Below are 122,615 nucleotides of genomic sequence, written 5' to 3'. Positions count from 1 at the left end.
CTACATGATTTGAGACTTTTTGTAGGTCATCTCTACATGATTTGAGACCTTTTGTAGGTCATCTCTACATGATTTGAGACTTTTTGTAGGTCATCTCTACATGATTTGAGACTTTTTGTTGGTCATCTCTACATGATTTGAGACCTTTTGTTGGTCATCTCTACATGATTTGAGACCTTTTGTAGGTCATCTCTACATGATTTGAGACTTTTTGTTGGTCATCTCTACATGATTTGAGACTTTTTGTTGGTCATCTCTACATGATTTGAGACCTTTTGTAGGTCATCTCTACATGATTTGAGACCTTTTGTAGGTCATCCCATGATTTGAGACCTTCTGTAGGTCATCTCTACATGATTTGAGACCTTCTGTAGGTCATCTCTACATGATTTGAGACCTTTTGTAGGTCATCACATGAGTTTAGACCTTTTATTGGCCATCCCAACATGATTTTTTAAGACCTTTTGTAGTCAATCCAACATTATTTTTTTTGACCTTGTGTTGCACATTCCAACAAAAACCAACTCTACAACACCAAAGACAGTTTTTTAGCCAATAAAAACAAAAGAATGTCTCTATTGTTTACATTTTATTGTATATTGCAAAGCAACTACATATAAATCATTTTTATAATGAATATTTGAAGAAAACAAAATAGTCTCTAAAGTGATTTTTTTAGCCGATGTTATCATTGTTTATGATTTTACAAGATGCAAATTTGTCATTCCACATGATGAGTTAACATTCTTCAACTTAAAATGTTAACATTATACAAAATAACTACTAGACATAAGATATGGAATAAAAAAAAAACACAAGAAATTAATGTCAAGGTCTTTACTATGACCTCTGACCTTCATTCAGTCATCTTAATACATTCATACTTGACATGATTTCATTCTTTGGAAAAAAAAATATCTGCTGACCATGAAAATTTAAATCTTTGTGCCACCTGTCTAATATTCTCTCATATCATGATGTGACACAAAAACCAACAACATTCAATTAGTAGTGAAAAGAAAAAAAAATATACACAACATGAACATTTCATGAAATTCAAATACGATTTTACAATAAATGTGGTAACTACCTATGTTATCTTATAATTAACATACAATATAATATGCACGTAATATTGAATAATAAACTATTGTGGTCATTTTCGAAGAAAAAAAAATGTACAATGTAAACAAACTGTTTACATTTAGTTGAGGGAAAAAAATAAAAGACAAGTGGACAAGAAAAAAATGTAGCAAAAAATCCCTGAAGTTTATATCTAATATACCTCAATAGGTTATCTCCCATATAGTGAATAACAGTAGCCATTTCTTACATAGAGTTTAAATAGAGCACAGTATTCAGAGTGACACTTTCAAGAGAACATTGAAATATATTATAACATTGGTTTTTTTTTTTTGGTTAAAGGTAAGACATAACCTCTTTTGTGAATAGTTAAAAGTTAAGAAATAACAATGACAAGTCAACTGAGCCATGAGGAGAGAATTAAAGTTACAACACAACAGCAATGGTTAACTTCTCTTGAGGGAGTTAAATCCCCCTTGAGTGAGTTAACTTCCATTGGGGTGAGTTAACTCCCCCTCGAGTGAGTTAACTTCCCTTGAGTTAACTTTTAGTGTTAGTGTCGTAGGCCTGAGATATTGAAAAAATTGGTTCAAAAAATTCTTTTTATTTTAATTTCATACACACTACAAAAAAGAAAATTACACGTGATTTGCATCAATATATATTGTGAATACATAAACCCTGTTGATTGGTTTTATACACAAGGCCTAGCTATAGAACAAAAGCTATAGAGCAAAAAACAGTGTGGTTTATTATGTTCAATAGAACAATTAACAATCAGATAAAGTCAACTGGTTTTAGAGCCAGTGCTCAAGAAGATAAAAGAAGAAAAAAAATCCCCTGAAAGAATTTGTAGCAAACGAGCAACACAAAGATTGAACATGGAGTTGAAAAGTTATTTACACACAAAAAATGTCCAAGATACAGAATTGTACTTCCAAGCACTATTAAACATTGAGCAGGTTGGTTATACTGCAGTGGTTCTGAGAGTGAGGTTTTAAAAAAAATTGTAAAGATTTTAATGAAAAAATAAATCACTTGTATGAAATATCCCACATTGGAATAGTAAATGCGGTGAAAAAGTTGCCAGTTTAGGAGTTGTGGAAAAAGTTTGACTAAGCAGATTATTTTGACTAAAATACAAAAGTTTTATCTGGCCAAATCACAAGATTCTTTTTATACTGCTGCAATTAATCTTTAATTACCCTATTTCTCCAAAGCTAAAACAGGAACCTAACATGACTAACTCCATCTAGATGAGTCCAACTTACACCAGCCATAAGTTAACCTTTAACCCCTTACTAGTAGTTCTAACCAAGCCAAACAATATTTACCAGAATTAAATCAAAACTATTCTCAGCACAGAATACAATCTGCCATAAACAATTTACCGCTAAAGCTGGGAATTAGTGTGAACTTCTCTTGCGAGAATCTATTTGAACTGTCTCAATGACTCGTTGTTAGTCACATAAATATCTGAACAAATAAAAGCTTAAAAATATACCACATCTTCTGATAGTGGTGAGCGCAAATTGATTTTTTCCGTTGTGTCAAGCATCATGTCAATATTGAAAGCATGTAAAAAGCAAAAGACAATTCTTTATAAATATATTGCTAACTTGCTGTTATATTTGAACTTGTCAAGAAGGCAGCCTGTAGATAATACTGTGTTGGAGTGAAGCAAGAGATGACGGCAACACAAGGGTTAACACTTGTCTGTCTACAGTCTCGCTACTTTTCAAACAATAGGAATACTTCAAATAACTAAAGATTTGCTACGGAACTTAAAGTTAGATATAACTGGGATAAGAATACTTAAGAGTTGGTTAAGTTTGAACATATCAATTAATTGAAATTAAGCTCTAATGTATTGTTACTAAACCCCATCTAGTTAAGCATGAATGAAGTTTTGCCCATCCAGCCTACGGTGATATAAAAACAAGGATCATGTGAGACAGGATAGGAGACAGTGCCAAAACTAAGATCTAAAAAAACTGAGCTGTCATGGGAGACTTCCAACAGCTAAATAAAAAGTTCAACTTGTTGCATCAGATCAGAATAAAGCACACATAAAACTTAACAAAATAATACAATAATTTTTTTTTATTTGCTAGAGAAAAAAATTGAAAAAATAAATCTTAAAATCAGATCTTTGGATAAAATGTAAGTAAACAAATAAAAAATGTGATGGAGGATTTCAATAGCTGCTGTTGACAGAAGGAGCACAGTAAAAACAGCTGGATAGATCAAATAAAAGGTCAGTTAGTTGAGATCCTGATACAGTGATATCATTTACACATCCATGTGGAACACAAAACACCTGACAAAACTGAGGGTTACCCACGTCCAGATTTTTACAAAACCTAAACACAATTCCAGATTTTTACAAAACCTAAACACAATTCCAGATTTATACAAAACCTAAATACAAATATCAATACTACATTTAAATTCATATTCTTCAAAGAAATGCATTTGTTTTAACATAGTAATTCTGACAAAATCAAAGCATTAATTATTTATTTAGGTTTGTTTCAAACAGAAAGAAATATTTTAATTTGTAACCTGTTCCACAATTTATGCTAGATTTGAGCTAATCATTCAATCCAAAATTTATTTAAATAAAATATTTATACAATAAAAAGAATTATGCTTTCTTTCCTATAATAAAAATATTTCATGAAAATAGGGAACTTAAAATTCAGACAAAACTACATTAAAATTATAACTAATTAGTCATAGAGATGTATAAAGAGAAAAAAGCAAAACTTCCCAACTATTGTAAGCCAAGATGAATACATAAGACAAACTTCACTAAAGATTTAGCAGGGGAAAAACAAACCATAGCACTATTATACATTTCCAAGCATGGATGAAATAACATTTAGTATATCACAACTCTGGTGTCATATATGGTGTAGAAGAAACACAACAAGAAAACAAAAATTGAAAACAAATCTTGTGACATGAACACAGAGAAGCTCTTAACACATGAGAAGTGACGTGGTATCACGGAAAATCACAGGTGTTTTTTTTTGTTGTCACCAAACACATCACACCACAGCCCTTAACAACCAGGTGCTTTGCGTTGGTTTTCATTTGTTCTTGTTATTTAGACTAACCAGATCACCACTAGAATAACATGATGCAAGTTGTACCGATACACTTTACAAAGAAAGAAAAAAGGAAGGACAGAGAGGAAGAAAGAATGGCATGTACATAGAAAGAAAGACAGAATTTATTTGTTATCTGCTGTGCATATACACAAGCATCGAGAGAAAATATTTGTAATTTTGAGGTAATTAAGAAAATTTACATGTAATCAGGCGCCATCCAAATTTTCTACTAACGTAGTCATCAGATGGACATAAATTAGCATTTAATTAATTAAAGAATTAGTCATGGCTAGTTTATAGTTTTGCAGAAAATATAAAAAAATTTTTTTTGCAGAAAAATGAGATTTATTACATGTAAAAAAAAAATAGTATGCAATATTCACTGGATTGTTTTTATAATAAAATACAATAGCAACCAGTTGAAAAATTGACCACATATAAAATGTACCTTTAAAATGGCACTGAAACATGTCATGGGTTCAAAGAAAGATATCAGTAACATAAACCAATCTGTTGTCCACTTGCTAATACATCATCAACATTTATTTATACCTTCCAGTAATAGATAAACAAAGAATACTCAGCCACAAAATATAAGTTCTGTATATTATTACAGTGGGTTAATCCTGAACATTGCTCTATACAGCCAAACATTCATAAACACAGTTCAAATAACTTCAATCATGACATCATCTAGGTTTAATGCCTCACATACTTTCATCAAGTAAACACGCTCATGAAAATCTAAGAGTTACAACTTCAAATGCTGTACATGCAAAATACAGACCCGAGTCAATAACACCCCACTTGGTTAAAATGTGTCTGTTCATTAGTACTGATCCAAAATTCCCCTTTATTGTTATTTACATTGTTGTAAGATAGTAAGTCTGCAGTAAAAAAATAATTTGTAAATACATTTTATTGTTACATATAATTTGACTATTTTACTTAGTAATTTTATTCAAGGAAATATTTTGGCTTTTTGGAGACAGAAGTAACAATTTTGTTTGTTCAAACAATAATTTTAAGAATTCATAGCATGCAAGAATTTTGTTTCATTAAACTGGTGGTTGACCAAGTTTTACATCCACCCAAGATTAAATCCAATAGAAATCTAAACCCAGTAGATATAAAACAATATTTCCACTCTTTTGACATATTAGGATAATGATCTAATTGTTAAGACTAACAAAGGTGTTGAAAATGAAAATGAATCAAAGTTAATAGCTGTAACAAATTTTTTTAAAAAGATATGTTTAGTTTAACAAATTGAAATTCAATATAAAAAAGATCAACTACCTAGATAGCAAAGTACATGGATTTAAAGAAAAAAAAACATTTACAAATTTACAGCATTGTAAACAAGGTATTAAATTTGTTATAAAAAATGTGAATACAAAACATCTGAACTTTAAGTCAAACAGAGAACTGTTGAGCATGTGATTTTTAGAATAATGAGCTGCCGGCTAATTGAGATCCAACATTTCACCTTCCAGCTCATTATTTTAAAAATAAGGAGTTATTTCTCCATCAAACATTTAAAGTACAATAATATATTTGTCAATGGGATAATGTACAGCTGTTTTAATTTGCAGGTTAAAAAAGATACTTAGCATTTTTTTAGCTTGGCAATGTTGAACAAAGATACAGTCAATATTTAAAAGAAAAAAATATTCAGATCTTGCTGTCACTTTGTTCGTTACCACACAAATGAACTCACATTTTATAGATGAACATAAGGAAAAAAGTCAAATGATAAACTAGTAAAAATCCAAACTCTAAAAATAATTGTTGCTATACATGGTAGTCCCAGCGCAGGTAGGCTGGGGTTCTCCAGTGTTGTGGTCATCAAGCGAGAATATGGCAACTAGTTGAACACATTGGATCAGAATGCTGATAACTGGATAAGTAAAGCCCTTTTTAACTGGACCACATCAATAACACTTAGGAGCAAAACAATATCTCTCATCAATGCATGTTAACACACATTCATAGTCCCACAGTACTTTGTTTTGCATTGAATTCTCAAGATAAAAAAAATAATACAATAAGTTCTATTTAAATTCAAATCATTATCAATTGGTGTATTGATTACTTTTTGACACTAATGAATTAGAACATAAAGAAAACAAAATGAATTTTGCAAATTCATTTAAAGATTTCACATTTATTATGGATTTCATAGCAACAACAAAAAAATGTATTCAGAGGATTTCTCACAAAGACAATGAACAGGAAATCAATGCCTTAAGTTTATCTAAGCTAGCCATTTATTTTCATTATATGAATGTGGCCAGATTTCAGATGGAAAATATATTAATAAAACAAATGCTGAGATTATACGTAAAATGTTAGATTTACTTCTTAGAATAAATATCACATTCTATGTTATCTGATGTCATGGCATCAGATAGAATCAGATCATATATGACAATACATGTTATAAATGTATCATAAATCTTTCTTCTTTTTGTTCTCATTGGTTTGGAACATTTTCTCTTATTCAGCTTTGAGCCTCTTCATGTCAACCATTTCACTAAAGCCTGGACTGTGGGGGAGGGGCTTGTCCCTGTACACGGAGGGGGAAGAGCTGGTGGGGGCTATCTTGTACTGGTGTGCAGGGGAGGGTACCAGAGGTTTTGATGCATGGGCTGGGCTTGGGGTGTCAATACGGTTGTTGTTGTGGCTGACATTGTTGTTGTTGTTACTGGGGGAGGTTGTCATGGGCTTGGATGAGAAGGAAGGAGAAATGGGCTTGCCTGAGGTGTAGGGTGCCGAGGAGCTTGGGGAGCCTGCAGCTTCTCTCCTTGCGGCTTCTTTGGCTTTGTATTTCATCAGCCTAGTCTTGTGGCTGTCTTGCTGGCAGTGACCTTTAAACTCCAAGATGGTGGAGAACTTCTCATTGCAGGCCCTGCATTCATATTGTATCTGTTCCAACTTCATTATAGGTTCATATCCTTTGGGCAGTGCTGCTGCATTGCCCAAACAGACTGACCGCTGGTGGACAACACAAGACTCCCTGGCGGGGTACACCATCTGGCATTTCTTGCAGATGTAACCCACGTCCAGTGTGGCCTCGGCCGCCACAGTCAGGTCAGCAGACGTGACGACACTGTGAAGGTCAGCTAAAGCCTGGCAGTCCTGTGTGTACCTGGCCAGCACCGCCCCCGACTCAGCCAACTTCTCACTGACAGATTTGATGGCCGCAGCTGGGATCTGTAGAAGTGGTAGAGGGGTACCATAGGCCAGGGGGTCATAGGCCATCATGTGCTCGCCACCTAAGGAGATAAACACTTCATGTTTGCTTTCAATCATTCAAATAAGATTTAGTTTAAATATAACAGCTCATGTTAGCAAATAGAGCTTACAAGGCTACAGACTGTATTGTTGTGTCATTAGATTAAATGCAAGAAAGTGACAATATGTTTTTGTTAATATTTTAATTGTCTGTTAGTTTTATGTTTTAATATTTTCTCCTGTGTGGTTTGGTGTACTATAATTAATGAATACAACAGCCATGGTGCATTTAAGACTAGTGAGCTGTATAAAATGTACAGTGAAGTCAGGTGAGCTGGATGAAGTGTACAGTGAAGTCAGGCATATGAAATGTACTGACCTGGCAAGAGACCTGGTTGGACAATAGACAGCCCCATCCCAGGGAAGTAACCAGGAAGTCCAGCGTACATGTAGGTCAAATAGGAGGCGGGGTCAATGCCTGGCATGTACCCACCCAGGGCAGACATCATCTGGGCATTCATGGCCATCTCCATGGCAGCCTGCACCTGCTGTTGCTGCTCTTCTTTGGACATGGAAGCTGGGCAAGGAAGAAATAGGAACATAAGTCAACTTAACTTACACGATGACCCTTTTAATAGGCGTACATGTTGCTAGTATTTTACTTTACCAAAATCATGCTAGGTACACCTTGTTGCTGAGTGAGCTCAGTGACATAATAAAGTGATATATTCCAACTAGGAGGATCAAGTGCATGTGATGGTCCCTCCCCTACCCTCCCACATGAGTACAAAGTAAAAATAATAGTTCTCACCATCTCCTTTCTTTTCCTTCCTGGCAGATTCAGGTTTCTCCACAGATTTCATACTGCTCTCTCCTGCAGGAAACAAATAGGGGAAAATTTAAACTTTTCTTAATACTTTGTTTTTGTTTCTATTATAGCCTAAAGTCTTAATAGCTAAAGGTTGAATATATAAAAGCTAATGGGACAGGTTAGTGTATAGAGTTATGTAGGTGAGTGTGGAGCAACTCAAGATGACTGAGTAGCCAAGCCTGTTACAACATCCAGGGACCAAACCAACCTGGGCCAAGAGGGAAGCCCATGGCAGATGGGTTGATGCCCATGGCAGAAGGGTTGATGCCCATGGCAGATGGGTTGATGCCCATGGCATGGAGTTGAGCAAGGTGGCTGGAAGAGACAGAGTCGTCCCACATCTTTTGGGCGCGGTCAGCCTCACCTGGAGTCCGAGACAGACCGGCCAGACTGCTGCCAGACATGTCAAGGTCACGGTCACTCTCTGAGTGCAGGAAGTTTTTCACCCTGTCAATGTGCGTCTTGGTGAATATATGATCCTGGACCTACAAAATTTGAAACCAATTTCAAACATTTATAATTTGAAGTTAAATAAGAATTCTGCTTTGTATTTCAGTAAATAAAAAGTTTAAGCTTAAAGCATTAAAACTAGAACCAACAATGTAGAGGCTGAAACCCAACTCACAGTGACTTTATGCGTGTACTTGTAGTTGCAAAGTTTACAGTCCTCTGGTGACTTGGGGAAGTCCATGTCTCCACACAGGGGCTTGCCAGAGTTCAGCTTGGCCTTCTTCTCTTTGGCCCTGGCGTTCTGGAACCACACCTGGACCACACGCTTGGCCAGGCCAATCTCATGGCCCAGCAGCTCACACTCTGCCATCGTTGGGGTCTTGTAGTCTTGGAACAGGTGTTTCATGACCTTCACCTAGAGAGAAACATGACAGGTTTACAGACTTGAGCACAATCCCTGACATAGTTGTCTTTACAACGGGAATGTGCTGTCATCATTAGCATGACTTACATAACCTGTTTTGAGTCATAAATAACCACATATGTGGTGATGTATAGACAAAATATATTTCTTATTTAATTTAACACATTTAAAAACATATTGAAGAAATAGAGACAACTAAAAGTGCATGAAGGAATGCAGTTCATGCATAGTAGGCAAGAAAAATTTCAACCAAGCAAGAACTAAAAACTAAAAAACAAGGAATGAAACTAGAAACATTTATGAACAAAAAAATAAAACAAAGTAAAAGAACCTAAAGCAGCTTTTAATGCTAAGATAAACAAAGAAAAAGAAGTAGCTACTAAAGCTAAGAAATGAACCGTGGATGAATTAGAAGAAAAAAAACTCCTTTAAAACTAAGAGAAGAAACAAGCCAAGTAAAAGAAACATCCTCTACAACAGCAAGAGTGTGAAAGAGTTGTCACCGTGACTCACCAACTGATGTGAGCTTAGTTTCTAGTGCAACTGAAGGACAGAGAGAAGAGAAGAGGATGGATAAAATATACAACCTTTCCTACCTGAGTAGCTGACATCTGTGTCCTGTAACGCTTGCCTGAGGAGCCGGGTGTGTTACCACTGTGGTTCAGGCTGCCGTTGCTGGTGAGGGATGGGGAGGGTGGGCTGCCTCCCATTTCATTCATGTAGTCATTGTCCGCCATTTCAGACTGGGTCTCTGAGAAGGAATCATCCAGGCTGTTCAGGCGCCTCAGGTACTCCATCTCCATGGCTCTCTCATTGAAATCCTGACTGCTTGCGATGCTGAGTCTGGATGTGGACTCAGAGTGGCTGGTGGCTGAGGCGGATGGCCTGACAGGTTTGCTGAGGTCTAGAGGTGCGTCTTCACTGGGAGGGAGCACAGGTAGCTGGGGTGTACTCTTTGGTTTGTGGGCGTCCAGCGGCCGAGCTGTAGAGGGGAAGCTGGCTGAGGGAGGGTGGTTGCTGGACTTGGGGGTGTGAGGGGGATTGCTTGGTGTGGGGGTTTGGTGTGTGGGGATGTGGCCACTGTGGTCCTGGCGCCCAGCAGACATGTTGCTGGCTAGCTCACTCATGTACTTCTTGAAGAAGGGGTCCTCAAATGATGGGTGCCCCAGCAAGTCTGGCGTGGGGGACGAGAACGGCAGGTTGAGGGCCCCTGCTGATGACATGAATGCCATGTAGTTTGGCATGGTGGCGGCAGATCCAGGTGGGAGGAGCTTGCTTATATCTGAGCCGTGATTGGAGGAGCCAGACATAGATCCCAGACTGTGGCTGGATGGCGGTTCAATCATGGCATCAGGTATCAGGTCTATGTTGATGTCTCCTTTAGCCATCTCTTCAGGGTGTTTGGTGGCTAAATGTGACTCAAGGGCCGACTTGGCTCGGAACAGTGCTCGGCAGAATGGGCATCTTTTGTTTATAAGCTGTTGGTGAGCTCTATAGTGACCTTTACGCTCTCGTGCACGAGTATTTTGGAACCAAACCTGCACAACCCTCTTCTTCAAGTTTACAGTGCTAGCAATGTGCTCCAACTGCTTTCTACTTGGGTTGCAGTCAACCTGAAGAATCAAAACAGTTTTAAATGGTCCCACAGGAACAATGGTAAAATATACTTTTAAACTTATTATAAACACTAAATGAAATTATCAGAGTTTAAAGCTAGAAGTTTCAGATAAGTGAGTTTTAAGACAAATAAATAGTTTTAGAACTATATAACACTAGCAGATACTGAAGGAACTAACCTGATATTGCTGATAGAGATAGTCGAGTTGCTCTGGTAAAATTGTAGTGCGGAGTCTCTTGTCTCTTGGCTGCTCCCCACTCTCATCTTCTGAGTCCGTCTTCCTCTTGGAGGATGGTGAGGGTGACGTGGATGAAGATGTGGGGGTGGTTGCCATGGAGGAAGATGGCTGGGAGGCTGAGATTGGGACAGAGACTGCGGATGGTAGAAGTGAGTTTGGCGTGCTCATGCCTGCCATGGACGTCAGGGCCTTGTCGTCCTGGTGTGCCAAGTTCTGGAGCATGCCGAAAGCTGAGCTGGATGAGAAAGGTGTGAACATGGCTGGTGCAATGCTGTGTGCTTTCTGGTGGTCCTGCCATGCATCAAACCTGGAGAAGGTCACTGTGCACTTGTCACATTTGAAAGTGGGCAGCACAGGAGTGGTTGATGAGGCCAGGGACTGGGATGATGATGTTGAGGACTGAGAGGTGCTGGGTAGCTTGACTGTGGCGGTGCTGGAGGCAGTCATTGGCTCCTGGGGCTGCGACCTGGGGAAGTAGTCCCTCTCTCTGATGGCTGATGATGGTGTGCTCTGGCGATCTGAGAAATTGGAATCATCGTTGGAGTAGCTGAAGTTGCTGTCATCTTCTATCATAGCATGCATTGGTTTGTTGTTGTTGGACTCCCCAACACAAGAGTTCTTCTGGTGTTTGATAAGTTCGTAATAACGTTGGAAGACTGAGTTGCATTTTTTGCATTGATAATTTAAACCCGGGGTGCGCTGGAAAGGACTTGTGACTTCTTTAGGGTTTTCTGCAGGTGGCTGATTTTCATAGATTTTTCTGGCTTTTTGTCGAGCATTCTGAAACCAAACAACGATAACGCGAGCGCTCAGGCCAAGAATTTTAGACAGGTGCTCAAGTTCATCGTCTTTAGGATATGCATTTCTTTCAAAGTAATCTTGCAGTGTTTTAATCTGGTAGTCTGTGAACCTGGTCCTGTTGGCTCGTTTTCCCATGCTCTGGAATGTTGCTGCTTCCAGTCTGGCTATGTTAGCAGCATAAGACTCCAAGGAAAATGCCAGTGAGTTGGCAGCATTGATAGAGTTTGCTGTGAGGATAGGGGTGGGTGTGGCCGGGGCAGAAGCTGTGGGTGTAGATGGAATGGAAGACATATTGGATGGTGATGAGGTATTGGAATGGCTTTCTTGCTCCTTTCTGCTCTCATCACAAAGTTCATTCTTTGGAGCCAGATCAATTTTTAGTGGTGGATTATCAAGTACTTCCTCCTCATGCTCATCTTCTTTCTCAGCCCCCGTCTCCACCTTGACCACAGTGGTTTCTTTCTTGACATCCTGAACAGCTGAGGCAGCAGGTTCTTCTTCCTCCTCTGGTTCAAGCTTGACCTCGGGTATCTTGCCTGTCCTGTCATACTCGTCCAGGTCAATGGAGGTAGATGGCGGGTTGTTGAAGTTGTATGGGGAGTCCTTGTTTCTCTGTCTCTCCTTGAACAAAGTGTTCCTGAACCAGTGCTTGATCACCTTCTGGGGGAGGCCGGTCTGGTCAGACATCTTGTTGATCTGCTCCTCACTGGGGGAGTTGTTGATGTCAAAGTACTGCCTCAACACTTTCAGCTGGTCGTCACTGATTCTGGTCCTGACGCGCTTCTGGTTCTGGGCCTGCTGCGCAGCTGCGGCAGCTGCCTGGAGTTGCTGTTGTGTGGTGACGTTGGAGGCCGAGTCCACCATAGACTGCGTCGACATCTGAGGTAGGTAGGTCTGAGAGAGGTCAAGGGTCGGCATCATCAAGGATGGAATTAGAGAATTCTGCAACCCCAAGCCAACCAGATTCAAAGGCAGGTGCATAGGTAGCATGTTTAGGCTCATGAGAGGTAAAAGTTGGGACATGTCAAAGTTGGCTGGCAGTTGGGGCTGGGAGGGAGGAGGGGGTGGGGGCATCTCTATCATCTTCTCTGAGATATTAGTGGGGGTGGGTGAGCTGGAGGGTAGGGACCCATAAGAATCATGCTCTGATACTTTGGGTAAGTTCTTCTCCCAGTCCTCTTTAAATTTCTTGCCAAAGTTCTCAATGAAATCAGGGGAAACAAAATGGTTGTGGATTTCTTCCTCGTGATTCTTCAGAACCCAAACATTAGAAAAGTCTTTGTGACAGGTGCCACACCTGCACTTCCCCAGCTCAGGTAGGTCCAGGTTTTCCTTGTTCTCATCTCTCTTCTCCTCTGTTTCTGACTCGAAACATTTCTCCAGATTTCCCACACTTTCCTCAACTTCAACTTTCTCATCAACTTCCATTTTTTCAGTTTCTTCATCTTTTTCTTTGGTCACTTCTTTTTCATCAGATGTTGGAGTTTCATCTTTCTCTGGTGCCTTGGTGTTTCCTGCACAGTGCTCTTCATTGTAATGCATGACACATTCAAAGCCAAAGTTCTCCAGCAAACTACGGTGTAGCTGGGGTTTAAATCTACCCATAAACCCACGAGGCCTGGCTATAATGGGTGCGTGAGGAAAATTTGGCGGCAGCTCCTCATCTTTCTTGGGATTCTTTGGATCAAATGAAAATTTATCAGCAAAATTCAACTTAGATTTACCATCAGCATTGGCTGGTTCGATTTTACCATCCTGCTTGATAATCATGTTGACAATTTTCTCTGGCTCATGGGATTGACTTGCTCTCATGAGCTTTTCTTTGGTAGAGTTAGATAGTTTAGAGTTCTCCCCCCTGGAGTTCTCACCATGGTTGAGCTTGAACTGAGATGCCAAGGATGGATAGTAGGCTTCCAGCTGGGCATTGGACATGGCAACTAGAGCATTCTGTGCAGCTGTATTGAGCATGTGGCTGGTTGTTGGACTTAGTCCCTGGAGAATTGACAGCTGGGCCATGGTGTTCAGCCCTTGCATGCCTTGGAGGTTGTTGAAATAGCTGGCGTTGGATGCCGCCTGCGCTGTTGCCTGTTGATGAATCAGGTCTGCAATGATTTGAGCCTGTTGTTTACCCGCTGAGCGAGGGTCAGGGTGTTCTATCAGAGCTTGATGAACGTCTACCTGCCCTGAGTGGATCAGCTCTCCCAACTTGCTGGCTTTGGTCTTGTGGCCGACGGAGCGCAGGTGAATTTCAATACTTGGTTGGTTGTTGTAGCTGACCTTGCATATATTGCATTTGTACGGCTTGCTGTTGCTGCTCTCCATACCGGTCTCATAGCCTCCGTTTGATTGGGCCATCCCAGATGGGGAGTTCACATTGGGGGATGGTGACAAGGGAGGAGGGGTGGAAAGGGACCCTGATGTGTTGAACAGATTCTCCCCGTTAAGTTGGTTGTGCTGCTTCATCCGATGCAGGTGGGACACGGAGTTGTAGTGGACCATCAGGATATTCTTCTGGGTAAAAGACTCTTTACACAGCTCGCACCTGTAGGGCCTTGAAGGGTCGTCAAACTTCTCAGACATCTCCAACTGCCTGTGTTGGGATGTCTTGTTGTGAGAGAGCAGGTAGCGCTGGTTGGTAAAAGCCACCCGGCACTTGGTGCACTTAAACTTGCGGTTCACATCTCTGTAATGCTCCTCAGCCATGGACTGGCTGTTCATGTAGTCTTCAAAAAAATGCTTTTCTCTGTAATGATCCGTCATTCCATCCCCTTCATCCATCTCATCATCATTTCTTTCTATATTTTCTTTCATGTCTAGACCATTGGTCAACTTGCCCTGACCTGATTCTTCCTCATTACAAAAATAGCTTGGCTTGCTTTGACTGTTACCATTAACCATTAACATTTTAGACGTGAATTGTTCAAAAGCTGGACTGCTGAACAGCAGTGCAGCATTTGCTTCTATACCTTCCATCTGAATGGTCATATCAGCTAGGCTCATGTCCCCATGGGTGACTTCTAAATGCTGTCTCATTTTAGCAATGGAGCTTAGTTTCCGAGAGCATATCCTGCAGTGAGTAACAGACTGCAGCAGATGGATTAGTGTGTGCCTCTGCATGACCTCTAAAGACTTGAAACAGTAGCTGCATTGGCCACACTTGAACTTGTAGGCCTCGAGTTCCTGAGCAGATAAGGTACCAGCCAGAGATTTCTTGGCGTGGATCTCCCTGAAGTGAACCTGTAGCGCCACGGCTGTCTTGAAATACTGATTGCACCCTTTCTTCCAGCACAAATAACCTGGGCCCTTGGGAGTCTGCTTCAGCTCCAAGTGGCCCAGTTCGTTCTGGTGGCAGTAGAGTTTGTCAATGTTGCTAAAAGTCTGATTGCATGTTTGGCAACGGAACAAATCTTCAAATTCTTTATCCAGTTTCTCTTGAGCAGCAAGGTCTAAACCTAGTCGATGAGAAAAAAAGTGAGTTCAGAACAAAAGGAACATTAACTAAAGTTTGACAAAAAATACATGCTTAAAAAAAAACTATCAGTTCTTGAAACATTACAATAGTCAGATTGATTAATAATACCAAAATCCAATGTACCAATAGTTAATTAATCTTGTTACCAAGACGATGTTAATGTAATTTTTTACTCAATTAGATGTTAGGTAAAGGCATGATACAAAAATATGCCATAATTATTACCCAATTTATTAGCACACATGTAAACATACACAACTACACATTATCATGTGCTAAATATTTCACCAGGTGTGTCAGAAAGAGGCTGACATAATTAAGCCATAATTTATATTTTACAATAATTGCAACACAGCCTAAGGAAATGAGCTATCGAGCAGTTAAGTTAATGCTGTGGATATTAAATTGGCTAGGTAACATATGGGGACTAATTAGCCACAACCGCAGCATCTAAACAGAAGCTGTGCTGGTGTAAAACAATTCAGTGAATCAGAGCAGAAACTACACACATGATTATAGGTGTGTACAGCTTTCCATTGTTTTATTTAAAAACAGTACTGCTCCATTAGTCAAGCAATCATTATCATCAAAGATTTCAACTCGAAACCTAACCACAATGCTTAGGTAATACTATTGAATACACCAATGGTAATGATGATATTGATGGTGGAAAACTAATAAAATAAGAATAAAACTGCGCAGTTTCTTAAAATTAATCAATAAGATTAATTGTGCAGTTTATTAGCAAAACAAAGATTTCAAATAGGATAATTCAATAAGATTAATTTTGCTGTTTGTTAACAAAATGTTTATTTCAGCTAGGCAAACAGTCAGTAATAACAGTAAGAAAATATGTTACTTGACAAAACAAATAGGTATTTCTTCCTCTTCGTTGGTTATGAGATAGGTATGCAGGGCATAAACATTTACAAGTACCTTATTAATTAAAAAATAATATAAATTAGTCTACACTAAAATGGGGTAGAGCTAGAATTCTGCAATTATTTTTGTGTTGATTTGGAAGGAGATGGGGGTGAGGGGTGGTCCATTCTACTATGATCTAACTTTCCTTGTTATGTTTTTAACTTTTTAAGGGTGCATGATTTTTTGAATTTTCTTAACTAACACGGTTTTGACTTTGATAAAGTAATTGAGTAACATAAAATAAAATGTCAAAGGGGATGATGAATAACTGAAACAATGCCAACAAAAAAAAATAGTAGGTATAGATCTAGAATCTAGATAGTATGACAATGAAGACTATGAACATGATCATGGAATCATATGACTTATTCTAGAAAATTCAAGGAGTCTGGTAAAAGTCTTCTTCTTACTGATTAGCCTACTTACTAAAAATTTGAAGTAAAAAATAGATCTAGACTAGATCTAGAATCTCAATTTTTAAAAAATAATACAGTTACTAGAGATCTAGAGTCTAGATCTAAATCTACTAAGTTAAGTTACAATTATACTTTATTATACAGTAGAAGAATCTAGTGTATTAAATTAATAATTTATTTATTAAAGAACCAGATTTGGTAAGGAAATAGAAATCTAGATTCTAGAATCTAGACCAGATTGAAATTCTAGCTTTAAATTAATTGCTGGATTTCAAGATCTAACTCTAAATTAAATTTTCTAGACTAGCCTAGTGTGTACTGCTAGATTCTAGTTAGATTCTTCTAAATCTAGATCTCTCTAGATCTATAGATCTAGATCTAGATTAATTAGGCAGGATCAACAACCTTTCAGCAACTACTTCCCAACTAACTTTAACCAAAGTTGCCAGATATATGACGTGTGCAAGGACAAAGTTGTAAGCAATAGGCTTGCCTAAAAGGTCTTTTTAAAAGAAAATTATTTTTCCTGTTGAGTCTGCCTAGATCTAGAGAAAATATCCCTTTAACAAAATCTATGGAAAATTAAAATTCACTAACAGCTAAAAATAAAGTAGGCCTACATGCCTGTAGTGGGTGAATTGAACATTTCTTGATACTAGAACAACGCACTGCAATTATAAAATTAATCAAACACTGCATCCTCAGTTCTCAAACTAAGCCTAGCCTACACATTACAAGAAAATTATAATTTGCAAACACGTTTTTAAAAGCGATTGTCGGGAGGGGCCGTGTAATTTTAAAATATTGATTCAAGAAAAGACAAAAAAAAAAGATAGCTTAAAGAAATCTGGTATTTTGCTTTAGATAATCAATATTTCCGAATAAGAAAATAATATTAATAGTTGAAACATTAAACGGCAAAGGACAATCAGAAAGAAACAGATTAAAAAAAAAAAAGATTACAGAAATGGATTCTTGCCTGTTCTTAAGGGCAGCGTATAAGCTAAAGCGTAGTGTATAATGAAAAATCCATCGATTCAATGACAACACACAGAGAATTGAAGAGTTTGTCTAGGTAATGATAAATAATGATAAAACAAGCGGGGAGTGAACTTAGCAGGGAGGGGGAAATTGGTTAGATGAAGGGGGGGGGGGGGGGGGTAATTACATTAGTTAAGACATGGTCATGTTATAAAAATAAAAGTACCATCATGTGACCACAGAATGGGGAAGCCGTGGGGCAATAATTTCATTTACAATTATCATGGCGTTGAGGAGAAGACTATCGACCACGTGACGTTAATAAAACGAAATAGGAGCGGGGTGGGCTCAACTATCGCTCACTACTTCCCGCGTTTTCAGCTTGACCTGGCGATGAACCGGTAATTAATTTAAAAACATAACGAGTTCAAGCTAAGACAACTCGTAAATCAAGTTCTAACTTTCAGTAATTCTGTAACAAATTTTTACCTAAACGAAATAGTTATTTTTAGCATTTTGGCCACTCAGGCCACGATAAAAAGTATTAATCGCATTTTTCTTCTGCCATTTTTTAATGTAAACCAACACGCCCCTGGCTAACCTCGGGATATATTAACATTTCTTGCCTGGGATCTCGTACACTCTCTCCCTAGTCAACGTATAAAACACATTCAAAATCTATTTCACTGCCATTCATTTATCTTACTCGCGCAGTCGCTTAAGAGCTTAAGGCTTCTGAAACGGGAAAACCCAGATGGCAAATTAAACAAATGTGCTTTTATTTAGATAACTAATTTCATTAAAAAAAGATGGCTTCTATGGTCCTAATCACGCTGAGGAATGCAAACACACACATAAGTGATCCGCGCGAGAAGTAATCGAATAATCTCGAATCTAAATTAGTTTTAGATGTGAATAAATACAAAAATAGAAGCGAATTAAAAGCGTAAATAATACGTAAGGTGGACATGTCTATTTGAAACGGACATTATTTAAACGATAGGTTCTTCGCTTTGCCGGCCTGGAGAGCAGACACGTATAGATCTAACATTGTGTAATCCAAGGAAAAGAATTCTTGCCCAAACAGTGGACGGAGCGGTTTGTTCTTAATAATAAAGCAACAGCGCCAAATAAAATATTTCTAGAAGTCGGAGCCCAGGCCGTATAGCACCAGGAAACCGTAAAATAAAGCCCCGGCTAATAAAGGAGAAATAAACGGGTATTTATTCGCTGTGTATTGTTAAAATTTTTGGCTGAGCTATCAAAATATTACATTGTTTAGTTTTTGGTCTTGTGAGTGAAAATACACATATAGGGCTTAGTTGAAGGGGAAAGAGGATGATATATAAAATGTCGATGTATACTAAAATATGTCTAAAATGTTAAATATGACCCGAACTGAAAAAGACGTCTGTATAAAAATAAATGCCAAATAGACGAACAGAAAGATCTAAATTTGTCGATTTACCATTTTTACCGTGTTTTAATTATGTTTACGTATGTTGCAAAAAATAAGGTTTCATATTAAAAATCTGTCTGAAGGGCTAATATAAAGTACAACCTAGGCAAACAATTAGATTATATAAGTCAATTTTATTTTTCCTTTGTTTGTAAAATTTCATTCAACACGACAGCGGGTTTGAAAAGACCAGAACATGTACCAATTAACACAATTGACTTTTAAAAATTTGGCCACTGGAAGCCAACCAGGCAAGTGCAGATGTGTTTAAAAAAAAACAATGGCCAGGATGATAAACACATTACCACAGCTCGCTAGTTACTTAAAGCGTTGGACAAATGCCATTCCGCCCACGGCTTATCTGTTAATTAATCCAGCAATTATTTAACAGTTATTCACATTGCGTTTTACCATTAAAATAAAATTAACAACAAGCTAGCAGCAACACATTGTAACATAATCGCCACAACAGATTTACTGTAATTACGCTGTTTTTTTATGCTTGATGTAAATATAAAATTATGTTAAATAGGCCCATGTGTAGTAGGTTAATATATGAATATTTTTGTTTGTTTTGAAAAATGTTACATTACGATGCTAGACCAAATCTTGAGAAGCAGGCAAACTCTACTCGTCCCACAAAATGCTAGTAAAAAAATAATTAAAAAAATAATAAACTGTTTAAATAAAATGTTACTTATAAATTTTAATGCATCAGAAAATTTAGCAACCCGGAGAAAATGTAATAGAAGGTGGTGTTTGCTATTTCCTTTTGTTTAATTTAGAGCACACTTCTAACTCCCTCTAAACTAAAATTAAAAAAAAAATGCAACGTTATACATCTTAAATTAATTTAAAATGTAGTCAAAATAGTATACGGTTGTCAACTCGATACAGAGTCAGTCATCGTGGTATACTGTAATTTGAACCAACTCAAAATCAATACATTCATTAAAGAAGTTTAAAACAATTTAGTTTTCTTGAATTTCTTAGCAGATTAATTAATTTCAAAAGAATTCTGCAATTAGCAACTGAACACCAACGTCTAACGTGTAATTATTGTTTTAATAATTAAAGCAGTTAATCGTTAGCACAATTAAGATTAACCTCACAAAATGTAAAACAACTTTGTAAAGGTTGAAAAAAAAACATGGTTGTTCCAATAACTATATATATATATATATATATATATATATATATATATATATATATATATATATATATATATATATATATATATATATATATATATATATATACATTGGTCTTATGGAGTGGAAAGTATTGTATTCATGATGAATTAGGTTTAAAGCACAGATCACGTGATAACCGTCGCTAGCCGATCAGCATGTGGTACAAAACAGATCCCCCGTGTGGGTGTGTGTACACGAGTCTAGGTGTGGGGGTCAGAATTAAATCAGATATGTGTGGGGCTTAAACCACGCCTCACGGGGCAATTTTAAACTACGACCCTAAACTGGCGTTGATAACTCTCGTTAACACACGTCACTGTTCAACTACCCTGTTGACACCCATTGTGTGGACACAACACACTACAGAGCTGACCAGTTAACACGGAAACTCAACACATCACACTACACAGCTGACCAGTTAACAGATGAACTCAACAAATCACACAATTGATCAATGTGAGTATTAAGCACACCACAACTAAACTATCGATAGAAAAGAGTTAAAACAAACAGCTGTATAAGTAAAAATAAAACTGTTTTTTCTGCCGTAGACCTGCACGTTGTGCACTGAAGCATCGGGTTAAACTTAATTGGTTGAACCGCTAATTCACAACCCATAGAAAGTGCAACACAAGAGGGTATAGTGCCGACCATTACATAACAATTAGTTGGAAGGGACAGATAGCACAAACGTAAGAGCAATTGGCTTATCGGGCTTAACATTAGCATAATGGATGAAGGCCAATTTCACAATATCCAGTGGTTACGTATTAGAAAGTTCAATAACAAAAGAAACAAAGAAACAGGTTCTCTAAGGATATATATATATATATATATATATATATATATATATATATATATATATATATATATATATATATATATATATATATATATATATATATAATGTGAATATGGCTTATGATCTTTGAAAAAAGAATGTAATTTTCTGTATCGAATTTAATCTACACCGCGCGCCATGCTGATGGCCAAACGCCTCCTGTAGTTGTTAATGACAAAATCTCTTTGTTTCAACGACAGCCTTTTATTTTTAACAAACTTAACGTTATAAAAAACCGATATCATGAAAAATACGGATTATCATTAAATATGAAATAAAACGCGTCGGATTGATTTTTGTTTGTTGTTGATGGTGTCTATGCAGTGTAATTTTCTAAAATGTTAAATTATAATCGGTTCACAGTTGTTTTTCCCCCCTCCTTTCTCTCCTCTTCATAAGAACAATTTGTTTAAAATGTAATTGCTTTTACTGACACTAAATACGCAGATAATTAAAATGACACATTCGTCATAAATCAAATTAAAAAAAAAAAGATTTAATTTAATTTTATTCAGCAGCGAACACCTTGGGTTAAATAGAGGAAATGTAAGGATCCTGTTCTTGCAATGCTGAAACTTTAAGAACATTATCAACGGTGTTGAGTTGCTGTCTATGTAGACTCCCCCCTCCCTCCCGTTTATTGGATGGTTTTTTTTTTGTTGTATGGATCAAATCTTACTTAACGCCGAAGATTCTCCCTTGGTTTTCATAACACAAGAACCGCCCCTTGTTCTCACATAGCCGGCTATCTAGTGTTGGCCGGCTATCTAGTGTTGGCCGGCTATCTGGTGTATTCATCAATACATCTTTGGTTTGGGTTACACGTCTAATGTATTTTACACCTCTAGAGGGAGATTTCAAATTCTCGCATTAAATATTTGAACATTTTTTATTAACATGAAAAAAAAAAAAAAAAAGAACGAGGATGTGCTTTTTTTAATTTGAGAAAGGGAATTAGCCAATGAAGCATTTCTTCATTTTTAAAAACGTTATAAAATATTTTTTTTCATATTCTGAGTTAACATAATATGTACAAATTAATAAATTCAAGTAGATCTAGTTTTCTGTGTCGCCTAACTAAGCACAACATAGGGTTTATATGTTCACAAATATTTTTTTCTGCATTTAGGTTTTATTGTTAATTTGTAATATGAATCTGATAATTAAGTTTTTGTCCGTTTACATTTGTTGAGGCCGGTTACTACCCGCCCATCAGATTTTGTTTGTTTCTATTTTAAATTTACAAACAATGTTTTAAGGTCTACAGACAAGTAACATCTCGTCTCTATACACAACGATACACAAGTGTAGCATTGGGCGTATCCTCTGTTGTTAGGGTGAAGGCATACACAGAGTTTCTTCCAGCCCCCCCCCCCCCCCCCCCCGATGAAAGTCTACCGCCCCCCCCCCCCCCCGAATAAGATGGATTTTATATAGTAAACATACACTTTTACTAGTGTCCGCCCCCCCCCCCCCCCCGGAAAATTTCAAGTGCCCCCCGGAGAAAAACGTCTGGAAGCAACACTGTACACAAATAAAGAGGAGCATCAATCCTTTACAACAGTTATAGTAAAAACGTACTACATTTTATTCAGTAACACCAAGCTCAATGGCGGTAATTTACCCATGGAGATCTACTATATGCTGATGCCAATCACAACATTTCCAGAACATTTCGGTGTGTCATTTAAAAACGCTAGGAATTAATGAATTCATAAAATTTACTATTGTTTCTAGCTCACGGATTTGGTGTACAATTACAAATTTTAAAATATAAAGTAAATTTAATGATATTAATACCAGGCGATGTTTTAATTACGTTAATTAAGAAACTCAAAGTAAGGAATTTCCTGGACACTAAAAACAGTTGAGAAAAAGTCCGAAGTAGACCTACACGGATTTAGACCCGTCTAGCCAGGTTTTAATTAATTGTCGGCCATAATTTAGAGTTGTCGAATTACCGTCTTGGAAATACATAATTCATTTCGCTCGTGTCAAAAATAAATTAATTCAATCAACTTAAATTACGTTCTTACCCCGTGTTAGAAGGTTTATCCTTTTGTTGAAATTAATTTTATTTTAGATTCCAATATAAATTTCACTGCTGATTGCTTTCTATGCTTTATAAAAAAACCATTTAAATAAAAAAGAAAAGCTAGATTCTAGGTTCATTAAGTATGCAATCAAGATTTCAATGGCCAGCAAATTAAGTTAATTAGCATGTCACCGCCTCGGGTTCGAGGTGACTTACTTTAAATGCCTGCCGCTTTAAGCTTCATTAGCTTTCTTTCTTAAGGCCTTTCTTAATTTTATCCTCCTCAAATCAAAACAATATGGCCGATTGTGTAGAGGGGGAGAGGAGGGGGAGAAAGTAGAACTAGGACGTAAAATGTTTATGGCTGTTGTTGATAAATGAGCGAGCTTGATAGTTTTAGTGACAGATCTTTTACTTACTTTACTTAGCGATAATACATCGGCAACGGTATTTTTTAAAAATCTCCAAGAAAGCTGACACCCCCTAAGTCGGCTGGAAGAATGGTTGATTCCACTGAGGCCACTACTGAAACAAAGGCCATCGGAATGGTTGACTCCGTAGAGGCCACCACTGAAACAAAGGCCACCAGCAGTTCGCCACTGCGGGGAATTGTGGCGCAAATGTCGACACCAGTACAGCCGACCAACAGGTATTCTTATATTTAATCGATGTCCAACAGATTTTAAAACACCGCTGTTTAATGAATGTGATTGTAATTAGTCGAGTAATTCAATGACCGTCAAAACGATTACACCGGTTGGGTATGTGGTAGAAGGGGTGGAGGGAGTACAGCATTTAAAAAACAAACAAATCAGGTCATGAGTGATAAACTATTATTGGACATACTTTTGCGCAACAAAAACAACTTTATTGATATTTTGACCCAAATACCTATCCCCCCCCCCGAACATCTGACTCGAACACCCCTGTCCCCACCACTACCACTCTCCCCACCACTACCCCTGTCCCCATCACCACCCCTGTCCCCACCACTACCCCTGTCCCCACCACTCGAATAACGTAACTGTCGTGGTCTTGCAACACGCCATATCTACTACGTAAATCTATTCAGTTTCTAATTGATCAGCACACGTTGGTTACGGAAGAGAAATTTTTATCAGAAATTAATTGAACATAAAATTATAAAACAATCCCGGCTAGACAAAGGAATGCGTCACAATCTTAAAGGACATAATTTTTATGTTTTAGTTTACCAAAACAGACGTAATTGCTGTTCTTTTAAAGTCCGGATTGTTCAGTCCTTTTTAAACCGTCTATATGTGTTTTGATATCTTCGATACATATATATATATATATATATATATATATATATATATATATATATATATATATATATATATATATATATATATATATATATATATATATATATATATCGAAGATATCAAAATACATACATATGCATTTTTTTAGAACTGAACAATCCGGGCTTTAAAAGAACAGCAATTACTGTCAAATATATGAAATGGCAAAATGTTAAAACATGTGTCACATGTGCAAAACACGGAATAAATTAGTCAATGAAAGAATGAGTATGTGCAAGAAGCTGGCAGAAGAGTGTAGTCTTACCTTCTTTGGCCAGAAGACCTGCATGCTCGGCCTCCAGGTGTTCCAGGTCAATCTCTTTGGTTTCGTCGATTGGTGCCATTTGTCTGTTGTCGTAGCCGAAGATGAACGCACCTGTGTAGCCGTGTGGCTCTGTCCTGGTGCCGGACTTCCCTGAGCTGGTGGTGACCGCTGGTGATGGTTGGGATGGTGATGGGGATGGTTGGGATGGTGAGGGGGTGGTTGGATTCAGGGAGTCACGGGAATCCAGTTTGTTATTGTTGTTTTGGTGATAGCTGGTGGCGCCCCCGTTGAATGGGTGACCACCCTTGTGTTCAGGATTGTGTTTAGATTCCCGCGGGTCTTTGTGAGAATGGGCGTCTGTCGAGTCGGCCGCGATTGGGGTGGGAGCCGCGCCCTGGGCGGGGGAGGCAGGCATTTCCACCATCGACATGAGCCGCTGGATCCCCTCGGGCGCAACGTTGTGTTCCTTGACCAGGTGTTCTTCCAGTGGTTTCGTTCCCGCACACTCATGCCTGCACAGGGGGCAGAGGATGCATGGCGTCTCCGGCGCTTTCGTCGTTGTTGCTGGCGGAGGGGTGAGCTGGCGGTGGCCTGAGGATGCCCCGTGGCTGGCACGATAGTCCTCGCCGCTCTGTCGGGTGATGTCTAGCGGCTGACCGCTGCTGGGGCAGTCGCTGTTGAGCTCTGGACTTCCTGCGGTCAGCGGAGAGCTGCGGTTGTTTAGCACGAGAGATCGGCAAATACCTGAAAGAGATGGGAATGTCTTAAGTTATGACGGTAAAACAAATAGTCAATATCTTCTAAATACTTACATATGTAAATATATTTATACATACATACAATAATATAATAATATAAATTTATATATATATATATATATATACACACACATACATATATATCTTCAAATAAATACATACATATACACATATATTCATATACGTAAATACAATATATATATATATATATATATATATATATATATATATATATATATATATATATATATATATATATATATATATATATATATATATATATATATATATATATATATATATATATATATATATATATAATTGAACATGAAAACTAATAAAATAGAAAATTAGTTAATGTCCAGCGAACGAATATCCAAATTCTCCATTTAGTGTGAGTGAGAATTACACACACACCTTAATTGGAACACAGTGAACCATTCAGGTAAGTCAAGAGTAAAGTGAGACTGTTCAGTGTGAGATCTAATCAACGACACAGACAAATAAATAAATACAACAGGAACGACCGTTCAACACGTTCATACACTAATCGTGAATTGTGACACTGTTTTATTTATGCTAATTAGATGTTAATGAGGACTGTCGCATTGGCTGAAGAGTGCGGGTAAATAAGGGGAGGTAAATCCCATTACAGGGATAAGGAGTGATTTACTGAACGTTTCGCGTGTAGTAGATGTACGTTAAGATACCCGAGCTGAATTCACTGATTTCGTTACGCTTCAGTGAACTTGATACTGGTGGTTTTGGCTAAGATTTCAATAGAAATAAACACTTAGCATGTGCAGTAAATGTTTAATTCTCAACCGAGAATTTTGTATATATATATATATATATATATATATATATATATATATATATATATATATATATATATGTATATATTTATATATATCCCTATATATGTTTATGTGGGTGTAAAATATGTTTACATATAGCTACATTTTATTTATATGGTGAACTTGTTTTTCATTAATACCACTGTTGAATTTAACCATAAACGATATATCTAATCTTTTTTCTACATACTTTGCGGAACATATGCTATTTTTTTAATGACGGTAGTCCATTTCAATTACGATTTCATACACTAATTAATTGATCTTTGGTTCTAATATGTATTCACGTGCCCATTATGTAATGAAGATATAATCAAGTTAATGAAAGAAATGCAAATTGAAAGCTAAAGATGCGTCCTTGAAGAACGGCACGCGAGAAAACGTTGTAACTGCTCATCAGAAATTTTTAAAATTTACATTTGAATAAAACTTTTAGTTTACTGTAGAGAAAGTAAATATAAAAGTATAGAGCGCATTTTCAGAAATGAAAAAATGTAAAATGGAGTAAGCATAAATAGATAATTACATAGTTGAATAGTGCGCTCACTTATTTAGGTGATGCCCCCACCTTTGAAACATTTTGGGGGAGGGAAGGGGTGCACTTTATTATATTTTATATAAATTGTTCTGCTCTTTACGTTAATTAAGTTATATTTGTTTAGTTAAGGGCGGGCTTCAATAAAGGACGGGGGTAGTGGGGATCATGGAAGCCTTAACTCTTCAACTTACATCTTCTAATATATCTTCCCCCCCCCCCCCCCTCCTCACAAAAAAAAATAAATAAATAAATAAATAAAACTAGTTCGTTCGTCCATACAGACAAGAAATTAAAAATTCTTGTCGCATTTTTTGTAAATCTTTGAAAAGTCAATTAACAAAACATACGTGTCTCGCATTAAAAATTACATCTATTTATTTTGTATTTAATATAATATGCCTTTGTTAAAAAAATTAAAAAAGGAATGTAATAATAATATAATATAATAATTGAACAGATGTTTAGAAAAGCATCTAATCCTAAGCCACTTTGGCGTGTCGCTGCGACTGAATTATTACGTAAACCTGTGTGTAAACCACACCGAACTAAACATACATCTCCAACCTACAATATGGAGAAAACCTTCATAATGGCGGCGGTTCTGACGTAACGCTATGGGGTTTCCTGCATAACGTTCCATACACCCTTACATACAACAGCCAACAACTTCCGCTTCCAGTCCGGTCGATTCCAATTTTGTTCGAACTTTCATTATAATCGTAAAAATTGGCACACAGAAAAATAATAATCGAATCCTTGTTCACGCAAATCGGTGACGATGCACGGGTGGTATTAAAGATCATGTGGTATTAATGATCACGTGGTATTAATCATGACAATTTCGTCCGACCACGAGGGCTGTTACCCTCCCTCCCCTCTTCGATTATATTCCTCCGCTTTAATGTTTCGTCTCCTGAAGGTCATTACCATCTGAAGGTCATTACTTAAAATGAGCGCAGTTAAAATATTTAATAATCCCGCCATTCTGAAAACAAGCATGAGTTCTATCCGGAATGGAAGTTTAATAAACTGTGTACGGCAATTTTCTAGTGGCGTCTTGCCCTACAAAATCGCATCCAGCCTCGATTACAATTTCCGTGGATACAAGATAATTAAACATTAGTTCCTACTTTCGTTTTTCGTTTTTCTTTTGTTCAAGTTCGCGTTTTTAAAATGTCAGAATCGAGATCATCACGTGAGCGCCGCCATTTTGTTGTTGCGAGATTGTCACGCGCCGCTAATTGTGTGCATTATTTTATTTAGGCTTTGCGCCATAGCTATCATCCCGGGAACCATGTGACACAACACTACAACTTATAGAAACTTCTAAGCGATGATTTTTTCCACAGGATCAATAAAACAAATCTCGGGTGATTTTTTTAGCCTTCCGCTTGCGTTTGTCAAAAGTTTTGTGCGGACCCCCTTGAGAATTAAGATATTTTTTATAAACGATTTTCTTTAATTTAAATTAAAAACATGATTTCTGTTTCCAAAATAGATCGACTGACTTGTAATAAAGATTTTTCGGGTGTGTTTGTTATGTTATAAATAACTTATAATTAGCCTAGGATAAAACGCTTCCCCAAAAATATTTATTAATTTAAAAAAAAGTTAATTTATAAAAAAATAATAATCGGCGCCAACGTTTTCCTTTATTGTGGCAACGAAAAATAATTGCAATTTTGTATAGACAAAAAAAAATTAACTTAAAGTAAAAAGCACACGAAAAAAATCTTTACTACAAATCAGTTGATCTGATTTTAAAATAGAATAATACGCGATGTATAAAGTCGAAGTTTTACGGTAGTTCGTAAAATCAAAATCAGTATCCCTGGTGTGTTTCTAAATGTGAACTTGGAATCTATATAATGACTTCTTGCTCCGACAATAGGCACGGGATAAAAAGTGAAATTGGTAAAATTAATAATGGCGGGCAAAGCTAACGACGGAACAGCCTCTTTAAAAGCGCGTGATCCGGCGGGCGATTTCATCTCATTTAGGAATCGAATTCGGGTATCGAAATCACGGATTTGTTGTTAAATATCTCATCGCAGTGTAACGCTATGTCAAGCGCCGTGGAATCGATTGTTGATATTTTCTCCGAGAGAGATCGTACGACTTTTATCTACATGAGAAAGTTGTCGCCGTGGGCCATTGCGATACTGGGTAGATTAAAAATCCCGGGTATCGCAGGTCACTTTTAACGTCGGGGTAGGGGAAAATCTGTTATGTCATAATTATGGATATTATGCTAGATATCAAAGTAATTATCTTTCAAAAGGAACGAGGCACGTGCATAGCAATTATAATTTTATTTCAACTACTCTAGGTATCGATCCCGCCCAGGACCGAGCGCGCAGTCGTGACGCACGTACAAATATTTTTCGATTACGACGACGGTAGGGGTGAGGAGGGGTGGGGGAAGCATAAGCAGATATTAACTTAGCATTGATAGGTTTCGTTCCTGGTGATGATACCAAGTCGGTCGCCGTTAGACGAAATCTTCGACGAACTAGGATTCGATCTCAGTTCCTTTGGACGCTAGCTTTCAAATATCTACAAAGCTACTGAATCCTCCGTGCCAGGGCACTAACCCACTGGGTACAACAAAACTAAAATAAAACTTGTAAAACGAAACGCGTATTTTGAGCCTGTGTAATGTATCGATTTCATCAGATCGATGAGATTGTGGCTGATCTTAGCTCAAGTCTCCCCTCCCCCCTCTCCCCCAAACCGCCATAACAAACAACATATTAAAACCATGTTCTTTAAAACAATCAAAACAAAACACAGCAATAACAGGACGTAGATAAATTTAATTCCCGCCTAAAGTACTCATCTGGATGATTTTAAAGTACTCATCTGGATAATTTTTATTATTAAAGTGCATCTATTAAAGTGTGCATATCAAATCATATCATAACATATTGTATCTTATCTTATCGTATTATATCATTATATATATATATATATATATATATATATATATATATATATATATATATATATATATATATATATATATATATATATATATATATATATATATATATATATATATATATATATATGCGTGTGTGTGTTTACATATCGATAACTATTTACAGATATATATTATGTATATGATTATATATAAATATATAAATATATATACACATACACACACACACATTTATATATATATATATATATATATATATATATATATATATATATATATATATATATATATATATATATATATATATATATATATATATATTTATTTATTTATTAATTTATATAATGAGTAAACTTACGGCCGCAATTGATTAACACAGGAGCTCGTGTTAATGGGGAAAAAAAAGTTTAAACCTGTGTGATTGGTGTGTGTGTGTGTTGGCGAGGGGGGGGGGGATAAAAGTGAAAGAAAATCCAATTAATTAAACAATTCCCGATGTGTCGCTACAGATGTCGCCAGTGTACGAATTGTGTGCTCCAAACTTGTACTACTTGACACGGGCAGATAAGAATGGTTAATCGTGATTTAACTCCCCTGGTTTTGGGCCGCCTAGGCTCAATAGGGTTCAGGGAAAATACATCTTTTATTTGGGCGGAAGGTTGAAAGGAATTAGTGGCTGGAAAATACACGGCACGCAGATGCAACAGCAGACCTGACTGCGACAGGCCTCCTCGTTCATGGCTGTGACTAAATCAACAGTCTTAGGGACCAGAGGTGGCATAAACGGGGGGGGGGGGGGTAGTGAACCCCGCCCCCCGCCCTTTCGCGTGTACATTTATTAATTATGAAGGAACAGTTTGCAAGGGAAAACAATCATCTAATACGAGGCGCTATCGAGTTAAAAAAGAGGTTCTTAGGAAAGCCCCCGATTGTTTGTAGACCAGTGATGCCCAAAGTATATATATATATATATATATATATATATATATATATATATATATATATATATATATATATATATATATATATATATATATATATATATCTACACCAGTGTTTACCAAAGTATATATGGATCCACACCAGTGGTTCGTAAAGTATATAAGTATTTACACCCGTAGTTCCCAAAGTTTGACAGAAAACAGTTTATTTAGTTCTCGTGGTTAAAGTTGGTCGAAAAAATGGAAAAGAATTGTGTCGGTGGTAAATTGCGAACCACCGACTGACCGGTGCCACTGACCAGAAGTTTGAGAACTCCCACTCTACTCACCACACCAGTGACGTATGAACTCACGTGTACATCGACATGCTACACCCTGTACTGTACACCCTCTAAATTAACGTTTAAACTTGTTAATTAATGTTTATAAAACACAGCAGGCCCTGGGGCCGAAACATAACCGCCCTCGACAGCTTCCCGGTGCGGTCCTGCACCATTTTGAAACGGCTCCATCTGTTGCGCCGGGCTGTAATTAGCTCGTGGATTTCCAGGCAGGAAAAAAAGAATTAAATTACTATTTTGTGTAACTAGTATGAGTTAATCGCAATCAGGCATCGAACTTTTTGAAAGGACGCTAAAAGGGGCGATAATTTACTTTCTTGGGCGCGTACAAAAGGAAACGGACGCCGGTGGTCACAGCTGTAGAGTTGACGCATGCGCGGTGGATTTTATCCGATTGTTGTCTGCCAAAGTCCCAACTTTCTTTTCTTTGGTGGAAGTGTGTGTGTGTATGCATGTGTGTGTATGCATGCGTGCGTGTGTGTGTATGAGAAGGGAAAGGGTGGTGGTGGTAGTTTGCATTTACATTTTTAAAAAAAGTAAAAAAAAAAAAGCATTGATATGTATTAATCAAACCGTCACATTTCAAAAGATATCGGTAAAGATAAGTCCTATCCGTCTAAAATTAGAGATTAATTTAATCACACTCTCCCCTCCACCCAGAACCCCCACCCCTCCTCCCAGTCGTAAATAATCCCCCCCCCATGTATTCAATGCTGAACTACACATGAAACTTAAATGAAGATTAAGTCACGTGAAGATTAAGTCCCATAAAGGAAAGGAAAGACAACCTACAATAAAACGAAACAGACCAGGGAACAATATATGGCCTATAGTATTGATTACGTTCATTTCACTGTACACCGTTCTACATTGGGAGGGGGGTGGGGACGGGCAAGGGGAGAGTGTAGATATTATCAGGACTACACTTGGAATTTGATTAGAGGAAATTATGTTCTTTTTACGATATGCACTATAAAAGTCGTCCTGTTTATGGCATGTAAAGTTAGATAGGGAACCGAGTGATTATTTTTAAACATCTGATACTTAGTGAATTATATGGAGGCAAATTTGTACGATATATAGGACGCAGGACCAATGGGCTTTGAAATAGTTGGCAAATCAAATTGTGACGCAAATTATGTATGATATATCTAGGCTGAAAATATAATTGTTCAATACAAAATAAATGTAAATTAAATAATTAATTTAAGAGTTTTTAATATACTGGTAATTTCTTTCTCAGTATGGGTCATTTCTTTCTTCGTATTATTAATTTCTTTCTCTAACCTTTGTGCTTGATAGCGTTTTGATTATGGAGTAGAAAACATTAAACAAACTGTGTGCTTGTTCTAACGATGGGTTAGATTTTAGTCTAGGGTAGTTATAATGATTAAAGCTTATATCCGGGTATTATGCGATGTTTGGGTTAAGTATGCGCTAACAAGTTCTAAAGTTTTTAAAAATGCGTTAGCAGCTTTGGTGTTTAAAATAAGGTTGGATTTTAAATTGGGGTTCTAATTAAATTAATAAAATTGGATATAAAATTAAATTAAATTTATAATATTTAAAAAAATATATACTAGTGTACGATTAGTTAATTCGGAAAGATTTTTGCATTAATTAGCCTAGTAAATTAAAAATAAAAATAAAATTGTACCCGTGGTCAGACCTTTGGTCCTCATCTGTTGACAGCAGTCGGCTAAACTTAACATGGTGGTCACTCAATGTCAAGGTGGTCAGACAGTGTCCGGTTTAAACATCCGACTTTATGGTCCGTCTTGACTCAGTGTTCATTAAGTTATTAATTAATTAATCCATGATTTCGTCTTCAATAAAACACAGCACTTTCCTCAAATACACACGTGTTCGATTTTCCATACCATGAAAACTCAATCACGCAGAATTCGAATTCAAACGTTAATTCCGCAGCTCGCTTCACGGTATGAGCTCCCTACATTAATTTCCAAACGACACATTAAATTTGTAATTTATTTTCACGACTGGAGTCACAGCAATCCAAACATACAGCGTAGCCGTGTGGCCTACACAGATTTGAAAAAAAAAAACTGTGTTCAACCTGATCAACGGGTTAGACCCTCAATCAAGTGAAAACACGCTTTTGTTCAGCCGATACGCTCCCCCCACCCTCACGTCACCCGCCGCCTAACGCCCTCGACCTAAGCTTCGTTCTGTAATAATAAGAAAACTCTTTTATGACTTTACTGCCACTCGTCACCCAGACCATAGGATACTCCAACACACACCGGATTTAATGGCACGTCAGTAGACGGCTCGTCAAATAAAAGTTTTGTTTCATGAAAGTCATCTCCCTTTAAACAAGCTCCGTATAAAGTGGAGTGGAATTAAAACGCCTTTCACCTTCAAACGTTTTTCTCGTTACCCTTATTTTTTTTATCGGCGAAAATTTTATGGTCTACAAGTTGATATTTGATAGGACAAGTTTTCTGTTGCACAAAATAGTCTTTTTAAATTATTTCAAATATTTTAAAATAATTAATTCGAATTAATTACTCAAAGTAACAATACTTATGATCGATAGTAAATATTTAAGTTATAATGTTTTAAATAGTTTTAAAAAACATTTTTATTTCTAAAAAAAAAGCTTAACTTTGACTAAACATAGGACTATATATATATATATATATATATAATATATATATATATATATATATATATATATATATATATATATATATATATATATATATATATATATATATATATATATATATATATATATATATATATATATATATATATATATATATATATATATATATATGCGCAAAGTTTATTCAATCAAATTAATTAATAATTTTTTAACTCTATTATTAATTGCGCGCGCTCCTTAATCAAACACAACGAACAGTTTATCCCACAATTTCGAAATAAATATGACACAAACTTCTAATTTTAAAACACGGGAGATAATCGTAAAACAAATCGCATATAAACCTCATGTAAACACACACTTTATTTCAGTGTCCAGCAAGCCGACCACGTGACGAGGAGAAAAAAACAAACCACGACACACGGCCTGATCTAATAACGAAACTAGCTCACTGTTATCGATGTCGTGGCTATAAATAGAACACGCACGTGGGTCAACAAGATGAAGACTCACGGGTCAGGATGGGTCAGTGGCTAACGAAGACACGGACCAGCCAAACGGGCGTCTGCAGGTGAGGACGGAGCACATAAACAATAGGATGATCCGTCTGTCCTCACACATGCGGTAGGTTTGACTTATCCTGCACGAGCTAGGCGACGTCTTTAACCACAGGTAAGAGAGGCGAAGGACGCACGGTAGGGGCTGGGGGGTGGGGGATGGGAGGAGGAAATCACCCGCTCAGTCGGGATCTGTGACGGAGACAATGGATCGGATCGTCCTCGCGTTCTAGATGGTGAGGGGTGGGGGGGGGGGGGGGGGGGGGGAAGCGTGAGTGGGGGTGGGGGTGAGACAAATTGATGTAACTCACACAGGTGTAATTGTTTACTGTCCTTACACGCAATGTAAATGTAATGAAGAGAGGGAGGAGGTGGGCTTGGGGTGAAAATATCAAAGAGAGTGTTGGAAAATCATTGACCGACTCAGAACATTAATTTTTGTTTAAACACAATAGTAGGCCTACTTGAAAAAAAAAGCGAGTTACCGCCCTGTCAGGCAATGTAATGTAAAAGGGACCTAAATCATCACCAGAAAATTAAATCGTAAATACCTAATATAAACAAGCAGCTATTTTAATGGGTTTCATAAACAGTTCAGTAAGACGCGAGGTAGAAACGGATATGTCTGTATCTGCAGCACATCTTGTATCTGGCGGCTGATCTGGGGGGGGGGGAGGGTTTTAGTACCGGGGGACCCGGGTTTTGTTCTCGTGGTGACACGGGCAGGCGACTTTGTAAAGATGCGGATATTCTCGAGTGTAAAGTCACGCGGATTTGATGCGGTCACGTGACGTCGGATTAGAAAGAAACACCGAGAATCTTTCTTTAAAGGTGCTATCGATGGCAGATACTGTAAATATAATTGTAGGAACGCATATATATATATATATATATATATATATATATATATATATATATATATATATATATATATATATATATATATATATATATATATAAAGAGAGAGATAAGAGAGAGTATATTTCTACATATTCGCGTCAGTGTGTGTAAGAAAATATTAGTAATGGAGACTCACCTAAAGTGTCAGCACAGCGCTCATTTGCAGCGTTCTCTCTGGGATTCGAACCTTTCCCTATCGGGTCGTGCCTGAAGACGCTGTAGTCTGTAGCACTGGAGCTGCTCAAGGAGCTTGAAGCAGCCGTGGTGGAGCTGTGGGCTGGGGGTGGAAGACTTTTGCTGCTCACCTCTCGCGGCACGTCCTCGCACGTGCGGTCGGCCGTGTCGTCATCGACTGAAAATTAGACGTCACGGGTTTTGTTATATATATATATCCAATCAGAACAACAATAAGGAAAATAAAAACACGGCGATCTGATGAGTACAATCGAGACAACAATGGAGGAAATAAACGTACACAAGCAATCGATACCAGTAGCGTGTGGGAGAGACAAAGTCGCGCCTAGACCTCGACTACTCGTTTGGAGTCGGCGACTAATTTAGCCCCCGGATTGATCTCGGTCCTTCGCCAGGTTGCGCCTCGCTAATTGCATGTCAATGCGGCACTTGTGTGGTAGATGATGACGTGCGGATCTCGGGGCCGCACGAGGGGCCTCGGATTTGTCACGACATCTAGGGGTGAGGTACATGACGTCATCTCCCAGTTAGCCCCCCCCCCCCCGTCCCCTCTCTGGCAACATGTGGTAGAGAGTTAAGGGCCGTTGGGTGTTGTTTCAACCCGGAGCCAATCGTCAATATATACCACATTACAGCTACTCAAATACAGCGTGTGTGAAAAAAAATATCTGATATTGACTGGCGGAAATATATTGCTTGCTAATTAACAATTAGTCAGACAGAAGGCCTGTACGATTGTTCCTGTTTATCGATTGAGTTAAACTCAAATATCTGATTTTTTAATTAAGTTGTAGGTTATTCTGCTCGTAGATAGGTTCTTGATAGTTGCATTGGGAGAGGTGAGAGACCAATCATGTGTTCCTTTTCAAACAAAACATCGTTGCCTATTTTTTTCTTAAACACAAGCCATACAGATTTTTTACTAAACAGACAACTCAATCTATTTTTTGAAACAAGCAATTCAGGTTGTTTAAAACAGACAAATGTGCATATATTTTTACACAAGCAATTCAGATTTGTTTAAAAATAAAAGTTATGGAAATGCTACAAATAATATCAACACTTTTTTAAAGTTTCGAGTCTAAAAACGTATCAGAGATTGTAAGATTTTAAAAAAGTCTGATTGAACAGGAAGTTGATTTAACGCCGATGGGCTGGTTACTTAAGATTAAGTTCCAAGAAAAATGACGTGTTATAATGAAATCATCGGAAGTCTGGAAGAGTAAATAATTTATTGCTCTAGCACTGTATTGACTTAAGATAATAACTGCCGGGAATATATTAGGGACAGTTGAAAAAATGTAGGTCTTCAAGGCGGGTGTAGGTTGGGAGAGGGTGAGGTGGTGATGTGGGAAGGGGGTGAGGTGGTAAAGTGGGGAGGGGGTAATGTGGTGATGGGGTGTAGTGGTGAGAGGATGAGGTGGGGAGAGGATGAGGTGGGGAGGGGGGAGTGTGGATGGGGTGAGTTGGGGGAGCGGGTGAGGTGGTGTGCTGGTGAAAAGGTGAAGTTGTGTAGGGGTGTGGTGGTGGTATTGTGAGGTTGGGAGGGGTTGAGGCAGTTACGGGTTGAGGGATGGAGGGGTGTGGTGGTAAGGTGTTGAGGTGTGTGTAACATTTCTTGGAATATCTTTTTATAGCCAAACAATCAGACCCACTGATAATCTGTCGGGTTTTATCAGCCCAGCTAAAGACGGGGTTTGTATCTAAGGCAAGTTGTACCCCCACGATAAGATTAGTACATTCTAAGTGCACTATTCCTGGCAGAGAAGGGGGGGGGTCAAATCAGCTGTCACAAATTTAATTAAATAAATTTGACATGAATTTAACAAAACGACGTGTAAGGATTTATCAAATACAGATGCCGTAGTGATACGGATGTTACATAAGCAAGTTGCATCAACTTAGTCAGTTAAGAATGTTGAAGAAAGCAAGTCACGTCAACTTAGCTAAGAACGTTGAAGAAAGCAAGTCGCATCAACTTAGCTAAGAATGTTGAAGAAAGCAAGTCGCATCAACTTAGCTAAGAATGTTGAAGAAAGCAAGTCGCATCAACTCAGCTAAGAACGTTGAAGAAAGCAAGTCGCATCAACTCAGCTAAGAATGTTGAAAAAAGCAAGTTGCATCAACTTAATCAGTTAAGAATGTTGAAAAAAGCAAGTTGCATCAACTTAGCTAAGAATGTTGAAGAAAGCAAGTTGCATCAATCCTACCCGTGGGTGTTTGTGAAAGTTGCTGAAGACGTAAGGTCGAAGCCTTGGATTAAAATTTGAAGACTGCATGTGTGACAGCCGGACTAAGCAGCTAGTTTGCATAAAGGCACGCGCATAAATCTATCGACTTTTTTCTTTCTTTCTTTAATGATTGAATACGTCATAGCACGCTCATCGCGGAGTTTTGGGTTTAAGGTTATTGGGCGTAAACGGGAGGGGAGGAGGTGGGGGTAGGCACGCGACCGCAGTGTGGCAGTCACAGAGGGTACACTTTTTAAACATCCACGTGGCATTATCTTCATTAGAAAAGCTTGGATCACATGTGGTAGATTTGTATGCGATCGATTTAAAAAAATATTTAAAATTTTTTTTTTAATCCCCGCCTATCTTTAGTAAAATATGGCGACACCCTTTAGAATTAACTAACAATGCCCTGATTTCAGCCATGTTTTTTCCCCCTCTACCTAATTCTGTATTTCAAGTAAAAAAAAATCGTTATGAATAAATCTGCATTTTATAATGAAATCCATAAGATTAATAGCAGACGATCAAATAGCCGTATCCAAAAGTATCTATCCAATCCGTTAAGTTCGATATGAAAAGTCTTATTTAAAAAAAAAATTGTATTGATGGTGATTTGTTTAACAAAGGGGTGGGGGTGAAGGGCGGGTGTGTGTGTGGGGGGGGGGGGCTACTAGGCTGTGCTTGCAACAGATTGGCGGATTAAAGCGAATACGTTTCTGATTTAATCAATCTTCTCTAACGAAGAAGTTAGTCATATCCCTTTATCCCTCCAACTGGGCTGGTTATCCGTATAACGAAGATTTAGTCATATCCCTTATCCTCGCAGCGAATATTTTTTTAGTCATATCCTATTATCCCTAAAACAACAATGCTGGTCATATCTTTTCATCTTCATAACAAAGACATCAGTAATATGATTTATCCTTATAACAAAGACGTCAGTAATATGATTTATCCTCAAAACGAAGATGATAGTCCTATCCCTTGAGGATTGTAAAACATGATAGTCATACCCCGATATCTTTGTAAAATAAAAATCCGATTAATACAACTAGGTGTCGTTGGGATTCCAATGTCCTCTCCCCATTTGCCAGCCCCCCAGCCCCCGTTGTAGTGTAGATTGTAGTGTAATGAAGCTGATGTGTGTTCACCGTTTACCAACGTTTTTAGTGCTAGTTCTGGGTAGTAGTCTAAAATATAATTTTAATTAAATAATTTTACGTATTTATAGCTGTATATTTTAATATTTTCTTTTTCGCATCTCCCATGAACGTCCGCGCTTTAAAGCGCCACATTAACAGACGCACATGAAACAATTCACGGCCATAGTTGTCGTTCGTGATCAGGTTCGACCACACAGGACATGCAGGACAATTCAAAACTGCGCCAATAAAAAATATTAACATAATGCGAATAATAAAAGTACAAAGGCTACAAAAAACTTGCGTTTTAGTCTTGTTCCGCGTTCCCTCAGAGTGCAAGAACTCTTTTAACTCAGATTAACCAGTTCGCGAACCCAAGTACGATTAGAGCAATGTATCCGCCCGCTCAAAAAAAAAAATTCTTTGTTTCCAAGTTTCCGTTGTTTTAATCCAGCCCCAGAAATATTACCCCCACCCTCTTTCATTAACACCACCAACTTCAATTTCAAATTGCCTCATTACCAATTATGAAATGGTAATCTAAAAATCTATGGCAGACCAGTACGCCCATTTGCGCGCAAACTCCACCGAAGCAGGCGCGGAGGGGAGTGGGAGAAAAAACAATCAGACAGAGACAAAGAGACGAGACGGGTGTCATTACACGCGAAACAAAGACACAAGAAAATACAAGTCTTTATAGAGGGAAAAAAATAAAGGAAGAACAGATTAGAAAATAAATTACCAAGACGACTAAAAAGGAATTATTTCCACTTAAATTTCGAAAGGAAAACAAATTAATTAGCAGATAATGGAAAATTAATTTTGTAATAAGAAAATAAAACAAGGGAGAGAATCCAAGAGGATTGTTATTTCATGTTGGTAAATATTTGCGGATATTTTTGTTTTTACTGTTCCATTGACGTGGATCGATGTCAATTGTTACACACATTCTAATACCTTTTAATTGCTTTAGTTTAATGAGTCAGGCTCGGCCACAGATGGTTTGGGCAATTAGCGGACGTTTGACGAACGTTGTATTTAAGTATTTAATACTCAGGTTATCAACAATACAACACAAGGTAGGGAGGGGCTGGGGGGGGGGGATACCACTACCCAGAAGAGAAATAATACACACGTTTTGATGGAAGTTAACAACTGGGGGGGGGGATAAATGGTAAACTACACATGTAGTTAGTTAAGGTCACGCAAATATGAAATAAAGGCATCTAAGGATTTACTGACATACAGCACATAGCACCATGTGATTAACATCCAGCACATAGCACCCTGTGATTGACATCCAGCACATAGCACCCTGTGATTGACATCCAACACATAGCACCCTGTGATTGACATCCAGCACATAGCACCCTGTGATTGACGTCCAGCACATAGCAACATGTGAGTGACATCCAGCACATAGCACCCTGTGATTGACGTCCAGCACATAGCAACATGTGAGTGACATCCAGCACATAACACCCTGTGATTGACGTGCAGCACATAGCACCCTGTGACTGACATCCAGCACATAGCACCCTATGATTGACATCCAGCACATAGCACCCTGAGATTGACATCCAGCACATAGCACCCTGTGACTGACATCCAGCACATAGCACCCTATGATTGACATCCAGCACATAGCACCCTGCGATTGACATCCACCACATAGCACCCTGTGATTGACGTCCAGCACATAGCACCCTATGATTGACATCCAGCACATAGCACCCTGTGATTGACGTCCAGCCTGTGACGTCCAGGTGAGCTAGTCAGTTACACGAGACGTCCATATCTCTCTGCACGAGCGTGAAGTGTGAGAAAGAAATTTTTTTCTACCAAGGAGTTTGGCGCCGTCCCGTCACCCCTCCCCATCTTCGTCCACACACACACCCGGCTGCCGTGAATCGCGATACTATCCGGCTACTTTTACTACCGTCTGGGAGCGGATGTTGGTGGAGATGTCACGTGGTCTGAGCCCACTGACCGCCCCGCCGAGACACTGACCATTAAACCCACTGACCCCTAGAGAACCCACGTGACCAGCAGGACCAATCAATACACGGGCATCTAGCTGTACGGCCGTAAACAGAGAGTGTAAACAAACGTGTCCAAAAAAAACAGAAGACAACAACGTGCTTCCACTTCACGAGTCGCTTAAGCTTTTTGGTCAAAAAAACAAAACAAAAAAAAACACCAATATATATATATATATATATATATATATATATGAATGAGCGAATGCGGATGTTGTACTGTCCCACTTTCCAACCCGAGTTTAGCCTCCACAATGAAAGAACCGCTGGACTAATTAAACACCACCTCTTTAAAACATTATCGTGTCTTTTGTTCTTGTACATAACAAAAGACAATAGATTTTTCAGTATTTAAAACAAAAAAACGTCCATCTTGTTGATCTACTTTAAACAACACATAGTCAAAATACCTTCCCAACCCCCAGTCCGCTTTTCCGTGGAAATTACCAGTTATTAAAACTTATTATACTTGTAACTGGTGTAATTGGAAGAGATTTGAAACTCACCAATCAAATGGCTCCTTACAGCAGGACCAGAAAAGTGCACATTTCATTCGATTCACCTCGGAGACGATGACGTACGCGCAAGAGCGGTAACTCTGTAATGATACCTATCAAAGAGTTTTTCCCCCTGAATTTCAATTGTGGTAATTGCCGGGCTAGGGATTAGTAATTTACCACATATGCCGCCATTTGTATTTACTGTGTATACCACTCCATCTCGCCCGTTGGCTAGGGACGGGCTTAGAGGGGTGGGGCGTATCCCCACCCCATACCGTGAACAAACACATTTAAATTTTATTTACAGAAATAAAATATTTATTCTTGATATTACGGCCGGTGATGAGGCTATATAATGCTGTAAGACTTTTTAAAAAATGGTACAGTAAGTTTAAAAAAAAAAAATCAAAGATCTTACAGTAAGATTTAAAAAATCGATTTCCTTTACCAACTGGTGCGGCGGTGTGGCTAGGTTTCGCATGTTCCTATAGTCTCTGAATAGTCTTATCTACATTGTGTGATATTTAGTTTATGAGAAGTGGTGTGTGTGTATATGTATGTATGTATGTCAGTATGTGTGTGTGTATGTGTGTGTAGGGGAACGACGGTAATCATTATCAAATGGAACGAAGTTTTACCGTAGTTCTATCAAATCCTTTACGGCGATTCTATGGACTGAATAAAACTACTCGGCATAAGCGAGTTAAGCTTTATTTAAAACCAAGCAACTAACTGATGTATATGCTATAGTAGATATCATTTTGACGTATACATATATATTATATCACGTGAAAACATCGGCAGGTACATTATGACACACGTGTGAAGTGTTACCAGTTTTTGTGACATACAGACAAACAAAAGGATATAAAGTTATAAATAACACAATCAAGGGAAACAATTGTGGCGCAAGGGAGGTAAACAGTGAAGAAAAAGGGGTGGGGTGGTGGTAAACAGCTTAACAAGGGATATAAACATAAAAACACGGGAGAGAACAGTGAACTATGGGAGATAATAGACTGAACAAGGGAGACCAAAATCGGTGCAAGGGAGTTAAGCGGTTAAATAAGTTATAGCAAGAACACCAGGCAAGGGAAGCAACCAAGCGTCCGAGCAGGTGACAAGTTCAGAGACCAAACAAAGCTTCCCTCGCCTAAGTAATAGGTGGGTGAATTTTTTGTCTCAAGACAAATATACACATCAGAGGGACGCGAATACCCAGATAATAACGTAATATAAGCTGTTAACAATATAACACGGGATGCTAACAATATAATATCAGATATTAAGACGGCCAGGGGAGAGAAAAAATACACAAGGAAAATTATAGATGTTTTTCTAGACAGAGGAAGTGAGAAGCTATTTTTAGAGCAGTGGCCGAGATAGATCGTGACACTAATAAAATCTTATGCGCCGCATAACAGCCGTTTGCTGGTAGGTAACTAAGTCATTCATAGATAGGTAACCAAGTCATTCATAGGTAGGTAACCAAGTCATTCATAAGTAGGTAACCAAGCTATTCATAGGTAACAAAGTAATTCCTAGGTAGGTAACCACGTCATTTATAGGTAGGTAACCAAGTCATTTGCAAGTTAGCATTGAATAATAAACTTGTCTTTAGTAAGTAATAAACTAGTCATTTGTAAGTAAACATTGAATTATAAACTAGTCGTTTTCGATTTACCCGAGATAGACAACCAACTCATTTACCACTGGTAAAAAACTAGGTCACTCACTCGTGAACTATTGTTAGGTAACCAAATTATTGAGGGTCGTTAACTAATCAGTGTTGACAGTTACGTCATTTTAATGTTAAAGAGGGGGGGGGGTAGGTTCGTCATTTGACAACTAAATGACTTAACATATGTGAGAGAACGTGTGTTTAAACCTTATTATAATAAATACAAACATTTATAAATTCTATTTTAAATTATTTTTTTTTAGTTTCTGAAATCATAAGACGAGTCCGTCACGAGAATTTTTCGTGTCGCCAAGTAGCACGAGCGCTTACCCAGACACAGAAGGTGAGCACGAATCAAGCGCTCATTGATCTATTTGTATACACGCGCACTGGTGGCGGGTCACCTGACAGACCGGAAGGGGCGTCGCCCACCTGACAAAACCCACCTCGGCTGTAAGTCAGAAACTTCAGGACCGGAAATCCCCATGCTTCAAGAGTTAAGTCAGACAGCCAAGATTTAAAACTGCCTGAAAAAAACTATTGGATAATTTACCCGTATATCCACTAAGTGGATCACGAGGTGAAAGTAATGTTAAGTATTTTCTGTCATGTGGTTTAATGATAACCCCGACCGTTTTTCTCCCAACACGTGCTATCGTCTGCTAGCCTGCTCTGGCACGGTCGATACCCAAACGAAATCTGTATGACCCTTTCGGTCTAATTTTGTCTTGTAATGACAACAGAGAATTACCCGCGTTGCCAAGCGTCATTTTCAGGAGCGGGGGAAAAAAAACAATTTATCAAATTTTATTATTTGCCTTTCAAAAGGTCTTGTTAAATATGTCATTACGATAAGTGGCCAGAACAGTTTTTAGATTCCTAAGCAAAATATTGATAGCGCGGAAATAAAAAAAAAATCTTTGAACGAGCCGGGAAGCGAGAGGCGAAATGTCAACTTGGTCTGCTAATTACCTAAGCTAACTCTGTAACGATTAATTTTATCAATCATCCAAGTTACACATCAGGGTGATCGCCCCTCTTGTCTTGCTGGAGTGAACTATTCCTAACCTTATCAAGTCTGCTATTAACTTGCAATGATTTATATGAAAACATTTACCTCCACAGAAGATAGTCGGACAATTTGCCGCTAGTCGGGTGAAACAGAGTGGGAGGGGGTAAAGGTTAGGGAAGGGGGGGGGGGGAGTGATTGAAAACCGTATTTTAACCCCCCCCCCCCCCACAAACACTTAAGCGCCCAAGAAAGCTTAATACAAATTATATCATCAAAGCTAAACAAATATAGATTTTAAAAACTTGTGGTTTATTTCAGAACGGTTGAAAGCCAAAACAAATTATAGAGGGCTAGTAAAGGGAGGAGACGGGGTATGGATCGGCCTGGTGTTTAAGTTTTCATAATTATTTTATCTAACATTTGTTGTTTTTTTACTTCGGTGATTGGGGGGGGGGGGGGGTCAGGAGTAGTGGTCTCCGAGATAGGAAAATACTTGTTAAGTAGTTCTGTTGTATACAAAAACAAAACAAAAGATAAGTTAAACAGGTTTAATTAAAGCTCGTTGTAGAATAAAAAAATTTACTGAAGGAAACGGGGGTGGGGGGAGGAGATGGGGGTGGGGGGTGTTTCGATCTGAGACGAAAATTACCGTACAATCACGGGCGCGTGCGTAGTTGCGCGCGGGCCGCTCACGTGCTTAAGGACACAAATTGTTGTTTCCTTTGATATTTGCTGACGTGAGCCGGTGATTACATGCGGGTCGGCTCTGATTATTAATTAATCTCACAAACAGAGGAGTCGGTGGATCGATAGCACAAAAAAAAAGGTTAGCTACAGTAAGTTACATGCGGCTCACCGTTTACTCCCCCACCCCCACCCCCCGCCTCGCAGACCTGTCGTGACCGTTAATACTCAAACCTCCCCCTCCCAAACTAAACCCAGTACATCATCATCATCGATGCTCATGTTCTCATGCCTTCCGAATCATCAAAAACTAATTTATTTTCGCGATGGCGAATAGGAGAGTAGGAAAGACAACTCTATCAGCTATGACTTCGTTTATTATTTACTCTGTTCAAGCAACAAAATATACCTCTCATATTATTATTAAAATAAATTTTAATTCACACTTATCTTCCCTTGCCTCGCTAGTAATTTCCCCCCACCTCCCCTATCCCAATACAAATTCTCGACTTTCGCTGCATATATTATTATTGCTCAAATTATTATTTTTTAGTTATCTTCCCCTGCCTGGCGTAGCGTTTAAAACAAAATCGAAGTGTTGAAATTATCTATAATTAAGTCGGTATAAGATAACGCTGCGAGTATTCTTGTAAGGGGAGCGAATCTACAAGAGCAAGTTTCCAGTATCACTGACCAGTAAGGGAGACAATAATCACAAGTCTACCTGCCTCCAGTATCCGATAGTCCTAATTGAAGCAGCCAGTCAGGAGCGAGAGGCAGAAATTATGGGATATTTCGCCATCTTGCCGGGTTTTTTTTTGTGTGTGCCAATAGTGCGTTGCTACTTTCTTACCAGCATATCGATCGGAATCATCTCCTTAGTTCCTACCATATTTTTCTTCGTTTCTGTTATTAACTTAAGTAGGGTTTCATTTCACGCTGAGTAGTCTACGGACAATGGCATTGTTTCTACAAGGGCCATCAACTGTCGTTTAGAACCAATACAAGAAAATGCATGCAAATGATCGTGCAGACGACTTTGGATGAGCAGACGATGGAGATCAATTAGGCTCAGCGGTAAACAGAAAACAAAAAATAACAGATAAAAAAAAAAACAAAGTTGTTAAGACAAGTCATGATGCATAGATCTGACAGCGGAAACCAGCGCCTCTGAGTGGTGCGGGTTCGAAAGCAACTTAATGTTCATTATGGCAATTCTTATTGGATTATATATATATATATATATATATATATATATATATATATATATATATATATATATATATATATACAATAGTGTAGTGTATAGCATTAAAAAGTACATACGCACTGCTAGATAATCTGTCTTTAAACGATAACACATTGCCTTTGTCTTTCTATTAAATTTGTTATAGCACTTTATCCTTTCTCTATAACCGCCGTTTCTACCATCGACATAATATTGATTTTTTTAAAAAAAAAGCGAAATCGTTTTCTAATTCCAGTCCAACAAATAACAGCTATACCTACCAAAGGTTACGGGCCCTGTTATTACACATCCATCTTTTTTATAATTTGAGAAATTCTCACTTTAGAAAGATATAATTGACTTATAATTAATCGTAACCAGGGCGTTAACGTTTACCGTTTCGATTTTTACCCGGGGTATGAGTCGCATCCAGGGGCGGGAATCCTTGATTCTATATTTTACACAAGTTGTGTGAGAATCGTGACTCCTCTACCCCCGGGGGCGTCTCAAATGACAGACATTAAACTGTGGGTTGGGAATGAATTAAAATGCCCCTACAACGCCATATACTTTTGTAGCTAGACACTTGTATTCAACAATGTAACAAGTGATTCTAGCGTTCAACCTTTTAACACCTGAAGCGACAGCTATATTTACACGTATAGATTGTCAAGAACAAGGGACCGATTCAATATATGAATTAAAATTATATTGTTGTTATTTTGTAAAAGCATGATAACATTATAAAAATTTCTGAATTTGTAGGTCAACTTATGGAATATACCCTAAACATATTTTAAACTAAATCTCTTAATAAATTAATAAAATACATTAATTTTTCTGCAAATGTTTCACTATATTAAAGACTTTGAATATAAAGAATTTGCATGAATTCATCAAAACTCATATAATTGTTTTAAAATAATTCATAAAAAAATATTAAGGACGCTTAAATGTTACAACATATCACTTGAACGAACGCTAATACAGGGAAATAAACGCTAAAACACGCTAAACGTACCCCAAAACTCCATGATATCTAGCCTCTAGTCGCGCGGTATCAGTCTCATGGACGTCCGCAGCTAGCTCACACCGCGTCTAATTTTAATCCTAACAAGAAAGTGCTCTAGCTGAAGATTATTCTCACACAACCGTCATTAGAAAAAAAAAAATTCCCGGCTTGGCGACAGCTTTCTGTCCGGGCCTAATTTAAATGATTTCTTTAATTTTCTCGCTAATAACAGAAAGTCGAGAGGCGAGCAGAAAGATATGTTCAAATAATCGATTCCTCCCCCCCCCCTCCCCCAATTTAAAAAAAAAATGGAGTTCTTGGCACGGATTAAGCTAAATATGGCGATCCTTAATTCGAGTCCACGTAGGTGGACATTTCCGATACAAATAAAATCATTAGAGAAGTTGTTGATCTGGTGAGTACACATTCGATCCGGACTGAATCGATTACATCTGTTCGTGTCTATGTTTGGTGTTGTTCAATGCAAACATGCCTTTCTTATACACATTCATTACTTTTAAAGTATAAGTATGAAAGTAACAGTTTGTTTTAAAGCATTTTAAAAAACCAAACATCAGAAATCGTATAAGTTTCAACTATTTAAAGAATTTAGCGGCAGCAGCGGGTATAGCGTCTGATAGAAAGAGGTTACAAAAGACATGAGGTTGATCTCTAAGACGTAGCACTGTTTTATTTTTTATTTTTTTACATTGATGCTAAACATAAACAAAGGAAATAAATCTAAGTTAAAATCTGATTATACAATTTTTTTTTCAAAACTTAAAATCAAATCTGTATCCCCTACTTGCATATTTAAAAAGTCCATGTTTTACAAAGTGAAAAAAAAATGTCCGTGTTTTAAAAAGTGAAAAATAATGTCTGTGTTTTTGGGAACAGTAAAAAATAAACCGGGAGTGATCTCCCCTAAACTTTCTCGAATATTCTTATATAACACTACGGGGGATGGCAACTCGGAATATAGACATGATTTTAAATCCATTTTTAATTACTTAATTAAACTTTTAAAAATAGAATAGAATCTCGAAGAAAATAAAAATTGCGCACCAAGTAACGCCAAACAAAATGTGTATGATAGTGCAGAATAATATTACTACTTTATTAATTCACATGCGTTTTTGAGAAATCGAAAATCGCGTAAATTACTACTTCCGGTCAACGGAAATTACTCAAAATTGGATATAAGGCAGATAATTAGATATTTTACTCACTTGTGAAATTTCATTTATCTATCTGAAACAGTACTCAAGTTATAGGCTTTTGAAAAATTGAAAGAAGAATAAGTTCCACTTCCGGTTATCGGAAATCGCTGAAAAGTTGATACAGAACTACAAATTCGATATAATACTGAAATATGAAATTTCATCAATCTAGCTGGAACGGTACTCAAGTTATCGCGTTCATAGACACCCCCACCCCCAACACACACACACACAGACACACACATACAGACATACGGAAAAGATTGCAAAACTATGTTTTCTGACTCAGGGAGGTGTAAAACGTCGAGATTTGTAACCTTTTTTTGCACGATTACAATACTTCCTCAATACTTCGTAAACGAGAAAGTAAAAATGCAATCAAAACAATGCGATAAAAGGCAAGTATATTATCGGCGACGAATCGAAAGTTTTTTTTATGTTCGTTTGTGGATTCGATCCGCCCTCGACCCATCATCCCCATGACTAGATGTATGGCCACATGACTAAATTGACTAAATGGATGGCCACATGACAAGGGTAATGGCCACATCAACGTGACGTCACCCAGTATCGAAATATCTTATCACCGGACGATACCTCGGGTTTTAATATCATTAACAGTCAGCCCTCTATGTGAAAATAACGCATTCGCTCAAATTCAATGGCCACAGGATTAAAGATCAGCCAACAGAATACAGATACTATTGATCTCACTGGTGTTTCTTCTTATAGCTACCACCCTGACCCCTTCCCCTCACATCTTCGCATTAAAATAATGCACACCCCCCTCCCCGATATTTTTCACGAATGTAATAATTAAGTGGCCTGGAGTTGTAATCTGAGGGAAGCTTGGTGGGGAAAAAAAATCGTTACCCCCTACCCCCACCACCCCGCCAGCATGCAGTCAAGATTTGAAGTCGGTGGCTGGGGTTTTAAGCTTGAGTTATTATGTTTTTTTTTTATTTGTTTCGTTGAAAATGTAGATATTTAAAAAATTAATCCATGCGTCATATGAGACTTTTTATTTTTTATTTTTAACTTAAGATAACTTTTGAAAGTAAGAGAGATAAGCTTAGGATTTGGTTAGTTGAGATTTAACATTAGGCGGTGAGGGGAGAAGCATTATGGGTGTGGCTTTTTATATTAAGTGTAACATTATGTGGTGTGGTAGGATTCACTTAAGATTCAATTATTTGAAATGTAACGTAATGTGGTTTGCGAAATTTAGATGTGGGTGTGGCTAATTTAGATGTAAAAATTGTGTGTTTGGAAGAAAATAACCTTATGATGTGGTTAGGTTACATGAAGCTGTAACTAACAGCTGTACATGTCCAAACATTCAGTGCACCAATGTCAATATCTAACTACACAGCCAGGACGTTCAGCGCCAATATGACGTCACCCCTACCCTCAATGTCCTGAGACAATATGACGTCACTCTATCTCAATTTCCCGAGCCATTATGACGTCACCCCTACCCGCAATGTCCTGAGCCAATATGACGTCACTCTATCTCAATTTCCCGAGCCATTATGACGTCACCCCTACCCTCACTGTCCAGATTAAAAAATCCCCATCACTCGCCTCTCGCCCCATCCCAAGCACACCCACAAATTCTGCACCCCACCCCCTCCAAATTCTGCACCCCACCCCCTCCAAATTCTGCACCCCACCCCTCCAAATTCTGCACCCCACCCCCTCCAAATTCTGCATCCCCCCAACTCCAAATTCTGCACCCCACCCCCTCCAAATTCTGCACCCCCCCCCCCCTAAAGTCTGCGACCACTGAGAGCGAGAGAACCCATTCCTTAGAATCCTGATACTACACAACAAGTGTGAGGGGGAGGGGGTGACACAGACAGCGGATCATCAGGGAGGGGAGGGAGTGGGGAGGAGGGGAGAGGAGATCGTGAGAAATTTTAAAATATGATTTCTATTTTTAAGGAAAAAAAAACCTTGATTGCTTCAAAAATCGATCTTAGTATGACAACTGGTGAAATGATGATCACTTACAATTTTTGTTAACAAATGCACACTAAAATATAATACAACGTTACAAAAGCTAAGGAACAAAAATATTTACACTCTTGTTTTAACGACATCTACCATTGTAAAATACATCTTTTAAATAAATATGAAATAGAAAAATTAAAATAAAAAACAACCCAAAACATTGAATTATTTTTAAAATCTGAATTCTTATTACTTCCCCTTAGTCCATCTTCATTTCTAGAGCGCGTCTTTTTCTTTTCCAAAAGTGTCTAAGATGTCAAATAAAAGGCCTAATAACAACAGGGGCATGGCGGGGAGGGTGGAGGGGGGAGCACACAAAAAAATCAATGGCGAGGCCGAAGCATTGGCTGGATTGAGCTGTTTGTAATTTGGGCAAAAATCATTTGGTAGCAGAACCAGACAGGAAGGTCGGGGATTTTTCGGTGGGGGTGGGGGAGTGAGTGGGGGAGAAGATGGGTTATCGAAAATATTTGTAGCCCTCATCCATGTGCTCGAATGGTGAGGTATGGAAGTCTTGCAGTGAGAAGTACACGAGCTTGTTAGGCCATCGTAGTGTGGTCATGCACATTAGCCTTTGACAGACTCGAAAGCACACACACACACACACACATATATATATATATATATATATATATATATATATATATATATATATATATATATATATATATATATATATATATATATATATATAATGTGTGTTTGTGTATGCATATATATATATATGCCTATATATGTGTATATATATGCCTATATATTTGTATATATATTTATGTATATATATATGCCTATATATATGTATTTATATGCCTATATATGTATATATATATATATATATATATATATATATATATATATATATATATATATATATATATATATATATATATATATATATATATATATATATGTATATTATTTATATATATAACTGCAACGAATATAGCTACTTAACTTAAGCATTCAGTTTACATAATGTAGAGGGAGCTAACGAGACAGCGCTACTAATCTTTAAACAGCTGTCACCGCAAGTCTATATCTGTCTGAGGGAGATGGAGGAAATAAAACCTCCAACTTTGATCTGAATTTTAATGCCGTAGAGCTAGCTGGGGGGTGCCTTTGATTGTGGGAGGGGGGAATTCAAACAAAAACTTTTCACCAAAAACTCAACAAAACAAAAAATGTTTATCAAAAAAGGGATAATCGGGTGAAACGAAAAACGGTGTTGAAAGAGGATTGAAAGGAAAAGGGGTGGGAGGGGGATCGGGAGGATCATCTGAAACATCTGCACCGGCAGAATCAACAAGTTGTAGCAGACGGTAACCACGGCCTAGTTTTATCCTGATCGATCGCACCATGGAAGGATTTACCCCCCCCCCTCCCCTCCCCGAACTTGAAAAAAAAATCTAACACTAAACTAAACGGACTGCACGGGGATGATCGGAAGCAAACGACCCCCCGACCCCCGGCCCCACGGTAACGTGTCACTCTGAGACCCCCACCAGCGAAAGGTCAGCCGAGTTTCGATGTTCTATTAACCGTCACATTTGGCGACAATAAGACATATAATTTATCTACGTAAACACCGGTCTGATGGGGTGTATAGCCAGGGTAATGACACAATTAAGGTCAGGCGAAGGTTAAAGTTCAGATGATTTATTTACAAATCCTTTACATCATAAATTGGCACCCGGTGTGGTAGCAAGCATAGCACATAAATCATATCATATGGATCGTATAAAGTATATAACAAAACCTTTAAAAAATCGTATCATATGAATCGTATACAATATATAACAAAACCTTAAAAACATAAATCATAATAGACAAATCTTTAAACATAACAATTCATAAAACAAATTCACAAAATAAAGATATTGAAAATTCGTTTATAAACCCACTCAAATCATAAAATATAAAACCAGTCATCCAGAAACAAAGAAAATATTCGTCCTTTATTCCCCACACCCCACCCCTCCTCTCTAGATTTTTAATTCAATACCACAACACATAGCTTAATCTCTAATCTCAACTTACGCTACTTTCGTTGCGTTAATCCATTACAATAATCCTTAGCAGCCTGCGGCGTCCACATATTTATTAAAAAAAACACACACACAATCAAAAACTCGAACCGGCAAATAGTGACATGTGCGTCTATCCATTAGTCCCATCACACGGAGCGACACATCCTAAACAGGACGAGTAGCCAACCGGTCATCAGAACCGAGGACCGGCACGGAGAGAAAAAATGCCGGTCTTACACAAGGCAAATGGAACCGAGGAGCGAGCCCCGTGCTTTAATTTAGCGACTCACCGCGGTCCGTTCATATCGCCAGTGCACACGCAGACACCCCCACCCTCCCCGTGCCCCCTCCTCATCAACAGACATCAAGACATGAGCCGGTGACCCCCCGAGGGGGTGTCAAGACGCATCGCATGATGTAGCCTCTTGTTTTCCATTACAGAATATGGCGGGGCTGGTTCCATCCCCCCCCCCCCTTCTCTCTCAATTCTATTTTCCTTTATCCTGATGTCATCCTAATGCCGGGATGGGATCTCAATGGTAAATTAAAAAAAAAGCCGGATCCGGCTATTTTTGGTAACCGGTTTCACACTCGTTTTTTGTGCATTCTGGTCGCGTTTATAAAGTCATATCTTAACAAAAATGTCCTTACTAAGTGTCCTCCCTAAATGTCCTCTTCCGCGTTTTCCTTAATGTCTTCCCGTAATGTCCTATAGCCAACTCTGCTTTGTTCCCCTGTCCTCTATATCTCCATGTTCCACTGTCCTACGTCCCCACAAGTTCCCTCAATGTTCCCCATATCCCTCCACCTCTCATAACCTCATCTCCCCCTCCTTCCTGGCTTAAAAAACCACACACATACAAACTGGACATATGACATTTTTTATATTAATTCTTATTTTCGTCAAATTTTTTACACAACATTTCATTGGCTTTCCATCTTGTGTTTATTTTATTTTATTTCATTTTTTTTTCAATTTTCACCCCAGCCCCCCACAAACCACTGTAGGAGCCCGCCATACCGTGTGCCTTCATTAAGCAACACAGCAGCCAAGGGACCTAATCCACACGGCCGGTCGATAAAAGGGGAGAAAACTTGGTGGGGAAAAGATTCGGATCATGTTGTCAATGATAAAAACCCAAACGCCTTCACCCCCTTTGCCAGGTTTAAAAAAAAAACTGCCCTCTCTTTTATTTTTGCCCTCGCTCCCCGCTCCTCCGCTGAGGAGAAGAGCTAGGAGAGTGAAATGAAGACAGAAGTGTAGAGGGTAAAAAATTCGGCCACTGATCAATGCCTTTACACGATTGTGTGATTGGAACCGTTTTTTTTTTGTAGGTCGGGTCGGATTTTTTTTTCAACATTCAATATGGCGCTTAAAATTTTGCAATTCCTAGCAGGAAGATGGGGCTTTTTGCAATATAAGGGATCTCATGCTTGTATGTAATACTACAGGGATCCCATGCTTGTATGTAATACTACAGGGATCCCATGCTTGTATGTAATACTACAAGGATCCCATGCTTTTATTACATACAGTGTCTGCAATATAAGGGATCTCATGCTTGTATGTAATACTACAGGGATCCCATGCTTTTATTACATACAGTGTGATACAATATACAGAGATCTCACCCAAATATATAATGCAATGTGCGATTTGGTTGTAGATGACAAAATGAGATTCATTCCATGATAAACATATTTTAGTGTATTTGGACCAACAAGTAAACGAGCATAAAATATACATTCCTTAATTTGTAAACAAACCGGACGGTTGTAAGTAAGAAATGAATAACTTGGGGTTTCGTGTTGTTTTTCAAGCTTGACAAAGTTAAGGCCATTCAACTCAGCTTTGATTTATCGGATGAGAAAATCAACTCTTTGCTCCATGAAAACAACTGTTAGCTCTATCATAACCCTAGGTTGAACCTCTACAACTCAGGAATGAACCCCACCCAAGGGCATGTCCCCCCAACCTCCCCATCTTCCACGTCCAAATGTAGCGTAACATGTCAAATACTTGCTGGATTAATTCCTTCCTTTAGTCGTAAAAAAAACTAAATAAAAAATCTGGCCAAGTGTTAACAAACAGAGGTGACAAGGCCAGCGGCGGAAGTCAGAGAAGACCAAAAGTAACAATCGTCCCATGCCGGTGTAGGACAAAAGGTTTAGCGTAGAACAAAAGGTTTAGCGTAGAACAAAAGGTTTAGCATTGGATAAAATGTTTAGCGTTGGACAAAAAAGTTTAGCGTTGGACAAAAAAGTTTAGCGTTGAGAAGGTGTGATAAAGGGAAGAAGAAATAAAAAAAAGCTTTTTTAAAATGATAAAATAAAAGGGAATTGATTGCGCCACACGCAAAGTAGGCGCGCATCTAAGCACGCGCTTCGATCTGATTGGCTAGTTCACCTTGCGGTTTACAGTGCAAGACAAAATAGATCGCAACACCCTCTAATTTTCTGCGATTATCTCTGTAGGCATCGACCATTTGGTGAACCGGCATATATATATATATATATATATATATATATATATATATATATATATATATATATATATATATAATATCTATAGTACCATCTGCGTGTTTTTGAATATAGAAGTATGTCTTCAAATGAGCCAACATTTTCATGTATTGAACTGAGTCAGTGCTTTGTAATATTTTTTGAAGGAATACAAGAAGGATAAAAATTCTGCACCATTTTTTCCTTGTTTGTTCTGTCCTTGCTTGTGTGAGTTGTAACCTGTTTCCATTCGTTAGTCCATTTCATCTACACCCCACCCCTCCATATAAAAAATTAAATAACAAATGTAAAAAAAAAAAATCAAATTATAGCTCTATTATGAAGAGAGCGATCGAATGTTTAAAATTTGAAACGGAAACAAGAAAGCCCAAATGAGGAATAAAAAAAAAAATGTCCCTCAATGCAAAAGGGAGGCAACAGCCGCTAAAGTTAATCCCAAGGGGAGAGAACAAAGCCATAAAGACGATTAAACCAGGGGAAGAACGACAGAGCTGGAGAATCAATAAAACTTAAAGATGGAGGCTAACCAGGTCAGTGATGGCTCCATAATTTAGGCTTGGGACTGTGCGCTGTGACGTCACTTCCTCTTAACTAACCCTCCGCGATTTTTTTTCTTGGTGGTGAGTATGCATGTCTTATGTATTTCATACAATGGGGTGTAGGGACTGCTGCTTGGGCGGTAGCTAGTTTCAGCTGGTATATATATATATATATATATATATATATATATATATATATATATATATATATATATATATATATATATATATATATATATATATATAATAATAAGTTGTGGTGTGTGTGTAATGTGGTTTTTAAACAATTTTTTAAAATCATTGATTAAATAGATTTAAAACGTAGATTTTTAGAATCATTTGCAATAAATAAATACAAAATAAAAATCTGTTGGATAAATTTTAAAATGCAGTGAATACATTGTAGTTACAACATTTGAGGTAGTTATGACTCCATCATTATTTTCTTCTATTCAAATTCACATTCATTGTTTCATATCATAACAAATGACACAATAAATACGCATGTTTGTTGTTATACTTGTGTGTGGTTCTAATTTGAATGGAGATCATTACCATAAATTAATCAACCCCAATACAAATACCAGGCTTGGCCATAACATAACATTTGACAGACTACACGCATTTTTTGCAGCCTCCGCCCATAAAGGTAAGCCCCCACCCCACCCCTAAGTTGTAATCTCTCTATAAAAATTATTTATTACTCCACTGCAGTGATTCTCTCCCTTCGGTTATTCCTGTCCCAGCTAATATTTAAATTATCATTATAAATAATTGTAATCGGGGCTGGGGTCTGTCTGCACGAGCTCAACAACTGTACAGGGTAGGGGGGGGGGGGGGGGGTAGAGTGTGTATGTGGGGGGGGGGGGGGGGGGTTGACAAACCTATTTATATACACGATAAACACAGTGATCTGGTCCCGTCTTCTACCGTTAGCCTAGTATAGATCCCCTGTAATGGTATTCACATCCGTGATATATGTATTGATCAAGGGCGCAGTGCTAAACCACCACCCCCCCGGTTTTACTACATTTAAATTACATGTAATATAATGTAAGAGAAGCGCGGCCTGTAAGGGTGAGCGTCGTTACTCGGGTCGATGACGCGGTGAAGCCTTCGCATTCCGACCTATTGTTTCAAAGCTATCGAGTCCAATCGATGAAGTCAGAGGAGCGATAATTCTGCAAACACGGTTATCTGCTCTTGTGCTATTGTTGTTGGGGGTCTAGGAAGAAGGGGGTTGGGGGGGTACTCGTTAGGTCGCGGATTACGTGGATTAGACAGGTGGGCGATTAGGAAAATTTCATCAGGTTTTTACCGAAGGTGTTTTTTTAAGATAGGGGTAGTCGACTGTTCAATTGAACATACAGTCGTACCGGTTTATTCAAGATTTTTTTGTATGTCAAGAGTCACTCGTCCCATCCACCCAAACATAAGTTTCTGAAATTCCTTGCTAATCCTAACCCTAAATCCCTAGCTAACCCTAACCCTATTCCCAATATACGTTTCTGAAATTCCTTGCTAACCCAAACTCTATTCCCAACCATAAACGTGTCAGGAACCACAATGTTAGTACCAGTTTTAACACTAACCTTCAAGCTAACCATAATTCTATTAACATAAGCGTATTAGCTATAGTTCCATAAAGAGCAGTGAAACATATCATCACGTTATACAACATATTTTAGCCTATTGTGTTGTGTGGGTACACGCATGAGGTGTAACTAATTACACTATAATATTTGAACACGCGGGAAAAAAAACTTGACATAAAAAATTTCAAACGTCCCACATGTTGTTGTTGCACCGATGTTGTTGGGCTGTGGTGAAACTAGTCAGTAGAGTGTCACGAGAATGTGCATCTAATCACTAAATGCTGTAAAGTGACACCTGATTGTCACTTTTAAACTTACTGTAAGAGGGAGTATCATTTAAGACACATACATCTTATTTGATCAGTGTTGCTATTTTCATTTCAACATCTTAGAGAGTTTCAAATTATAAAGCACTTTTTTTACCCAACAGCTAAAGCTAACATTCGACTATTATCCTTATCTTTAATACCATTTGGCTGTTGGTATTAAAAGCCACCTATAGAGTCAAGTACAAACGCAACATTTAAAAACAGAAACAACCCAAAAAATCCTTGTAAAACTAAAAATGCATTCTATTATCAAAGGGAAGAAACCCAAATAAGAAGGTTGCAAGGGGAGATAAAAAAAAAGAAGCTCCACCGAGCGAGATTAAACAAGGACAGAGACTTGCCGTGGGGCAGATGCAACAGGTCGTAATAGATCGATTTTCTCCCTTTAATCCTCGCCACGTCTAGTGCCGTCCCCTTGCCCCCCCCCCCCCTCCCTCCCTCCCCCCACCCTACTTTCAGTAAAAGACCCTCCATCGGTTTTTAGCTGTGTGCGCATGCTTATGACGTGGTAAGGGAAATGGGGGTGAGGGTAGGGGGATTGGGTTGGTGTTAGGATAGGGGTGCTGAGGGTGAGGGTTGGGGTGAGGGTTGGGGTGAGCTAAAGACAAAATGGGGTGGCGAGCGAGTAATAAGATTTTTTTTTTGCAGAAATCGTAAAGGGAACCAGAATTTTTTAGGGCAGAGATGCTGCGCTGTGTGGGTGTGTGGGGGAGGGGGCTTCTGTGTGGGTGTGGGTGGGGCTACAGTGTAGGAAGGGTAGGGCTGTTAGGGCACATTATGGGTGGAGATATTACAGGCTTAAAATTTGGAATCAAGCACGTTTTTATGTCGCTCTATGGGGGGTTAGGGAGGGTGGGGGTAAAGCAGATGAGGTGGTGATATGGAGATGCGGTGGGGGGGGGGGGGGGGGGTTAAGAAGACGGCGTAGAAGAGGTGGAGCTGGGGGGGGGGGGGGTCGTGAAGTAAAGGAAGGCCTTCATAAAAAAACAGGATCTCGCCAGTTTACGACGGTTGAAAGTCGGAGTGTTGAGAATATTTGAGGTACGGGGTTCGGATCCTGGCTAGAATGATGGCTAGAAGCAGTCATTAAAGATTTTATATATATATATATATATATATATATATATATATATATATATATATATATATAATGTGTGTGTTCGTGTGCGTGCGTGTATATATACTTATATTTATATACATCCACTGAGAGAGCTATTCATAAACCATAAGACAGATGTAATTGCTCTAAGACCAGGCACCAACCACAGCAGCGGCAACTACAGACCTGGCAATAGATCGTATCGGGGCCGTGAGTAGAAGGTCAGCCCCTAACTGCCGTCATTGATACAACTAGGGCAGCAGGTATCTCCTGATCCTCCCCCTCTCCCTCCCTGTGGAGACCAACCTACCGCTGTTAACTCAAGTTTAAAGAATCCATGTGAATATTAACCAAAAACACACGTTAAAAATGTATTCAATCGTCCATCGATTGTGGAGTTTGTTGATAAGGCTAAACAGATTAAAAAGATTTTCCCGACTGACGTCATCAATAAAATTCCTAACTCTTCGCAGCTTAATATCTCGTGTGTTTGTGTGTGTGTATGTGTGTATATATATATATATATATATATATATATATATATATATATATATATATATATATATATATATATATATATATATATATATATATATATATATATATATATATATATAAATCACTGAAGCGCATCAACAGACGTGTCATTGGAACAATCATTTCACTCGGTGTGTCATTTCATCACACGCACTAAACAAAGTTATCACCCTCCCTCACGCAATTAACCTCCTAGTAACTTAGCGACCTACCCACCTTCTCTTGAAATACCCACACACCACTGGCCAACCCACACCACTGGCCTACACACACCACTGGCTGGCAACCTACACACCACTGGCCAACCCACACCACTGGCCTACACACACCACTGGCTGGCAACCTACACACCACTGGCCAACCCACACCACTGGCCTACACACACCACTAGCCAACCCACACACCTCTGGCCAACCCACATACCCCACTAACGCCAACCTACCCTGTGATCACACTACACACTTCTACCCCCCCCCCCCCCCCCCCATGACAAACCACGAAATGACGCGCTTCCTGTGTTTGTAATTAAAACCCATTACATGGCCCACCGAGGTCCAATTAAAGAAGCCAGCTGGCTATTAATTGCTGATGAAGGGACACGATAAGAGCGCTAAATTAGAGATCCAATACCTACATTTAATTAACTTCATTTAATTAAAATCACCCAAAGAGAAGGGAGGGCTACACACGGACAAAACGTACATAATGTATTTTATTTGTTTCGCAAAAAAAAAAAAAAAATACAACTAATATGTAATTGGGGGGGGGGGGATACACACACCTAAAATGTACAACGTTTTAATTAGTTTCGGGTGGGGTGGAGGGCAGGGGAGGTGAGGGGATGCGCGACTGGAGTAAGAATGGTGGAATTGGTGAGTTTAATTAGCACGAGGAACTGGTGGAGAGGAAATGCTAGCTAATAAGACCTCAACAGATGGTTTGTTTTCTGGCATCGGCTGCTAGACTCAGGTCGGGGGCAGGAAAGAAAAAAAACAAAAAAAAAACCCGACATTAATCTCTTGTTTGCGTCTGGGGGGGGGGGGGGGGGGGAGAAATGGTTACAGATCACGTGATATAACGTGGAATTGAATAATTAAGATGTGGTGACGTCATGAGAGTTTGGGGTACGGGTGATTGTCAGCTCTGTGTGTGTGGGTGTGTGTGTGGAGGGGTGGAGTATTGTTAATGGCTTAGTAGATCCTAAAAGAAAGAATGGGGGGGGGGGTCACATAACTGATTAATGGCTCGCCTATGTTTAAACACAAAGACAGACAGGGTTACACGCTGACCCACAATCAAGACCCCAGAGACGTTGCCAGTGTTGACCTCCATGAGGACCCAACAATGACAATGACCCCAATGATGACCCCGATGATGAGCCCGATGATGAGCCTGATGATAAAACCTAAACAAACAACTGGAAGGTGCATTATCCTCGAATATAGCCGAACTGTACTGACCGCAATCATCTAAACGTCTCAAAAAACTGACTTCAAACCAACATTTATATTTCACCGACACCTTAAAAGATTTGGTCTCATATTTTAAAACGATTACAAATGTCAACTCCCAAACCATGTCTCCTTCCCCCCCCCCCCCCCCCCCATCTAGCCCACGCCTCTGTAATTTATGCTCGTCCACAGAAAAAACAAAATTCACAAAAACTGGACTTCGACCAGACTAGAGTTTATTTTTTTTATTAAATCCTCCCACCCCCTTCCCCCCACCCCCCTCTCGTGCAGCCAACGCTGCCCTCGCCTAGACCGCCTCTACCTCGGCGCTCACCACGGCAGCCATTGCATAACGCCGTCTGCTGGAGCGCGCGCTGCCGTCTGTCTGCGACCACGGGGTGAGCCAATGGCATCGTCTGGCACAACGGTAGGAGCGGACCTGACGAGTGACGTAACGAACTAGCGAATGGCGAGGTGCACGGGCTGGAGGGTGGGGGACGGGGGGTGGCAGACAGGGGTACGGGTGCTGGGTGAAAAAATGGGGGGAGGGGGGTGTGCAGAAATCAGGCGCCAAGAATAACGGTTTTACGGTCAGATTTGATGACGTACAGTGTTATATTTTTCTCATCCTCGCGTAGCAAAATAAAAACCCCAAAAAATAATTTTAAGATAATTATAGATTTAAAAAGCCGAATAAAATGTGGATCTAAAGTTTGGACAAGGAACAATTAGAGTGCATAGAACGACTAAGTAGCGATTACATAACTAGCACTATAATACCAGAGAGTTGTAAAAACATTTTTTTTCAAATTCGTCCTTTTGTCTGTAGCGTGGTGCGTTAGTAGCAGGACGGTAGCAGAAGTGGGCGATGACGGTCGCCTCGTGTTTGGAGGGTGGGGGGTGGTGAAAGCGAGGGTCAGGCGCGGGGGTCAGGGGCCACACGTTGTGCCGTGGGGTGGGGAGCGAGGATAAAGTAAAAGATGTGACATCAGGAGCGAGGGTGTATGTGTGTGCGGGTGGGGGATTGGGGGGGGGGGGGGGGGGGGGGGGGGGTTTAACACTTGACCTCCTGGTTATGGCTGCAGCTAAATGTCTACAGCTAAATGTCTCATTACTTAATACGCCCCTGAAGCTTACGAAGGAAACGACTTAATTACTTCTGCACAAATGTAAAGTTACATGAATCGACCCCCAAGTATTTGCATAATACAATGACAGAATACCCCACCGCCCCCCCCCCCCCCCATCCAAATATTTGCATGATAAAATAACATTTTTTAAAAGGTTTCTACTTAACATAGGAAGGTCAGCCATCCATTCAAGACGAATGACAAAAAGGTTCGAACGCAGTTAGCAGCGGTAATCTTGATTAAATGATTTTTATCTGTCTTAATTAGACTTTTATCTGAGCCGTCCAGCACTGTCTAGCCCCGCCCTAACCCCAACGTTAACTCCTGACCCCAGCGTTAGCTCCCCGCCAGAACCCAACTGATCCTTGTTGAATATGCTAATCCGTCTTTATGCCGTGAACCCGGTTCCAGATTAGCAGGAGGACAGGCAGGCTGAACTAGACAAAGTGCCGTAGACTTGCGCCAACTGACCGCACTGACCGCATCTGTGACGTGCTCATTAGTTTCTAATCTAGATAAATTGTTATTGAGGACAACCGTGCAACAAGCGCCCTTCTAGGTCACCCCCCCCCCCCTGTTTCACCCGACACGCCACTAGACAGTTAAAAAAAAAATTTGTAACAACTTTTTTGGAGGCCATTTTCTCCGCACATTTTTGTACCGGACAACCGGTGATGTGTTTCTGCCCAGCGTGATGTCCCCTTAATCTTTCCCATAAGCCCTGCGACTTGTTCCCAACATGTTCCTTTACTGCTCAGTGTTAAATTAGGGAACCTGCTAATGTTCCCCGTCAAAATCTCGTTCCTTTAGAACAATTATCTACAAATACCTTGACAGTTCATTTCTGGAGTTGTTGTTTTTTGCCGCATAATGAATGACTTGACATTATGTATACAGCTTAGCATCGTCAATGAGTTGACATTATTTATACAGCAAACATCATGAATTGTCATTATACAATCATTATACAAACATCGTTAACCAGATAACATTATTTATATACACCAAAACATCATGAATTAGTTTACATTATTCAACCATTATACAAACATCGTAAATTCGTTTAGATTATTTATACACCAAAACATCTTAAACTACTTGACATTATTTATACAACCAAACACACATAAAGGTATAGAACTAAGCGGTGTCATGACATCATTGTCTACATCATCGGCAGTAGAGTCAGTCAATATTAGTGTGTGTCTAATGAATTTGGTATGAATAGCAGGGGCAATAAGTCAGTTCTATCAAGTTTTTTGTGGTTTATTTTATTGCTAGCAACATTATTTCTGTTATCGTTCCTTTTTAAATTATTGAAAATTATATTTTTATAATGGTAATTAACCTGATTTCCTGCTTAACTAACAAAAAACAACGGAAAAATTATGAAGCATATGTAACTAGTCGATATATTATAAATTGATTTTTTATTTCTTTAAAAAATTATAACCCTTTACCCTGTAGAGATCTGCGTAAATACATAACAATAGAATAGATCAAGTGAAATAAGGAAACTATTTACATCGCGTCAAGCCCGACCCTACAGATGGGGCTGATATTGCCCGCCATTGTCCGACACAATTGCTAATTATCTGGCCGCTACAGATGGCAGAGGCTCTCGGCGTGGGAAATTGGGAAAAAAACACAGCATCCCACGAAACAATTAACACAAGATTTTTTTGTACCCCCCCCCCCTCCCACCCCTCAGCCTGATCCCAGCGTCTTGGTTGTAGTGTCGTGCACGTCCAACCCCCACCCCCGGGGTTTGTCCACTCGCTCGTGTTTGATCAGTCGTCCCCACCCCCTCCACCTGAGTGAGGAGACAGTGTGGCACTGCGGCCATTGTTGGTGTCGGTTCCCGGCATGGGAACTAGAGGTACTCACTCACCTGTTGATGGGGGGGGGGGGTGGGACACAGTAGTTAAATCAGGGGGTCGGGACACAGTAATCAAATCAGGGGGGAGGGTTGGGACAGTGATCAGACCGGGGTGGGGGTCGGGAAACTGTGGTCAAAACAAAACTACAACTTTGTGCATTACCAAGGAGCAACGCGCGCCTTCCTCTCACATCCACCGGTCGTTTACCAACACGGATTCGAACCCTCAACTTCCGCGTTTAAAAACCGATAATACAATCCCTCCGATCACATTCTTTTCGCGTTCCCGCAAAACTAATTTTAAAACAAAACATTCCAACACAAAAAACTTATTCGCCACTGACAAACAGCGCGGTATTAACTTCACATTCCCATTACAATATCAAACAGCATTACGATTTACATTTATATAAGAAAAAATCCACCCCCCTCCCCTTCTACCCATCATTCATCAACACAATACTCTTTGAGAATATTTCTACAGCACACAATCTATGCCCCATCAATCATCCCACTGTGGGTACACCAGGGCCGGTAACTCGTATCTTTTGTTTAAGTTTAACCAAGGGAGGCTACCACGTGAATATAAAATCAACCATTCCACCTAACCCCTCTCCTCTGTGTATACAGAACAATAAAAGCTCTTTTTTTTTTTAAAGTGTGTAAGACAAATCGTTCTCAGAAGTCCGTGTAAGACACATTTTAAAAATAAATCTGTGTGAAATTAATAAGTTTAAGATAGTCTTGTCTGAAACTAGTTTACAATGTCTGTGTAAAACACATTTTAAAAGGTGTGATCAAGACAAATTAAGAAAAATATTTTTTTAAAAGTCTGTGAAACACACAGTGTATGATTTAATTTTGTTTTCAGTGTACGATAATGAAGTTGAGCCACCCCACTCCCATCCTCACCCCCACCCCTTACCCCACTCCTACAGGTGTTTCTCCAGAGGTGTGTGTCGCCTTCCCTCCCCCCTACAAATGAAAATAAATGCTTTTAAAGCCATAGTTCCCCCCATTTGGTGTGGGGGGGGGGGGGTTGTCGAGGGTGTGTAATGATCCGCAAGAAGATGAATGGAAAAATTAAGGAAGACAGTTAAATTAGTACAAGATGGCGGAGATGGGGGAATACCGACGGTTTAAACTGAAGTTTTAAGTCTGGGGTATGTGTATGTATTCTATGACATGTGGGTGGGGGTATGTGAACATGTATCATACATATGGGTACATCATCAATTTACTTTCAGAGTTAAAGATCGTTTTGAAAATATACCTTTGCAGGTTTATGAAAGCAAATTTTGTGAATAGGTGTTAGCTGGTCATGATGAGACAAGGTTCGGCCTTAAATCACTCGTCAACCTGGTAGGTTTCTATCACGTGACGTCGACGTGAGTCTAGGCCAGTAACCTGCCTCAAATTGTTGATCTGCCCCCCCCCCCCCCATCTAGCCCCGACACCCCCACAAACACCAAACAGCTAGACCATTGACTTACAACGTTAACCCAAACACGAATGACCCTCCTAATTCAAACGCTATTTTAACCCTTTCAAAACATATGCAAGCTAAAATTGCATAATTAGCACCCCTCCCCCCACTCCAATCCCCCATCCTGCCTTCGACACGCATGACCTAACGCCATTTTGGATGTACCAGTAATTACACTTTAAATGCAGTCTAACATCGGGTTCTTAAAAACGTCTTATCAAAATGTTAACATTAAAATACGCAGAGAAAATATGCACCACTGGGGGTAGGGTGGGGGAGTGGATGGTTTGAATGGAATGGGGTGGGGGTAGGGTGGCAAGTGGGGTGAGGTTGAGGTGGGGGGGGGGGGGCGTGGTAGGTTATAAAAGAATGGTGCAGTGAAAATGAAATAAAATGCAAATTGTAATAAACCAAGGCTTTAAAGTTTTTAATAATAAAGAGACAAGATTTGGTTACACGAGTGTATGACAGGATGAAGGTTGGTGTAATGGTGTGTGGGTGTGTGTGGGTGGGGGGAGGTGGTTGGTTATGTGATATACAGAGGTTTTGTGAGGTGTTAATAAGTGTGTGTGTGTGTGTTGGTAAACGGGGGGGGGGGGGGTTTAGTGCATATGATATACAGTTTTATATAGGGGGAGGAGGCTAGTATATTAGTGATATACACGAACAGCTGTGAACAGAAAGGTATAATTGTGTGAGGTGTAAATAGGTGTATGTCTTGTTGTGTGTGTGTGTGGGGGGGGGGGGGGGGGTTAGTGCATATGATATACAGAGAGGTGATAGTTTTGTGAGATGTGAAATGGGGGGGGTAGTATATTTGTGATATACATGAACAGCTGTAAATATGAGCAGTGGGGTTGGGGCGGGGCTGTGCGGGTGGGAGAGAACTGACGTATCGCTCATCTCTGGTGTAACAAAAAACGTGAGGGTTTTTTTTTATAGTGAGAATATATGAGAGAATAGTTGAGGGGTGGGGGTGAACTGGGCATTGATGAAGCGCCGTACGGTGTGAGGGTGAAGAAGAGATAGATGGATGGAATGAGGTGGGGGGGGGGGGGATGAAGAAGAGATAGATGGACGGAATAAGAATACGGTTCCAGGCTATGGGAACAGACGTGTGGGGGAGATAAGAAGTGACGGTGGGGTGGGGTGACGGGGGGGGGGGGAAGCGTTGAAGGGAACAAGACATTATTAAAGTGCAGTATTGGATCTAAAGCCTTATCGAAGGAGTTGTGTGTTGGAAGAGTGGCAAGTTTCAAGGTATGGCAAGTTTCAAATCGGCAAGTTTTACTTGCTAAGATTCTAACCTGAACGTAATACCAATTTTTCTGACCCTAACTGTGATTCTAGCCCTATTCCATGTTTCTAACCGACATAAAAAAAACCTCGATTATCGCCATTTTTATACCAGTCATGCCTTTCCCGAAAATGTTTTTTTTCTAGAAATAAATTCTGAATATTTCCGTGCTATTTCTAGCAATTCCCGGATTAATATATCCAAGACTAAAAAGTACAAAAAATGTATTACAGAGCTCATGAACAGTAACCTAAACCTTAATCAAAGTTATCTCCCATGTCAATAATTGCTGGAGTTATCTTTCTTTTCAATGGTTATGTAAACCAAACCACAGCTGTGGGAAAATTCCGACACCTGTTTGAAAAACCTCAACCAATCCTAATTTTAAAAAATCAGATAATTAATTAAACGTCGACCGCCACTCCTTAACCAAAATGTTGTCGTCTACACAAAATACAACAACCCCTTTCTTCCATTTTAAACATCGTTTCATCTATCTTTCATTTTTTTATTTTAAAATCTACCTCCATACTACGTCACGAACTTAACCCCTCCAGTCCTATTGTGAACAATTTGTACCCAGCCTAACAACGCGTTCACACTACATCAGCACGTTATCATAAGCCGTCATCAAACCATAACACAGTCCCCCACCCCCACCCCGCAACACGTACACTGAGTATTTATTTAAAGAGAGGGAGAAAAAAAACCCAGTGTACCCCCTTTTCTAATGCAAATGAGCCTGTAAAATCCAGACCAAACCATCCAGCGTTAATGAAATATTAGATTACTGTCACGCCCTACCCTCTCCGCTTCATACCATTCACACCGCTACCCCATAGCTGGGGCACTGAAAGATATTTATTTACTTAGAAATTTCGGGGGCTGGGTGGTGAGGGGGAAGGGGGGAGGGGGGGGGGTGCCCAATGAACAAAAGAATGGTTTTGTTTAATAAAAGAAAACCGTGATGGTGGACCTTTCATAGTTTGATAGCGAAGGGGAAATAACTCTCAACTTTAGGAATTATTTCCCCTGAAATTTTTTTCTCCACATAAAGGTCAAGAAAAATATGGGGGAAAAATTAATTTAAAAACGAAATAAAAATATTTTTAAATGAAAGAAAAGTTATATAATTATGATAAAGAAAAAAAAAGAAAATCGAGTGCTAATTAATTAACTTCTAATGTGTTGATAAGGATATGGATTGTGTTACAGAGAAACACGAGCAAACTTAATTTAAATGCTAACTCTGATCACGATGTTAATTATGAACAAACTGTTACTCCTAAGTTTTTATACGGGCTGCGTATGACATTGTTTTCCCATTAAAGCTAAGTCTAGAATCTGACGGCTGAAACTTAGTTCAAACATGGCGTGTGTGTGTGTATATGTATGAGTGTGTGTGTGTATTAATGTGTGTGTGTGTGTGTGTGTATAGCCCAGATTCGAGTTACACTAGATGTCGTGATGTCAGACATTATGACGTTGATCCAGCAGGCAATTGTATATGTAACTTATGATATAATAATTTTCCATGATATATTGTCTATATATATATATATATATATATATATATATATATATATATATATATATATATATATATATATATATATATATATATATATATATATATATATATATATATATATAAATATATTATAATGGGGTTGTTATAAACGGAAAGGATATAAATACAAGGCATTATAAACGAAGGAGCTTTATAAAGTTTAAAGTGTACAAATAAAATTTTGTCTAGACAAAAATAAAGAATTTTTAAACAGACAGAATCTGATGGAACAATTATAGATGAGAATCCCGAAAACGTAGACAATTTAGTCTTACATTTAAGACAGACAAAAACGCGGACAATTTAGTCTTACATTTAAGACAGACAAAAACGCAGACAAATTAGTCTTACATTTAAGACAGACAAAAACACAGACAATTTAGTCTTACCTTTCATATGATGTAAAAATCCTTGTCGAGTGGGATCGGACTCTATAAAAAGAAACAAAAAGAGAAGGTTAGTGACTTGTGTGTAAGGTGTTGGTGCTAGTAGATTCAATGATTTGTAATAGAACTCAAGGTAGACTTGAAGGACTGCAGTAAGGTAATGGATGGACTGTGTCCAGTGTAGAAAGTTCCAGCACTCAGTTACATAAAACATAACCCTACACCACCCCCTTACATGTAACATAGCCCACCTACTACAGTAATGCTCATTTATTGCCCATCCACCACATAATTCATTGCCCATCCACTATATAATTCATTGTCCTTCCAACTTCTAATTCACTGCCCATCCAACATCTAATCCACTGCCCATCCAACATCTAATCCACTGCCCATCCAACATCTAATCCACTGCCCATCCAACATCTAATCCACTGCCCATCCAACATCTAATCCACTGCCCATCCAACATCTAATCCACTGCCTATCTAACATCTAATCCACTGCCCATCCACCATATAACTCGATGCCCATCCACCATATAATCCACTGCCCATCCAACATCTAATCCACTGCCCATCCACCATATAACTCGCTGCCCATCCACCATATAATCCACTGCCCATCCACCATATAATCCACTGCCCATCCAACATCTAATCCACTGCCCATCCAGCATGCCATCACAACTCTCATTATAAATGAAACAAAAAAAAACCTTAAGCTGACTCAAATGACACAATCTTGGAGAGCCACAAAGAAAAAGTCACTCTGCACAAACAACGACATCGGGTTATCTTTCCTTTGATTTGATGAAAGTTGTTTTTTTTAAACCATCGTTTGATTTGATTTTTTAAATGTTTGTCTTTAGGATCAAGTACAAGTAAATTATTCAACGATTATTTCTTTAAAAAAAATTAAGTGCTGTTGAAGATATTGGTTACATTTAGAGAGAGAGAGAGAGAGAGAGAGAGAGAGAGAGAGAGAGAATGTTGGGGGGGGGGGGGGTGATTGGAAGAAGAGTGGTTCAGGTGAGAGGGATCGCAACAGATGGTGAGGAAGAGTTGACAAACCACGTGAACGTCTTACGTTCGAATCTGAGTGGGATAGTAGCAGTTAAGTTTATGTACTACCAAATATGTGTACTACGACTTGGATGTTAGACCAGGGATGTGTACTACCTCGTACATGTACTACCAAGTATGTGTACACTCTCAGGTATATGTACGAACTAGAAATAAGAAGGTGCAACAGTTGATGTAAAATGAATCTCAACTAGATGTGCTCATTTCTTCTATCATCGTGAGGTGTCGCTTTGTAATACATTTTTCTTAGCAGTTATTTACAAGACGTTTATAACGAGATTATTTAATCTATAGCTGTGTATTGTCGTTATACATAAAACCTTAGTTAAGTTTAATGTTTGTATTTCAAGTTGAAGCCATCCCGAATACATTCAATAGACAAACCCAACAAATTCCCAATGTTCAAAGCTTTTTCTTCAAAAAACATGTTTTAGAATAGATTTAAAAATAACTTGCGGGAATTAGCAGCATTAATATAGCCAAGTGGTGGCAGGCCAATCGAGTGGTGGTGGGGGTGGAGGGGGCATGGGAGGGCTGCAATGCTCAATTTATTATGTTAAACTTGAGCTAAGTCTGGGTATTAAAAGTTTTAAACTGAATCTCGAATTGAAAGGGAGCCCCATTAAGGGCGACATAAATGAAACGAATATTTAATTTCATACTGTACAAGTGGGTTCAAGGGATGGGGTTGGGGGGAGGGGGGGGGCGATATGGTAATTAATTTCTCCAGTCAGCTCTGAGCCCTGCATACAATTACCTACCCCCCGACCCCTTACAACCCCCCGTCCCTACTTCCTCCTTTTAACCCGGAGAATTATCTTACAGTCGCTGATAAGCGTGGCTTTACCTGCCTGTCTACCTGCCTGTCAAGTACCCGCCTGCCTGACATCACCTGCAGGTCCGCTCTCTATTCTCTTATCATCTTGCCCGGCCATTCACGGGGGTGGGGGGGGGGGGGTGAGGGGGGTGAATCATTTTCCCGACAATCGAGGGACATAATTTTCCCGGTCATCATAAAAAAAAAAAAAAAAACCCCGCACCATCGAAAAATAAATAAATTGGGCGTTGACCGCACTCCTTTCATTACCCCCCCCCACCCCTCAGATTTCTAGTCACTTGAGACTACCCCACACACTAACAATGTAAATGACTGCGTGGCCTTCGGTAGACGCCATTAACCAGTAGCGAGCCTATGGTGGGGACGAACTTTTAACCTCCTCTGTTGCCTCACTTTTTTTTAAAATTAATTTAACACCCTACCCAACCCTCCTCTTTATTATTTTAATACCCCCCACCCCCACCCTCCCCCCCAACCGAGTTGTGACAAAACCACTCGACCGTGACGCGACAGAAGAAAAAAAAAAATCCTCCAACCTTTCTCCACTGCGCCCCGGCCACTATGAACCAGCGCCATAGCATTCCCCAGCGCCACCGAGGTCTTCTAGATTTCGTCCATTATAAAAGCCTCGCCACTTTTCTCTCATTAACAATTTTCTCTCCCCCCCCCCCCTACTCAAGTCCGGTTCTAGTGAAGATTTGAATGTTTAAAGGTAAGTCTTCTGAAAAGCTTTGACACAGGAGAGAAAGGGGGGGGGGGGGGGGGGGGGAACGGGGGACACATGTAATGAAAACCTCCTTCAACTAGATTATAAACAAGCGCTGATTAAATAGGAGGGGGTGGGGGTTGTATGGTAGGGGGGGGGGGGTAGTTATACTTAAGAAAAAAGGGGTACGGTGAGGCGCGGGGTTTAATTTCATTTTTTCATAATAAATTCAATACCGGGATCTTCCTTAAAATGAGAACATTTGTATACACCTGAATTCTAATGTGAACAGTATACTTTTATTAAAATAGATGTGTTTTTTTTTCCTCAACCTTAATACTATCCATAATTTTAAAACAGACTTTAGAGTCGAGAGAATTTATGATTGCCTCTATGAAGGTCATAATGGTATCTTAAGATCCGGTACCTCTGGCTAGCTATAATTAGCTCTAGCTAGCACGAACCAGCTCCGGGTAGCTGTAATTAGCTCTGGCTAGCTCGAACCAGCTTCGGGTAGCTGTAATTAGCTCTAGCTAGCACGAACCAGCTCCGGGTAGCTGTAATTAGCTCTGGCTAGCTTTCACTTGCTCTGAATAGATTAACCAGCATAGTTAAGCTCTTTGTTGCTTCCATTGTTTTACCAAAAATATTAAATTTTAAAAAGTGGCTCATAAATTCATTAATTAGACATCTTTAATGTACAACCCAAACGAGTTATTTGGTATCTGTGATTTCTGTGTGCGTCTGAAACTATAGCCGAGTTGCTGGCCTGTTATTTTTGTAAGGGCCGGCAACTCTAGACCACATTTCGATCTGACAGCCCCGTTTGTTTGAAACGAAATACTTTTATGACTTATCAGATTAGGAGAGTGGGCTCTAACAAAGGTGAAATTATACAAATAGCTCCAGCCAAGTATACTAGACCAGTGGTCCTCAAAATGGCGGATTGGACACCGTGGTTTCTTCTCAGGCGGTGACTAGAGCATATAGGGTGGCGGTGTTTTAATGATGGCGTTTTCGCCGTTGAGATCCAACCCCCCCCCCCCCTCTCCTCCAAACAGTCAGATGTGAGAGACTTAAGCAACTATAAATAAGTATTGCCGGCAATAATGATTTATCCCAATCCTAACAGTAGTCCTTATAATTTTAAGTTAACCTAGCCGTAGTCCTTAAATTTTAAGTTAACCTAGCCGTAGCCCTTAAATTTTAAGTTAACCTAATCGTAGACCTTAAATTAAACTTAACCCGAATGAGGACAGAAAGGGAGAATTAAACTGTAAAGTACCAAAGCAAGCAACAAAAAATGAAGAACTGTCGTAACAATCCTGTGTACGCCAAGATTAAAATATTGAGAACTACAATACAAGTGTAATCGTGTTTTTTGTTTTTTAAAAGCATGGTTTATTTATGGGTGTGTTGAATGTTTCTACGATGATCAACTTTCCAGTTGCGTATACATTCTGAATACACTTCACATGTCAACTAACAAAACAAACACACGTACACACATATACAAACGCGATGAAATGCGCACGAACACACATCCCCAACAACGGGAAAATCCGGTCAAAATAAAACCCTTCAAAGCTATGTTCAATTAAAATTTCAAAACTTAATGAAAAATTATCTCCCCCCACCCATTACCCCCTCCACTATGGTGGAAGACACACAATACGAAATGCAAACAAGTGTCGCCTCAATTTTCAGCTTTAGAAAATATACAAAGTAAACAAAACGTGGAGATAAGGTCGCCTGGATAGGGGGGGGGGGGAGAAGGTGATTAGGCCGCGCCCCTAAAACCCCAGGTAAATTAATAAAGGTGAACTAACATGGCCGTGTTATCTGGGGGTCCTATAGGGGACCTGGTGTGATACCAGGGCAATGGGGGTCGGTTTGGGGTCGTTGGGGAGGTGGGGGTGTTGTGGTGTACACGGAGGGGTGGGTGGGGGTGTTAAGGTAAGTCTCCTGACAAGATGATTTAGGCCTAAATGCTATACGCAATTAATAATCGAGATTAACAAAAAGTTAGGCACGCCATATTTTATGGTTCAAAAGTAAACGATCTTTAACGATCGTTGCCTACGCATAAAGGCCGAGAGATAACAATCTCAGACGGTGTATGTTGTATGTAATCCCGCCCCTACACTCAGGCTAACTTATAATCACATACATCATGTAGCCCCACCATACGATTTGAACTGTATGATTAAGTGAAGGGAATTGTTTAAATTCAGCCGTGACTGTAAACACTCTTTCCTTGAATGTTAACAATTTTTCCTTAAATGTTAACAATTTTTCCTTAAATGTTAACAATTTTTCCTCGACTGTTAACAATTTTTCCTTGACTGTTAACAATTTTTCCTTGTTTGTTAACATTTTTTCCTAATCTATTAACAATTTTTCTTTGACTGTTAACAATAATTCCTCGACTGTTAACAATTTTTCCTTGGCTGTTAACAATTTTTCCTTGTTTGTTAACAATTTTTCCAAATCTATTAACAATTTTTCTTTGACTGTTAACAATTTTTCCTCTACTGTTAACAATTTTTCCTTTGGGCGACAAAACAAGTTACATTTGATGGAAGCTCAAATCGTTACCAGCAAGCGGTCTTTGATGGTTCACCATTTCTGACCCCGTTATCCAACATCCGTTGTAACTGAGCCTACAGTTTTTGTAGTCTTGTACTTTAGTAATTAAAATCGTGATAACTTTATTAATTTAAAAGAGTGATCTACTTTACTAATTAAATTGTAATTAAACTTGAACTTGTGTATATAGTTTTAAAAAATATATAGTTTTAAAATTTTAAACTTGTTTTAAAAGTTTATTTTTAACCTTAAGTAATTCAAAACTCACGTATTCAACAATCCTAGCAGTTTAAAAAAAAATTTGGACGTGTGGGTAATTTTGATAAGAAATCTGGCCTTATTCCCTCAAGGTTTTGCTTCAATCTTTTATTAGGCGGGTAACTTTTAGGGCGAGGGAGAGGGGCACATAAAAAAAACTACACTAAAGGGAGAGAATGCAGGCTTGAAAAAGCATTAAAACGTACAGAGGAAAGATCCGATTCAAGTTGGAGTTGGACGTTATAAAAAACGTTTATGGGAGGGTGTTTTTTTTTCAAAAAAAAAATACGTTTAAATATTTTTAAAAATTCAATTAGAAACATGAATAGGATGTTCACACGTTAACTGCCCATCACACGTGATAGACTGTCACGTGATAAACATACCTGTCACACCTACCACCATACCTGTACATCGTCGGAAGTTTCGCATAGCATAGATTTGTTCGCATGCGTACACGTCTAAACAATATGAAATGATTGAGCCAATCTTTTTTTTTTAAACTTCCTACCCATTTCCTGCGATTATGTATAAAAAAAAAACCTGAAAAAAAAATCTTCCGATTCTGGAATCAGCATGGGAGAGAACTAGGGGGCTGAATAATTAAAGGGGAGTCACTCACGTAAATATTAGAGACTTGAATTAAAAGAAGCGAGCATTAATGGTTTATATTTGAGAAGATGGTGTGGCACGGAGATAAGCCGGTGTCTATTTTTAGCCCCACGCTACCGGGGCGTAGGTCTCACGTGCGACGTAAAAAAAATGGCGCGTGGTATGCCGGGATGGCGCTCATTACCGAGTGAGTAAATAATGTTAATTACGGTTTGATTAGAATTTGGAGATTTATAAACAGATATGAAGTCAATAGAGAGTTTTTGTGTGCTGTTACATTTTATTTTGAAGATGAACTTGAGTGCATTTTTTTAACGTGGGTTTCTGTTGGGGGTTATTATCCTTAAGCGTGGTCAGTACTAATTGTTGATTAGAACTCAGTCGAAAAACCACCGTGTTGATAAAAATAGGTTTGAATTTTAACAGGAATGACACGCTATGGCTGTATTTTAAGACGTTCATGAAAAGCAGTAGTTCTTCAAAACAGTGATTTATCAGATCATTATTTCGTCAACAGTAACGTTGTTATTGATGTTGTAGATGTGGTTGATGATGATGTTGATGATAATGATGTTGTTGTTTATGTTTTCAGTGATGATGATCATAATGTTGTTGTTGATGTTGTCAGTGATGATGATGATGTTGTTGATTTTGTCGGTGATGATGATGATGATGTTGATTTTGTCGGTGGTGATGATGATGTTGTTGATGTTGTCGGTGATGATGATGATATTGTTGATGTTGTCGGTGATGATGATGATGTTGTTGATGTTGTCGGTGATGATGATGATGTTGTTGATGTTGTCGGTGATGATGATGATGCTGTTGATGTTGTCGGTGATGATGATGATGCTGTTGATGTTGTCGGTGATGATGATGTTGTCGATGTTTTTGTTCTTGCTGTGTGTGTACAATTATATTCTTTCCAGAGCTAGTCATGTCAGACTGATAAGAACATACATAGTTATAGACATACATGGATTAGCCTGTACAAAACACAAGTGTTACTGCTGTTTCTAGCAATAGACAGACATCACATAACAAAAGACAGACTTCACACCGCCAACAGACAAGACCGACCTCACGCAACAGCAGAACGTAGACCAGACAGACTTCACGCTTTCTTTGCAGACAGACATTAACCTAGCCCATAAAATTCATCATTAAAAATTCGGATTGGTGATTAATGTACATACATCACAAAAACTTGAACCATCTTAAGCGTGACGGGTCGCGCATGACTGAATTAATTACTGTTGCGCCTAAACTTTGAATTCTCCTACACAAAAACACGCCATAGCCGTTTTTTTTTATATTAATAACCCAAATAATCTAATGGATATAAGGAACCAGTGTTATTGTATAGGGATGCAGGGATGCTAGGGCAAATAGGTCTTGGTATATATTATATATATATATATATATATATATATATATATATATATATATATATATATATATATATATATATATATATATATATATATATAAACAATACATAGCCCAGGTCAAAGAGCCGACAACCCATAATGTGGGTCAAACAGCCAACATAACAAGGAATGTCGAGCCAATGCATGTTGATATCAAGCGATTAGAGAGCACTCAGCCCCCAACAGGTGAGCGAAACGCACCTGAGGTATTGGGGAGGATCAATGGCGCTGAAAGGGGAGCGGTGCACCTTTTTTGTCTCGGAGCTCAAAGTTCGCAGTTTATAAATAAGACCGGGGGTATCGAGGGTAGGAGGTGGGGCGTGGCTGGGAGGGCGAGAGGTGGGGGGTTGGGGTGATATCGTTACAGTGCCTGTCTCTTGTGAGATACAGAGCTAAGCGTCGGGTGAGTGCACTAAAAAGGTTTGTTCCGCTTCATCATTCCTGTTGGAAGGCGGCTTGTTGTTAGGAAACATTCGTTACAACAATAAACTACTGAAAGTGGATAGAGGATTCTTATATATATATATATATATATATATATATATATATATATATATATATATATATATATATATGTAATGTATATATATATATATATATATATATATATATATATATATATATATATATATATATATATATATATATATATATGTAATGTATATATATATATATATATATATATATATATATATATATATATATATATATATATATATATATATATATATATACATATATATATATATATATATATACATATATATATATATATATATATATGTATATATATATATATATATATATATAAATATATATATATATATATATATATATATATATATATGTGTGTGTGTGTGTGTGTGTGTTAGTTAAATTGTATCCTGTGTTGATAAGATTTCACCCTCCTATCTCTGCATGTGTTCCTACCATTGTTTTGTTTACTATACTATGATGGATAACATATTTTCTCATTTATAAGACGACAACCCCCTTAATTAATTATAGCAGTTAATTACCACGAGCCATAGGAATAATTGTAATCGAGTTCGGCCTAGCCAAGTCTATAAACACATGTTAAGAACGTGCAATTAACTTTTTTTTTAATGGGACTCGCAAACTCGAGCATAATACAAATTAATTAAAGGCGAGCCTCAATCAGCCTGACATGCAGGGGTAGATTACTGGTGAGCAGAACTGCCGCAGACGTCTGGGAACAGAGGCGGGATTGTTACTCCTGATGTAAATAAACAATGGCGCCTGGGGTCGTCTGCTAATTCATTGTCATTAGAAGTTCGAGGTTAAAAAACAGCCCAGCCCCGTGTCGAGTGGATGTGTACACGAAAGTACTGTGCTGCCGTCCGAAAGTCTGACAATATGGGCTTTCTATCTTATTATCTTGTAAGTAATTCAATATGTGTTTTGATGGAAAGATCGCGTAAATAAATGACGTCATTGTAAGGTTTTATATAATCTATTTTAAAAATTCCAAGAAACGTAAAGAAAAAAGAACAGGAAAATACTCAAAAACCTATGACGTCAGTGTTTACGTATTTATCATCAAGGGGAGATTATCAGCAAATGCAACAACGACAAAACAATAAAAATAAAGGTAGATAACCGAAGGGGACTGATGTAAAAAAATATGCTTGAAATGTGTGTTATCGCGCTAGCTACTGAACCATGTTTCACCTGCGCCCACTCGCCTATTGTCAAATCGTTTAAAAAATTATTTAAAAAAATTCTTTACCGCGTAGATGAGATGAGACATAATTAATGCCAATCAAGATCTGGCATTTACTTCAGACTGGATACACCTCCAGGATTGGACGTCGATGGGGGGTGGGGGGGGGGGGGTGATTGGGGTTACTTTGCACAACTCGACAGACGTGAAGATACGAACAGGCTTGTTAATTAATTAAACTCTGGAAGAGTTAAGCCATGTTCTTTTTTTTTCATCTTCGAGTTTACATTTAATTTAAGAATTTTCTAAATCTAGTTTACTAATTAGATTCATTAAAAAATTAATGAATGACAGGTTTTTAAAGCAATGCATTAAAATACATAATCGATGTTCGCTGGCTAAGAAGTACACGTAAGCTACAAGCGTGTAGTTGTTTTTAGATAAGTAGGAGTATGCTCTCTGTCGATCGTAACTATTCGGTTCTTTTCGGCTATTTCCGTCAGAATTTTTTGTTTTTGTTTTTAACAATGAATTCTTGTTACTCTGCTAGTGTGTCTGACTTTAGTTAACACCATACATTTAGTTACCTCCAACCTATAGGCAACAAATTATCTCTGAGGGTTAATTAAGTCATAAATACCTGCCTCTATGTAAATAAAGAGCCAAATGCCAAACGTAAAAAAAAATCATTTTTTTAAAGGTGAGAAAATGACAGTAAATCAGCGCGTTGTGTTGTCTGGTTGGTGTATAAATCAAAGAGGTAAGCAGTCCAGGTGTATCCTCTCACCTGAGCAAATGTTTCAATTAACTGCGGCTAGATAAATGGATGGGGCCCCTGCATTGATTAATGCATGCAGTATATTTCACGTTTTAAACTTAATTAAGAGTCGTTAAAAAAATGTATATTCCCGAGCAGGGAAACAGAAGTAGAAATGGCGAATCGAAGAGAGAAACCAGCTTCATGGCCGGGGGCTACCCGGGGAGGTATGGAGGTCTATTAATAGAATTGGGCTAATTAAACAGTTTTTATTGCCTTTACGAAGACAGGTGTGTTACGTTTGCGGTAGAGGGCTGATAGAACAATACCTGATCTACACGGGGGGGGGGGGGGGGGGGGGGGGGGAGGAGGGGGTAGGTAAGTCACAGAGAGATATTGGATTCTGGAGCTGATCTAGACAATATGTTTTCATTAAGGTGTAGGTCATCTTAGAGTTGGTGGGTAGGTCATCTTAGAGTTGGTGGGTAGGTCATCTTAAAGTTGGTGGGTAGGTCATCTTAAAGTTGGTGGTTAGGTCATCTTAGAGTTTGTGGGTAGGTCATCTTAAAGTTGGTGGGTAGGTCATCTTAAAGTTGGTGGGTAGGTCATCTTAGAGTTGGTGGGTAGGTCATCTTAGAGTTGGTGTGTAGGTCATCTTAGAGTTGGTGTGTAGGTCATCTTAGAATTGGTGGGTAGGTCATCTTAGAGTTGGTGGGTAAGTCATCTTAGAGTTGGTGGGTAGGTCATCTTAAAGTTGGTGGGTAGGTCATCTTAAAGTTGGTGGGTAGGTCATCTTAAAGTTGCTGGGTAGGTCATCTTAGAATTGGTCAGTAGATCATCTTAAAGTTGGTGAGTCAGTAATACGTTGGTGGTTATGTCATCTTAAAGTTGGTGAGTGGTGCGTGTATAAGGGGAGGGGGCGACGACTAAACATACCTGATAAAGTGCTAGCCCGTCAAGTAACGACCCCAGGAATGTAAATGTTAATTAAATACCTGGGTCGGGAGTTTGATCACCAACATGTACAAGTTTAAAACGGCTTTTGTTTAAGGCAACAATAGAAGCGGGTTTTACGGCTTGTCAACAATGTTGACAGGTAACAATCGTGTAGATTCACTGTGTCTGTGTGTCTGTCTGTCTGTCTGTGTGTGGGTGTGAGGGGGGGGGGTCTTACCTTCGTGCTGATAACACATATACAGGTATGATTTCTTATATACCCCGTGTAACGTGCTAGGCCTTGTGAAGTAATAATAAATCAGGTGTGTAGGTACACATCAATCAAGGCAGTCCTTACAACACAGGTATTTCTCAGGTAGATTGGTCAAGTTTGGTCAGAGTGGGGTGGAGGAGGGTGGAGGTGGTCGTTTGCTTCACACAGGAAGCGACAAGGTGAAAACAAAGGTGTCACGAATCACCCAGGTGTGGACAGGTGTAATTACCGCCTTAGGTAAAACACAGGAGATTTTAATGGGGTGGGGGGGATGGGTCGGAGGGGGGGGGGGGGAGTGGCTTTTGTTTGAAGCGGAAAGCTGTAGTGTATGAGATCCTAGTATCTATATATATAATTCTCTTCTTCGAGCCGTTAGAAAACAAGCTGCAAACGCTCTCCCTACCTCCCCACCCCTACATGGTTTTAGTGAGCTGTGTTCACTCTAAATGTTTACAAGCAGAGCCAACGATTTTAAACGTAGGGGGGGGGGGGGAGGGGGGGAGGGAAGGAAGGGGGGGGGGGTTATGGTCCTTAACGAGCTACTTATAGTGTTTTAAAGAAATATTTTCAGTGTCAGCGTTGGTACTGTCGAATTCACAAATTATGAATTATTGAAAATTAGAAACAACTAAATAGCGGCGTATGTTATGCCGCGGGCCGGCTCGTAGAATATATTTTTAAAAAAATCCACAGCGGGGATAAAATCCAGTACCCATCTATAAATTGAAAGTGCAGTAATAATTGAGAGTTATGTCCCTGTTAGGGCTCGCGTCACCTGCTGTCATAACGTGTTGTCTTCCCCTGAAACCCAGCCAGCCGTTACAAAAAAAAACTGGCCTCAGGCTATGTTCGCGACAACCTCCACAGTGAGATGTGTTCATTAGCACGACAGAAACAAAAACCAGGGGGAGAGAACTGTGCCTTACAGCGAGAGGCAAGAGTTACCTAGACTTTTTTTTTTTATGGAGAAGTTGAGTGACGGGAACAGTATCGTTTCAAGCATATCGCAACAACACCCGCAAACATGTCACACACACACGCACGCCGTTAACTCACACACACGCCGTTAAATCACACACACACACCGTTAACACACACACACACACACTTGGCTCTCTCTCACACATACACACACTACTCACACATTTCCAACACCTCTATACCGTAAAATTTTTTTAGGTCAATCAGTTCATCACTCAAAGTATTTTTAAACAAAAGATCACATCAGCAGGCGTCAACAAAACAATCAACGATATTCCATCTTAGGTTGATATACTAAACAACACCGTATAAATATTAATATGCATGGGGAGTCAACATTGTAACCAATTGCTTCATAGAGAAATCTGGATAGTTGATATAGGGATTGTTTTATTCAATATCAGACTGAGCTGATAAAATCTTTGTACTACCATATTGTGTTGTGAATAGATTGTGTTGTGACTGGTGTTGATTCAAATCTTGAAGGTGACAGGCTAATGTGACACGGGCATGTTTTGGTTGACCAAATGTGACACTCTGACAAGGGCAACGTTGACCAACGGGTGTGCCACGTTCAACATGGGATGTGTCACGCCACCCACGACATGTGTCACGCCAACTGTCACGTCAGTTGAACACATCGATCGCGACGGAACGAGAATCACACACGTGTGGGATAATTAAACCTAATTAAAACTAATTAAAGCCCCCGCACCCCGATGGTGACTAATAAGGCTGGCTGTCGATGGCGGTCACGTGTACTCAGGTGTGTCAACACATACCTGTGTAGCAGGTGTGTCAACATGTACCCGTGTTGCAGGTGTGTCAACATGTACCTGTGTAGCAGGTGTGTCAACACATACCCGTGTAGCAGGTGTGTCAACATGTACCTGTGTTGCAGGTGTGTCAACATGTACCCGTGTTGCAGGTGTGTCAACACATACCCGTGTAGCAGGTGTGTCAGCACGTACCTGTGTTGCACATATGTAGCACGTGTGTCGACACATAAAGATATGGCAACACATACATGTGTAGCAGGTGTGTCAATGCCTACCCGTGTTGCAGGTGTGTCAGAATACACACATGTTTAGCAGGTGTGTCAATGCCTACCCGTGTTGCAGGTGTGTCAGAACACACACATGTTTAGCAGGTGTGTCAATGCCTACCTGTATAGCGCCCCGTGTACCGTGTCTTCGTCACACGGCCCCAAATACCCGTTAATGACGCTAATTAATGCACGCTAAGTGAAATACGTACCTCTACTCCAATCACATATTGGCACAGGGGAAATCAAACAATTTTCCTGCCGCTAAAATTTGTTTGGCTACACTGTATTTTGTACTTGGGCGCTCTCCAACGTAAATCCAGTGTCACACCACTACATTGTACACGCCATTTGTATAGTGTACGTCCGTCAACTTGACCAATATAAACATTGGTACACAGGTACGTTACAGGTATACAGGTACATTACAAAAATATCGATAGTACAGGAGATCGACTTGATGAGACAATGCTACAGCCAAAGTATTAATTACCTTAATTACCCCCCGTATTTGCATAGCGCGCTTAATTAGCGTCCTAGTTGGCTACTTTTTTTTTAATGACATGTGTAATTAGGTGTAATTGTAACGAAGCTACAGCGAATAACTAATCATACAAGTTAAACACATCTTCCTATACGATGGGAGTGGGGAGGGGGGTGTGTCTCGTCTGTGGCTTAATTTTAAAATTAAAAAAAATTCAACGACGTTGATGACCTTGGTCGGTGACTAACTAGACAACAACAAACAATAAACAAAATATAATTTACAAAACCCTAATCAATACACGATCCATAAACGGAAACACGGAAAATAAAAGTCAAACCTCGTTCGTCACCAAAGAATCACTTACAATAGCGTGGCATGGGCCCGTAATCCTAGCCCTACCAAGGGCAGTAATTCACCTAGCTAAATCGGGCAGGCAAGGGTCAGACAAAGAGAAGATATTTACTTTCATTTAGGACTAATGCCTCAATTTATTCACAACGCCTGATCAAAATTAGAGCCCTTCGTTAATCGATATTCAAAACCAATAACATTCCGGGAGCCCTTTAGTCTAATCAATTCATTTTCTTTCAATGGCTAGAGTTGAAGATTCGCTTTTTGCTGGCTTGAACGAGGCTTAAAAAAAATCAATTTTTATCTAATAATTAATTACAAGCGTAAAACAGGCTGATTGTTTAAACGTGTGAAGTTGTGTCGCACTGTGCTACAGAGCTAAATCTATATCACAGACCCGAATAGCTGGGTATGTTTAGGATATCAGGTGTTGGATAGGTCTCCACGCTAACAGAACCCACCCCAAACTTGACCACATACATCTGGTGTGCTAGGTAGCTTTAGTTATTGAATGATTAGCGTACTAAGTTTTTTAGTTCGATCAGTGTCTCAAGTGTCAAGCTATAATATTAAGCTTGCAAACTAAAAAAAAAAACCTATCAGAAAATGTATAGGCCTTTAGGTTTATCTAGTGGGTTTCCTGTCAATGCGAACTGTTTAGATATTTTAGGATAAAAACTATCTGAGCAAGGTTTCATATTGAACTCTCGGTATAAAAGTTGTAAACAAAAATCAGCACGGATATTCAAAGTTAAAAACACCATGTTTAAATGATAATATATTCAAAGAAAATAGCACTGCTGTCGAATACTGTTGTCTAACAATAAAATTCTAGCATCTAAATGTTTTAAAAAATCTTACCGTAAGTTTTATGTGTTTGTTTTAAAAATCCATGTCTTGAAATATCACCTACTTTGGGTATATCATAACAGAAATGTAACTCAGAAGGAGGGTTGTAAGCCGGACCTTCTATAGACGCCTGGGACATCTGTAGGCCCGGGCCGTATGTATTCCTGATGGACATGGTTAGTCCTGCATGTCGCCTATCTGATGGGGGCGAGCGTCACCCAGGTACTGATGGAATGCAAGGGTGTAATGAAACACCGATAGAGAAAAAAAAAAATGGATGATAAAAGCGACCCTCGCGTGGTGTGTAGGGGGGTGGGGCAGCATAAACAAAAACCCAGGGGACAAAAGATGGGCTCACCGAGTACCCGGGGTGGAGGAGAAGGGGGGGTGCTGCTAGTCGTAATTGTGTCTGGGGACAATGGATCGCCACCCCACCCCCACCAGCATGCTCCACCAACATGCAACAACAAAAGACGGGGTCGCCGAGAGGGTGAAGGGACCATATTCAAGCCAGCCAATCAGCAATCAACAGGTAATTTGCTAGTGACTGGGGCTGGCTTGTCAAGCCCCGAGTGCCGGCCGGTCAAACAAAAGACAAAAATGCCGGACCGTTTCCCCGGGGCCGGTCATCGCTGCAGCCACGCTATACACTGGCCGGCAAGACAATGGACGGTGCCGCTTCACTGAACACGAGCCGGACCCGAAATTCTCCAAAGCACATGAATTTAACCCCCCCCCCTCCCCGTCCCCCCACACACACCAGCCTCACCCCCTCATCTTACAATAACTCGCCCGGCTGGTCTCAATGGCTCCTGTTTTCAAGTGTAACCGAAAGTCAAAATTAAAAGCACTGAGTTGACTAGCCGCTCCAAAGGTGGTTACAGTGTCGGTCTCTCGTGGCGCTCAAGGTCGATGGCCTGCTATTAGCAATTAATGTGTTGTTTTGTAATCATTTAAATATAACTGAAACATTAATTAAAAGATTTATTCATTACTAATTTAAACTTTAATTTTTTTTTAAAATAAAAATTCACATCATTTAAAAAAAAATAAAAGTCACATCATGTATAACATATGAATGTGATTTAGCGCCAGTGGCGTAAAGAGTTAAATGTGAATAGATCGGACTTGGACTAGAAAGTTCCAAACTTTGCAGATCCTGTCAGCACCAAAAGACGTTTTCCTCGAATAGGACAGGTAAGCGTTGAATCCTACCAGGTAACAAAAGACGCAAGTTAAACACGGCCGTCCCCATGACTTTTCTTACCAAACACCTCCTATCTACTTCCTTATCCCAGGCCACATAACAGCCTGTTCACATTCCCTTCTGCTGGAATCCTCCCCCCCCCCCCACCCACACACCTCCCCGGTTTTCTAAATCAAGAAACTAATCTTACAATATTTAACCTTGTGAACTTTTAAAACATCCCTATCCCCCCCCCCCCTTTTTTGTTTTGTTTAACTCATCTCCCCACTTGTCAGTGAACTCAAAAATTTGAGAATAATTTTCTCGTTAGATGGGGCGATGGCTGCCACTCCCCCACCCCCCACCTTGCCTCTTTTTTTGTGTTCTTTTTCTTTTAAACATTAAGTTCACCCCTCGGTATCCCCCCCCCCCCCCCTGCTCCTCCACACACGGCTATAAGCTGAACTAAGGGCCCTGAACTCCTCCATCCCTTTCATGGTCCCCAATCAGTTGATCCCAGTGGCACAGGTATTGTAGAGAGGGGGGGGGGGGAGGGGGGGTGAGGCTATTGTCAAACAGCCGAGAGGCCTGATCCGTTAGGCCGTCCACAAACATTACACGGCCACTGCCAGTCCGGGCCGACACACAAATTTCACTTTTCTCATCTCGGTCTCTGGCCACATTACATCTGATCTAACACGGGGCCAACGCTGGGACGCTCTTATATACAATTATATATATATATATATATATATATATATATATATATATATATATATATATATATATATATATATATATATATATATATATATATATATATATATATGTGTGTGTGTGTGTGTGTGTATGTAAATATCATCGTTGATGTTAAAATAAAACGTTAATCAAATCTTTTCTATATCTATGTGATGATGTTTTAGCAATTGATTAATATCGACAAATTTAAATGGTCGCTAGACCAGTGAGGACCTTTTGCTGGAGGTAGCCGTAGAATCTGTTCAAGGATATCTACAGTGAAGGACCGCTACTGTTTTGTGTGTGGGGGGGGGGGGGAGGTACACATCTTGCCTTGACGCCGGAGACAAAAGTATAAAAAAGGCGCGGGCAGAGGGGGAGAGGGGGAGGGGTTTATGAGGTGACCCGGGGTACAAGGTGAGAACAATGGGAGGACGGCTTGGATGGGGGAGCCAACAGGTAGCCGAGACCACAGGTCGACCCAGAATTAACATGGGGGGGGGGGGGGGGGTTACACATCTCTTTATCGTGGTACACACTGCCGCCATCTTTAATCACGTTCAGCACACTATATCAGGGTTTTAAAAAAAAACGCTGATTAATTAACAACTTGTTTTTAATTAATGACTGGTGTATTAGTTAACGACTAGTTTATTAATTAATAACTGGCGTAATTATTAATGACTAGTGTATTGATGTGTGATTAGTATAATAGCCATTGACTGCTGTATTCATTACTAACTGGTAAATTATAAAAACTATAAATAAACTATAAACGTGTGTTTACAAAAACCATTTAGACAAACGATTTAACAACCACGCTTGTATTTTTATAAAGGGGAGAGGTCAGCACCATAAAATAACGACCACAGCCCAAAGAGTCATGTAGTTGTGCGCGGTAAAAAGTGCAGATGTTTCTTATAAAAAGGAAACACCCTTATATAAATTATAACCAAATAAAATATGCACGTAATAACTAGGCCTTGGTCTGTCTTATTTTCATTCCCCCACCCCAAAGCGAAAACTACGTATTCTAATAAATTAAAAGCATTATTATTATCTCGGCGTCGTAGGCTGTGCAAATATAACATGACCTTCAACCTTTGATTAATCACGTGTTGGCTGCCTGACTACCCCCCCCCCCTCTTCTTCCTCAGTCACCTGCGGTACCTAGCCCTCATTAAGCTTCGCCTTCATTAGCAACATTCCACAACGGTACCCTCATTACTAAGGGATTTACACCCCCCCCTCCACCCCGTTTAACCAAAGACCTGTACTAAAAACGACACGCCCCCCCCCCTTCTTTCATCCCTCCACCCGTCTTCATATTAATTGCGTTCATCCCTTAGCGTCGCAGAAAGACGGGCCAAAATGGCGGAGACCATTTCACTACCGCTCCACCGTTTGTTGTAACTTGGTTTACATTTGTTCTTAGCTGAAAAAAAAATTGGGTAGAGAGTACAGCGGTCTTTCATGTAGGACACGGCGAACTACTGACGGTCGATAGAGATTAGTAGGTTTGATTCGGTCAACTGCTATACATACATACATATATATGTATAAGCATGTATATATATATATATATATATATATATATATATATATATATATATATATATATATATATATCGTGTTAATAAATGAAGTCTAGAAACACTATCTGTTGAATGATTGCACCCCCCTCCCCCCAAAGTTATTTCCACACATACCAGGTACTTTCACAGAATCCACCACCCTGCTCCCCGCTCCTACCTACAAACTACCAGACCAGTACTGATTACATTTAAAACTAAAGCATTCCCCTCTCTCGTCTCAAAATCTTTATCTATAACCAACAAGGGGAGACGACTTATCTGGGGTGGGTAAAAAATGGGAGACAACCTTTCATGGTTTGTTATTAATCTCGCTAGCCTAGCAACCTGTACAAATTAACAGCGTACATTTTTTAAAATGCCTTAATGAAATACTAAAAACCTCACCCACCCTAATTTTAAGACACCGTCCGTCCTCTTTGTATTTTAAATTTCTCCACCCCATCACCCCCTACCTCCTGTAAAATTGAGGTATGAGGACAGGGGTAATCCGAGAAAATAATTTCAACTGAGTGGGGGTTGATAGACTGCCTGTAAACTAATATCGCCTCCCTTGGGTTGGTCTTTGTTTTGCCCGTATAGAAAAAAATTCTTTAAAAAAAAAAAAAATTTCAAATGGGTAAATCTTGATGGGAAATCTTTTTTGACGCTCCGCGCAAGGGGTGAGGGTGGGGGGATGCCGAGGGGTAAAACCAACCCCGTGTAAACACGAGTTGAATAATTGCCCATGTTTAATTACAGCTTGCCGAACCGGATATGGGTGTTGGGGGGGGGGGGGGGGGGGAGACAGTAATGACAAGGGTAGACACTGGATGATTTTGTATGAAATTTTTTTTTTCTATCTTAGTCAAACGTAATTAATTTCAAAACACCTTTCTGTGTGCTGGCTTGACGCCTATCCCTGATGTGGTGACGAGTGGGGTACACTTCCGTTAAATCGATATTTTTTTTTTTAATCCCTAAACCACCATGGCCTAAACCTTAATACTAACCTATGTGTTCTTAACCTTTTAAGCCCTGGTAGATCAAACAATGTGTGTTTAATCTAATGACCAAATGCAGTCTATCCCTAAAGTATTACTCTTTCCAAATAAAAATTTATACGAACCACAAAACAACATCGATATATATAGGCCTATATATATATATATATATATATATATATATATATATATATATATATATATATATATATATATATATATATATATATATACATATACATATATATATACATATACATATACATATATACATATACATATATATATATATATATATATATATATATATATATATATATATATATATATATATATATATATATATATATATATATTTGAGATAGCGACTTAGTACTTCTTAAAGGAAATACAGGTTTTCTATTCCCAGTAAAATGTCGAGTTTTATGCAAGCAGTTTGTCTTACTCTAGCCTGCTAGTCGCTACATACGTTCGGGTTAGGGTAATGTCAATGTATGGGTTAGGGTAATGTCAATGTATGCTCTTATCACGCCGGTGATTAACACAACCTAAAAACGTTTTCTCCCACCTTCCACAGAAACTTCCAGAAAAGACGCAGTGATCCAAATAAAAGAATTACTGCCCTTTATCTAAACCATGAATCGCCTCCCCTTACACTATACAATCAAGCACAAAAAAAGGGGTGGGTCATTAATTTTCATTTAATACCAACTCTGACTGCAGATTTCGAGATAAATAATTTATATTTCCGCTGGTAGGAGAAGCCTTTGAATAAAGAAAAAAAAAATTGAAACTCCATACTTAACTAGTAGGTGTTTGCTCAAGCTCATAAATCTTCCAGAGACAATTAACTTAATGGGCGGCACCGTTGATCACCAACCCCTTCTTTACACCACCCCAGAAAATAAAACCATACCCACCGTTGATCCCCAACCACCCCAGAAAATAAAACCATACCCACCCCGGCCCCCTTAATCACGACCCCTCGGTAAATATGACACGCATTTTTATTTTGTTTCGCCCTTAAAGGACAAAGTTTTTCAAATTTCTGTCAGTGAAAGTCGCGTCAACGTGCCCATGCTCGCCTACCAGGCGACCGTAAGCCGACTAATCACTTATATGTTCATTGATCCCACTTGAAATCGAACTTGTTTAAAAAAAAAAAGTTTTTTGTTTATGTTCAGGAATTGATTTGGGGCTCTGGATCGGTCTATGTCAAGTTCCTGTCTTGTCGAGTCTAGGATAGGTCTATGTTTCACAACAACAGTCCCCACCCCTAACAGTCCCCACCCTAACAGTCCCCACCCCTAACAGTCCCCACCCCTCACCGTCCCTCTACCAAATTTCAGCACAAGTTCTTTACAACACATGTATATTATACATAGCTCCTTAACTTATAATAACATTAATCCTGTAACAAATATATCATCACATTAATCGTTCAACAAAAATATTATAACATTAATCATTTAACAAAAATTCAATCAGATTAATCCTTTAGACGGACAGCATTTGTAAGATTATACCAAACATAAAAATACACTTTCCCCTAACGCTAATTATAATCAGTATATTATATAACTCTCATTGGACCCTTCAGTGCTAAAGCAAATCCCAAACCTAATTTTATGACTGTCTTAAACCTAATGCAAACCTTACAGTCACACATCAGTCACGACTTTAATTCAAACCAAACATGTAGGTCGTGTGACTGGAGTGGATAACCAGGCATCCACAGCCTTCCACACTCAAGACTCAAGGGTGGATACAAACAGTGGATAACCAGTGGATAACCAGTTATCCACTGCCCTCCACTACTCAACGGTGGATGCAAACAGTGGATACAAACAGTGGATAGTAAATAGTGGATTAGTGAGGATAGCAAACAATAAGAGATAAATAAAGGATAAACATGGATACGAACAGTGGATAACAGTGGATAAATGAGGACAACTAGTAAACATGGATTAAAAACAAAATAAAACATGGGATACCAACAAAAGTAAAAATAATGTTTGACATATGAATACAGAGAATAACAAACACGGATTAAAAAAGATGATAACGATTTAAAAAGCGAATAACAAATAGTATAACAATTCAACAAATAATAACAAATAATAACAATTTAACAAACATAGCATAACAAAGAGTATAACAATTTAACAAACATAGATTAACAAAGAGTATAACAAACATAGGTTTAAACTAGAGGACACCTAGCACGGGATAAACACATTTGGATACAAATCTAATTCTGTGTGTCCCGATGTATGAGACATCAGCGTTAAATCTAGTTAGATCTAATGGGAACGGAATGTTGCTGTTTGATGGTAATGATGTGTAATGTGATACCTGAATATTTAGGGCACTACAGACTGTCTTGTGGGGCTCTGGGAGAAATAAGACATAAACATTTTGTTGTCTAGCGCGGAGACAGTTCTTCTGTCTGCATCGTCAACTGGTAGAGTTGAGGTTAGAGTTACTTAGAGTTGAGGTTAGAGGTACTTAGAGTTGAGGTTAGAGGTACTTAGAGTTGAGGTTAGAGGGACTTAGAGTTGAGGTTAGAGGTACTTAGAGTTGAGGTTAGAGGTACTTAGAGTTGAGGTTAGAGGTACTTAGAGTTGAGGTTAGAGGGACTTAGAGTTGAGGTTAGAGGTAGAGTTGTGGTTAGAGGTACTTAGAGTTGAGGTTAGAGGTACTTAGAGTTGAGGTTAGAGGTACTTAGAGTTGAGGTTAGAGGTACTTAGAGTTGAGGTTAGAGGTAGAGTTGAGGTTAGAGGTACTTAGAGTTGAGGTTAGAGGTAGAGTTGAGGTTAGAGGTACTTAGAGTTTAGGTTAGAGGTACTTAGAGTTGAGGTTAGAGGTAGAGTTGAGGTTAGAGGTACTTAGAGTTGAGGTTAGAGGTACTTAGAGTTGAGGTTAGAGGTACTTAGAGTTGAGGTTAGAGGTACTTAGAGTTGAGGTTAGAGGTAGAGTTGAGGTTAGAGGTAGAGTTGAGGTTAGAGGTAGAGTTGAGGTTAGAGGTAGAGTTGTGGTTAGAGGTACTTAGAGTTGAGGTTAGAGTTACTTAGAGTTGAGGTTAGAGGTACTTAGAGTTGAGGTTAGAGGTACTTAGAGTTGAGGTTAGAGGTAGAGTTGAGGTTAGAGGTACTTAGAGTTGAGGTTAGAGGTACTTAGAGTTGAGGTTAGAGGTAGAGTTGAGGTTAGAGGTACTTAGAGTTGAGGTTAGAGGTAGAGTTGAGGTTAGAGGTACTTAGAGTTGAGGTTAGAGGTACTTAGAGTTGAGGTTAGAGGTAGAGTTGAGGTTAGAGGTACTTAGAGTTTAGGTTAGAGTTACTTAGAGTTGAGGTTAGAGGTACTTAGAGTTGAGGTTAGAGGTACTTAGAGTTGAGGTTAGAGGTAGAGTTGAGGCTAGAGGTACTTAGAGTTGAGGTTAGAGGTAGAGTTGAGGTTAGAGGTAGAGTTGAGGTTAGAGGTAGAGTTGAGGTTAGAGGTAGAGTTGTGGTTAGAGGTACTTAGAGTTGAGGTTAGAGTTACTTAGAGTTGAGGTTAGAGGTAGAGTTGTGGTTAGAGGTGCTTAGAGTTGAGGTTAGAGGTAGAGTTGAGGTTAGAGGTAGAGTTGAGGTTAGAGGTAGAGTTGTGGTTAGAGGTGCTTAGAGTTGAGGTTAGAGGTACTTAGAGTTGAGGTTAGAGGTACTTAGAGTTGAGGTTAGAGGTACTTAGAGTTGAGGTTAGAGGTGCTTAGAGTTGAGGTTAGAGGTACTTAGAGTTTAGGTTAGAGTTACTTAGAGTTGAGGTTAGAGGTACTTAGAGTTGAGGTTAGAGGTACTTAGAGTTGAGGTTAGAGGTACTTAGAGTTGAGGTTAGAGGTACTTAGAGTTGAGGTTAGAGGTACTTAGAGTTGAGGTTAGAGGTACTTAGAGTTGAGGTTAGAGGTAGAGTTGAGGTTAGAGGTAGAGTTGAGGTTAGAGGTACTTAGAGTTGAGGTTAGAGGTACTTAGAGTTGAGGTTAGAGGTAGAGTTGAGGTTAGAGGTAGAGTTGAGGTTAGAGGTACTTAGAGTTGAGGTTAGAGGTACTTAGAGTTGAGGTTAGAGGTACTTAGAGTTTAGGTTAGAGGTAGAGTTGAGGTTAGAGGTACTTAGAGTTGAGGTTAGAGGTAGAGTTGAGGTTAGAGGTACTTAGAGTTGAGGTTAGAGGTAGAGTTGAGGTTAGAGGTACTTAGAGTTGAGGTTAGAGGTAGAGTTGAGGTTAGAGGTAGAGTTGAGGTTAGAGGTACTTAGAGTTGAGGTTAGAGGTAGAGTTGAGGTTAGAGGTACTTAGAGTTGAGGTTAGAGGTACTTAGAGTTGAGGTTAGAGGTACTTAGAGTTGAGGTTAGAGGTGCTTAGAGTTGAGGTTAGAGGTACTTAGAGTTGAGGTTAGAGGTACTTAGAGTTGAGGTTAGAGGTACTTAGAGTTGAGGTTAGAGGTACTTAGAGTTGAGGTTAGAGGTAGAGTTGAGGTTAGAGGGACTTAGAGTTGAGGTTAGAGGTACTTAGAGTTGAGGTTAGAGGTACTTAGAGTTTAGGTTAGAGGTACTTAGAGTTTAGGTTAGAGGTACTTAGAGTTGAGGTTAGAGGTAGAGTTGAGGTTAGAGGTAGAGTTGAGGTTAGAGGTACTTAATGCAATGGAGAGAGAGATGGTGAGAAGATGGGGGCGGAAAGAGGGATCGTTAGAGCGAAAAGGAGCGGAAAATAGAGAGATAAGGGTGTATGTGGTATAAGAGAATGAAAGAGACAGTGAGGACATTTTTTTTTAAATAGAGAAAGATAGAAAATGTGAGGTGAGATAAAATATAAGAGAACTACTGAGAGAATGCGTGATCGAAAGAAAGAGAGGGGGGAGAAACCGAGGAAAAAAAAGAAAATAGAGGAAGGAATGAGAGAGACAGACGGAGATAGCGATGGAGGCAGATAAAGACAGAGATAGGGACAGCGATAACGATGAAAAGAAAGAGATGGTAAATGGAAGCGAAACAAGGAAACTATGAGCTGGTAGGAAAAAAAAATTGATTTCTTTGACTCTAGCACGGCAGAGTCGAGTCAGGTCTAGCGGGGAGGGAAAAGGGGGGAATGGCCGCCGTAATTAAGGTTCCCCAATTAGAAAAGGTGTGACATAATCGATAATCAGCCGCTAATTAAGCCAACTTTCTCCTATAGGACATGTCGCTTTATTGGCCTGGTTGGTCTTTTATGCCTGGGCTATAGCTGATAGGTCTGGGGGTGGGGGAGGTGGGGGGTAGCTCAGGCAGTTTATCAAGGTAGTGACTGAACAAGACAAATATTTGAAAGATAGACAGAAGTTTCGCCACTATGTCCACGTCAGACAACAGCCCGGAGACCGAGGGGTCTGCGGCGATGCGGGGCTTCATCTCGATGCGAATACCTCCGTCACCCAGAAGTTGAATTTCAACCTCAGGTTGATAAGCTTTCAACCCCAGGTTGATAAGCTTTCAAGCTCAGCCAAGCGGAAAGATAAAACGAGTCAGGCGCTTGTATTTCTAACCGGAAAATTTGGATGGTTTAGGCCCTGGTTTAGCATAGATAGATGCGCCTTGAAAACACGACTGTAAGAAAGAAAAAAAATCTCTGTACGGAGGGTGTTTGCTTTGTTTTGTATTCGTACGCGGGGTTGAATTGCTTTATAGCGTGCACTTTTTTATTTGAAAAATTAAACCCAAGAAAAATAAAGTACTTAACTTTTATGTGTGCTGGCATTAATCATGGGTGTAGCCCAGAACGGACTAACTTGAACACAACGCTTAGCACTTTATATATTGGGGGAGGGGGGGGGGGGGGGGGTAAGGTAAACCAAACTGTACCAGAAACATACGTTTTGATAACAACTTGAAATACTTAACTATATTGATTTTAAATGCTAGTTTATTACGCGGACAGTCATCGCTTAGATAAAATTATTAGTATGTAATTAAGTTTTAATTAACTCATTTTTTTCTCTAATTAATTGGCTTAATTTATTAAGTTCTAATAAAGAAAATTACTCTAGAAAATAGCTTCTATTTTTAGACTACTCAAGACCAGAGTAAATTAGGGGGAGAGAAACTAAGATGGCTGTAGAACGAAATAAAGCTGCAATTATTTCAACAACTTTTTTCACGATTTTTAATATTAAAAATATCCAAATTAACAAGTTCTTTACTAGTTCTTGAAAACCCGTTCTTTGCATTTACATACCAGCACATTCCTAGAAACAATACAACAGACTTTTCATAAGAACATGTCAAAGTGTTACATATTGAGATCTATATACAGATCATATATTCTACCCTCCCCTCCCCCACCCTTCATTTTTATAGTAGTAAGAAAGAAGCCTGCGAGAACATTTTTACAACCCGTTTCAAACATTAACAAATTACATGTCAACCCGCTCTTTCCACATCGACAAGCCAACCCGTTCTTATAACAGACTCAACCCGTTGTAAACATCAATAAATTACAACCCGTTTCTAATATTTCTTTAGACCAACCTCTTTATTCTAATATCTACAAGCCAACCATTTTTAAACTTGACAGACCAACCCGCTCTAAAGATATCTTCAGACACCAGACCTTTAAAAAAAAAGCCGTTAAAATCCCGTTAATGGCGGGCGGGCTATCAACAAGTGGTTTGTCGAGGCGGGCGGGTGGGGTGGGGCAGCACCCGTCCTGCAGATCGCCACACCGGCTAGCCAGTAGGGTCCGGTCGCACAATCGGAGGCTGGCCTTCTGAACCCGGCCGTGCTGCAGATGGGTGGGGGTGGGGGACACGGGGTGGGGGTAGGGTGTGCACAGTGTGATCCAGCGAGCACAAGAAATTGGGGACAGATTTTTACAGAGGGCCTGCCTGCGCTATAGTTTATACAGAAAAAAACAATGATAATCCAATCCATGTTTTAACCCCCCCCCCCCCTCCCAAACAAAAAAAAAACAACCAACGAAAACAACAACAAAGAACAAACGTATTGAAAACAGATCATTCGATGTAACCAAAGCTTATCCAATTTAAACTTAAACGGTTTAAGTTTCATAAACACACACACACACACATTCGTGAAATATTTTATCCCTGTTCTAAATTTAGAATCGGTATTTATAAAAACGTTGTGTAAACATGTGATGTAATGAAAGGTGACGACACATCAACAAACATCATGATGTGTACAATTAACTGACTGTTGACAGACACATGAACAGATATCGTGAGATGATGTGTACAACTGTTGAGAGACACATCAACTGACATCAAGATGTGTACAACTGTTGACTGACACATCAACAAACACAAAGATGTGTACAACTGTTGACTGACACATCAACATACATCATGATGTGTACACACTGACACACCGGAACAACAACAATAGAATCAACAGCTTAACCAGGTTCACTCTACAACTGTGTATTGAACAGTGGGTTACACATTTAGTGGTAATAAACCGAGAAGTTTAGAGTGGTGTTTGGGATTGAGAGAGAGAGAGAGGGAGAGAGAGAGGGAGAGAGAGAGGTGATAACAATAACAGACCGATATCACGTGATTATCACAGAAACATAACACAGCAGATGATAACAAACTTACCAAAAACAGCGGGTCGCGATGAAACGTTGAAATAAAAACACACAACAGCCTGAATAAAAACACAACTCCGCCAGCCCTACACACAGTGATGCTAAGGAAAAATGGAAGCCGAGAATATCAAATTAAAAAAAAAACGGAGGGGAGAGAAACGCCTCATTGGCCCCCTTCTTAGCCGAGCGATTCTCTGGGTCTGTCCGAAATGATAGCGCAGACAAACAAAGCTTCCGAATCTCGCCTCGCTTCTTATTGGTGCTGTGTCCTCATTACCCAAACTTTCTCAGGATTACTCATTACTCTGATCAGCGGCGCTGCTTTGCTTCTCTCCCCTTTCTCGGGGATTTTTTTTTCTCTACTTTAAAACGTTGTCTCCCCTTATCTACCCCCTACCCGGCGAGTAGAGCGCGGGGCAGTCGCTAGAAAAGGGGGGTAGGGGAGAGGGGAGGGGTGTATTTTTTTTTTTTAAAGACAAAAATTCTCCACCCTTCCTCCCCTGTCCAAATCACACAGAACATGGAGCTAGAACTAACTAGCGGCCGCGGACATTTCTCGGCCGTCTGATGGTGGTTCATAAAAAAACAACACATCGAGCCTGAAGTGCGAGGGGTTATTCCCCCCCCCCCCCACCACCCTCCCCCATCTCTACCAAGTCGCATACATTTCCGAATGGATAGGATGGATATTTTTATCCACTCGTTTCTTTTAATCACGCGGGGGTACAAATGGTTAATTTTGTTTTTGCTATTTTCGTGTAAGAAATGTGTGGCCCCACTCAACTGGTGTGTAAAGAAAACAACACATTATTTACAGGTTGTTTTTTTTTGTGTTGTCAAGTAGACCTTCTACTTCGTAGATATCTGTTGGTTGACACGCAAAGCATAAAACGTAATACGCCCCCCCCCCCCCCCCATAAACTTCAATTTTAATAATAAACTGTAAGAGTAAGCTTTGAAAAAAAAGGGTAAATAAAAACATTGTATAAGTGCGTCATAAGTGATTGTACAAGTTACATAATACAAACGGGGGTGTGGTGGTTGATCGTTGTATTGTGATATATGGTATAGTGGTGTGAGCTGTTATATAACACTTACTTTTAGTTTAGTAATATATTTGTCAGTTAGGATTGGTTGGATGAGTAGTCAGAAATTTTTTTTTAATATGATGGACGGTGGGCTGAGGAAATATTAACAATTTTGTAATGGCTGGAGGTGGATACAAGCTGACACTCATATGATTCCTTGTATGCTACTTTAAAATTTAAACCAAAATGACGTAAATGAACCAAATATAGTTAATATAAATGTTAAAAGGTTCGCATTTCCTTCTCTGCCAAACAAAACACCATCATAAAGAACAATAACAAACAATGGATATTTCTGGCGAGTTAAGCACATTCAAAGAGAAAGCACTGTGCTTAGCGTTAGTACACAGAGTGCTAATTAAACGAGAAACAACAGTGCTTAGCGTTAGCACACAGAGTGCTAATTAAACGAGAAACCACAGTGCCCAGCGTTAGCACACAGAGTGCTAATTAAACGAGAAACCAAACCAGTGCTTAGCGTTAGCACACAGAGTGCTAATTAAACGAGAAACCACAGTGCCCAGCGTTAGCACACAGAGTGCTAATTAAACGAGAAACAACAGTGCCAGTTTTAGCACACAGAGTGCTAATTAAACGAGAAACCAAACCAGTGCTTAGCGTTAGCACACAGAGTGCTAATTAAACGAGAAACAACAGTGCCCAGCGTTAGCACACAGAGTGCTAATTAAACGAGAAATCACAGTGCTCAGCGTTAGCACACAGTTCAGGGGAAGTAATGATACACATCTGTGGATTACAGTGCGACACGTGAAATCACTAGTTGGGTTGTGAACCAAGACTTGCTACTGTCGTAAACGTCACACGCTCATAGGGGAAAAAACCGCGAGAAGTCGTACCGAGCAAAGGGGAACAAACAAGTTAAAATTCTTATACTAAAGAAAAACTCATTGCCTGGGCGAGACTTATTTTTTTTTCGTTTAATATTTAGAAATATTTATGCAATTTTTTTTTAAAGAAATAATGAAAGCTTAAAAAATAATAATGATTTTAAAAAGGTTAATCTACTTATTATCAAATTTAAAATTCATAATTCCAACCCCTGTTTTAATTCAAGGTAATTTGTGCATTTGTAACACTTTTTCCCCATTTAAACATTTCCATTGGACAGCACGATAGAGGTTTTTGAATAATCAAACGACAAATAAAGATTTCTTTAATGAAACCAAGTCGCACCGGGGGAAGACGAACTTCCTTTGAAATAAAAATGCTCGGCGAAAGTTTATGCAATGAGCATAAAACGAGCATCTGCTTCAAGGGGAGTTAGAGTATATATGGTACAAAAACAGTTTCCCCCTTCCCCACCCATGAACCATACCAGTGGTTCTTAACCTGGATTTGATCGAACCCCAAAGGTTCGGTGAGTCAGTCTCAGGGGTTCGGCGGAGGTCATTTGATTCACGATAGGATTATAATCAGTGCGAGCACTAGAACTATTAAGCAGGGCTCTGTGAAACAGGTTGGGGATCGGTACCTTCACAAAGGTTGAGAACCACTGCACTAGACAATTCAGCTGACGGTTCACTACCTTGTGTTGGAACCAGTACCAGACCCCTCCACCCCCACCCACAGTAGCAAAGCCTGCCCGTGGCTGGCGATAGGTGGCGACCCCAGCCTCTGGCTAATTACAAAGACGCCAGTAAGAACGTTCATTATCTCGTAAATGTCTAATTAATACCGCGCGGTCCTCACGCTAATTAGCCAAGGACAGCAACTCCAGCGTTTATCAAGGTGACGCTGCAAGAGTTATTGGACGTTTGTTTTACCAAGTCCTTGTTGTATCCAACATACCGACTTGTTGTATCCAACATATGGACTTGTTGTATCCAACATATCGACTTGTTGTATCCAACATATCGACTTGTTGTATCCAACATATCGACTTGTTGTATCCAACATATCGACTTGTTGTATCCAACATATGGACTTGTTGTATCCAACATATCGACTTGTTGTATCCAACATATCGACTTGTTGTATCCAACATATCCAACATATCGACTTGTTGTATCCAACATATCGACGTTGTATCCTCCCCCCCCCCCCCCCCCCAAACAATAGACTAGCAAGCACATATGTGATCAGACTGCATACATTACATCCACATTGAATTAAAACACACATAAGCAGACATACATATGAGACATACACCAGGTTTGGTGTCTATGATGATAACAAGAGAAAAAGTTGTCCGGACGGGCAACTGTAAACAAATGTTTACCATACACGGAGCACAAGGAAGACATCAATACGACAAAAAGTCGACAAATGTTTACACGGACCTAAGGGAAGACAAAAAGTCGACAAAAAGTCGATCTTAGAACTTATTGTGTGAATAATGAACAGGTAAGTGGGGCGGGGGACAAACTCAATAGAATTGGAGATCCGAACACCCCCATCCCTCCCCCTCCCCCCGGGCATCCTAACCCCATCGAAACACACAGCCGCCTCTCACGTGAAGTGGGAGAGTGAAGAGATCAACCTTTGACCTTTGGAAAGATCCCCCCACCCCACCCCGTAACCAGGTAACAAAAAAGATCCCTAAAGCTTGCAGGTAGTAACGCTAGCAGTAGCACAATGAAAATCATTCGCGGCTGTGTTTTTCAAAAGCACCCGGTCAGGGGGACGACAACTCTTTGAAACAAGAGGGAGAACCCGCTCTTATTCAACTTTAATATTCTTTTCTTTCACACTACCACATAATACAAGGAGCTCACCCCACCCTCTCACCCCCCTCCCTCCAACTCATCACTCATACTCTTCAACGCCTTTGGACACGTTTTATTATATCGTATTGTCAGGTGGACGAAACGGTGCGCGGGTCATGTTGTAATAATATAAAACTAATTCCTGGGCAACAGGTCGGTTCTAACATGCTCGGGGTTTTAGAGTTTTTAATGATATACAGGGCAGTTATCTAATACACAAGATACCCATCTCATATACAGGATAGTCATCTAACACACAGGACAGTCAACTATTCTCTAATACAGCAGGCACCCATCTAATATCCTAAGTAGCCTACAGTTTCCCGAAATATTTTAGACCACTCAGATATTAGCCGGTTAACTTAGACCGCCGAACTATAACCGAAATATCTTTAGGCAGATATTCATCAGTTTTTAGCACCCATCTATTCCACGTATAATTCCGGGCACCCATCTATTCTAAGCTATTCAGTAGGCAACAAAGGGACGTTATTAAATTAAAATATATTCTATAGAAAAAAAATCCTACGCTAGAGATTTGGACGTCACCCGCCGATTTGATTAAATGGTGTGCCGGGAAAGGTGGGGTATACGCCAGCCATTCGGCCTTTGGGGTTAGGGAAAGGGGGGGGGGGTAGGAAATATTTTTTGTTATTTGAATAAATTATAAAATAGAAAATACTTTTATTTGTGTCAAACCACAGTGTAAAGTAGACAGGTAAGTAGATTTAAACTAGACCAAACAGTAGATTAAAAAGTAGATGTGTTTTGAAATAAATTTAATATAAAAAAAAAAAAAACCATAATGAAACTAGATAGACAGCTCCGTGTTGGAAGCTCAGTGTTATTAATATAGAAGTTTAAGGTGAACAGTGTTGCTGTGCTGTAAGCGATCGGGTTGATGGCGCAGCACCGTCAGACTGTGTACGAGACAAACGAACAAGGTAAGGCAAGACGCCGGGTGGGTGTATTGATGTCTTGTTTGCAGCTTGTCAAAGGGAGGAAACACATAAATAAAACAATCTCTGATGGACTTGTAACAAAGAGGGGATTCAGCTCAAAGACGAGCTAATCAAGTTGTTGACAATGATGGGGAGGTTTGTAGGGGCAACAAGGGGGGAAGAAGAATTGAAAGGATAGAAACGGATTAAACATAGGCAGTGAAGATAAACACAAGGGAGGTAATAGAAGAAACAAAGGGAAGGAACTAGGCTAATGTTTATATTTACTAACCGGCATCTTCAAATTCCACAGTGGCTCCTTCCGAGATCTCTTTGATCAGGAACACGTCGAAGATGGACAGACGCCCCTGGGGTAGGGCCTGCTCTTTCCTCACGTGATGGGGGGAGCGCGAGTGCAGGATGAGACGCTGTTTCGTGTGGACGTTGGCCGCGCATAGGGTGCAGTGGTAGTAGCGGAGTTTCCCCGGGGGTGAGGCCGGGGTGGCGTGGTCCAGGAGCTGGAGGTGGCGGAACAGCTGCGCGCAGGACTCGTGCTGTAGGGTGCTGAGGTGCAGCTGCATCTTGTGGGTGGAGTTGGCGAAGAAGCTGCAGGCGTTGCATGAGATCTGCATGGGCGAGCCGGAGACCGTCAGCCGCCACTCGTTCTCGGCCCCGCCCTCCTGGATGTGGTTGACCAGCTGCAGCTTCTGCAGGTGCTTGTCCGTCTTGCAATGGAGCTGAAAGTTGGCCTTCAGGTGCGTCTTGTAGGTGCACAGGTTGCAGTGGTAGGCGCCGTTGCTGAAGGTGACGTGGGCGTCTGCCGGGACCGCTTTGGTCCTGTCGTACTGGATGTGGTTGTGGACGTTCTCCACGCTGTCGGACCCGTATTTGTTGCAGATGCAACACTGGAACATTTTCGTTGCGTCTTTGTTGGATATGTGCCCTAAGCTGTCATCGATTCCGTTTTCTTTTGTTAAGTTCATCGGAATTTCATAGTTACCTGAGGGGGCGGGGTTAGCCGAGGCGGACATGAGCATGGCGGTTTGCTCGTACGAGAACATGTTGCCGGGCAGGTGAGGGCTCAGGGCGGCAAACCTGGCGGCCTGTTCCTGCTGGTTGAGGGCGAGGAGTTTGTTCATCTGGTTGATCTGGTGCAGGGTCATGTCCTGGTGGAGGTGGCTGATGCTCTGGGACATGACCAGCATGTTGTGGGTGTGCTTCTCGCTCGTCATGTGGATCCTCAAATTCCGGGCCACGGAAGTCTCGTAGCTGCACACGTCACACCGGAACGATTGTTTCTGTTTGAGTTTTTTGTACTGGGACTCTTCCTGAGGGTAGGGCGACGAATTATGCGGGGCGGGGGTGCTGGCGGTAGGGGGTAGCGCCTGCGGCGCGGGGGAAGGGGGCGGCTGCATTTTCATTTCCGTGCCGCCGTTTGCCAGATCTTGCATGTTGTTGATGTGCTTGTCCGACTGCATGTGGATGCTGAGGTTGCCTTTGGTTGTCGTGGAGTAGTTGCAGACTTCACAGCGGTAGGGCTTGTACCCGCAGGAGTAGGACTCGCCCCGGGCCAGTCGGGGGTGGGACTGGTTGGTCAGGCAGTAGACACACTGGGCGTCGCTGTCCGGGTGCTTTTCCTTCATGTGGATCTCCAGAGTCTCCTGGTACTTGTAATGCCAGTTACACTTGGGACACTTCAAGGTTTTGCAAGAGTTCCTGGAGTGGGTCATGGTCATGTGTCCACCAAGCGACTGGGTGGAGCTGAGCACCATATCACATTTCGGACACTCCACCCCCTGCGCTCGACCCTGCGGGTGCTCATCGCACGATCCAAAGAAACTCGGCATGTTTAGACCCAGCGACTGTAGAGCGTTGGAAGTCGAGGACATGGCGAAATGCATGCCAGAGGAAGTGCTAGACGGAAGCAGGAGATTGGGCAAGGACGTCGATGGCGTTGACGATGATTGATAAAACGAGTCGGAACCGGAAGGGGATCCAGAGTTACCCTGCGGCGAGGGCAGTACCGAGGGCGATGACCGCTGTCGCATGGAGGGCTGGTCCATGACGGATCCCTGGGAGGTGTAGAGAAAATGGTTGCTGGGTAAGAAATCACTGCCGGATACCTGAGATGTGGTCAAGAAGTTGTCCATCTTGTGCGAGTGGTGAGCCCCTAGGTGAGCTGTAGACCGCTGAAATATACCTGAGTCTTCTTTATGTTCGGTGTCTTGCAGGTCTGCACCGGGGCTGTTTTCCTTCGTAGTTTTAGAATCCCTGACGTGTGGCGCACAAGAGTTTCTTTCCTCCATGCTCGACTTCCTGGAGTCCAAGAAATTGTTATTGTTAGTTGGTTTCATGGACTCAGGAGCCGGAGAAAAAAACGGGTCTTTCCGCAGCTCCGAGGTCCGGCTGTCGAAGCCGGGGATGGGCTGTAATACTGAGATTGTCGGTTGTTTTTCCTTGCCGTAGGTGTGGATGAGCGCCGACGCCGTCGGCCGACACAGCAAGGTTTTTTCATCTTCGTGTAAACTCATCGCGTGGTCGTACATGCAGTGGCGCAGGAAGGATTTGGGGTTCCCGAAGGAAAGTTTACAAATGAAACACATGAGTATAGGTTTGACGTGGTGCCGCTGCGACTTACAGGCCGGGAACCGCTGGAGCAGATCGTCTATCTCCGAGTGTCGCAGGTCGTACACGTTGTAGCTATGCATGGCTGGGCTGGGCTTGTCGGCCGGCTCAGGATCACAAGGGGCGCGGGAGGAGCCGTGTCCGGCATCCGGTTTAGAGAAAAACACGGCGTTGGCTATCTTGGGTATGGACCGCTCTACGGACAAAACCGATTGTCCTTCCTTGACGATGATGGAGTCAGGGAGTAACGGTAGGTCAAGGTCACTGTCCAGACTGCTGCCTTCTATGATGTAAGCCGAGCCGTTGGGGTTGTAGACGATCTTGCCCTTGAAGACCTCGGCGTCGCTGATGGGGCTTTCGTTGTGGAGGAAATGGTGCGGCCTCGGCTGATGGCGACTCGCGGTCTCCGTTAACCCTTTGGCGGTGACGTGCGACCTGTAGCAGGTGTGGTCCATGTAGAGCTGCAGGTTGCTGAACACCGTCCCGCACTCGGCGCACTCGATCTGGTCCTCGTCTTCCTCCTCTTGCTCGTCGTCCTTCTCCGACTCGCTCTCATCGCCGTCGTCTTTTATCTCGACCACGTTGTCGTCACAGTCGACCTCCTCCTCCTCCTCATCGCAAACCCCCGACTGATTCTTCGGCGATCGCTGCGCGCTTTCCGCGCCCGTGTGATCGCGCGGTGCAGTCGAAACGTGATCGGAAATTTCCGTTACGTCCCTGCATCGATCGGCGTAACCGTGCGTCTTCTGATTATCGGGAAACTTGGCCTGATCCGGGAAGGGTGAGCTACGCGTGGCGGTTATCGGGTTCCCGGCGCTGCTGCCGTCCGCCTCCTCCGTCAAGAAGTTGGCGATGACTGGGGAGTACGCACGGGACAGGTCGCTGGCGAGTGACGGAGTCTGCGGCGACGACGACGGCAACCTCGGCGACGACTTCTCCGTGTTGGCGTCCAGATCGTCCCTGACGACCGGGTAGAGCGGCCGGGCGCCGGTGCCGCAGAAGCCCCCAGCGCCGCGGCTGAAGCCCACGTTGGTGTACGAGGAAGGCTCCAGCGGCTCAACATGGGGCGAGCACATCGGCGAGGGCTTCATGGGGGTGCGGTGTGGGCTCGAGTGGGCCGAGGGCGTCTCCATTTTCAGGGGTGAAAAATCCATGGTGGTTGACATGACCTGACTTCAGTCTCAGGAAAAGTCAGGGTACCATCATGGGACCTACAAGAATACAAAATGAAAAGTCAGGATTTCATGATGGGACCTACAAAAGTCAAAATAAATAAATAAAAACGTTAGGATATTAATATGATGGGACCTACAAATGTAAAAGTAAAAAGTCAGGATATTATGATGGGACCTACAAAAGTAAAAAGTCAGGATATTATGATGGGACCTACAGAAGTAAAATAAAAGGTCAGGATATCATGACAAGACCTACAGGGTGGTGTATGAAAGAAAAAACCTAGACCCAGTGAGTCACAACAGCCAGACCCATGTTTTGACACCCCCAACACCAACCTACATTTATATTTATCTTTGTTTTACGCCGCCAAACGTAATTAAAGTCAAATAATGACAGATGTTTTTCGCGTGAAAAAAAAAGCTATTAAACAAACTTATTACAGGGCTGGGCCGTTCCCGGGGACTGTGGCGATATCCCCACAGAAATGAGTCTTCATTTTTCATCATCTCTGATATTTTCTTTTGCTATAATTAATTCTTCATGTCTGACGAGGTGGGGGGGGGGGTGAGACTTGGAAAAGGCATTACTATCTTCACGTAGAACACCCATACAGAAGCCGATAAGAAACGGGTAGGTTTCTCTGGCTCCTGGACGGAAAGAAACAGCCGCCCTTCCCCCTCCCTCCCCCCCCTCCCACCGCTACAGGCAACAAATCTAAAAATTATGTTCGCGAGCAACTGTTAATAGATATTTCGTTGAAACCCAATCGCGTTTTTAGCTGTCGTGTTAATTCCATTAGTATCAGGACAACGTGGAGCCGCCACCAGCCCGGAGTGCACCCCGCGCCCCACACCCGACCCCCCCCCCCCCTTCAGTCATTACAAGGCTCTGCCTACATAGATACATTATCTAACTCATCTGTAAGCCTTCCCGCAGATACAATGCCGCACATAAACACTGATTTAAGATACACCGCCGACTTACTTCTCCTGGGGAGGGGAAGCGCGGGGGGGGGGGGGGGGGGGCGCTCGCACCCTATCCCCCCCTGCCCTGGGTTTTATTTCAACGCCCGACCAGTTTGTCTTGGTTTTTTTTCTGTTTTCGTTTATTCGACGGCAATACAAGCCAAACACCAAATAAACAAGGGAAAAGGGTGAGTTGCCTCCCCTTTAGATAAATTTGCCACCTACAACTAGAGGCTGGTTACGCTGAGATTCAATCAGAATTATGAAAGGGAGGCAACCATGTAGGTTATAAACTTAGTCAAGAGTGATTGTTCTTTCTTTAGTCAACTACCTTTTAAAATACTAAACAAAAGAAATAATGCATTTTTGTGATATTATTTATGTTTGGTGATTCAGATAAAAACCGTGAATAGTAACAGTAAGTTGGTTACTGAAGTAAGTGGCTCGCAAAAGTAAGTTGATGCTGAAGCAGATTGAGGAATTGTTCTCTTTAAAGTAATTAAATTAACAATGAATGGTTACTGTACAACTACTGCAGTAAGATGTGGTAGTGAGATACTCATCCTGTGAGAAGTGTGTACAACTACTGCAGTAAACCCTGGTAATGATGTATTGTGGTAGTGTTGTAGAATGGCAGAGTATTGTAGTATGGTAGTGCTGTAATAGTGTAGTGTGGTAGTGTTGTTTTGTGGTAGTGTTGTAATAGTGTAGTGTGGGAGTGTTATTTTGAGATAGTGTTGTAGTATTGTAGTATGGTAGAATTGTAGTTTTGTAGTGTTGTATAAGAGTAGTGTGGCAGTATTGTATGTGGTAGTGTTGTAGTAGTGTGGTAGTGTTGTAGTATTGTATGTGGTAGTGTTGTAGTATTGTATGTGGTAGTGTTGTAGTATTGTATGTGGTAGTGTTGTAGCATTGTATGTGGTAGTGTTGCAGTATTGTATGTGGTAGTGTTATAGTATTGTATGTGGTAGTGTTGTAGTATTGTATGTGGTAGTGTTGTAGCATTGTATGTGGTAGTGTTGCAGTATTAGATGTGGTAGTTTTATAGTATTGTATGTGGTAGTATTGTAGTAGTGTTGTAGTTTTGTAATATTAGATGTGTTAGTGTTGTAGTAGTGTGGTAGTGTTGTAGTATTGTATGTGGTAGTGTTGTAGTATTGTATGTGGTAGTGTTGTAGCATTGTATGTGGTAGTGTTGCAGTATTAGATGTGGTAGTTTTATAGTATTGTATTTGGTAGTGTTGTAGTATCGTATGTGGTAGTGTTGCAGTAGTGTGGAGGTGGGAAAACCGACGCCAGTGGAAGAAACAAAACACCTCTAATCACCTCCAAGTTGTGAGCAGGTTTAGATAATTAGCCACACCCATTTCATCTCGCCTTACTGCGCATGCGCGGCACCGTTATCTAATAAATTTGACGCCCACCCCACTTCATGAACCTGCAAGCCTGGGATGATTTGCTTCTCAAATTTAACAATAAACAAACGAGTCATTTATAAACAAACGAGTCATTTTACATCTTGTTTTTTTTTAAATAGCAAAAATTCTAGATATAGTTTTTGTGGATTGAAAAACTTATTAACATAAAAAGTAAACAATGATGGTACTGCACGCTGCCCCAACCAATCGCTCTCCTTCTTACTTCGCTCATTGGCACCGTTGGTGTCTTCACGTGTCTGTCTGCCTCTACTGACGAGATTTCGCGAGAACAGAAAAGCTTCGATCTCATTAACATGTTTAAAAATTGATTACTGAATGAAAATTCTAGATGCGAAAAGCGTGGATTCTAGACCGCTCAAATAATTATACGCTGCACACACACACATCCCCCCCCCCCCCCTTCCTTATTATTGAAGTTTGCTCATAGAAAAAAAATGAAAAAAAAATGAAAACATCACCCAGTTATCACAGTGTAGTCTACAGTGTATCGCAATGGACACGGGCGGAGAAGAAAGTTCTGTATTGTAGTTACACGTTAGCGAAGATGTTTTAACACCCTGAATATCTACCCCCCCCAACCCTCCCCTCCCAACTGTACAGCATTCCTTAACACCGAGAGACCCGCTATCGCCGGGGCGATGCCGTTTTGATAAGGCGCCCGGTCCTTGCGCCACAGGGGGCGTTGGTTTTACTCGAAAGGTTCGTCTTAGAGATTCGCCCTAGAGGCTCGTCCTAGACTCTTCGCCCTGGAGGCTAATCTGAGAGGTTCGTCATAGCTCGTCCTAAAGGTTCGTTAGAGGCTCGTCCTAGAGGCTCGAACTACAAACGTTTTACATGCTCGTCCTACAAACCCATCCAACAAACCCGTCCAACAAACCCATCTAACAAACCCGTCCAACAAACCCGTCCAACAAACCCGTCCACCCGTCCACCTGTCCAACATACTCGTCCAACAAACCCGTCCAACAAACCCGTCCAACAAACCCGTCCACCCGTCCACCCATCCAACATACTCGTCCAACAAACCCGTCCAACAAACCCGTCCACCCGTCCAACAAACCCGTCCACCCGTCCAACAAACCCGTTCAACAAACACGTCCACCCGTCCAACAAACCCGTCCAACAAACCCGTCCACCCGTCCAACAAACCGTCTAACAAAGCTGTCTAAATAGTCTATACATATCAGAAGCCCGACCTTGCGAGTGATTTAATTTTTACTTTGATTACAATCTGATTAATTACCTGTTTAATTATCTGCTTAACTAGCTGTTTACCTATCGGTTCCGTGTTGTTGTATTGTTTAAAAATAACACCATTCGTCTTTATAAGACGCTATTTTTAGCCCACAATAAGGTTGGCGCAGTAATCAAGCAGGACAGGTTAATTAATGATCAATGTTGTTAATGAAAACACCACGAAATCAGCGCGGCCATTTGTAAACAAACGGTAATCGGTAGAGGCGAGGAAAGGGTTAAGACAATGATATAATGTAGAGGCGAGGAAAGGGTTAAGACAATGATATAATGTAGAGGCGAGGAAAGGGTTAAGACAATGATATAGTGTAGAGGCGTGGAAATGGTTAAGACAATGATAAAATGTAGAGGCGAGGAAAGGGTTAAGACAATGATAAAATGTAGAGGCGAGGAAAGGGTTAAGACAATGATAAAATGTAGAGGCGAGGAAAGGGTTAAGACAATGATAAAATGTAGAGGCGTAGAAAGGGTTAAGACAATGATAAAATGTAGAGGCGACGATTTAATGAATATAAAAATACAGACTCCTTAAAGGATTTCATATATATGTAAGTAGTATTTAGTAAATCTTTCAAACTTGACGGTCTACGGGACAAGTGAAGTAGAGCTCACCTGTTTCTGTGACCTCGGCATATGAAGGGATAGTGTGGTAGTACTAAGCTGACTACCCGGATTCGAACTCGAGACTTTCGAGTTAGCAGTCTAGCTCTCTACCGCTAGACAACCCCGTCCCTTCTTATATATGTAATGTAAATAACGACATAGAAAGTCATAAAGCGAGCTTGTCATGTTCCTATTAGCCACCCTATAGACTACACACGGCTCAAGTCGGAGTCTGATCCACTCTGGTGTAGTAACACAGTATACAGTCGACATCTCTTTCTGTTTTGTGAATGACGCTAGGGGGGGGGGTGGTAGGCAGGGGGCGCTGTTTGTCTTTACCTAAAAAAAAATGTATTTTTTTAAAAACCCCACCCTCCGCACCCCACACACGCTATTGTTACACGGAAACGGACGAGTATCGCCTCACCCAACGTGTGGGAACCCTAGGGTTAAAAATGCCAATCCTCGGGGCTGATTATAATAACTTAGATTCCAGAGTCCCAGCACGCGGGATCTATTTATATCTTGTTTTCTTTACGTCTGCTTCTCAGGGAATTAAATTAAAGCGTCGTTAAGAACAAGCCATTCCGATATATAACGATACATACTAATTATATTTTTACATAGTTTTAATTTTTTTTAATAATTATAAAATGATGGGGCTTAAATGCAAGTGTTGGTGACGTAGTAATGACGTAGAAAGTGATTTGTGGTGGCGTATCTTAGAGACGTAAACAACGACGTCCGAGCGACACCCATGGTTGTGTCCCCCCCCCCCCTGAATTCAGTGGTTCCAACACACGTCAAACATGACGACCACGTGACCCCCCCCCCCCCCCCCCCCTAAACTCACCAGTTGAGACCCACGTATTTTCTTAACGCTGGTCGCAGCGGCCATTACACTCAGAGTTTAACCCTTGACCTTTAGAGTAATTCACACCACCCCTACCCCCCCCGTCCCCCCACCACTAGCCCAACACCACCAGGCGTTGTTCCACGTTCCCAGTACACTTGGATTAATTCACCTCCCCCCCCCCCCCCACTTATTTTTTTCTAAGCTCCACCTCTCACAAAAAATCTGTTTCCCATAGTAATGTAAACCAGTCTCCTCCTGGACCCAATGTTAAGGTATTTATAAGTACAATTATGATAAAAACCATCGCATGCCGTTATTATAAAAGCCATGATATGTGCCAGTATTTATAAAAAAAACACGAAATGCCATTATTATAAGAGCGATGATATGCCATTATCATAAAAGCCACTATATACGCCAATATAATAAAAACCATGATATACGCCAATATTATATAATAACCATGATATACGCCAATATTATAAAAGCCATGATATACGCCAATATCATAAAAACCATGATATATGCCAATATTATAATAACCATGATATACGCCAATATTATAAAAACCATGATATACACCAATATTATAAAAACCATGATATACACCAATATTATAAAAACCATGATATACACCAATATTATAAAAATCATGATATACACCAATATTATAAAAACCATGATATACACCAATATTATAAAAACCATGATATACACCAATATTATAAAAACCATGATATACACCAATATTATAAAAACCATGGTATACACCAATATTATAAAAACCATGATATACACCAATATTATAAAAACCATGATATACACCAATATTATAAAAACCATGATATACACCAATATTATAAAAACCATGATATACGCTAATGCTATAAAAGCCATGTTGATGTTTGTACCGTTGAAATCCAAAACACTAACACTACGGTCTAGACCTCAGTCTCATCTGGTCACCAATAACGCTGTTTATGGACTAACTCTACTTCACCTCACAATCACCGTTGTTGCGTCGTAAATAAAAAACATATTTCATACATCCATACGCTAGCAAGATGATAAGTTACAGATATAACTACACTGTTTAATGGTTAAATTCGATAGGTGAGTAACAGGAATGTATGTGTTGTTATGTGTGTTGTTTTATTGTGTTGTTTTATGTGTGGTGTTTTATGTGTTTGTGTGGTGTTTTATTTGTGTTGTGTTATGTGTGTTGTGTTATGTGTGTTTTTTATGTGTGTTGTTTAAAGTATGTTACTTTATGTATGTTACTTTATGAGTAATTTTTTACTCTGATTCTATTTATAGTGCGCTGAATTAGGGAAGTGATGTGTACGCGCACGAATACAATTTTGTGTAATTATTGAACACATTTTTATACAATCAATACACATATAGTCTACACGACAACTAACTTGTATATTTACTGTACGGCTATTTAGTAACATAACGTCGTTATTTTTAAACACGAAATAACGTCACGATTTTTGTTACGTCGCTATTTTTACTATTCGTCACGGTTTTTTTATAACATTGCTATTTTTGAAACTCAAATAACGTCACGATTTTCACAACTTCGCTTTTTAATACTCTTATAACGGCAACATTTTTATTAAGTCACTATTTTAAAAAAAAACAAAAAACATCCAACTTTTGTAACGTTGCCTTTTTAAAATACTCATACAACGTCGCCATTTTTATAACGTCGCTACTCTACCACCTAAAACCACACCAAGACTGCAATTACAGAAAAACACAAGGACCTAAAATAACACCCCGCGTACCTCCACACAAACCCCCACCCTCCACCCCCACCCCCGCCCCTCGGGCTGGCGCTCGAGTCATTAAGTGCAGTCGTATTTAATGAAATTATAGAAATGAATTTAATTGACAGGAGCATAAACACAGACCAAGGCAAGGTAAACACAGGGAGGGAGATCTGGAAAACAGAAGGTAGACCCAGCCTGTGCTACGACCCTCCTGCCTGCTACCCTGCTACGACCCTCCTGCCTGCTACCCTGCTACCAGCCTCCTGCCTGCTACCCTGCTACCACCCTCCTGCCTGCTACCACCCTCCTGCCTGCTACCATCCTCCTGCCTGCTACCCTGCTACTACCCTCCTGCCTGCTACCCTGCTACCACCCTCCTGCCTGCTACCACCCTCCTGCCTGCTACCCTGCTACCACCCTCCTGCCTGCTACCACCCTCCTGCCTGCTACCCTGCTACTACCCTCCTGCCTGCTACCCTGCTACCACCCTCCTGCCTGCTACCACCCTCCTGCCTGCTACCACCCTCCTCCCTGCTACCCTGCTACCAGCCTCCTGCCTGCTACCCTGCTACCAGCCTCCTGCCTGCTACCAGCCTCCTGCATGCTACCCTGCTACTACCCTCCTGCCTGCTACCCTGCTACCCTGCTACTACCCTCCTGCCTGCTACCCTGCTACCCTGCTACCACCCTCCTGCCTGCTACCAGCCTCCTGCCTGCTACCCTGCTACCACCCTCCTGCCTGCTACCACCCTCCTGCCTGCTACCCTGCTACCCTGCTACCACCCTCCTGCCTGCTACCCTGCTACTACCCTCCTGCCTGCTACCCTGCTACCCTGCTACCACCCTCCTGCCTGCTACCAGCCTCCTGCCTGCTACCCTGCTACCAGCCTCCTGCCTGCTACCCTGCTACCACCCTCCTGCCTGCTACCACCCTCCTGCCTGCTACCCTGCTACCCTGCTATCACCCTCCTGCCTGCTACCAGCCTCCTGCATGCTACCCTGCTACCAGCCTCCTGCCTGCTACCCTGCTACCCTGCTACCACCCTCCTGCCTGCTACCAGCCTCCTGCCTGCTACCCTGCTACCCTGCTACCACCCTCCTGCCTGCTACCCTGCTACTACCCTCCTGCCTGCTACCCTGCTACCCTGCTACCACCCTCCTGCCTGCTACCAGCCTCCTGCATGCTACCCTGCTACCACCCTCCTGCCTGCTACCCTGCTACCCTGCTACCACCCTCCTGCCTGCTACCCTGCTACCCTGCTACCACCCTCCTGCCTGCTACCCTGCTACCCTGCTACCACCCTCCTGCCTGCTACCCTGCTACCCTGCTACCACCCTCCTGCCTGCTACCACCCTCCTGCCTGCTACCCTGCTACCAGCCTCCTGCCTGCTACCCTGCTACCCTGCTACCACCCTCCTGCCTGCTACCCTGCTACTACCCTCCTGCCTGCTACCCTGCTACCCTGCTACCACCCTCCTGCCTGCTACCAGCCTCCTGCCTGCTACCCTGCTACCCTGCTACCACCCTCCTGCCTGCTACCCTGCTACTACCCTCCTGCCTGCTACCCTGCTACCCTGCTACCACCCTCCTGCCTGCTACCCTGCTACTACCCTCCTGCCTGCTACCCTGCTACCCTGCTACCACCCTCCTGCCTGCTACCAGCCTCCTGCATGCTACCCTGCTACCACCCTCCTGCCTGCTACCCTGCTACCCTGCTACCACCCTCCTGCCTGCTACCAGCCTCCTGCCTGCTACCCTGCTACCCTGCTACCACCCTCCTGCCTGCTACCCTGCTACCACCCTCCTGCCTGCTACCACCCTCCTGCCTGCTACCAGCCTCCTGCCTGCTACCCTGCTACCAGCCTCCTGCCTGCTACCCTGCTACCACCCTCCTGCCTGCTACCCTGCTACCAGCCTCCTGCCTGCTACCAGCCTCCTGCCTGCTACCAGCCTCCTGCCTGCTACCCTGCTACCAGCCTCCTGCCTGCTACCCTGCTACCACCCTCCTGCCTGCTACCCTGCTACCAGCCTCCTGCCTGCTACCAGCCTCCTGCCTGCTACCATCCTCCTGCCTGCTACCCTGCTACCATCCTCCTGCCTGCTACCACCCTCCTGCCTGCTACCACCCTCCTGCCTGCTACCCTGCTACCCTGCTACCATCCTCCTGCCTGCTACCATCCTCCTGCCTGCTACCATCCTCCTGCCTGCTACCACCCTCCTGCCTGCTACCACCCTCCTGCCTGCTACCCTGCTACCATCCTCCTGCCTGCTACCACCCTCCTGCCTGCTACCACCCTCCTGCCTGCTACCACCCTCCTGCCTGCTACCCTGCTACCCTGCTACCACCCTCCTGCCTGCTACCACCCTCCTGCCTGCTACCACCCTCCTGCCTGCTACCCTGCTACCATCCTCCTGCCTGCTACCACCCTCCTGCCTGCTACCACCCTCCTGCCTGCTACCCTGCTACCCTGCTACCATCCTCCTGCCTGCTACCACCCTCCTGCCTGCTACCACCCTCCTGCCTGCTACCCTGCTACCATCCTCCTGCCTGCTACCACCCTCCTGCCTGCTACCACCCTCCTGCCTGCTACCACCCTCCTGCCTGCTACCCTGCTACCCTGCTACCACCCTCCTGCCTGCTACCACCCTCCTGCCTGCTACCACCCTCCTGCCTGCTACCCTGCTACCCTGCTACCATCCTCCTGCCTGCTACCACCCTCCTGCCTGCTACCACCCTCCTGCCTGCTACCCTGCTACCATCCTCCTGCCTGCTACCACCCTCCTGCCTGCTACCACCCTCCTGCCTGCTACCACCCTCCTGCCTGCTACCCTGCTACCCTGCTACCATCCTCCTGCCTGCTACCACCCTCCTGCCTGCTACCACCCTCCTGCCTGCTACCACCCTCCTGCCTGCTACCCTGCTACCATCCTCCTGCCTGCTACCACCCTCCTGCCTGCTACCACCCTCCTGCCTGCTACCCTGCTACCCTGCTACCATCCTCCTGCCTGCTACCACCCTCCTGCCTGCTACCACCCTCCTGCCTGCTACCCTGCTACCATCCTCCTGCCTGCTACCACCCTCCTGCCTGCTACCACCCTCCTGCCTGCTACCACCCTCCTGCCTGCTACCCTGCTACCCTGCTACCACCCTCCTGCCTGCTACCACCCTCCTGCCTGCTACCACCCTCCTGCCTGCTACCCTGCTACCCTGCTACCACCCTCCTGCCTGCTACCCTGCTACCACCCTCCTGCCTGCTACCCTGCTACCCAGCTACCACCCCCCTGCCTGCTACCCTGATACCACCCTCCTGCCTGCTACCACCCCCCTGCCTGCTACCCAGCTACCACCCTCCTGCCTGCTACCCTGCTACCACCCTCCTGCCTGCTACCCTGCTACCACCCTCCTGCCTGCTACCCTGCTACCACCCTCCTGCCTGCTACCACCCTCCTGCCTGCTACCACCCTCCAGCCTGCTACCCAGCTACCACCCTCCTGCCTGCTACCCTGCTACCACCCTCCTGCCTGCTACCCTGCTACCACCCTCCTGCCTGCTACCCTGCTACCACCCTCCTGCCTGCTACTACCCTCCTGCCTGCTACCACCCCCCTGCCTGCTACCCAGCTACCACCCTCCTGCCTGCTACCCTGCTACCACCCTCCTGCCTGCTACCCTGCTACCACCCTCCTGCCTGCTACCCTGCTACCACCCTCCTGCCTGCTACCACCCCCCTGCCTGCTACCCAGCTACCACCCTCCTGCCTGCTACCCTGCTACCACCCTCCTGCCTGCTACCCTGCTACCACCCTCCTGCCTGCTACCCTGCTACCACCCTCCTGCCTGCTACCACCCCCCTGCCTGCTACCCAGCTACCACCCTCCTGCCTGCTACCCTGCTACCACCCTCCTGCCTGCTACCCTGCTACCACCCTCCTGTCTGCTACCCTGCTACCACCCTCCTGCCTGCTACCACCATCCTGCCTGCTACCCTGCTACCACCCTCCTGCCTGCTACCCTGCTACCACCCTCCTGCCTGCTACCCTGCTACCACCCTCCTGTCTGCTACCCTGCTACCACCCTCCTGCCTGCTACCACCCTCCTGCCTGCTACCCTGCTACCACCCTCCTGCCTGCTACCCTGCTACCACCCTCCTGCCTGCTACCCTGCTACCACCCTCCTGCCTGCTACCCTGCTACCACCCTCCTGTCTGCTACCCTGCTACCACCCTCCTGCCTGCTACCACCCTCCTGCCTGCTACCCTGCTACCACCCTCCTGCCTGCTACCCTGCTACCACCCTCCTGCCTGCTACCCTGCTACCACCCTCCTGCCTGCTACCACCATCCTGCCTGCTACCCTGCTACCACCCTCCTGCCTGCTACCCTGCTACCACCCTCCTGCCTGCTACCCTGCTACCACCCTCCTGCCTGCTACCCAGCTACCACCCCCCTGCCTGCTACCCTGATACCACCCTCCTGCCTGCTACCACCCTCCTGCCTGCTACCCTGCTACCACCCTCCTGCCTGCTACCCTGCTACCACCCTCCTGCCTGCTACCCTGCTACCACCCTCCTGCCTGCTACCCTGCTACCACCCTCCTGCCTGCTACTCTGCTACCCACTCTTGTACTCAACGTGCTACCAGCATCCATTCTTTGAATCTGGCTAACAAGCACAGCCAGACTGATCTAAGGATAATTAATTAATCAAGTAAACTTGGCTTAGTGCGGTTTAACTCAATCAATGCATACGATGCATGGAGAGAAGGGCGAAGTTGTAAACTAACGTCTGTCGGGAGATCTAGATGGGGTGGCGTATGCCGTTGGGGAGTAAATGAATGTGGGGGGTGTTCTTGATGACTGGGGTGGGTAGGGGGGTGACGTAATTTAATGGTGGTAACGGAGAGAAAGGGCGGGGGTCTCAATAGAAAGGTAGTGGCGAAATTCATGGGGTGGGGAGGGGGTTGGGTTAAATAAATGAAGGCGTTGTTTTTATTGGTGGTTGAGGGGTCGTGTGCGTAGGGGGGGGGGGGAATGTGAGGTGTGCTCGTGTGGGGGAGGGGTGTTAGGATGGAGACGTTTTTCTGTGCTTAACAAGTTATTTAGGAGAAACAAACATAGAACCATGGTAACGTAGAATAGTAACTTTATATAGTAACTACAAATAAATAAATAAATAAATAAATAAATAAATATATATATATATATATATATATATATATATATATATATATATATGTATGTATATATATATATATATATGACAACTTGAATGAAATAAGTCCTAAAAGAGTAAAAGTTAAGTAGCATAAAGGTACATTAAACTTGAAGACGTAGTTATCCATTGGATGTTTATCCACTACGTTTCGCACAGTATCCATTAGCACCATAAACTACGTATAGTTCCTTCTTGTATGATAATCTCCCTTTATTTCAGCTTTGTCTTCATGAAACAGTCCAGCCTCGCTCACGGCCTTAATTGTGTGTAATTTTAGCTCAACTTTCTAGTTACAGGAGAGAGAAAAAAAAAACAGCAGCGTAGGTTAATTGTGCACTCGTCGAACTAAGTAACATGCCAAGTCATTTGTCGCCGGCTTAGTGGGAACTTTAATTGCTGTTTAAATTTTTTTCTCAAGTTCGTTAATTTTTTTTAAAGGGCGGATAATCCGTGGAAGAAAAAGGAGAAAGTGAGCTAAAATATCAATCAAGTCGAGAACGTTTAGATCAGTTGTAGCTGCCATCGGATGTGTGGTATTCCAGCGCTGCCTGTGACAAAAGAATTCCACCCACGGGGAGATAATAAGATAAACAATATGAGATACCCAAAAGTTACGTGCCCCTACTGCGCCCCGCGCATGCGTGGATAATTGGTATAGTAGGAAGTGTATAACATGGTTAGCAAGTCTGGCGTCGGTATAGTACAAGGGGGTGGGAAAGGGGAGGGGGTGAGTTGTGAATCAGGATGGGGGGGGGGGGGGGGGGGCGGGAGGTGTTTTGAAGTTGTGCACTTTTCGTTTTTAAGGTACGGATTAATTAAAGACAATTTTTAAAATTTAATTATGGTTGGAGTTAACCAAATACACTTTATAAACATAATCTTTTCGATGCTAAATTTTTTTTATGCATGTGGTGGTCGTGTCAAAAACAAGCCGTAGTTTATATGCGGTGGTAGGATGAGTTGCCTCGGATAGGAAGGTATTAATGTTAGAGGCTAATGTACACAAATACATGTGAAGGTATAGTGTAACCAGAGCAATTTCCCAAAACTTAAGGCAGGTACACTTTAGGGCTGGGTGGACTCAAGGACGACTGACGAATCCGAGTCTGGGAATCGAACTTGAGGCTTCCGGTTAGCAAGAGTCATTTCGTGTACTCTACCGCTCGGCCACGCCATTCCATTAGAAACAGTAGGTTATCATTCAGGCTTGACAAGTTAGACAGCTGACTGATGACATGTCAGGTCACTTGACAGTTAAACATATGTCAAATGTCAGTTAAACAAAAGTCAAATGTCAGACAGACATCATGTTACAGCTGTGTGTGAGGGGATTGTAGCATATGTGTGGGATGTATGTGTGTTGTCTAAAGGGAGTTAGTTTGTGGGGGAGTTTTGTGAGGGCACTGAGTTTTGTGAGGGCACTGAGTTTTGAAGTGTGATGTGTGTGAAAGGAAGGTGTGTGGGAGCTCTATAAGAAATGAAATACGTATGTATTACGTCTATATGAATAAACTGGAGTGATATATGTGTGTGTGTGTGTGTGGGGGGGGGGGTTACCAAAGTTTTATAATGTACCAGACATTATATGTTGAGCATAACGATATGCTAGAGACAAAATACAGCGCGGGCTGATAGATGGATGCAGAGATTAAGGTAATAATGACGTCATCTAACCACGAACACGCGCATCAAAAGAAGAAAAAACAGTATATTTGTCATCTTACACCCCTTGATTTATCAAGTGTGCGCTCAGAGCTAAAGGCCACAGGATTTCTCTGCCCTTGAGTTGGCTGGGTACGATTTGTAACGCGGTTTTTGATTGGGTGGTAGGGACACGTTGAAACGGTGTATCATGAGAGCGTATATTGGTGTGAGTATGTGTTTATACGTGTACATGTGTGTGTGTGTGTGTGTGTGTGTGTGAATGTTATAGCAAATTAAAGATATTTGTGTAAAATTATGGTAAAAATTAGCTTCAATAAGACATTTTTAAAACCCAAAAGTTCACACAAAAAAAAAGATGATTCACAAAACTTAAGAAGACTCACCTATAGAAGGAAGATTCAAACAAGACACAAAAAAAACAAATCCCGCAAAGTAAGGCAGAAATAGCCCCCCCCCCCCCCCCCCAACCCAACCTAAACAAAAAGTTTGCGAATTAATATCTAAAGTCTATTTTTTTAAAAAAGCAAGATCCACACCAAATTAAAAGACCAACAAAACCACACACTATAACACCCACACAACTGAAGTCCACACAATCAGACAACACAGCATATACCTCACACATGACCCCACACACGAAAACAATTTCCCCACATCAAAACATACATAATCCACACACCGCACAGGTGGCAACACAATATTGTGTAATCACGTGGAAAAAACAAGATTTGCTACGGTTTTTCTCAGTGCTTCTCAAATTTTTGTACAGTGGCATATGCGATTTCGATCTTCTCGCTATAACCGATGAACAAGGGTCTTTAAGGTCACAGGTCAGGTTTGTTAGAGAGTCCTAGTTAATGTCATTCATCTAGCAGGCCGGTGAAGACCCTCGGCCCAACGTTTGAGAACCCCAGCTAATGTCACCCCCACTAGCGGACCGGTGAAGACCCTCGGCCCGCCGTTTGAGAACCCCAGCTAATGTCACTCCACTAGCGGGCCAGTGAAGGCCCTCGGCCCGCCGTTTGAGAACCCCAGCTAATGTCACTCCACTAGCGGGCCAGTGAAGGCCCTCGGCCCACCGATTGAGAACCCCAGCTAATATTATTCCAGCAGTCTGGCGCAGGGTGGCGTAGAGTTAACGTCCCGATGTTTACCTGGAAGAATTACGTCTGCGCCTTCTCCGCGCGGCTTTGATGGGGCGCTGCGACCATCTGCCGTTACCGTGAGCACGAGAACCGGCTAATGGCGCTCACCTAGGGTGGCTCCTGCACCTTTTCTCTCGCCGTCCGTCCACTCACCCGCACACGATCGTATTGATAGAGAATACATTCATCCTAACGACGCTCATCTAGGCTTGGCTGAAGACATTCTCTCTCACGCTCTCTTCCTCAGTTTCTCTCTCTCCCACAGACGATGCACCCCCACTCGTTCACTCACCTACCAAGTCCATCATTTATCTACAACTCATGAATAGTTTATTCATAATGGTGCTCTTTATCCTGATTCACGCATTCACTCATTAACTCAATTAAAAAACCCATGTGTAATATTGAAGACTAAATTATTACCCCCTCCCCACACCAAGAATTAGACTTACACCAGATATCGGATATAACAGGTGATAGGACATGCTTGTCAACTAATAGGACACGAACCTTCAGGTAAACAGCTTAATGTTGACTACACCTGTAAACAGGATAGGACAACTCTTGATTATAAAACTAAATAAGACAACTCTTGATTATAAAACTGTTCAAGATAGGACATCTCTTTCCTTGATCACTGCTGCCTGATGTAACAAAAATTAACCTAACGCTAATTAATTAACCCAAAGACCAGTGTGAGAGCTTGATTATATTCTTACACATCACACGATAGACTACACGACTGCTAACCTGAATGTCTCTAGTTCGGATCCCCGACCTTCAAACCTCTGACTGACATAATCCCTATATGTGCTTATGTAAGAAAAAAGATGCACTCTACTAGTGTACACGTCTACGCCCGCGTACACGTATAACTTCGTGTACCAACCCCGAAGGTGTGTACCACCCCAGCACCAAGGCACCGACGTCCTAGACGTCAATCTATCTCGCCTACTAATCACATTACGGTCAGCCAACTCTATCCTCCCATCTTGCTGCCACATGCACCCCGCCATCAAACGCAATCTGCTGGAAACAAAAGCTTCCGGCCCTAATACCAATGAGGCGGAGGGGAGGGAAAAAAAAACTATGTCAAAAGGTTGAAGCAACAGGCAGATTGAGGCAGGAGAGGGAGGGCATGAAAGGGCATCATCGCTCATCTCGTTGTGCTGGGTCTTCTTCACTGGAAGTCTCCCAAGGAAAAATTTCTATTCTACTTCCGGTTTGTATACGGACTTTGAAACGTCATCAGCAGAAATCAAGGCGCCAATCCTTAACGTGGGGGTGAAATCTCTTGCATCCCCTCCCTCTCCCACCCCCTCCCCACCTATTGTACTCAAGCCCTACCTCCTGTGCTGGGGTTTAAAACGGCGCTAATGACGTCATGCCTAAAGTTTGAGACAAAAAAAAACAACAACAAACAATAGACAATCCATTTGTGACATAACTGGTTAAATTGTGTTTCAGATAACAGATAGTTCTAGAATTTAACAGCATCCATGTTTCCACCCCTCTCCCCCCAATCCATTCTAAAAAAAAAGAAGTTTAGTCCTAACGTGAATGTTAGCCAAGTGGCCATTTAATACACGAATCTATAACAGAATTATTTTTTTTCCTTGCATATTTCTCTTATCACAGTGGAAGGAGATTCGACGTATTAGATGGATGGTCGTTTAGCTAACATTGGACACACTCACTCACACACACGTGCACTCACACACACACACACTCACTCACTCACTCACACATAGGAAGATAACGCCATCAGGAAACAAACACAATCTCAAATAACCGAAAACTCTCTCAGTCTAAGTCAGCACACAAACATGACTTGGTTCTGTCTCAATCAACACACAAATATGACTTGGTTCAGTCTCAGTCAACACACAAATATGACTTGGTTCTGTCTCAGTCAACACACAAATATGACTTGGTTCTGTCTCAGTCAACACACAAATATGACTTGGTTCTGTCTCAGTCAACACACAATTATGACTTGGTTCTGTCTCAGTCAACACACAATTATGACTTGGTTCTGTCTCAGTCAACACACAAATATGACTTGGTTCTATCTCAGTCAACACACAAATATGACTTGGTTCTGTCTGTCTACCCAACACACAAATATGACTTGGTTCTGTCTCAGTCAACACACAAATATGACTTGGTTCTGTCTCAGTCAACACACAAATATGACTTGGTTCTATCTCAGTCAACACACAAATATGACTTGGTTCTATCTCAGTCAACACACAAATATGACTTGGTTCTGTCTGTCTACCCAACACACAAATATGACTTGGTTCTGTCTCAACAAACAAATATGACTTGGTTCTGTCTCAGCCAACACACAAATATGACTTGGTTCTACATCAGTCAACACACAAATATGACTTGGTTCTGTCTCAGTCAACACACAAATATGACTTGGTTCTGTCTCAGTCAACACACAAATATGACTTGGTTCTGTCTCAGTCAACACACAAATATGACTTGGTTCTGTCTCAGTCAACACACAAATATGACTTGGTTCTATCTCAGTCAACACACAAATATGACTTGGTTCTGTCTCACCCAACACACAAATATGACTTGGTTCTATCTCAGTCAACACACAAATATGACTTGGTTCTGTCTGTCTACTCAACACACAAATATGACTTGGTTCTGTCTCAATACACAAATATGACTTGGTTCTGTCTGTCTACTCAACACACAAATATGACTTTGTTCTGTCTCATTAAACACACAAATATGACTTTGTTCTGTCTCATTAAACACACAAATATGACTTTGTTCTGTCTCATTAAACACACAAATATGACTTTGTTCTGTCTCATTAAACACACAAATATGACTTGGCTCTATCTGTCTACATACAAATATGACTTGGTTCTGTCTCACCCAACACACAAAAATGACTTGGTATTCTCTCAGTCTAACACTTGACTTGGTTTAGCAGTATTAGCCTATTATCTAAAGTGCAGTTGTAGCATAATTTCAAATCTTTTCTTCCTTCAACGCAAAAAACTCACACACAGAGAACTATTCTCTCTTCAACTCCTCTGTTTTAGGGGAAGAGGAAGGGAGGCATTTGCATTCACCTTTAATTAACTTTTTCTGTAAAGTGATACATAGTTTATTTAAACTCATTGTTATTTATAAATACTCGTTGGGTTAATTAAAGCGCACGATAAGAAATAAGGCGAGCAGACCCAGGGACTGGTGGGGAGGGGGGCGGGGGGGGGGGGGGGTCCAGGAGAGCGGGACCTGTGAGTGCCCGGGCCTTAAACACCCCGTGAGTGCCGGCTTTAAACGCATAGCAAGGCGCCGGGAATTTCCGGACTGCCGGCTCGAGGAGGGAGACTACTCAAAGACAAGGATGGAGGGATGAAAACAAGGGGAGGAACTCGAAACAAAGAAGTCGAAATGGAGACGGGGGTAATAAAGGTCAGGGGTGACACCTCGCTTGCTGGGATATGAAGGCGGGGAGGTGAGGAGTGGGGGTGTTGTTTTTTTTTACCTCAGCCCTCCCCTGCACCTCTCTCTCACGGTGGGGGATGATTTATGGAGTAGGTGGGGGTGAGTAAAATACGTTGTTAGTCGCTATGATTTAGTGGGGCTCCTTAATCGTGTGATGGAGGGACCCGTGTGTGATTGTCTTGTGTGCGGGAGGTGTGTGTGTGGGGGGGGGGGTTGTTCAAGGTGTGTGGGGTGTGAGGTAGAGGTGTGATAATAGTAAAAGTAATAATGTAATAGTAATAGTTATAATTATAAAAACAATTTAAATGATAATCTGTATAGAAATATTCGTGATGATAATAAAGTAATATATGGTTTTTATAATTAACATAAAAAAACGATTAAAAACTTAAAATTATTGCTATAAAACTAAAGTTAAATATAATAGCGACACAGTTATTAGTTTTAATGTTAGTCATACTACTTCTAACAAAACAATGAGCAAAACTGTAAAATAATAGCATTAATTAATAGCTTAAGGTGTGATAAAAGCATATGGGCTATTAAGTGTGTATCGGTATTAGGTCGGATGATTTACCCGAAATGCCGAATGTACATTCGCCTATCTTTACAAATGTAGCAATGTGAACGAGATCTCGTCTACAGGTTGACC

General features: G+C 40.9%; 2 protein-coding genes across 2 annotated transcripts; both read right to left on the bottom strand.

The window, feature by feature from the left end:
* Positions 1–6,187: 6,187 nt before the first annotated feature.
* LOC131935439 (zinc finger homeobox protein 4) lies at positions 6,188–68,068 on the bottom strand. Its single transcript, XM_059291838.1, has 10 exons — positions 68,027–68,068; positions 35,352–35,567; positions 24,750–25,493; positions 10,978–15,290; positions 9,778–10,794; positions 8,933–9,172; positions 8,516–8,792; positions 8,248–8,310; positions 7,816–8,013; positions 6,188–7,477 (listed from the first exon to the last, which is right to left on the bottom strand). The coding sequence occupies exons 1-10, from the start codon at positions 68,031–68,033 to the stop codon at positions 6,699–6,701; spliced, it is 7,854 nt and encodes a 2,617-aa protein (XP_059147821.1). The 5' UTR covers positions 68,034–68,068; the 3' UTR covers positions 6,188–6,698.
* A 31,984-nt stretch (positions 68,069–100,052) lies between these two features.
* On the bottom strand, positions 100,053–103,544 carry LOC131935437 (zinc finger homeobox protein 4-like). The gene has a single exon (XM_059291837.1). The coding sequence runs from the start codon at positions 103,542–103,544 to the stop codon at positions 100,053–100,055; it is 3,492 nt and encodes a 1,163-aa protein (XP_059147820.1).
* Between the last annotated feature and the right edge of the window lie 19,071 nt (positions 103,545–122,615).

The sequence above is a fragment of the Physella acuta genome, unplaced genomic scaffold (genome assembly GCF_028476545.2).
Source record: "Physella acuta isolate Inbredline_101_S28 unplaced genomic scaffold, ASM2847654v3 ptg000144l, whole genome shotgun sequence".
Lineage (NCBI taxonomy): Eukaryota > Metazoa > Mollusca > Gastropoda > Physidae > Physella > Physella acuta.
The sequence above is the reverse complement of the archived record's forward strand: the minus strand, read 5'-3'. Positions and strand labels throughout refer to the sequence as shown.

Coding starts and splice junctions, on each gene's coding strand:
- LOC131935439 (XM_059291838.1), bottom strand. Junction 10,795..10,977: donor ATCTCTATCAGCAATATCAG/GTTAGTTCCTTC, acceptor TTGATTCTTCAG/GTTGACTGCAACCCAAGTAG. Junction 9,173..9,777: donor CACAGATGTCAGCTACTCAG/GTAGGAAAGGTT, acceptor GTTTCTCTCTAG/GTGAAGGTCATGAAACACCT.
- LOC131935437 (XM_059291837.1), bottom strand. CDS start 103,544: ATGGATTTTTCACCCCTGAAAATGGAGACGCCCTCGGCCCACTCGAGC.